The 144,179-nt window shown below is 40.6% G+C and overlaps 1 protein-coding gene across 2 annotated transcripts; it reads left to right on the top strand.

Moving 5' to 3' along the window:
* Window positions 1-12,092: 12,092 nt before the first annotated feature.
* Window positions 12,093-81,984, top strand: LOC115352956 (tubulin polymerization promoting protein). Of its 2 annotated transcripts, none has more exons than XM_030041786.1 (4): window positions 12,093-12,224; window positions 26,410-26,724; window positions 60,712-60,865; window positions 73,165-81,984. In XM_030041786.1, the coding sequence occupies exons 2-4, from the start codon at window positions 26,414-26,416 to the stop codon at window positions 73,357-73,359; spliced, it is 660 nt and encodes a 219-aa protein (XP_029897646.1). In that variant the 5' UTR covers window positions 12,093-12,224; window positions 26,410-26,413; the 3' UTR covers window positions 73,360-81,984. The 2 variants fall into 2 exon arrangements, with proteins under 2 accessions (XP_029897646.1, XP_029897645.1); XM_030041785.2 differs by lacking the exon at window positions 12,093-12,224 and adding an exon at window positions 12,240-12,347.
* The last annotated feature ends 62,195 nt before the right edge of the window (window positions 81,985-144,179 follow it).

The raw sequence follows: 144,179 nt of genomic DNA on the forward strand, positions 1-144,179 counted from the left end.
TTACAGTGGTGATAAAAGTGGAAGAAGTCTAATCTAAACACCTGAAGACAAGGATATCTTGATCAGCTTCAGCAAAATTTGACAGAGTATGTCTGTGCCTTTTAGTGTGACAAGAACAGTCTTCACCTCCATTGGGTAGCAAAAAGGATTCTTGTATTAGCTTTTATTGTTGACCAGAAAATACTCTGGTTTTACTCTAGTTGACTGTTTGCTTTGTATTTTGTAGTTGCTTGGCTTTTGTTTGTAACAGATGAAGGCCTAAATTAAGAGTGGGACTCAGCTATTCAAATACTTCTAAGGAATAAGCAGTAAGTGGCAAAATATGACATTAGACCTAAATGAAATAACAACAAAGAATATGAGAACCTTTATTGTGTTTGGCCCTTTACTTCTTGTCATATTGAACCACATGCTCCCTAAGTGGTACAGAACAGATTCAGTTTTGGTTTAGTTTGGGGTTTGGTTTATGTTGTTTTTAAACTGACTTTTCTATGGCTTTATGTAGTAACAGTACGTGAGAAAGTAAGGGAATTGCAAATGAAATGCTAACTCCTTTTATGCTAATGGTAAAACTTTCAGTTTTAGTGGGCTAGAACTTCACGTTGATTCTAGGCTGAATTACACTAAATCCACATGCAGTACCAGTGTATATTCACGCTGATGGGATGAGCTCTGACAAAGCCCTGTTTATCTTAACACCACTAGAAAAAGAAAGTATCACAACTAAGACTGTTGGAGAGGCTTATATTATTGTCTCTAGCCGAGAAAAAAGATGACATGTGGTAGCTGCTTGGATAACAATCACTTAGTTTTAACACAAATCTACATCTCTTATCACTTCATTTTCCAATCAATGAACACTTGTTAACAGTAGTCTGTTATAAAATGTCACAGTAAAAGAATTCTTACTTTTACACAAAGAAAATTGTTGTGGAATTTAGTGCCAGGGGCAGTCAGCGACATTTGAGATGAACAACTGGGTGAGTTTAAGAAATGCTTCATATGTTTTCATATCTGCTGACACAAAGTAATTTAAGCTAAACTGAACAAAAAAGTACCTAGCTTCTCAGATTCTAGAAGCTAATTGCTGCGAGTACCTGAAGGGCTGCTTCTGTTCTTTGGGCAGTCTTGGTAAAGTTTCGTTTTGACTTCCCCACCTCTCCCCGAAGCATTTGAGAATGTAGGTCACCAAAGGCAGAACAGTGCTGACAAAGTCTTGCACTAAGGAAATAGCTTGGCATGGCCATTTCCATATAAATGCCATCAGGTTTTGTTTACTGTCTTAACTGCAAATCTTCAGTATTAGATTTCACTGATGCTTACCCTCTCTGCAGTTCTGAGGTTCGCTTCCTGGCCATTTCCCCTCCTATCAAAAAGAAAAGCGTGATTTATATCTCCTCCTGAGAGTATTTTAGGGCTCCGAATAAATGCTGAGGTAACAAAGGTAGAGTGGAGTTGGGACTATATGTGATAAATCGAATAAACTACCAAAAAGGGACAGCAAAATGTTTTTCAACAGTTAACTGAGGGAAAAAGAAGTCAGAAAATGAATAAGGCTGCAGCAACTACTTTAGTCTTTGTCCATTGTATGAAATGATGCAGAATATAGATATTTAGAAGTCTTTAAGTGCTGTGGGCTTTTGAATGTGCCATCTTTAACTACAAAGTCAGTGTCTTTAACTACAAAGTCACTTCACATAGAGCTAAGATATTCAGTGAATGAAGGACCTGCCTTAAAAAGCTTTTTCTCAAAGAACTGCCTCTTGTCATAACCTTCACATCACTGAATGCCTCCCTAATAAAGACTTTTTTTTCCTTTTAAGTAATGGCTTTGTGCTACAATATCTCTATGCCTCTCAGATATCCTGACTGTAAAATGGATTAGCCCCAATTTATGTCCGCAAAACAGATGCAGAGGGAGATTGAGCATGTTGCTTGCTGCTCCATGGAAAGCCTGTAGAAAATACGCTACTGGAATCCAGGTTTCTTAACTCTTGATCCAAATTATTGGATCTGCTGCAAAGTTTATCCTTTTCTAGAGCTGTTCTGCATTGTCCCACCTTGTCCCTTTTCATTTTTTGCCAGGGGGTTGGGGAAGAGAATATAATATAGGTTAGAATGCATTCTATCTGAAAGAAAGAGCATGTGATAAGGTACTCCTAAAAAGGGTCTGTGTGCAACAGTGATTGAGATAGACTGGTTTTAACTTTATAGCTTCTGAACCTCTATGTGCTGTGATTCAAGCTCAACTTTTCATTAATGTTGGGGTTTGATGGGAGCTTTGGCAAATAAAAATAAATAAGGAATTCCGTTCAGGTAAGGCATTTGGAGGACTGTGCTCTGTACTGTTAGTGCGATCAAGTTATTTCATTAATACCTGCGCACATCTCCTGAACTCTGGCTTCTATATTTGCATGATTTTATTATTAATTTATGTTTCAGTAAAATTGATGAGCAGCACTGATTCCATAAACGTAATTGGATTAGTTTCTATACAAAGTTACAGTACAGCACATTGCAAAATACAGAATGTCCTAAGTCAAACTTCCTGTGCGTGACACTGGCCCTTTATGCTTGTCTACCTATTTGAAATTCTGCCATGTTGTTTACACAATTAAATATTCCTTGCAATTTTATATCTAAAAAATGTATTTGTACTGCTAGTGAGGGTCTGGCAGGTAGCTAGTTTTGCCCTCCTGTAAGGGCCTGAGACTATACCGATAGCTGTACATAAATTGACTACGTATAACGTAGTATGACATGGTGACAATATGTATGTTGCATATACATATACAAAGGACAATATATTTGTGAATATTTGTATAACGTGGAAAATCGTACTTGATTTTCACCAGATGAAAGATTGGAGTAAATTTAATTGCTTTTTAGTTCCTGTAACTATTCCAAGAAGTGGTTAAAAAAAAGCAACAACAACAGAAAAAAACCCCTGTTTTTCTAAATGGAGTGACTACCCAGCATTAACAAATTATTTCATCATTTTGATGGATGTTTCAACCAAATTAATACTCTTTGATTCATACAAATATTCTGATTAAAACTTACCACGTTTGAAAATCACAAGAGAACTAAAGTGACCTTTTATAATAATAATGCAATCTTGGTGATACATTTTCCTACCCAGGCCTGATGACTTGAAAAAGCATTTCATTTACTGTTTAAAAGTTCTGGCTCAAGACACGACGTAACCTCTGATTCACTGAACACCCAGTGTTGATGTAATCTATCATTTTGTCAGTGTTGCATCTCATCTCTCTCGGTCTGGGAACTGATGTTGGCCACAAAGTTTTCCAACTCTGGTGGAACTGGCTTAATGTATTAGCAAAGGAGCTGCCTAAGCAGGAAAGAATTCTCTGTCTTGTAGAGAACTAGGGAAGGAAGGAGGAAAAAGCAAAAGAATATTTAAAATAACAAAACCTTTCAACAGAATTCACATGAGGGTAAACGTTATAGAAATAACAGGGATGGGCAGTAAGTATAGCAACTTGAAAAGAAGCTGTGTCAACTGCAGGAAGCAGATCTGCATCCCTCCCAGAAGACTTTGTCTTGAAATGAAAGAAGAACTGGCATGTTAGCTGATGGAGAGAATGAACTAGGGAAATATGCAGTCTTAATTAAAATCAGTAATATTCTGCTATTCAGCATGAAATCTGGTTGTGCTTTTCTTATTGTGAAGCTCTGAAAAGGGTAACTGTAGGGCCAGTTTTTCTGCTCTTTGTTGCCATCAGCCCAGAGGCAAGAAAGTTCATCCTTAAACTGTGGCTCGTAGGAATTTTGCGTTCGGAAAGTCCCTGCGGGACCCAGGGTATGGCCAGCGCCTGCACTCTGCTCCGTTCCTGCGTTCTAAGGAAACACAATCCTGCTGCAGTGGCTTGGGAATGTCTAACAAGAGTGTGTCAGAGAGGACGACATTTGATCAATCATATTTTCCAATGTTTATTTAGAAGAGCAAAAGGGAACTTAAAATGCTAGGTCACACCAACAAATCAACAGGTCAGGTCGCATGTGAAGTTACCCGGTGGCCTGTGCCTAGAGGAAAAGATGGTATCCTTCAGCCAGAGCCTACAAACACAGCTGTACTAACCCCTTGGGGAAATGCAGCTAATCTTAGGATAAAATAGTGAGATCTCAAGGTCCTAATCAAGAGTCTTTTTTTCTTGTGAGAGAAGGGACTTCCAGAGGAGATTGAGCTAATCAAGGGCTGGACTACTCTCAGGATTTGCTGCGAGGCCCTGTTCTGTGGCAGAGCACTACTGTCTTATCAGTGTAAAACTGAATAGATTATTTTCTGGACTAAGAAAAATCATCCTTTGTGCAGGGATGAGAGAAGGCTTCTGAGAGCTCTAGAGAATTCATTGTAACTGTATAATGTAAAGTAAGTGTACTGAGTGCTGCAGAAATTCACAACATAGATGCATGTTGGCATTCACATTATTTTATTTTTTTAATAAATGTCCAAGGCACACATAGCACTCGATGATAGCATTCTTGAGTGAAAAATGAAAATAAATGCAGACAATGAAGAACTGCCCAATCTCCCACTTTAAAATATGGAAGGAGTTAATTTGCACACAGGATTAAAATGAATCCAAAGTTACATTACTTTAGTAAGGTAGTGTGATAATGTGGTGGGTTGACCTTGGCTAGCTGCCAAGTGCCCATCAAGCCACTCTATCACTCCCCTTCCTCAACAGGAGATACAACAAAAGGCTCATGGGTCAAGATAAGAACAAGGAGATCACTCAGCAATTACCGTCACAGGCAAAACAGACTCAGCTTGGGGAAATGAATTTAATTTATTACCAATTAAACAGAGTAGGGTAGTGAGAAATAAGAACAAACCTAAAAACACCTTCCCTTCACCCCTCCCTTCTTCCCGTGCTCAACTTCACTCCCAACTTCTCTACCTCCTCTCCCCGAGCAGTGCAGGGGGACGGGGAGTGGGGGTTGTGGTCAGTTCATTATGCTTTGTCTCTGCCGCTCCTTCCTCCTCGTACTCCTCCCCTGCTCCAGTGTGGGTCCCTTCCACGGGCTGCAGTCCTTCAGGCACGGACTGCTCCAGCGTGGGTCCCCCGTGGGGTCACAAGTCCTGCCAGAAAACCTGCTCCAGCATGGGCTCCTCTCTCCATGGGGCCACAAGTCCTGCCAGGAGCCTGCTCTAGCACGGGCTTCCCACGGGGTCACAGCCTCCTTCGGGCATCCGCCTGCTCCGGCGTGGGGTCCTCCCCGGGCTGCAGGTGGAGATCTGCTCCACCGTGGACCTCCCTGGGCTGCAGGGGGACAGCCTGCCTCACCGTGGTCTTCCCCATGGTCTGCAGGGGAATCTCTGCTCCGGCGCCTGGAGCATCTCCTCCTCCTCCTTCTGCACTGGCCTGGGGGTCCGCAGGGCTGTTTCTCTTACATGTTCTCACTCCTCTCTCCTGGCTGCTACTGTTGTGCAGCGTTTTTTACCCCTTCTTAAATAGGTCATCACAGCGCGCTACCACCGGGCTCAGCTTTGGCCAGTGGCAGGTCCATCTTGGAGCTGGCTGGAACTGGCTCTGTTGGACATGGAGGCAGCTTCTGTTCTCTTCTCACAGAAGCCACCCCTGTAGCCCCCCCACTACCAAAATAATAAATAAAAGAAATAAAGAAATAAAGAAACTAACATTTTTTCTCCTCCCCACCCTGGCCCCTGGAGGATGAGCTACCTGGCAGACTGTGAAGTGAAGGATGGAACCGAGGCCAGCAAGGATTATGTTGGCAGAACATGCTTGCCTTGGGGTAGCCTCGATTTCTTTGTGTGACTCATTTGTCTTTACCAAAACTGGATGATGGCACATTTTCAACAGTATGCATTCAGGACTAGGAACTAAATTCATAAATTTAGTTAAATTAAATTGCTAAATTAAACCTCTAAATCCCTCTCTATTTGAGGACAGGGGGTCTTCAAAGTGTGACCAGAAATTAAGAGTTGTTAGGTTATTTGATAAAAAGCTCACCTCTGCACTAACTGTAGCACAGAGCAAGAATGGCAAGCAGAGGAACCTCCATCCTTATGGGGAACTCAGAGAAACAGATCCCATGTCCCAGTGCCCCTCAGGACTGTCACAAAAGAGAACTGACACCCATCATCCAGGTTCAAGAGACATTGAAGAGAAGAGTTGGAAGGGTCCTACAATGATCGTCTAGTCCAACTGCCTGAGCACTCCGGGAATGACCAAAAGCTAAAGCATGTCATTAAGGGCATTGTCCAAATGCCTCTTAAACACTGACAGGCTTGGGGCACCGACCACCTCTCTAGGAAGTCTGTTCCAGGGTTTGGGCACCTTCTTGGTAATGAAATGTTTCTTAATATCAAGTTTGAACCTCCCCTGACATTCAAGGACTCTTGAGATTGCACAAGACTTCTTATGGCATGTTTAGGGGACAAACCAAAGGCAGAGAAAGGGAGGGATCATGGTGGCTTGGAGAGAAACAAGTGTGGTTAAATAGAGGGCTAAGAAGACAAAAGGGGTCACTGGTGTAAACAGGTTGCTGGTCAGAATGCTTGTCTGGCCATGCCCTGCACCTGGTCACCACCTGCTGTCTTGATGCCTTCTTAGATTTCATTTCTAACTATTTTCCTGGATGAGGGGACTCTCTGTTTTGTGTTGATGTGATCATATGGAGGTCTAAGTGTCAGCGACTGGAGTCAGACCATGGATTATAGAGCCTGCATATCAACAGTGGAGAGACTGGAGTGAGTAAAAAACAAGTGCCAACAACTGCAGTGTGGATCATGGGTCATATGTGTCTGTGGTGCAAGCAACTGGACCAAGCCAGAGTAAAAATATCAAGGCAAACTAGGTAGAAAGGAGGTTAAGAGGCTTGGGAACAAGATGTGTCTCTGGGAGTGGGGCAATTGGAGAAGCTGGCTTCCAAAGGGACCACGAGGTCTATGCCAGCTGATGGAGAGGCTGTAAGATCTGAAGGTCAACTGAGAGACTGCATATGTGTGTGTTTCTGTGCGGGAGGCAGCTGGGGAGAACAAGGATCCAGGCTGGATGGACTGCATGTCTAAGCTATTGGGTAGTGTGTGCCCAGTTACTGGAGGGATCCACAGCACGCATGTTTATGTGCCTCTGTGTGCAAGGAAATCTGTACCAGCAGCTGGAGTGGGACTGTGGGGTCTGGGGACTAGCATGCCCACATGTCAGCAACTGGGGAGACCTGGGATCCACGGCCAGTTACTGGATGGACTGTGTGTCTAAGCCTAGCTACTGAGAGAGCCATAGTGCGTGTGTTTGTGAGCGAGGAGGTCTGTACCAGCAATTGGAGTGGGGTTACAGGCCCTGGGGACTCGTACGTCTAGGGTACAGCGGCAGGGGAGATCAGGGATCCAGGCACCAGCACATCCATAGTGCGTGTGCCTATGAGTGAGGTCTGTCCCAGCAACTGGAGTGGGATTGCAGGTCTTGGGGGCTCATATGTCCAGGGTACAGCAGCGGGGGAGATCGGGGATCCAGGGATAGACTGAGTATCTAAGCTCAGCTACCAGAGGAATCCGCATTATATATATATCTGTATATATTTCCTACTAACAACGGACCTCCATCCCAATCAGTGAAAGGGCAACAAGATGAGGCCATTGGTGCTGTTTGTGTTTGTGTGAGTGCTGAGCATTTCTGTCTGTACTGATCTGTGTAGCTGTCCATGTATGTCTATGTATGTATGTGTTGCAGAAATGTGTTTGTATGTACGTGCCTACTGGGAATACATGTTTAGTCTCACTACTGATTGGAGGTGGAAGCATGGAGCTGCAGCAGCCTTGCCTCTATCAGACCACAGGATGTGATAAACTCTAACAAGTTTGGAACCATGCTCTGCTCTCCTTGAGACAGAAACAGGAACATCCACCAGAAAAAAAACCACGACCAAGGGGATCCTGTGTTGTCCCCTCACCAGGCAGAAGGCAGTAACTTAAAGGAAAGGAGTGAATGGAGCCAAGTCTACACTCAGGGCAGCAGGCAAATGCCCTCCTTGCCTACCTCGCCTTCCCAGGTGCCTCTATACAACAGGTATGATGCTCTGGATTTGGAAGGTCAGCAAACTGGTGATGTGGCTGGTGGTCCATCTACACCAAAGGTGTTGCCAAGGTCAGAAAGGCCTACCCCCCTGTATCATGACCACCACCACAAGCAAGAAAAGATGGGTTATAGTTGTAGGTGACTCCCTTCTGAGGGGAACAGCAGGTCCAATATGCCAGACAGACCCTCCTCTTGGGGAGGTCTGCTGCCTCCCTGGGGTCTGGGTTAAGGAAGGACATCGCTAGGAAACTTCCTAGCCTGATACAGCCCTCAGACTATTACTCATTACTGCTCTTCCATGTGGGTGGTGATGAAGCTGCAACACGTAGTCCAAGGGCAAGCAAAAGAGACTTCAGGGCCTTGGGACGGTTGGTAAGGGAATCTGGAGCACAGGTAATTTTTTCCTCCATCCTTCCAGTTGCAGGCAGCAATATTGGAAAAAACAGGTGGACCCAGTCTATTAATTAATCACTTTGTGACTAGTGTCACTGCCAGAACTTTGGGTTTTTCGATAATGGGATGGTCTACATCAGGGCTGCTGGTGTCAGATGGGATTCATCTTTCTCAAAGGGGGAAGAGGGTCTTTGCTCATGAGCTAGCGGGTGTCTTGGTTTCGGCTGGGATAGAGTTAATTTTCTTCTTAGTAGCTGGTACAGTGTGTTTTGGATTTAGTGTGAGAACAGTGTTGATAACACTGATGTTTTAGTTGTTGCTAAGTAGCGCTTATCCGAAGTTAAGGATTGTTCAGTTTCCCATGCCCTGCCAGCAAGCAGGTGCACAAGAAGCCGGGAGGGAGCCTGCCCAGGACAGCTGACCTGAACTAGTCAAAGGGATATTCCATACCACAGAACGTCATGCTCAGTATATAAACTGCGGGGAGCTGGCCAGGAGGGACTGATCACCGCTTGAGCATCGGTCAGCGGGTGGTGACCAATTGCATTGTGCATCACTTGTTCTTTCTTGGGTTTTATTTCTCTCTTTTTTTTTTGTTATATTCCTTTTCATTACTATTATATTTTATTATTGTTGTTATTATATTTTATTTTACTTTAGTTATTAAACCGTTCTTATCTCAAGCCACAAGTTTTACTTCTTTTTTTTTATTCTCTCCCCTATCCCACTGGGAGGGGGGAGGAGTGAGCGAGCGGCTGCATGGTGCTTAGTTGCTGGCTGGGTTTAAACCACGACAACAGGGCTGATTGACAGAGCTTTAAACTAGGCTTGAAGGGGGAAGGGGACAACATCAGGCTTGCCCGTGATAAGCCATGGGACGACACGCCAAGGTTTGAGGGATGGGGTGCTAGCGAGGGCCCTCAGCCTGTTGCTGCGAGACATGCTGGGTACACTGGAGCACACTTGTAGTCTTAAGGAGGTGAGCCAGGGGCCGCTGAGGTGATAGGAATCAACAGGGAAACACTGGTGAAATACCTCAAACTAATAATTAAGCTGTGTTCCTCTAAAAAGATGACACAGCTGACAGCCCAGTTGAAATGCCTCTACACCAATGCATGCAGCATGGGCAACCAACAGGAGGAGTTGGAAACCACCATGCTGCTAGAAAGCTATGACCTCGTTGCTGTTACTGAAACTTGGTGGGATGAGTGCCATGACTGGAGCACGGCTGTTGATGGCTACAGGCTGTTCAGAAGGGACTGGCAAGGAAGGAGGGGTAGAGGCATTGCCCTCTACATCAAGAAATGAATAGAGCGAGAAAAGTTGTCTCGGAACAACAGCCATGAGCAGGTTGAAACCTCATGGGTAGGAATTAGAGACCAAGGCAACAAAGGGAACCTTGTGGTTGGTGTCTACTACTGGCCACCCGATCAAGGGGATTCTATTGACAAAGCCTTCTTACTTGAGCTACAGGAGGCACCGCAACCGCAGGCTCTCCTCCTGCTTGGGGACTTCAGCCACGCTGACATCTGCTGGAGAAGTGGCATGGCGAGCTGTAGGCAATCCAGGAGACTCCTGCAGTGCATTGAGGATAACTTCTTAAGCCAGGTAATAGACAGCCCTACCAGAGGGGACGAGTTACTGGACCTGTTGGTCACCAATGCAGGTGAGCTAATCAGAGACGTCAAGACTGGAGGCAGCCTGGGCTGCAGTGATCATGCGCTGGTGGAGTTCACAGTCATGAGGGATATGGGACAGGCAATGAGTAAAGTCAAGACCCTGAATTTTAGGAAAGAAAAACTGCAGCTGTTCAAGGAGTTAGTCAATAGGACCCCCTGGGAAACTGCCTTCAGGGACAAGGGAGCAGAACAGAGCTGGCAGATCTTTAGGAATGCTTTCCATAGGGTGCAAGAGCTCTCAATCCCCACGTGTAAGAAATCAGGAAAGGAAGGCAAGAGACAAGCATGGATGAGTCAAGACCTGCTAGTCAAACTAAGAGCAAGAAGGAAATGCACAGGCAGTGGAAGGAGGGACAGGTGGACGCTGCCTGGTTGTGTAGGGATGGGGTCAGGAAGGCCAAGGCGCAGCTGGAGCTGAACTTGTCAGGGCTTCTATAGGTATGTCAGCCAGGAAAGGAAGGTCAAAGAAAGTGCACTCCCCTGATGAATATGACTGGCAAACTGGTAACTGGGAGAAGGCTGAGGTACTCAACAATTTTTTTGCCTCAGTCTTCACTGGCAATCTCTCCTCCCACACCTCTCAAGTGGATGGACCTCAAGGCAGGGACTGCGGGAGCAAAGTCCCTCACACTGTAAGAGAAGATCAGGTTCGAGACTGTACCTCATTTCATGCTAATCTATACTGCATTCATTTTTTCCTTCAAAACTAGGCTCTGATTTAAAGCTGTACCTGTCTTCATCTGTTTCTCAGCTGTATGGTAGGGACTCTTCTTGAACCTCAAGCCAGCTCAAGCATGATGAAGGGTAGGTTTCCTGTGTCCACACAGCGAAGGAGAAAACTTGGAAAAAAAATACAACATAATTTTGTTTTGTGCTCTCATGAGAGATCACAAGTGCATCTGCCACACTCTACCACAAAACCTTCATCGGTAGCGCAGCCAAACTCAATCCTAACACGAAGGGGCTTTACAGCATTTATGACATTCTGGGTCATTTCAATAATTGCCTGAAGATACCGAAACAGGAGTTTATAGACCAGTTTTATAATAGTTGATAAACTATTACTGCACATCTCAAGGCAAGTATAGGTATGCAACGGTTTTTCAAAGTTAGCTATGTATCTATCCTGCATTTGAAAAACTGAGACTCTACTGCACATTAACTGGATCTTTTTGCTTTTCTCCCTCACCTCTGCGGGCAGATTGTTTTAACTCGATTCCAGCACAGCAGCGATCAAGGTGTAGTTCACCAAGCTCTGCCAGGCCCTTGGAGCCGGGTTACAAATTCACGAACAAGGATGCACAAAGTTCATTGCCTTTCTGCTGACTCCTGAACCGCCGCTGCACCGCTCCGCTGTGCCAACCCTAGGCCTGCTCCTAGGCAAGCTGAGGGAACGCCAGGTTTATCGGGAGTGCCTACCGCAGCGCGCAGCCCAGCCTTTCTAAGTGAATTTTTATTTACTTCACGTCAACGACCACAGCTTACAGCACCGCCCAGCAGCAATCCAGACCCAAACCTGCCAGAGCCCGGCGGGACGCAGAGGCCTGCGTTGCCCCTCGGTCTCCCCTTCTCCCTCGGGAAGGGGGAATAGGATGCTCGAGATGGCGGAAGCTGCTGCTGGACCGGGCCTCGACGCCCGCGCTAGCCGGGGCGGGGTGGGATGGGATGGGATGGGATGGGTGGCCGGCCGGCCCTCCCCGCGTCGCCCCCGGAGCCTCCCCTCCACCTGCCCCTGCCCCTGCCCACCTGCTGCCGGGCAGGAGCAGGCAGAGGCACCGCCGGCCGTAACCGGCCATTTAAGGCAGCAACGGCGGCAGCTGCCCCCCCCCCGCGCTAACTCATTACCTCAGGCTCCGCTGAGGGTGGAGGGGGGGGGGGGCGGGAGCGGCCGCCTGCCGGACAGCCCGCCCGGCCTATGGCGTGGGGGCGGCGCCGGCCGCTCGCCAATGCCCGGGCAGCGAGGGCGGTGCCTGCCGTGAGAGCCGCCGCCGCCGGCTTGACAGGGGCTGCCGAGAGCGGCGGGAGACGCGGGCGAGGGACAGGTCGGGTTTGGGCGGCGGACCGGCCGCCCCTCCGGAGCTCGGCGGTGAGTGGGCGCCTCTCGCGGGGCGAGCCCCTCTTTTTAGTGCGTGCGTGTGTGTGTGGGGGGGGTTCCCTCCTTTTTAGCGCGCTGGCTAATGGATTTCTATTCGGTGAAGGAAAGCGCAAGGTGAGGGGGCTGGCGCCTCCGGGCTCTGCCGTTAACGTGAGGCGGGGGGCTGCGGGCGCGGCGGCTTTCCTCCGCAGGATTAACCCCTCGCTGTCCGCCCCCCGCTTTCTTCTGCCAGAGCCCCCGGGGAAGGGAGGGTCGGGGAGAGCCGTTCTCCTTTGCCCGCCCCATCGGGACGGGCCCCGGCAGCAGCCGCATCGCCCGCCGCCACCGGGGAGGGGGCGCGCGGCCGTAACCTGTGTGTGAGGGGGGTGGGCTGCCCCCCCCCCCCCCCCCGGCTCCCGCCGGCGCTGCACCGGCGGGTCGGTGGATGGGCGATGCTGCCTGAGGGCGGCCGGTAAGCCCGGCTCTGCCTGAGGAGCTGGGGGGGGGGGAAGATCCACCTTGCGCGCACCCCCCCCTGTTTCCAAAATGTCGTGCTGTTTATCGAGAGGCGACAACAAAGGCTCAGCCGCTGCGGCTGCTGCTTCGCGCTCTCCTGCAGAGCCAGCGGTCCCCTTTTATGGAGATCGATGGGTAAAGACGAGTCGCCTTTTTTTTTTTTTTTTTTTTTTTTTTCCCTTTTAAATGCCCAAGCGTCAGCCGAAGGGGCTTCGTCTCCGAGATGGCGTCCTCCCTGAAAACCAGCGTCAGGTGTGGGAGGCTGTTTGGGGACTGCAGTGTAACACCCGCAGGTACCGAGCCAAGTACAGTCAGTGGTCCAGGCTGGAAACCGGGACGAGACGAAATCCCACACGTTAATCTGCGACCCCAGCATTTGCTTGAAAATAAATACACCCAGCCCCCCCCCCCCCCCCCCCCCATCAGCAGCGGCTGCAAGTACTTATTCAATCCTGCGTACGAGCTCTTGTACCCGGGTGAAATTCTTCCACCTGGGCGTGTGCTACAAGGTGGAAAGTGTGTGTCTTCAACGTTGACAGCTTTGGATCTTGCAGTAGATGCTGCTGACAAGCCATTTCCCTATTCTTGTTTCGCAGGGTCTACGTGAGCAGGTTAAGGGGGGGGGGGAATTATTTCAGATTTTACAGAGGATTGCATAACTGCTTATGTTTATTTGAAAAGAAAAGAAGAGGAGGGGCAAAACCAACCCCCACCCTGAAATGAAACACATGATACAAGATGATTTTCACTGGCTTTTACTGAGCCTTCACACTGCTTTCTCAACTAGTATCATTAAATAGCATGCTCTAGAAGGTTGGTGAGTGTTAGCGTGTTAATGGAACATTAAGGTTTGGGGTTTTTTTTCTTCCTCTGGTGCTGTGAAGACCTGGGGGGGGGGGGGGGGGGAACAGAGAGATACCTATACGCTTTCATAGTCTCAGGCTTAAAATAGCATGACTGTTTATCGAATGTATACAATTTATTCATTCTTAAAATGTCAATGGCCATTTCTTTAATCCTTTAGCAATGAGCCATTTCTTTTTCAAGTTATGTTTTTTACAGGCCCTACCCCAACTCAATGTCACCCTTCCCAAAAACAAAATAAAATGCTGTTTTGAATGCTTTTGTACCTCTCTGGGTCACAGTCATATGCCTTTAAATAGTCCGTCATTTGTAACTGCTGAAGTGTATGTTCAGTATTAAATCATAGTACAGTGTAATGCTTAGACAGCATGCCATACAAGGATCAAATTGCAGATAAAGTTCACATAGGAATCTCCTGCAGTGCTTGCACTTGACCCTTGTAAATGTAAGAAAAGATCTTTATAAATGGAAATATACATCCAGCAAGTAGTTGTTTCTGTGCCCAGTTTAAACTGTGGATTGACTGTGATGAAAAATAATGTCATCTTATTTACTTTTTATAGTAGGTATATTATCCAATTACTTTCTGTAGGTAGCTGTATGATAGGAGTTAATTTTACTTCTTGTACCTCGAGCTTAATTTGGAGAAAAAGAAAAAAAAAAAAGCGGCTCTTTTAAGGAGGGAGGCAGGCAGTTATATCAATTTATGTTAAGATTTGTGTATTCTGATTATAAGTAGAGGCAATTACTTGTACTTAATATATCTCAGAATGCTTTAGAGAATAAACCTTCCAATGTTTGAACTTGATGACTTGCTCTCAGTTGATAAGCTAAGATGCAAATTAAAATATCAGATATTTTCTTTCTTTGCATACTTTGATTATGTAAGTCTTCAGTATGCGAATGTGACTGTATTCACAAGCCTGTATCACTGCATGAAGAAAAACGTTTAACAAGAGCAGTCTTTCCTGTGGTGTAGTCACTCAATGATGTCATGTCCTTTCTATTTGTACATGCATACTGCTTGCAGCCCTTGCATAAATGAAATGGACTCTTTTCAACGAGCAACAAACTGGGTTTTTTTCTCTCTCCGAAAACCTTTTTTGTGCTGTGCATAACGGAAATTAAATGCAGGTATATAATTTTCACCCTTAGTGTTTCTCTGCCATACTGGCATGACTGTTATGGGCTTAAGTGCTTTTAGGTGCCTCTGCCAGTTAGCTGAAAAGAAATATTTTGCTTGCTGTTTGTACTGCCATAGTGTCTGGGAGCTGTGAACAGGGACATTAACTAATGTGTTAGGTGCAATATAACCGTGGAACAAAAACTTGGGTCTGGCCCCCAAAATATTATGATCCAAAATACAGAATAAGACCACTGTAACGGGTACAAAACAGGGAATGCAGCTGTTTTTAAGAAGAATACATCGGTACATGTATGTGCATTATCCAGCTATGTATTTTCTCTTTCTCGTATGTTAGAGCAAGGGAAATTGTAGAACTTAATGTAAGACTCGCACAGTTCTCTGAGGGAAGTTCTGGTATCAAAGGGCACTCTTGGGACGTGAATAATAGCTTGGTTTGGGTTTTTTTTAAATGTATTTAACTTGACTAAATGCCGAAAGTTGAAATAAAATAAAAAAACCCTGCATCGACCCAATATGAAACATTGCATCTTCAGGCTGCTTAATTTTTACCATTCTTTAAATTTAAGGTAATTTTTTAAAATTTTGAAATGGAGTTTTCATTTCAAAATCAAAGTGTTATGCAGGAAAAATCAAATTGCTTTGCCTTTTCCCCAATATTTTCAATAAGCTGTTTTAGCTCGCTCTTCCTCTTATCTCCCTCATGTGCCCAAACCCACAGAAAATACTTAGTAACAAATACACCTTCAGCAGAAAGAAATTTCTTAGGGAATGCATCAGCCTGCCCATCCCAAGTTGCCCATACATAAAGTGCTGTAAGAATTTCCCATTGCAATGCAGTCTGTTTATTGGAATACTTTGAAATAGTAGTGAAAGTCACGGTACGTTGAGAGGATGTTATTGGTAAAATACCCCAGTATAAATAAGGTCTTTAAGTACACTGGGCCTGCACATGGGCTACAGTGCAAGTACGCACAGTCTGTTCAGGTTTCAGGACGCTTTTTGTGGCTGGGTGTTCATCTCAAGTGCTGACGGAGCAGAACAGACTGATTTTTGTGCTGGTCATTTTTCTTGGCTCGCAGTGTATGTCCATCAAAACAAACTGAAAGTTTTTCTCTATTGTTAGGTGTTATCTGTAGTGGGTGGGCAATTAAGATTCCCTCTTAGCAGGAGCAAACAGAACTGTGTCAGGACTCTAAGGCAGATGTCGTAGAAGCCTAGGTTCTTACTCTTGCCAGTTGTCTTAAGGTTCCCTCTTCTTTTTCTTTTCTTCCTCAGCTTTCCCCTGCCTCAGAGTGTCCTGAGTGTGTGATCTAAACTTAACTTGTCATGGATTGAAAACCAAGAGTATACACACCACAGCTTCAGTGCCTTATGGGGCAGATGAAAATATAAAAATTAATCTGCAGTACAACTGTCTTAAATTATCTTATGAAGTTAATCCTTGCCCAGTTTGGCTAATCTTAAGAATATGCTTGTGTGTCAGTGTTCAAATATTGGAGCATTTGGTAAAATGAGCACAGAGAAACTTAAAAAAAAAAATCAAGGATGTAACAGTTTTTGCTTGAACCTCTGAAGGATGCAGTCCTAGTTCAAACAATTTCTTAAATGCACAGTTGAGGAATGGTGTTCTATTGGATCAGCGCTAAGAAAATTCTTGCAATGGAAATTCAAATGCTAAGACGTCTTGCTCACAAAAGCATTCTTTTGTTGTTGATGACTGCTTATTTTTAAATTAAAGACAAATATGTGTTTGCCTGTCTCATCCGATTTCACTGTTGGAAGGACCAGTACCTGAATGGTTCATTTTACAGGAGCTTATAAATGTGAAGGAACTTATTGACGATTTAGAAGGGAAGTATTCCCCTCTTATTTTGTTCTGAGCTGTGGGTAGTTGAAAAAAATCTGTACTTAAAGGTTAATTTATTTTGTTGGATTCAGACAAAACTGAAGCAGCAGACTTTAGGAATACAAGGGATCTTTAGACAATCTAATCTGACTCATGAATTAGTTATTTTCAGCTAGTTATCTGAGAGCAGTAACATACATTGATAAAAGTCCATCTTTCAGAGATGCTTGACTAAGTGTATCTTCTGTATTAAATAAAGTCTAATGTGCAGATGTCAGCATGTGAAGTGTTTGCAGCTATTCTTAGACGTTACCTTTACTATTTCCAATGGTTGATTTTCTCTCCCTAAGGAAGTCTTATTTCTAATTTGCTTTGGTGTAGCCTGAGTTTTCAGCTGTTGAGTTTATTGATATCTTTGGCAGTAAAGAGCCATTTCGTATGTGATGCGGTTTCTTTACAAAGGTATTTGGATACCTCACTCAAGTGACTGCAATCACCTGACAAATTACATTGGTGGAATTCTTTAAGTCTCTCGTGGTAAAACATCTTGTCTCATGATTTTGTAGCTCTTGTACCATCTCCAGTTCTTTTATCAGAGATGATGCTTTGTGAGTATTAAATCTTACAGTGCTTTCAAGGCCTGTAAGCCTTCGTTAGCTCAGTTTTTGTTTGATCTAATTCTATCCCTGTCAATAGCATCAACTTGGTTGTCTTGATATTTTTACCTGTAGGTGGTACACAAAGCCCCCCCATCTTACCGGTATTCGAAGTGATCTCCTTGCTGTACAATCTCTGATCTCCTTTCATGAACTGGATCCTCATTACTCATGGCTCTTGCAGAAATACTGCAGAAGTCCAGATTAGTAGTCTGCTCTGGATGGAAGTGCTGGGAGGGTACCATGTATGGTGTATGAAGAAATGAGGCTAAGCAAACTACAGTTGTAATGGTACAAATCAGGGAACCTGTACTTAACTAATCCTAAAGTGATGATATGCCCAGCATGTTATTTGGAGCTGTAAATTAATTGCCTGACTAACTACTGCGGAGAGCAGCTGTTGTCTTGTAGCCTTTTTGGATCTGTGATTCCCAAGTCTTTTTTGATACACTATGGAAAAATACCTCTTCTAAACAGTTGAGGCTCCTCTTTTTGTGTGCTTTAACCAGTGTTTTACTTTCTTCTGTGAGGGCTGTTCTAGATACTGGCTTGTATCCTTGCCTGTGTGTGGAATTGCAGGGTATTTGTGTCCAGATTATTTCTTCATCTACCAACGATAGCAGCCCAGCAGAGCTCAGGATGAATACTTAGTAAGTGGAATCCTCAAATGGGATAGTCACATAATGGAAAAAAAACCAAAACATGATAAGAGTTCACCAGTACATAAATGTGTGGTGGATGCCTGCATTTATGCTTTTGCCTTCATAGTTGAAACCTTGTGTAAGTGACATGGTGGTATTACAGTATATTGTAGAGCTAGTTAAGAGTTAGTTAGATAAAGAGTTTTTGTGTAGTTTTAAGTGTTGTCAGGTGAATGTGTCATTTAAAAGAAAAAAGTTCTAATAGAACTAATGCTGATGTATGTGTGTCTGTGTATAGATGCTTCATTTATACGTATATAAAGAGGTGATATTTTATGAAGTGCTTCTTTGGAATGGAGGAATGTAATTTCCGAAGAACTAAACTTAGTTTTACATATAAGGGATATTGTAGCAGTAACTGTGTAGGCAGATAGCAATAGTTTTTAGAAATAGAACAGTAACAGCCATTTGTCAGCAGTCAAAATAATCTCTGTGCTTGATAATGTGCTTTCTAAGGTTGTCCCTTTAAAGGCATATGTAACTTCATCACAGTCTGAAATACTGTTTTGCCAAGGAGAAACATTGGACAACTTGAGTAACCACCTTTTTTGTTCCTCTGTGTGTGTTCTGCTGAAGGACTTAAATGTAGCTGTATGATTTGGCGCGCCTTGCCCTTGTCCATAGTGCTAGATACACGTATATTGTTAAGAGAACTCGAGGTTCAGTCGTGAAGTTCCTCATAAAGCCTGTGAAATGATTTAATTTTCTTTAGGTAAAGGTGGGTTTAAATATAGATAAGAGTTGTGTTAGCTCTGGTTGGTCTGCAGTGTTCTCTGCTCATTTTCCTTCTGTGTTACATGCCAGGGAAAATGGATGGCTCTCATTCACGTGAGCATCTCGTGTGGAGAAATATGCCCAGAGAAGAACTCAGAAGAGAAATGCTTTAACTCTGGTTCCTACTGGTAGCTGTGAAGGAAGCTTAAGGGAAGCTTTAAGAGCATTGTCTGGAGCATTGCATTTTATTAGGAGGATGTTGCATTTCTCCAGCTGTTTATCCCTTCCCTCGGCTTGAATGTTTATGCAAAAATGTGGGAAAAAGATTTCATCTGCTGTACTTTGTCTCTGCTGTTTTTATTTGGCATAAATAATTACAGACAGAAAATAAATGAGAATTCCCTTTAACTGCAATTCTGTAACATTTTTAAAACATGGGGAAGATAGATCAAGTACTAAAATAAAACAGATGCAGTCAGACAAATTCAAATGCCTTGCACAGTTTGGTAATGTTACGAATCCAGTTCACTCATAAAAATAGCACCTCTCATGCTTGTTGAAAAGTTGCTTTCTCTTTTGCTTGTATTGACTGGAAGGTCTTAAATTTTGGATGGCAACTATTTGCAGTGCAGTGGACAAGTTTTACCAAGAGTGCAGAAACCTATTCTGATAAAAATTACACCTTAAGCAATCGCATGCTTACCAACACTTGATGCGCAGGAAGGATTAGCAGGAGAATGGAAGGTAAAAACAGGTAACAACATAAAACTACTAGGTTATGTGCCTGTGGGCAGAATTCTTTGTAGCATGCCTATTTTCTAAAAGCCAATGACCTTTCAGGTTTAAGACCATCTAAGAAATATCTTTAGGAAGGCTAGTAGTTTGGCTAGGCTGGAGCTAAGAATGTAGGTGTGGAGAGGTCGAGGCTGATGCATTTATAAGACAATGGCACAGAAATAGGAAGCTTATTGTGAGGTTAAAACAGAAGTAAAATTGTTAATGTTAGCAACATACAGTTCTTCAAATCTTTATGTAATACCAGACTTACCTCAACTTGCTGGCTGTGTTAACTGCATTGCAAGGGGTCCACCATCTCTCTCCTTTCCCCCTGCTCTATTTCTAGTTCTCAATAAAATTGGTAGAGTCCTGGCTACTGTTTTCTTGAGCATTTGTTCAAATGTCTGATGTGATCACATGCATGAGAGAGGCTATCTGTCTGAATGTAGAATCCTACTTTTCTTGGCCAACTAAATAGATGTATAGATGCTTTTGCAGAATAATCTGTTATATTTTCCCCCCTTTGGAAGGTGAGGATGTAAGGAAGATCAGTTAGATGAAATTCGCCCATGAGCTAGGGAATTTTTTGGTCTGAATACCTGTTACAAAGAGCAAGAGTGTTGGGAAGCCCACATACTTGGCTTCAGGAACAGCAAAAATGGAATAGAGTGTTTGAAAGATTTTTTTTTTTTTTTTTTGACCTGCTGGTGCCATTTTGGAGGTAGTAGAACAGTATCTTTGCTTATAAGTCTAGGGTTTGTGCTGTGGATTACCTACTTGCCCTTCTCACTTAACAGGTCATGGAGACAAAACATATAACATAATTGCTGGGTGGCGAGGAGGTTGCAGAAAGACTGTCTGGGGAATCTCTGTTTTGGATTATATCTTGGTGGATATTTAGGGTACAGTTAGGGTACCATCTCCACTCTACCTTGTGGCCAAAGCTCTATGGTGTGACTGTAAGCAAAGCAGAACCTTGGACTATGCCTTAAAACAGCAGCAAAAGGAATTGCAGAAGAGAAGGAAGTCAAGGACAGAGTTTGTAGATTTTTGCTGCTTAGTTGTCTGGGGCATATGGTAGAAGGGGTTAAGAACTTAGGGGAGGGATCAGGGCTAAGATTGAGAACTTGAGCATATATTCCATTTTAGGGCTGTTTTATCCAAGTTACTGTCTTTGGCCTCAAGATGAGGAATTTGCACTGCAGACTTTGGATTTTAGTTAGAGGATGACCCTGATGTTCAGTGTAAACATAACTTTGGGGTCTTGTGGAGTTCTGTTGCAAGTTGCAATGGAGCTAGGTGTTGTGTGTGAGAAATAAGGTTGGCATATGCAAAGGCGAGTATTACAGGAAAGTGTAGATTTTAGTAATACCATTATGGCATTGCAGCTGTGCCATTGTGCTATTGAAATTTTTCTCCAAATTTATCAATCTCAGCAGTCTCCTGAAGAGAGGTCTGCTTGATGCTTGAATGCTTTCTGCCATTAAAAAGTTTGAACTGGAAGTTTTCCTTAGTTCACAGGACTTTTGACCTTGTTTTAGCCAATTCTTGGTTGGTAAATATTCCAAAGAACAAAAGGTTTTAAAACAAGCTGCCTTTTCTATTAACTGGATTGTAGCTGAGTCTGTAATAAGTATCTACTGTAATGTTCTAGTCTTTTGTGCTTAGAAAATACACTCTTACTAATTTCTGTGGCAGTTAATGCTCCAAGACTTCCATTAAAACTGGTTTTGTAATACTTGCTGCAAATGAAAGCAATTCAACTTACTTTGGGACAGAACATTCCTAGCATGCTAGAGGCAAGCTAGACAAAGCAGATGAGAAAGTACATGATATAGCCCAAAAAGCTAGGCATTCACACTTTTGATAGTTTCCTGTTGATTTTTTTTTTTTTTTTTTTGAAAAGCATTTTTTGATGTGGAGATCGTAAACTGGGTTAATACATTTGCAGCTAGTGGGACTGTATTATTTCCTCCATGGAGTCAGAGAATGTTGGTTCTTCAGAGCACCCCATACAATCATGTACCTGCTTTGTGGCCTGATAATTAAAGCAGTGTAGAGTACGGGACACAGGGTCCTCATGATGTTCTGAACTCCGGCAGCATAACAGACATGTTTCTTCATCCCTCTGCTTTGGTTTCCCTGTCTGTGACATGGCAGCGATGCTAACTTCTATTACAAATACTAAGCTGTCTGCACTTCTTGAGCAGATTAGCCATGCATTAGTTCTCAAGGACAGGGCAGGGAAGGGGCCGCAGGGAATTCTGACCAGGTGGGATACGTGCATATTCCATAGAGTTGCATAACCTGCTGAAATTGTTGTACTCTGGGTTTTGGTAAATCTTCAGTTCTTCCTTGTTGGTGCTGAGAGATGGATTACTTCTAAGAGTATTTCCCCCAAATCTAAATCAAAGCTGTACCAGAATTCCTGCAATGTGTTAACAACTGGAGAGGATGTGGGGAAGTGAAAGAGTGTAAATCAGTATAAATCTTTCAGTAGAGCTGACAGTTGGTCAGTACTGAGGCTTTGGGCTCATTTCTATGTACCTGGTATTCATGCAGCTATAGAGAATCAGCAACTGGAATTCACAGAAACAATAGCTGCTTGTCCCCTCATTTTTGGAAGAATCCAGATTAATACGTGACTTTATCTAGGGGCGTTCTCCCAGCTGTCTGATGAGTATGTATTGTAGTCTCTGGCTGAAAGGAAGTTTGATGATATGAGAAAACTTTTTCTAATGGGTTAGGCATGTGCTGAGAGCACAGATCTGCACTTTCAGTCTATTTTAGCATGAATTAGTCATGACCTCAGTCAGTTTGATCCCTGGCTTAATCTCTGTATAGATATCTCTGTCTGTATAATGTGCTGTATTGTTTACCTATTGCAGAGTGAGAGAAGGGACAAGAACTGTTTTTTCATGACACTAAAGGAGTATCACATGGCACAGACTATAGCAACTCATAACACAGCACCTAGTTGTCTAAATATTCTGTGGATTTCTGGAACTCCAGTTTTTTGGGACAGTTGTTCTTTCACAAAGCCTTCTGAACTCTAGCATCTGGTTATACCTCTTTCTTAATGTCTTATATGGCTTCTTTTGGTGATGTGGACCTGCTAGGTTAGAGCCAGCAGTATTTGGAGAGGATGGGATCGATGGCTAGTCCGACCTTCCTTCCCTCTGCTGGCTCTGGAAATGTAGTATTATCTAACTTTGTGCGTATTAGACTTTTTGGATGGTGATGAAAGGTGTTTCTTTGGTTAGCTGTAATTGTTATAGTTGGCATCTACACAGCTCATGCTTTTGAACAGTGGCTTAATTTTGTTTTACCAAATTTTAGAATTGGTATTTTAGAGTAGTCACTTTCTTTTGTCGCTCCCACCTATTGCCCTGCTGTGGCCCCTCCCCAAATTACTGCTAATCTTTACTTGTAGCAGAAGCTGGAAAGCACCTTCTGATCCCTTTGTCCAGGGGTAAAAAGGGTAAGGAAGACTCAAACCTGCATTTGATCTTGAATTTTTGGCAAACAGGTTATTCTGTACTTCACTTTGAGAGATCATTTCTTCAACAAGGCATGATCTCCTTCCTCATCTCTAATCATTAAAAGAAGTTAAAGGAGCTGAACCCATTAAAAATCTGATTTCATATCCTGTGTTGTGCAATTCTTTACCTTCTAATATAGTATATTAATGAATATATTTCTCTTCAGAGTGTGTTGTGTGTAGTGTTAAGAAACAAAATTTGAAGTTGAGGCTAGGTCAGTATTTTCATAAACTGGGTGGCTTCCTTTTAGTAAACTTCATGCTATTAAGTGGGATTTTAACAAGTAAACTTAATTATGGTTCAACAAGAAAAGGACTATCCATGACAATTTTGGGCAACCACAGCAGAGCCCTAGTTTTAATCTATCCTTGACCTTCTGCTTTAGATAGTGAGGATTTCTTTGAAATGAGTCTGCTTTGCATACCAGATTTCACCATTCAAAACTGAAACCTTTTTCTGTAGAGTGTGTCCCGTTCCCCCTGGCCCAGAATTACTAAAAACACCCCAATATAAAGTTCATTTATTGATGTCTGAGAGAACTAAGTCTAGAAGTGAACTATCTTTCTCAAGGCCAAATATGTTCCTTTAAGCATTTTTCCTATACCAAATTTATAAACTTTTAATTTATTAGCAAGTGAACGTAAGTAAAAAATATTTTCAATAGGTATACCTATCATATGGAAGACGGTGTAAGACAGCAGTATGGACAAAAATAATGTAGTCATTTTAAAAATCACACGATTCAGAAAATCAGAACCTTTTCAAGTGTGAGTTTCAGCTCATGATTTGAAATCACTAGTTGCTTTTTAAAACACATTTCTGCTGGGCTGTGCAAAGTTGAGTTACGGTTATGGGTGACATGGGATTAGGCAAAGTTGGCCAGCAAGGCACTGACACTGGCTAAAGAAAGATTTTGTTGAGGAGATACTTAAAAATGTAGGCATGTGGTTATTTTTTTCTAATTTCAGAAGAGACAGTGTGGCACAGATGTTTTCTTGCTTGTAGTTTGTAAACTATGCAATTGTACCTTTCAAGGATATTCACACTGATTATAGCTTCTTAGCAATTCTGTCAAGAGCAAGAGGGGGCTGTCCCTGAAGATCTCTTGGAAGGTTTGTTTGGCACGAGATAAAATTGCAAAATGATTTGAGCTGTACATACCTTACCATAGCGGATCTCTACCTTGTTTTGTCCCGTTACTTGCTTACGGAGGTACCTTTGGTTTTTAATATCCTATACAGTCATTAAAATACAGACTTTGCTTTTTCCTGATGTGTTCTGTCTTTCTGTCTTTTGCCAGTTAGTGTTAGCTTGGAAAATTTCTGGTTCTAGTTTCCAGCTCTGGTGGATTTGAAGTGGTACAAGCTTGGAAGAAACTTCTGCTTTTGGAAGTCTAGCTTCCTTGAAGGTGGAGGTAGATCATAGATCTTCATGATCTGATTTTTAATGTAATTCTCTTTTGCATAGATTGTGCCAGCAGTGTTTTTGTTTTCTTATGTTCTCTCACCGCTGTTTTGGTCGCAAAAGAATGTGTGTAGCCTGGTGAATCAGACAGTTTAGAATGATCTAGACCCTCTTTTGGTAGAAATGTATGCATCTGTGATACTTGTAGTAGCTCACAATTTACTGTGGGTGCTTATTGTTTTGGAGTTTCAGTGTTGGGAGACTTTCAGAAAAGTTTATTGAGGTAAAATTGCTGTTCTTTGGAGAGCAGGCAGGGTGCAAAGGAAATAGGAATGGGAATTGGTTACATTTTTAACTTTTTAATGAACTTTAAAATTTCAAACTCTTTTTTTCCCCCGTGTGCTTTTCTTTTTATTTTGTAGGTGCACATATAACTCTCTGGCTACAGTTAGTAAATTCCTGTCATATTAATTTTAATTTAGGATTTTGGTTTGTTGGCCAAAACTTGTGCTGATAGTGTAAACAAAACAGAAAGATCCCCAGGCTTAAGATGTAACAAGGTTTTTAAGCATTTACTTGAATGTTTTCAAAACAGACAGTAGTGCTTTGGCCATGCTGCATTTGCTGAAGTGTAAAGGACAGAATTTTTATTAAAAGGTTGTTTCTAATCATGAAGCTTAATAATAACTACTGCACAGCAGGTAGTTATGGTTGGTTGCAGCATGCAGGAAAGGGTATATGCCTTGGCTGTTCAAGTGAGAGGTTAAGCAATATCAGAAGAGGTAGAATTTTAGAATTGTTTCCATTGCTGAGGAGTTTGTATCGAAGTACAGTATATAAGCCCAAAAGAACTTTCTATCTGATGCAAAAATAAAACCTTAACTAGAAATACATACCAATCTTTGCATATGTTAGTCACATACCATGTACAGCTGTGACTTTAGAGGAATGGCCAACGTAAGTATGGGTTACTTTCCAGCCCTTATCCAGTATTTGCCGAAGTTCTGATACCTGAAGCACTTCTTTATGGGTTAAAATTTGTAGCAGCACCACAGAAGTGAGTCTGGGCAACACGTCTACATGTAGCTTTTGGGACAGGCACACAGTGCACCCTATCACTAGGCTTTTCAGTGCCTCTTACTTCTGCCAAGCTAAGGGTGGATGGGCAGAAGGCAAAGGCTTCTATGGGATGCTTCTGGCATGTTAGGGTTTTTTTCTTTGTGAAGACACCTGAAAATAACTTTAGTGTTCTGTTGCTCAGCTTAAGGTTTCTTTTAAAAGGCAAACCTATCCTATGTGAACATAGGGTAACCTGAAAGTTGTTCTGTGCAGTAATGACAGCCCTTCTCAGTGCTCCTGCATCATGGATGTGTTTATTCCAAATGAATTCTACAGCTGCAGTTCTTTGGGCATAAACTTGAGAAATGAATGGTTTTGTTAACAAGAGAGACTTGTCTGAGTATTTCTGAGGCTTCCTTACTTGTTAGCCCTTACATTATATAACATAAGGGTTATAACATTAATATTTTTGCTGCACTTTCAAAATATTTCACTTTTCAATAAAAAATAATTTAAAAGCCACGGTCCAGAAAATAAAGGGCTGTTTATTTTTCCTTCAGAAATAAAAGTAGGTAGTAATGCCTACAATGCAAAGGGCATACTTTTATTTAGATCAGTAGAGTGACTGTTGTGATTGCCTTTTTTTTGAAAAACGAAACAAACACTAAGTGTTCTTGTGTTGGCTGATGTAATGGTGGTGAAACTAGGTCTGTGCCTCATTTTGGAATGTTCTTTCCCTGCCCTTTTTTTTTTTTTTTTTTTTAAATACGCTAGAATTTTTTTCTAGATGGGCAGAGAGTTACATAGTTCTATGTATAGACTGTTGTTTGATGGTGGAGGGCACTGAGTTCTTGCTAACTTTATAGACCACTTACTCTTCATACGTTGTGACGTGGACTGTAGCCTGTAGCTTAACAGAAGGTAAACTAGTGCAAATTAATGTAATGAGTTTACCCTCCTCTTCTTTGTAGCACAATGGCTGACAATAAAGCGAAGTCGACCAAACCTGTGAATAAGACTCCTCCAAAGTCTCCTTCAGATCCAGCAAAGGACCGAGCAGCAAAACGATTATCCTATGATTCAAACAGCTCCCATGAGGGAGCTATGGCAGGAGAAATAAGTGCTCTGGAAGAGGCCTTTAGAAAATTTGCCATCCATGGTGATACAAGAGCCACAGGAAAAGAAATGCATGGGAAGAACTGGTCAAAGCTATGTAAGGACTGTCATGTGATAGATGGGAAGAATGTGACAATCACAGATGTTGACATTGTCTTCAGTAAAATCAAGTAAGTACCTTTCTGCCATCATTTCCTTGTCTCCCCAACATGTTTTACAGATATAATCTAAATTTATCTTCTGTTGCTTACAGATGTTGTGAGGCATTATATATCTTTGTCACAATTGATCTCTCTTGGTCCTTTATGAAACTGTGTTGCGTTGTCTGAAGATACAGCTTTCAGCTTCTGTCCTGCTATGTCCTGCTATCTTAAACTGACTTCAGTGTCACAGGTGTTATGCTGTAGGAAGAGGTATGATGTGATCAGGACAAATGTAGGCTATTCCAAGAAAAATTTTTTTTGTTTGTTTGTTTGGCTGCAGTAAATGATGTGAATGCTTCCTGAAGGATATCTGAATGAAGTCAGGATGTAGTTTCACATCTTGCCAAAACTCAGCCTCAGAGGACTGAGGCTAAGGTGCGATATATGCTAAAAGCCATTATTCTAACAGTCCTGATGTCCAGCACAACACCTACTCAAGTTTAAAGTGTGGGGACGTGCCAAACTGATGGTGAATTTGTGATACAGACCCATGGCTGTGATTAATTGGTTAGGATTATCTCAGTGGTCCTAGCTTATTCTTGTGAGCAGACTTGAGTGAACCTTTAGTGAAACTTTCTCCCCTGATTGAAAACATAGGCAGGCTTGATCCAGAAACTTGTCAAATCCAAGGGAAGACATTCAACTACTCCAGCATATTCTGTATGAAGCCCCAAATAATATTTTTGTTCTTGCTTTATGTGTAGAATTGGATCATTTTCACCTTCCTCCTCCCCCTGGTATCTGACCTGATAGCCTTGTCTTTTCTGCTTTTTATTACCACAGTAACTGTTTAAATTGACTCACACCTCATTGTGTTGAGGAACATGCTTTAAGGAAGGTTCCTTAATTGTACTTGTAGCTTGCAGGAACATTTATTTGGCTTATGCTCTCAACTACTGTGGTGTAATGCTGGGGAGGACATGCAAACCAAGTTGCTTACAAGGGTAGCTGGGAAAACTTCTGACAAGCACTGACCCTTTAGAGTGCCTCAAAGCATAGAAAGGCAGAGCAGAAAAGGCCCTTGATCTTGAAAGGTTGTCCAGTGTAACATGCACAGTTAGAATGACATTACTTATTTGATTTCTTTCTCTCTTTGTTTCTTTTCTCCTCGGGGATTTTATCTAGGCAATTGAAAACACTATATATGCACACTCCAACACTCTTGTTCTTGTATCAGTCTGCTTTCTCTTTGAGTCCCTACTTGTATTTTTTTGGAAGTTGTGTTGCCAGAGTTAGGTATACCATCAGTGAAATAGCTTATTTGAAATGGATATTTAGGTTGTAGGGTTGTTTTTTTCTTTCTTGATCTATGATAAACAATGCTGGCATTTATTGTAAAATTTTCTTTGGTTGTCATTGACTTAAAAAATTCTCTTTATCTATCATCACAGGAAATAATCTTAGCGCTACTTTCTCATGTCTACTTTCTCATGTCAGTATCTGGGCAAGTTAGCAATAGGACAACCCCATGATATGGTATAAACAATTGTGCAACTTCAGCAGATACAAAGAGGTATAGTTTTGGTGCCTGCTGGGGTAGAAGGAATCCAGTCCTGTTCTGCTGGAATAAGTCATGAGGTGGCGGGGACCTGAGGTTCAAGGGGAATATCAGCATATACCCTTGCAGTTGTTCAGCAGTCTCAGCTCAGCTCAGGGGTTCTTGTCTCTGCCTCTGTGGGGAGGTGCCTGTTCAGCAGTTTCTCAGACCTTTCTCCTGTGACTGCTGTGAAGTGCTGACATTTCTTTTGGAAGAAGCATGCCATCTTTTCCTCTCTCTATCTAGTATTTAATAGTTTAGAAGATAACTGCATCAAATGCAAAAGCATTTTTGTCTTAATTGTTTATTAATTACTTGCTCATTCCTCACCTATACATGTACATAAACATGTATCTTATATATTCTTCTCTTTTAAAATGATTTTATTTTTAAATTAATACTGCTTAAATGGCAGATGGGGAAACTTAAAATAGCTGAGATTTGCTATCTTTATTAGAAAGGTCTGGTTTTTCATGTGCATGCTTTCAGTAGGTATACTTCCACATTTTCTTAAGTGTTGGGGTTTTTTTTACATTTTTATTCTTGACAGCATATGTCAGCAATTTTTTTTAGTCCAGATCACATTTATTTAACATATAGTATTTTAAGTTTTAACAAGGGGATATTTAATGGCTGTAGTTACTCAAGTGTTAGTAATATGCTGTAACTTAGAAGGCTTATGCATAGGCTGGTATACAGGGTTTCTTTGGCATGTTCGGACAACTGCTTTTCCTTGCTTTCTCTTTTGCTTTGCATTTAACCCTAAGCTAAAGGGTAATGATGGATTTGGTGATGCATGAAAACAGGCATATTCACAAAATAAATTCTTACTCATTTCCATTTTACAAGCAGCTTTTTCCCAGCAGAGCACTAAGGTTTTTTGACAACCCAAGTTTTTCCCCATCTGTGTTGAATGAAAAACATTAAACACTATAAAAGAATGTCCAGCTCCCCAGAAAGTGCAGAGTACTGCTTCCATGCCTCAGTAAGGATTATGCTTATGGGTATCAGGAGGCTCTGTACTTCACTGTTGGTTTTAGGTTCTTCAGCTAGACTGCATCTCACAAGATGGACTTTGGCCTGGGATGCTTATGGTCAGCCGTAGTGGTTCAGTGAGATGGGGCTGGTGGATCTTGACACTTGTAGTCTGGCCAGGAACACCCCCAAAGATAAGAAGAGATGTTTGTCATACCCAACTACAGTTGCCATCTAGCATTGTCGTAGAACTCCAAACAGGTTTTCTGTTGGGTCTATCACTGGGAAGCTACTGTGTTTAGCAGGGTTTGTTTTCTAGCCAGCCATACTTACAGTGTATGACAATGGCACGTTGTTCAAACACTAGAAAATATAATCTAGTAGAATTGTTCTTTGGATTTATGAATTAATATGTCTATGTATAAAGCCCATGTTTGTCATCTTGCTAACTTTCCCAGGCTTCATTTATTGTTCTGCTACAGATAGTGGCAAAATAGGTAGGAACTATACATTGCTGATAGTCAGGGTAAAGTAACAGGGAAATTAGTAACAGATACGTTTACCTAAGAGCTACTGAAAGATAGTGTTTTATTCTCTGATTGGTAACTTTCTCTGCTGCAGGAGAGGTTTTATCAGTTCAATCATGAGAAGTAAGGAACATTTTTGCAGACTCAACACCCCCCTCCCCATCTCTGCCAAACCATGTGTCATGGTTTAACCCCAGCCAGCAACTAAGCACCACGCAGCTGCTCACTCACTCTCCTCCCACCCAGTGCGATGGGGGAGAGAATCAGGGGGAAAAAAAGTGAAACTCATGGGTTGAGATAAGAACAGTTTAATAGGACAGAAAGGAAGAAAATAATAAGGATAATGATAATTAATAATAACAATAATAAAATGACAATAATACTAATAAAAGAAATGAAATATACAAAACAAGTGATGCACAGTGCAGTTTCTCACCACTTGCTGACCGATGCCCAGTTAGTTCGCAAGCAGCGATGCCCCCAGGCCAACTCCCCCCAGTTTATATACTGGGCATGATGGCACATGATATGGAATATCCCTTTGGCCAGTTTGGGTCAGCTGTCCTGGCTGTCCCCCCTCCCAGCTTCTTGTGCCCTTCCAGCCTTCTTGCTGGCTGGGCATGAGAAGCTGAAAAATCCTTGACTTAGTCTAAACACTACTTAGCAACCACTGAAAACATCAGCATGTTATCAACATTCTTCTCATACTGAACCCAAACCATAACACTATACCAGCTACTAGAAAGAAAATTAACTCTATCCCAGCCAAAGCCAGGAGACCAGGTGAACAAAACTTCTGAAAGTTTTGAATAGTCCATGATATTTCTTCAAAGCTGGGACTACGTGTCTGTCTTTCAGAGATTAGTTCATTTAAAGTTAAGTTTGTATTGCTATAAAGGTTGAGGAAATTCTGATGAACCGTTGTTACAAATAAGAAAATAAGTGTAGAATGCTGATTTCCTTTTGCATGAGGATGTCAGGTCAGCCTGAAGTGTAATTTGTCTATTTATCTTTCATAAAAGGTCCACTGAAGGCCTTCACGTAAGCACATTTGTATGTACTTTAGGATAAGAAGGAGGAATGGTCTAATGCAAAGATTGCATAGTAGTAGACATGAAAGAAGAATTACTAGAATTGCATTATTTGGTAAGAAAAGATGTAAATTGGGTGATCTCCCCCCACCCCCCGAAGTATTTTTGTTTAACAGTTATTTGTAGGTTCTTAAGGGTCTCCCAAATCCTTCCACTTTGGTGAATTGTAATATAAGTTGTTGTGTGTTTAAAAAATTGATTTAATAGATGTCTTTTTCTGCCTTCTATTTTAAAACCTTTCTATTCTCAGCTCAGAAAATACTAAAAATTAAGCAGCAATGTAATTACTTGAAATGAAAAGCCAAAGCCCACTTGTGAGAGTAGCCACGTGTATGAATATTTGTATGTTGCATCCCTAGAGATTAGTTTACACCAAATATTTGGATTGCATTAATATAGTTGGGATAGACTGCTCTTTCTATAGTAAGTAGAAAAGTAAATTTTTAAAAGTTTTTTTAGGTTATAAAAACATATAATAAAGACATTTCATACCTTTCTATGCATGTTGCACCTGGAAAAGCAAAAGAAATTGTAAAGAGTGAGTTACAAAGTTTTACAATATCACACTGGATGAAATATATTAAAAATGCAGCAAAACCAACAAAAGTGTACATAACTGTAAATGCAATTAGGTAGTAGGCTCTCCTTACTGTATTTTATAGTTTCACAGTCAAAACTTGAGATGTTGGACTCTTTTTCTTCATATGTTCATTGGACTGCATACAATAGTAACACTATGGTTGCAGGGTAAATTTTCATTTCAAAGCTAGCTCCTTGCTTAAAGTTACATAAAAATTTCTTGTTAACTGGTATCAGGATAGCTTTTTCTCTTTAAATGGCAAAAGTGAAGCACCTCCTTCTCTGAAAAACCTGCTTATGTCATTGTTTAAAAAAAAAGAAGCCTGAAAATACTTTGTAGGAAGTAATTTTTTTAACTGGTCCCTAAATTCACTGCCATACTTGAAGACAAGGATAAGTCACAATCATATTCTATGAGAAGGAAAGTTTTCATGCATTACTGCATGTGAATTTTCATGACAGGACCAAAAACAGTATTTCACCATTTTTGTAATGGTAATAACTTCAGTTTCCCTGTAGCTCAGGCTTCTGCTAAAATATCTGCTAACTATAAATATCTTTACTAATATTCAATCGTTCCAAGCATTCATTTTTTGCATACTATATGAACCTTATATAGACATCTTTCTTTTATATTTCACTATTTAAGAGTGATAATGCAATCTGGGTCTGCTGAATTTAGAGACATGCAATAGTATTTGAAAATGAATGGTTTTCATGAGAATGGGAATTCCACGGGTATCTCTTTAGTAGCTGAAACGATTTCCTTCCTTCTTGGAAATTTTCCTCATTAACTGACTGTATCTTTTATGTTACTCTTCCAGAGTTGCAAAAGTTTGTAGGCTGTGTCTTGTATTGTGCTTGCAGAGTGAAAATATGGGTTTAGCGAATCTTGTTGCCTTGGAGAAAGCAAGCGCATTGGTGACACAGGAGAAGGACACAGAAGTGTTCTGCATTTGGTATGAAAAGCAACATGTGGCTGCATTCTTCTTCTTAATCCAGCAAGACAGTGAGACACAACAGTCTAAGAACTTCAGGGTTTTTGTATTAAGGAAAGCAGAATATCCAAGAAGAATAGATGTTACTGATCTCTGACCAGCATTCTGGCATGTTGCCTTAGGAACTTAAATTTCTTTGTTTATTGGGGTCAACAACTGCTCTGGGAAATTGGATATGTTAGCTATGCCATACACATACTCCACTTGTTGTATGTAGTTAATATGGTAATAGTAATAGCCCTGATATAAATACCTCTGCTCTTATTTTAGAAGTGTTACCACTCAGCACTGCAAGAATATGGCTTAAGCACTGCCATAAAACTGCTAATTCTATGACATTATTAGATAGAAAAATAAAAATATTTCTGTTTACACTGGCATGTTACTATGGTTGCAGGCAGGCCTGGGTGACGTCACGCCTTGGATCCATTGTGAGCATTTATTTAGGTAGTTGTCTCCATGGAAACATTTGTTTGTTTTGATGTTACTATGTGTTAAATTTTAAACAAATTTTTGTGGTTCTATACCGGATTGTTATGGAAGACTAGTTAATCTACAGAAGCGTTGTAAATATACCTTACTTCCCACCCTCTAAAATATTTTTGGTAAAAGATCAAGTGAAAGCATAATTGTCGTCTCAAATTCCATTAATAGTTTCTTATGTTGCTTTGATGTGTTTTCTTGTTGCTGAGGAAGCCATGTGTTCTAAAGGCCAGAAAACTTTCCTCCATCTTTTTGAGAAAGGAAGGTTTTGTTCCCATGGAGAATCTTCACAACACACTTTATTGTGCCCTGACTTTTGAACAGTCCCACCCATACTCTATCCTTAGTACCTCTTGCACAGTCAGCTGTTTAGCCTAGTTCCCACAGTCTGGATCTGTCAGGTCTCCACAGGAGTGCTTCCACCTGAGACCAGCTGGGTCTTAATTCAGCAGTAGTTCACCATTGCTGCAAGGCTGTGGAAGAACTGAAATGGATAATGTTTGCTCTAAGCAGCTGGCAAGATAACTCTTGGCAAAAACGAGTGCATGCTTTCCCCATTTGTCAACTATAATATAATTGTTGTCTTTTCTTTGTATTGAACAACTATGATACTTCTTGCTTTCTCAATATATTTGAAAGGAGTAGTACTTTGACACCTGCACTCATTCAAAACAAATATCTCTCCATGAGGTTTCTCTGAAGTAATTTGTATTTAACAGAGTTTTTACTGAAGCCTCTCTTAAATTTTTTAAGTATGTAAATAGGTATGAAGTGGTCTTTATATATACATGAAACACATAGTAGTTGTAAGTTGTGTTTTGCTTCCCTGCTGGAGAGATTCTTTTAACAGTGACATAGAACTTGATTTGTGTAATCCTACTTTATGCATGAAGTAGGCATAACAGTTAACTTGTGTACTTTAATATGTCTGCATCAGGAAATAAGTTTTAAGTGGCTATAGAATGGTATTTAGACCATAATCTGTGATAATAAATCTCTCTCTCCCAGGCAAATTGTGAAGTAGTGCAGTTGTAGATAGAAATGTAGGTAAGTTACAACAGAAAGTGTTCTTTACCACATCATCTATACTTTATTTTAATTGAAATTAAGATCCAATTTCCTTCCTTTTCCAAGAAGCCAAATGTAACGTTGCCTTTTGCACTTTATCCTTGAAAGGCTTTTTAGTTAAAAAACCAAAGCAACTCTTCTCCCCCTTCTGCCAAGAGGCATAAATTCTAAAAGTAAAACAATGATCACTTAAGAGAAGAAGGATGGACTTGGATTCGCTTGCTGTTATGCAGGCTTGTTTTGTGCAAGTAAAATGGGTAAGTTCTGTACCCCTAATGATATATGCTGCTGCTGATTTTAAAAATACCTTTTCGTGTGAGTAGACATCATGTGAAAACCTATAGATACAGTGGTGGGTGATTCCTTTCCCAGCTGAAATGGAATGCTGCATCATGTCATACAGAGTCCTATATAGCAGCTTGCTTCGTATTTGCTACACTTTGTGGCGTATGCCTCTTGTGGACTACTAGGACTTCTGCTGGCTTAAAGTAGGGCTCTGGTATGGGATCTTGTCTTTTAGAGGGTTAGGGTTTTTTGTTTTTTTGGTTTTTTTGGGTTTTTTGGTTTTTTTTTTTTGAGGGTTTTTTTTTTTCCCCTTTTTTTCTTTTTTTTTTTTTTTTTTTTTTTTTGCAAGTCAGCCTAGTTTCTTCATGTTGCATCATCATTTAAAATTGCCTGGTTTTCATTTATAAAAGCAGCTATGTGAAATCTGTGTTAGTTACAAAATTACCTCATTTTACTGATTAACAAGCAAGTATTTTCTAGACAGTTAAACATCAATGTAGACTTTGGCTCTCATTTTCCATGGATTGAAGTAGAAGATGATTAAGACATAAAGGATGAGGCAGCCTTGGCTGCAGCACCCAGGTGACTGAAGTTTAAGACCTTGAGAAGAGTGAGCAAGATAAACAACAGAATTACAAACCTGCACTTCAGAAGGGCAGATCTGTGCCTGTTCATTTGCCCACAGGAAACTGCCCTGGAGGGCAGAGGGACCCAGGAGGGCTGGTTGATCTTCAAGACATTTTTCTCGGAGCACAAGAACGGTCCATTCCCATGTGCAGAAAGTCGAGCATGGCAACAGGCTAGCACTGATGAATGTGGAGCTCCTGACTGAGCTCAAACATGAAAAGGAAGTGCACAGGAGGTGGAAGCAGGGAGAGGCTGTGTGGGAGGAATAGAGCCCATGCATGAAGGAACAGAGTGAGGAAAGCCAAAGTTCAGCTGGAGTTGAGACTAGCGAGGGAGGTGAAGGACAACGTGAGAGGTTTCTCTAAGTACACTGGTAGCAAAAGTGCAGGCCGACTGCTCGGTGTGGCAAGGGACCTAGTGACAAGGGATGTAGAAAAGGCAGAGATACTCAATGCCTTTTTTTGGCCTCCCTTTTCAACTAGTAGGGCTTGCCTTTGTGGTTCCCAGGTCCCTGAGCCTGCTAGCAGAGTGTGTGGGTGTGAAGCAGTACCCACAGTAAAGGAAGGAGTTAAGAATCACTTGAGCCAATTAAACATACACAAGTCCACGGGACCAGGTAGGATGCATCCAAGGGTGCTGAAGAGGCTGGGCAATGTCATTGCAAAGCTGCTCCCTATCATCTTCAAAAGGCCGTGGCAGCTGGGGGAGGTTCCCGGCGACTGGAAAAAGGCGAACATCACACACATCCTCAAGAAGGGCAAGAAGGAGGATCCAGGTAACTACACGCCAGTCAGCATAACCTCAGTCCCTGTGGAAGTTGTGAAGCAAATCCTCTTGGAAGCCCTTTCTCAACACACAAAGTAGGTGATTTGGAGCAGCCGGCATGGATTTGCCAAGGGCAAGTCATGCCTGATTGACCTCATTGCTTTCTATGAGGAAATGACTGGCACTGTGGGCAAAGAGGTGTAGTACACCTTGATTATGGCAAGGCCTTGGCCCCAGTTGCATCATCATCAAACTGGCGAGGTATGGGCTGGATAGCAGGCTGACAGTCTAGGACGCAGCTCTGGAGGTCGTGATGGACCACCAGTTGAATGTGAGTCAGCAGCAGTCCTTGCAGTGAGTGAGTCGTGGCAGCAGGGAAGGGTAGCCACATTCTGGGCTGCATGAGGAAACGTGTAGCCAGCAGGTCTGGGGAAGTGATCCTTCCCTTCTGTTTGGTGCTTGTGAGACTGGTGCTTGTGAGACTGTGTCTGGAGTGCTGTGCCCAGTCTGGGGCTCCCATGTGCAAGAAAGAGAGTGATACACTGGAACAAGCCCAGTGCAGGGCCACCAGGATGGTCAGGGGACTGGTTATGGTATGTGATGCCTGTGGCAGGAAAAAAAATATGTATGTTTCTTTATGTTCCTGTGTAGACAATAGAAATTAATTTGCTGTTCTGAAGTTAGAGCCGAAATTTTATAGGCACAAAGCGTATGTGTATGAATGTAAGTTGTTTGACTCCTAAAATAAGGACATGAGCTAGAAGTCATCCATCTTGTAAAGCAGATTAATATACCAGAAATGTTGTAATTAAGCTATATTTAATCTGCCTATGTGTAAAAAGCTACTGAAAGGATTAAGATATGATCCGCTTAGGATGTGATGCTGGTAAATGGAAGCATGCTGCATTTGATGCAGTTTTTCATCCTCCTTCAACTTTTTTTTTTTATTATTTTTTATTTAAAAAAACCATGGGTTGACTTGGGAGATCCCAGTTCTTGTGTTCTTCCCATTATCTAGACGTTTCAGAGGACTATTTTACAACTGAATTGGAACAAATCTCATGAAAGACTGGTTGTGACGTTAAGTTGAAGAAGGATTCACCAACACTCCAGCTGAAAAATAACCCAACATGAGTCTGTACTATCTTCCCTATTCTGTTTCATCTTTGCCGCCAATAGGAATGTAAAACTCTTCCTCAGAGAAGTGTTGGCACATTGTTTTCAACTTTGTGGAAGGCCGTGTTAATGAGGCTGCTAGATCCCATGATTTGTCGTTGCTTGGAGTGTTGAAATGCTTGAGAGCTGGAGTCTGGGGCTAATATTACAGAAGAGGAAAAGAAAGGGTCACTTGTGAACGCTAAGTGTGCAACACCTGATCTGCCCCTTCAGGCTGGGCACTGCATGGTCTTAGCTTGATGGAGTTAGATCTGGGCCAGGCAGGTTTCAGCTCTTGATTTGCAGTTGTTCCTGGAAGTGATGTCACATACAAGGCACCTTCTTAATGTATTTTGGTCTAGCTCTAGCCGGACTACTAGTTGGTGGGAAGTTTTAGGTGCTACTTACAGAGTGAGGACTTGCAGTGTTAAAACACCCAAGTGGTGTTACTGGAAACCCCTCCTTTGAAAGTCATCACCCTGATTAATTAAAATGGTGTTACTTACTACTTCCTGGCTTTATTGAAGTGGAGTTGCTTATCACTTTCCCTTGCGTGTGTGTGTCTGCGTGCTAAACTGAAGAAACATGAATGAAACCCAAACTTTTCTTTGACGCTTGATCTCTGTTCCTGACTTTCTGTGGGTTTTTTAGTGCATATTCATGTATTTGCATGAATTTAAAACAAAGACTTCATTTTGGTATAGAGTCCTGGTGTCATCCCCCCAAAGGGCAAAACCTTCCCTTTTGAGAATTTTTTTTTCCCATTTCATATTCAGTTTTAGGTTCTCATTCTGTACAAGGGTTCTGGATGTTCCCAGCAAATAAATAATTTAAAAACCTTGCTAAGATTGCTAATGCTGGTGCTGAGCCTGAAGGCTCCCAGAACATTTTAATTACATAAACCACTGTCTATGGCAACCTTTTCTAGGAAGAAATGCTGTTAGATACTAAAGTTTTATGGTTGAAGGAGCAAATACAGAAAGCCATTCAGTTTCCATGAGGAACTGAGGCAGGGTGCTTACAGCGGAGGGACTGTAGCCGGGAAGACCATGGCTAAAATGTGTACCCTTCTGGTGAGGAGTGCTCTTAGCACCTTGCCTACTGCCCACCATGAGCATTTTTGGCAGTGCAGGCACTGCCAGCACACTGCTGCTTTTCTACGCAGAAGTGCTGTTCCTGAGTTACTGGTTCTCTGGAAGAGCAGTGCTGTGTCCTGAATAGCCAGCACCAATTTTTGCAGCTCTCCCATCAGAGTGTTTATATCTTTAATTGAGCATGTGAGTTGAGAAAAGATGATCACTTGAAAACAAAAAAGGGGGGGGCACAGGGAGGAGTAATGCTTGCAGTCTCCCGTCTTGTTAGGTGATGTTTGCCTGCAATGCTTTGTTTGATCCACTGGTTACGAAAAAGACACAGCACCTAAGGCAGGAAGGGAATGCTTCTGTACTATCTGGACATTCGTAATTCAGGCAAAAAAAACCCCAGAAAACCTCGCTGCAGTGTTTTGCATCAAGCCAGTAAGTTTCTTCTTAAGCTGTGGAACAGTTTTAAATCAAACCTGAATCTCTGTCAGTGATGGCAAGCAGTGGAAAATGTCTTCAGGCAAGTTCTTTCAGTGGAGACGGGAGTTCACTGTAAAAACCAGGGCCCTTCGTGTCTGCTTTGAACGTATGATGTTGCTGAAGTCCAGTAGCTTTTCTTGCTGTGTTTACTTCCCAGTAATTGGTTCTGGAGATCCTTTTTGGGAACGGTGCCATGTTCTGTGCACAGCCGCACAGCTAACGAGAGCTTGCCACAGGCTGTGCTAGCTGCAGAAATGGAAGCAACGCAGCTACAACTGCGTGGTGCTGCACTGAGCCGGTTGCCCAGCCTCTTGCATTGTGCCAGGTGAATGCTCCAGCCTTCTTGGCATTAGCTGGGTGATTTAAACTGTGCGCTTCGTAAAAAGGATGGTAATGAGTGCTGACGGAAAAGGAAGAACGTGACCTTAGCAGTGCGGAATTGTCTTCCTTCTTCCTTGCCTGCCTCAAGTTTGTTCTGGAAGGGAGTCCTGAAAGCATGGGGAATCTTTTAGTCTTACACTGTTACCCTATTTTCATGACTGTGGCACAAGCTTCATAGGATGCTTAGAAAAGCAAAAAGCTTTCTGGAATGCTCCTTCAGCAGGCATAAAAGTACAGGAATCTAAAGAAGGGGATAAGTCACCATCATCTGGTGAAGAGGAGTTAGTGCTGTAGACCTGTTCATCTCTTTGTCTCTGTTAATACAGCAGAGCATTGTACCCCTTAGTGCCATTTGTGATCATGGGCACCAGCAGCTGCAGAACAGTGGTGATCTTTGGCACCAGGCTGTGACTCTCATGACACATGACAGCACTTGCTTCATTGCCCAGATGTCTTGGGTCTTCACTCTATGGCCATCAGTTGCAAATATTGTTTAGAAAAAGAAAGTAAGCTAATGAGAGGAGCAGTTGTTGTGCTGTCTGGCTGTATTTTTTCATGCTATGTAAAAGATGCATCTGATGGCTTTTATATCATCGTAAAAGTGTGTACAAGGATAAGTTGTTTTTCTTTCAGCCAACAACTGATATACAGTGATACTGAAACATGATAGTAGTTCATTACACCACAACTGAAAAATCGGTATGAGAAAACAAGATAGGTCTGTGCTTATTGTTTGGAATCTAACTCAGTTATACAAGATCTCCAGATATACTCATTATAATTCCTAGTGCAGTACCAATTAACCCTGGATTTACCTGCTTCATGATATCTGAGGTGTTTGTTAAGCTTCTGAATGGAACTGACAGTGCTGGGAATGGAGAGTTTATCTGACCCAGAGCAGTGTGGGAGTAATACAAGAGGCTACTGACAAGAGGATCATAGAGGAGAGGGTAGGCAGCTCTTACTCATCATCATGTGCAGTCTGTATTTCACCAAAAAAGTGTTGTATGATCACTTCTGCAAGAATGAGGCTGTGCTCGTTTTGGCTGCTGTAGAGTTAATTTTCTTCACAGTAGCTGGTATGGGACTCTGTTTTGGATTTGTGCTGAAAACAGTGTTGATAACACAGGGAGGTTTTGGTTACTGCTGAGCAGTGCTTACCCAGAGCCAAGGGCTTTTCTGCCTCTCCCCCCACCCCACCAGCGGGGAGGCTGGGGGGGCACAAGGAGTCGGGAGGGGACACAGCCGGGACAGCTGACCCCGACTGACCCAAGGGACGTTCCAGACCATAGGACGTCATGCTCAGCATGTAAAGCTGGGGGAAGAAGGAGGAAGGGGGGGGACATTCAGAGTGATGGTGTTTGTCTTCCCAAGTCACCTTTAGGCATGATGGAGCCCTGCTTTCCTGGAGATGGCTGAACACCTGCCTGCCCATGGGAAGTAGGGAATGAATTCCTTGCTTTGCTTGCGTGTGCTGCTTTTGCTTTCCCTATTAAACTGTCTTTATCTCAGCCCATGAGTTTTCTCACTTTTACGCTTCCAATTCTCTCCCCCATCCCACTGTGAGGGAGGTGAGTGAGCGGCTGCGCGGTGCTTGGTTGCTGGCTGGGGTTAAACCACAACAGTCCTTTTTGGTGCCCAGCGTGGGGCACAAAGGGTTCAAGATAACGACAGATTTGATTGCAACGTGCTGGATCAAATTTATAGGTGTTACTGCTGTTCAGCTTTTAATTGGCAGGCTCCTGTACTTGCCGTGGGGCTTGCTTGCCTTACTGTGTATTAGAATCTAGTGCTTGTTAGTGGCTGCTTTTTGCTTTCACTGCTTGCTGTACTGCTGTAATGCTTATCCACTTAGACTGCTGTGCCTGGGAACATTTTGATAACAGCAATGGTGATGCGCCTGGGCTGGCAGGTGGCCAGGGCATCGCTGCTGTTTCTGTGCTGTTGCACTGGACAGGCTGGAACTCGAGTCAAAGGGACTATGACCTGTGAATGAGTCCACATGGGAGCAGGACACCCCAAAGCATCTGTGGCCGTTGTTACGTCTGTGCTGCAGGAGATATACCTCTGAGGGGATTGTGTCCCAAGGGTAAGTCCACACTGGAGAAGGTACACCTCGAAGCAGCTGTGGCTGTGGATAAGTCCATGCTGCAGCAGGTACACCTTGAAGCATCCGTGGCTCTGCATGAGGTCATGCTGGAGCACCTCAAAGCGTGTGGCCATGGATAAGCCCATGACAGAGCAGGTACACCCCTGGAGGGACTGCAGCCATGGGTACGGCCATGTTGGAGCAGGTTTATTTCTGAAGGGGCTGTGGCTGTGGGTAAGGCCACGCTGGAGCGGGTCTAGCTCTGAAGGCATTGTCGCCCATGGAGAAGGCCATGCTGGAACAGGTACACCTCCGAGCAACTGTGGCTGTGGATAAGTCTCTGCCACAGCAGGTATACCTCTGGAGAGGCCACGGCTCATAGATAAGGCTCCACTTGGAGCAGGTACGACCCTAAGGGACTGCAGTCTGCGGATAAGTCCAAGCCAGAGCAAGGGCAATGGGAGGAGTTCATTGCAATTTTAAACCCAATGGTCTGGTCCAAAGGGACCAGGGATGGAGATTTTAATGGAAATACCTTTAAATTGTTGTAACCCAGGATTTGAGTTGCGTGTTATGGAAATTACTGTAGCAGGAACCACCTGAACCAATGGAGGACAAGCCCTACAAGAAGCAGTGCAAGTGCAGCAGTGACCCGACCTGAGCTGGCTTTGGTGCCCAGTAACTCCACACAGCACACCATCTCTCCTGTCCTGAGTGACCACCATAAGAGATGGAGCCCAAAGTCACAGGCTAAATGAACTCAGTGGGCATTTATGGACATTTTACAGACATTTCACAGGGGTGGTCCAAAGGCTAAGGGAATGATATCTGTGTATTGTATCAAAGGATGGGAAGGGTGGTGGTGGGTAATGAGAATGTATTGGTTAATGTGAGACCTGGGCATGACATAAATGGTATGGAATAAGGGGTGGAGAATGTGCTGGGTTTGGCTGCTGTAGAGTTAATTTTCTTCACAGTAGCTGGTATGGGACTCTGTTTTGGATTTGTGCTGAAAACAGTGTTGATAACACAGGGAGGTTTTGGTTACTGCTGAGCAGTGCTTACCCAGAGCCAAGGGCTTTTCTGCCTCTCCCCCCACCCCACCAGCGAGGAGGCTGGGGGGGCACAAGGAGTCGGGAGGGGACACAGCCGGGACAGCTGACCCCGACTGACCCAAGGGACGTTCCAGACCATAGGACGTCATGCTCAGCATGTAAAGCTGGGGGAAGAAGGAGGAAAGGGGGGGACATTCAGAGTGATGGTGTTTGTCTTCCCAAGTCACCTTTAGGCATGATGGAGCCCTGCTTTCCTGGAGATGGCTGAACACCTGCCTGCCCATGGGAAGTGGGAATGAATTCCTTGCTTTGCTTTGCTTGCATGCGCAGCTTTTGCTTTCCCTATTAAACTGTCTTTATCTCAGCCCATGAGTTTTCTCACTTTCACGCTTCCGATTCTCTCCCCCATCCCACTGTGAGGGAGGTGAGTGAGCGGCTGCGCGGTGCTTGGTTGCTGGCTGGGGTTAAACCACAACAGTACTGAAAGGTAGCCATGATGAAAGAAAATGTATACCCCATATGGTAGCTGATAGCCACTCTATTAGGTGATAGTCTCATGTATATCCAAAAATAAAGAATTTTGATACTTTTCAAGCATTGTATTGGAAATAGGTGTTGGATGAAAATGGTGGTGAACTGTCTGTGATTTGACTTTAGGGCATTTTTTATGTTAATAGTTAATGAGTGGTGTGAATGCAAATCTGACAGTAATGACTATAATCTGATTAAATGTTTTTTGCTCCCTGTAAGCCCCGGTACTGCTTTAAAATGAACAGTGAAGAGTATTCAGTTTAGTAATTCCTTGAGAGGACAAATACCTTTGCCCTGTGTTCCAGCAGCTCATCCTTTATTATAGCACAAATAGCATGATGGGTTTTCTAAGGTTTTATAGTAAAAATAAATAGAAATTATTTCCTTACTTCTACAGAAAAGCTGGAACTGTGGTTTCCTTTTCCAGACAGGCTGCTTTTCTTTCATCACTTCACCTCAGATGAGAGTAATGGGAGAGCTTTACATTATGCTGAAGTGGAAAAGCTGTTGAACTAAAATGCACAGAACTAGCTTGATCTTTTTTGTCAAGACAACAGACTGTGGCCTGTTGGGTCTCCAGTAGCCAGATGAAGAAAGCTATAGAAAGGATACTGAGCAGTCAGTTAAAGAAGCTGTTTGGTTTTCCTCCTGCTGTGCTAAAATGAACCCTGCTTGTGAATGTAACAGCCTGGTTTTGAGTTTGACCTGCAAATCCAGCTGACTGCAACTTCAGTCAACATTGGCCATTTTGAACCGTTTGTCTGATTTTAATAATTCCTTTTCTGATTCAGTCCTGTGTTCTGTGACCAACAGTGCAGTATCTCATGCATGCTTGGGAGATTGTTCCTTTCATTCCTCTTTCAGATGCTATACTGTGTCACCCAGTCATTGGTCTCCTTAAGTTTTAGTTCTGCTTCTTTAAGTACTAATTTGTGAAAGGCATAGTCCAGGTGGACAGTGAAGTGACAGTCACCTGAAGTAAACAGTAAAGGTACATCTTAAGGGCTCCCCATAGAGAACTGGATTTCTTTAATATTAGGGACACTGAATTGATGTTATCTACCATGACATTTGCACTTTTTGGAAGTGTTTCAACTCTCTTTGTGAAAACCTTGAGATAAAGAAGATGACAAGATGTACTTTCTGGAGACAGTTACCCAAATAACTTACGCCAAGTTTTGATTAGATTCCTGTGCTTGCTGCAAGTGTAATCGCTTAATCTTGGAAGAAGTCATTTGCTGAACAGCATGGCTTCTCCAACATACGTGGTGGTTTTTAAAGGAGTTATAATATTGACTAAGCTCTCAACAGTGTTGTTAATTGTCATATGCTGTTGTTTAAGAAAATGAAGCATCTAAAGTGCTAAGTACCTGATTTGCAGGTAGTCAGAGGAACTCTGGCCAACATTTCTGCTTGTTATCTTCATTGAGTTCCATTTGAAAATCTGTGAGGCCTTTTTGGAGCTTTGAAGAGTGGGAGGATTTGACTTCTAATGCCTCTAAAGGGGTGGACACCCTACCTCTGCTACAGGGTAGAAAGGCACAAAGACATACGAGTTTTTGTAGCTGTGGTCTCATAGGGCTTTGTTGACCTATGTAGGTGTAGAATAAGGTGTTTAGCAGTGCATAAAGCTTGCTTTGGTTATGTTCCACCCTATCAGACTTCGTTTAATGATTGAAGCAGAGCATTGGCCTGAACCAGTTGCTGTTGAGCTCCTCCTGGTTTTGCTGTCCTTACTGTGAAACATTAACTATAAATACATGCATCAAGTACTTAACCTAGTTTTAAATTAACTACTTGTATAAACATACCTAACATAGAGGTTTTGTGATAAAAATGACCAGCATGTAACCCTGCAAAGATGTTTGTCCGTTGCTTGTTATGAGGGGGTTTCCACGGTAGACCTGTACCTGCACATATGCTGTGCAGCACATAGAGCTTAACAGTGTATATGTACATGTCATTGTCTTAATCTATTGGTTTTATGTCATCCTGTTTTCCCGCAAGAGTCAGTTTGCAGTTTTGCTTTATAGGCTATGAGGATATACTTGGCTTGCTTATGAACAGCAATCTACCCTACAGGCAGTGCTAGTGGAGTGTGAGAGACGAGATGTTGAATTAGCTCCCATGGAAATTCATCAGTGGTCCTCATTCAGAAGATTTTGTATCACAAATAAATGGGTATATAAGAATCTGGTAGGTAAGACAGTCTTCTGACATATGCACTGGAATAAGAGCACAGAATTCTAATACTAATTGCACCATTAACTGGCCAAAATTTAGAAAACTTACCCTCCTGTACCAAACATTGTGGGAATGGATATTACTACATTGAATATCCTTCTTGCACCAAAATACCATATTGTCTGCAAATGACAGTTTGGAGCAATACTTGACTTTCTTGCTTCAGCTGGTAAAATCAGTGGCTTTGAAGAAAATGTCAGCTTCAGAACTGAGATAGTAATTCAGGAAAAAATCTGTGAAGCCTTATTTTCTGAATGTAAGTAACTAAAAGCTGGTAGAGATTGCTAATGTAAGAATGTAGTAATCCCTGTTTGGAAATGAAAGAGAAATTGCCCTTTGTACAAAGCAGAAATCAAGAGGGCAGCACTTATTTAGCAGTTTGTATTCAAAAGCTGGAGAGTTGTGACCTGCCAGAGGATGAAAGAGCGATGCATTTAAAGGGAGTTTGTATTCCTCTTCAAGAAGGTTTCTGATGTTTGGTATGGCTTGTTACATTGTGAGGGTTTTGGGGAGTTTGGGGTGGTGGGTTTTTTTGGAAGGAAAAGCTTCTAAGGTATTTTGATAAGGATTTTCTAAGGTATCTGATCACAGCAACGTTGTTCAACTGGACTCATCTAAGGACAGCTTCAGTTTCATCCTGGCATGCAGGGGCGTCCTGTGCCCTGATAGATTTTGCAGCAGATGTAAGAGACAGGCTAAATTTGGCAGAAATTTCCCCTAATAGTTCAGTAACTCTAGCTGTTTCCTTAGTTCAGTCACTGAAGTTATGTTAGACATCTCCAAAATTGTTGGAATCTTTCTCAGCGCTGGCTTGATACCTTCCTTCAGTAGCTGTTGATCTAAATAAGTCACAGATTTCTAAAAGAATGTACACTTGTTCTTTCATAGTCTCCTCTCTGCTTTCACGATTCATTCCAATATCTTGGAGGCTTCCCAATTGTTCCTTGTCATTTTGGTTCATGATGATGATGTCTGCAAGATAGAAAACCCTGGGTAAACCTCTGTTTATTGTAAACTTCTGGATCTTTTAGATACAGCTAGTGCTTTGAATTAAGAGAAGTGTGCTGTAAATGAAAGAATATCTGTATTGGTGTTAACTGTCACAATTTTCTGCATTTCTTTTACATTGGTTTCAGATGCACATGAGTCAGCACTGTAAAGACTGATAAACAAACCTTTAATCCAGGGGAGGAGATAGATTCCCATAGAGAATTTGGTCACTATCTGTTTATAGCTTTCACAGAGTGCCAGGACATTAGTGGCATGGACTGTTCTGCAGATTCTGTGGTACAACTGAGACTTCCATTAGTAAAATATGTTTCCCTCTTTGGATGCAGAGAGAGGATCGATCTCTCTCACCCCGAGGAGGACTGCCTCAGAATTAAAATGGCTTCTTTCTGAGGCTGGATGTAGCTTTATTGTAACTACTTGTTTGGCAGACTATCTCTGGTAGAGTTATTTTAGGATTTTTAATTTTTGCTTAGGATTTTTTATCAGGAAGTGGATAGAACTCTGGTTTGCAAACCCTCTTATTTTTTTTCTCTTCAGTCTCTGCTTTGCCTACATGGACTTGTTCAGGTCTCAGAGCTCAAGGGCCTGCACTTGCCGCTTGGGAGGTGAATTGCGCTTCCTGCAGGTGTTGCTTGTTATGATTAGTAAGGGAATCTTCATTCAAATTGATGGTTGTCACGTCAATTACTGCAACTTTGTGTTGGGACAGGAAATGCATGGAGATGGCTCTTGGGGTATACAAAATAAGTAAGTAGGGAGATGCGCTAGCTATTTTTTCCCTAAGCTGTGCAAAGGTACATATCTCCACAACATATGGTAAGGAGAAATGACAGAGGCATAGCGGAGGAACTTACTAAAGAATTTCTCTGCATTGGCAATAGCATACATATTGTCTTTAGACTTGTGAATCTATAGGAGAAATGAGGTGCCACCTTTCTCATATGCAAGCATTATATAGCTTTTGCTGCTGTATAATTTAGCCTGAAGACTTCCCATCTGCATTGACAGCTACCCCTAGCCTCGGTTCTCTTTCTGTAGGAAAGAGAAATTTGCTACCAGAGAAAATAATAAGGAAGGAAACAGTCCAGAACTGGTACTTGACTAGAAGGCATGGATGAAAGAAAAACAAGTATTTAGCTCTCAATTTATGTATATCTCTATGGCACACATGAGCAATAACGTTTTGAGACTAGCTACAAGTGTTAGCAGAATGTGAGCCTTTTCAGCTTCTACATGAAAAGTTTTGCACTTTCCAGTAGTAGAAACTGCTCATCACTCTGCATTCTCATGGAGGTTATATCAGTGCCTGCTCTGCAAAAGAACAGTAAGATTTTTCTGGAAATGACATTGATGCTTGTGTGAGCAGAGAGAATTAAGTTCTGTAATAGATATGTGCATCATTGCTTTGTGGTAATGTTGCAAAAGAGCTTTTTCCAAGACTGTAGGATATGTATGAAGTCAGACCACTCAAAGCCAAATTAGCTTCTTTGGATCCATACAAAAAATTAAAGCACTGTGCTTAAATAAGGATCCTGTTGACATGACAATTGTCTTACATTTATTCTTTGGTCTGAATGGAAGTAGCCTTGGTTTATGGCTATTTATGGGTTTGGTTTGCTGGGTTTTTTGGTTTCTTGTCACCTTGTTGCAGCATCAGCTCTCTGAAAAATGTTGGTTTTGTTAAGCTGTTTTTCATTATGCTTTAGTTTCAGGTTAACTTGAAAGCATTTTATTATGTGCCATGAGAAGAATTCAGTGTGTTTGGTGTTCCCCTATTCATTCCCTGTGGTAAGGACATATCAAAGCTATTGCAAAAGGTGAACTGAGCAAAACTGTGCTCTTGACATAGAATTTGTCTTCTGACATTCTCTTGAACACCCCACCTTAGGGAATTTATTTTCAATGTGATTTCTGAGCCGGTTACAATTTTGCATATGTGGTTTTCAAAAATACCGTGTTCATCAATTAAAACTCTTTGTTGCTTAAAAACCTTCATTTATGTGCTTAGTGTTCTAGATGACTTGTATATAATCTGAACTAGAAAGCATGTTGTCTACCAAATAAGAACAACAGCAAATTTAGAGATATTTCTGAAAACTTGGATTTGGTATCTGGAATACCTTTGGCTTTTAGTTTGTTTTGTCATGTGAAGAAGGTTAAAAAAATGCAAGACTGGACATTTTAAAAAAAATTCTTACAATACTTGTAAGTTCAGCTTACTTCCTAATTCTCCATGTCAGCAAGAATTAACTTGGACGCATAGATTTCCTATTTTGTTTCCCATCTCCTGGGTTCCCCCCCCCCCCCTTTTTTTTCCAAATTATAGGAAAATACTTCTTCCACAAATTTTTTGTGTGCATTCAGTTTTTGAGTGAACTAACTAACTTTGTTCCTGGTTGAAGTAATTTCATGTTTCTGCAAGTTTGTAGCTGATTGAACAATGTTGTACCCAAAGCAAGAACATAATGTAAAGTGTTGAAATGTCAGTTATATACATCTCTAATATATGCAATTATTTTTTCTGTGTGTGCACTTTTTTTACTTGTGGGCAAAGACTAGGAGGAATATTTTGTACATCAAACAACTATAGATTTCCTGTTTTCCTTTTTTAAATAGTACAGTGGATATCTCTTCAGGTACATATCTCTTCAAATATTCTCCTACTCTTGTTGTAAACTGTTTGAGAGACTGGTTTGGCCACAGTCTACCTGTTTTTCTGTCTCGCTTTTTGTTTTGTAAAATGGGAATGACTGCTGGCAGTGCAGACAATTGCATTAGTAATTTTAAGTCTCTCACTGCTGTTTCAGAAGACATGAAGGTAAGAGGGATATGGGGAGCTGGACGTTGTGAGTGTTGGAGTTTTAACACAGATTCAAATCTCCCATACAAGGAACACACATAGAATGGGAAGATTGGAGACCGTCTGCGTATTTAGAGCTTTGCTGTGACCATCTAATTTGCCCTTCATGTGGGAGGGCAATCTTCCGGAAGGGGAGGCATGTGCAGTTTCTTATTTAGGTTATATGTCTGGTTTTGCTTGAAAGAGAAATTGTGGTATTTCTGCTGTGTGCATACCTGCAGTCTGGATTCTCGCTTCTTGAAGTTTGTGATTTGGTCCTTGCCCATTGGTTATGACAAACAAATGTCTTGTGGGTTTCTATGCATGTGACCTCTGGATATGGACTGCCATTGTACTTAGTTTTTCTTTCACTTGATGTGTCATTCTTGATTTCACCCCTTCCTATCTCCATCCATGGTCAATGATTCACATAGACTGAGCTTGCGCTCTCAGTTAATGCCAGCTGTCTATTTTTAATGCTGCCACCTTCTCATATTGCCAGCAGAAAACATTAGCAGATATACATACATCCAGGTTTTCTCCCTGTCTTCAACATCACTAAAACAACCCTTCCCACATAGACACACTTTTTTACTTACCTGAATATATTTGACCTCTCAGGAGAGTTCACTATCATTGAGCTGTCACTGGATTCAGAAACTGCTTTCATGCTTATATGTGATTTGACATGGAAAAAATTCCAACCCTGTGAAATCCTTTGAAAAACTGGAATGGTGCTGTTGTAAAACCATCCAACAATGATATTTTCTTATTGGGACAGTCTATAAAAATCTGTTGGTTTTCAATTCCGTGTTATTAGACTCTAAAGGAAAACACCACCATGGATTAAATGAGACTGATGCTCTGGCTTCCATAGTAGCATTTTTGGAAGCCATGAGCTGGTATCACAGTCCCCAAATACATCAAGCTGTGTTGCTTAACGTTTAAATTATGTTTCAGAAATAGCTATGCAAAGACACTTCTCATGTATAGTATTAAATGGTATTATACTTTTATCTCAAAGAAACCCCAAACAAAACAACACAACAGACGAGTCTGTAACTGGAAATATTTACTTGGAGGGTAGGGGGGGAATGTCCTGGAGCTGGGTACCTCAGCTATCAGCTAGTGCTTTCTACATTTCTTGGCCACGAAATAGGAGTAAACTTGCTGTATCTTGGCAGTATGGTCGTTAACAAACAGCAGCAGTGCCTGAATAATAGAGTGAATATGCTCTGTGTGAATTAAAGGTTGCTCTTCCATCACTTTCCCTTCATTTTTCTTGTCTTCAGTCTGTGACTTTCTTTCTTCATACTGAACAGTGTAACTTCTGAATTAGGATGGGAGTCTTGTCAGAGGCCTCATGGGAACAGAGTGTTCCAGACATCTTTCCGTGTTGGAAGAAGCGATAAAATGTTCAAATTGCACTTGTAGTTTTACTTGAGCTTCATAGTGATTTTAAAAACATGTCCCCGCAATACACACCCTTTGCCTTGCCACCATCTTGCATTGTTCTTTTCGTGCTGCTCTGATGTAGATTGGCCCAATGTAGGTGAAATGGCCATTTTGGTAGCTATAAAGATCCTGCCTGGGAATTAAAAAACCCTCATAATGTTAGACATTGTAAAGATATGGAGCTAGGCTTTTTGCTGAAACATCGCAAAATCCCAGGAGGAAAACAACAAAGAATTTCTAGGAAAATTAGCAGCACGTAGAAGTTCGGGGGGTTTTTTTAATGTAGTTTTAAGGAAAAACTGAGAGGAGAAAAACTTTTGGATGATATGTTGCTAGAAAGAAGCTTGGATCGTCACTGTTGTTGCACAATAATGAGTTGGATTCCGTTCCTTGTGGAATGGTTTACTTTCAAGGTCCAATTCAGTTCTTAATGAAAACATAATTTAAGCTCTAACATCTTGAGACTTAGTGAGTTATGATCTTACTGTGTCATGTCCTATTTAATAATGCCATTGTTCCTTGACCTCTTGTAGTTGCACTTGAATTTTGTCTGAATTGAGTAAGATGTCATATATAATCATACAATATCTAGTCCTTAGTAAGATACTGTGCTTTTCTGTTCTGAGTCTTATTAATAAAAATAGCACTGTCTTATGTAACCGTTTGATTTCTGCTGTGGAGATTTCATTTTTCGTTCCTCTATCAAATGCCACGTCCTGTTCTTGGTTAACTGATCTCATCAAAAGAGGTAACTTGTCTTCCCTGAATGTCAGCACAGTCAAAACACAGATACTGCATGTGGAGAGAAAGCAGTAAGGAAGGTTACTGGCTATCAAAAGCCTGAGGGGACTGGGTGCTAACACAAAAGTTCATTGGGATACGACTCTTTTCCTATCTCTGATTGTCATGTATTTGTACAAATTTGGGTTAATATTATAACAGAAGTCCTGAAAAATAGCTAATAATCTGAAAGCTGTTCTTGAGAATCTTTTTCTTTTCATATTTATGAACAATTTTGTATAGTTTCTACAGATTAACTGCTTGGGATCAAATGCATTCACTTTTGTTTAGAGAACGTTTGGATGTGCAGCACAGGTCTTGCCCACGGTGACGGCTTGTGACGGTATTCTAGCTTCCTTTCAACAGGGTTTGTGTTGGACATTTTTTCGTTGCTTGTAGTCTGGTCTCCTTTTTAACCAAATGTTTTCACACTGCTGGGGAGAGTGAATCAAAATAAACCTAGCTGCTGGGGTTTTTTCTTAGGTTTTTTTTCTGGGACATGAATGAGATGTGTCAGCTTATGGGATTGCTGGTGAGAGCTAGAAGGATGTCTTATCTGTGTTTCCTACTTTTCTTTCCCTGGGTTATCAAGCAATGAGTTCATGTGCACTGCTTTAACCGGCAGAGAAAGTACAGGTGATGTTGGTTCTTTGCCCTGTCTTTTCAGCTGTAATGTCTTTGCCATAAGCCTCTGCACTTCAACAGCAGAAAGAGCTTTTGAAACTGTAGGGGCTGTATCAGCTGCTTCAGCCCTCTGAAAGATAAAATGCTAAGCATTATTTTAAGAAAATAGCTTCTTATCACTAGCTTATGTAGTAAGCTCATCACAGCGTGGGGAAGACTGACAGAGGAAATTATTAGCTATTGAGAACTGTTAGTAAATCTTCAGCTATCCTTAACTGCTTTGATTTATTGGTATGAGGCTGACTTAATGAGCACTACGACATCATCCTCTTGGATTTTCATATTTTGGATGTGCTCAGCAGTGTCCCTGGCAGCTGTGAACTGTATTCGGTTGTTACACCGTGATTAACAGTTTCTGCTCCCTTCCCCTATGATCTGTGTGTGTGCCCAGCCTGGTGCATATCCTTAAGATGACAAGAGCCAAAGAGAACAGCAAATAAATTGAGCCCTCTGGAGAAGAAACCAGCATATCTGCAGAAGCTTGATTCTGAGGCACTGTCTTCCTGCTTCAGCACTAGTTTGTGCCCTACCATTTGGGTCTAAGACCTGTCTGCAGCATCTCTTTTTTTGCTGTCCATTTCTTACATCTTTCTGTACTTTGGCTAACTTCCCTGCTGCTGTCACTCACCCCTGCCATGTCCTTTAATGTCTAACTTCCATGCAACTTGTCCTCACAAATAATGCCAGTCCTTCATGCACCCGAAAGATAGATTTCTATGTTACAGAACAACATGATCTGTAAGTTGTGTGTAATTTATTGCATTCTTTCACAGAAGTAGGCAGCATTCTAAGGATAAAAGCAATATGCTTGTGATAAAATTACTCTCTTTTATCCATTGTTTGTGTACAGTTATTACATTATGTGTGTAGCGTCCAGGGGTTTGACAGCCAGAACATCTCCCTTCTTTGTATGATACCAGTTAGCAATGAAAAGTTGAAGTCCTCTCAGACTACTTGGTAGCACATGCTTCTATCTCTCTTCAAACTTGGGTCCATGTCTGTCATGAGAAATGCATTTGCAAACTCCTTCGACGTAAGCTGGGGCATGTGCTTTCTTCAGGCTTCACAGACTTTTCCAAATAATTTCTTTGCAGCTTTTTATCAGTAGCTGACTATTACATGGGTCTTTGCTCTTAAATATCCAGATATAGCATTATTTTTGTTCTCTGAAACTGAAAAAAAAAAAACCCCAAACGAGTGGATTCTGCTACTTCTTTAAGCTAATTTCTTCTCTCTCTCTAAGCCCTGTATAACCATCAGACCTACTTTCTGCTTGGACTTTTTCTTTTCCTCATCCTCCTTAAGTCCCATTAATCTCTTTAACCCCTTTAACTTATTCTGGGGTTTGCTTTCCTTTGGAAGCTTTTACCTACTACATGTTTTTGCCAAGTAATTTTCTTTCTCCAGCCCCCTTCCCTTCCCAATACTATTTTTTCTGATAGGCTCATAGATTTTGGGTTTGTCCCCCCCCCCCCCCCCTTTTTTTTAACTTCAGATTTTATTTTAAGGGAAATGAATTTTCACTGTGAGCGAAGCACATAGGAAGGAAATGCAACAAAAATAAAGCCAAGAGGAGGAAAAGGTTAACTTAAAATATAGGAGAAGAGAGTTTTCACGAGAGAAGTCTAAAATACTTAGATTAAAGTAAAGCCTGATAAAGATAGCAACTGCTGGTTCAGTGAGGTGCTGAAGTCCTCTTGCTTCAGATTTTCAAAGCACAGCAGTTTACAAGCTGTCACAGTTTCCGATACTTAGAATGAACTAGACGCACTTTGTTTTACCCTTGCTCAGTAATGAGGCGGAAAGCACCCAGAGGGAAACTGGCACTTCCAGGTTCAGTTCCTGAGTGAATGATGTGTGTTCTTCTGCCCTTGCTGCCCACTCCCTGACTCCCGAGCGGCTTCTGCAAGTGATGACTATTGCTGTGATTTAGAGAGAGCATTTTGCACTGCAGTTGGCATTGTGCCTCTCTTGTTGCTTTGCTCTCCTGGAATGATGAGAAAACTGATGATGGCATTGCCTTGTGATTGTGGGGTATATGAAGCCATTCAGTTCAACTCCTTATGTCTGAGTTGGCCAAGATGCTAGAAATTACATTTATAGTAATTGTGAAGGTCATCTGGATGTCATCTTTGTCAGTCCTCATCTTTCCCTCAAGGGAATCCCCTTCTGGCAAACAGCCATGGACTCAAAGGCACCTGTGTTCCAGAAGTGGCTGCTACCTTAGCTGAAGATCCTGTTGTAGCTTCTTCCTAGGATCATTTTTCTGTGGATATCTTCTGGAAGTATATCTTCTTTCCTAGTAATTTGCCAATTTACTCCTGCTTGCATCAACATCCAGATGCCTAATTTCGGTATCCTAGTTCTACCTGTTAATTGGGTAGAAGTCTCTGATGCAAGGTGGTACCTCAAGTTTTGTTTTCTTAATTGGTTCTTTTACAACCACCATTCTTGAGAGCCATTAGATAGTGCAGCACAAAGAACCCGGTAGAATTGTATTACAGTATCTTTCTCTTCCCCCCTTCTCCCTTCAGCTATATTTGTCAAATTTTTATACAAGTCTCTGCTTTGGGTTAGTCATACATTGTTCAGTTTTATCGAGGAAACTATGTTCTCTTTTTAATTCGTAAGTTTTTTGCATTATATATCTAAATTTTGTAATTTCGTTCTTGACTGATACAGAGCAAGAAACAGATCTTCACAGGATATGTTGAATACTCCATTCGATTGCAAGGTTCTAGCAGCCTAGTTAGCCTACCTACAGACCTAGCTTTAGTTTAGGACTTCTTTTCGGCTGTGAATTGTGGGGCTGATGGCCAGTAAAAATGCTGAGCTGTGTAGCCCAAAGAGAGCGGAAAGTGAAAATTGTAAACCACAAAAGGGAAAAAATAAACTACCAGCCCTGTGGCAGAGTCTGCTTCTTGGTTGAACAGATTAGCCTTGGACTTTGTGCTGGTAACATTAAAGCAGACATTCTTGGGAAAAAGAATACAGCTGTTAGATGAGCAATGTATTTCGCAGAGACCAGTATAAAGCTTTTTTGCTTCAAGGAATTTGTGGTACCTTTTTATTGTCAACATGTACAGTACAAATACCACTAACCATTGCTATTAATGTACATTATGTTTATAGACTATATCCAGAAGACTTGGTATGTTATCACAAGTAGCAAGAAAAGAATAAATGTCAGTTCTACTAAATGAACAGGAGTGAATGCTTTGGGAAATACCACAGTAATAATGATAAAGTTGCTGCTGTAAAGTGGTAAATCAGAAAAATCTATTTGTATGAAAATCAGGGAGTTTCAGCTGTAGTGAGTTTTTAGTATGACAAATTGCTTTTGGGAAAAAAGTGAAAAATCCTGGACAAGTTGAGCAAGATCCATCTATTATTTCTCTTAACTTACGAAAATGAAGCATGTTTTAAGAGAAACACTTCCCATTTCCCATTGTTTGTTAAAATTAAGTAGAAACAGCTACAGTTCGAAGTCTGGTCTGAATGTCATTAGGAAATACGCCTTTGTTGGGGTTTGGGATAAAAAGTCCCACTTATGGTCTGTTCTCAATGTTACCACGACACCTTTATATTTGAATAATTTAAATGATTAGTTCTGATAATTCAGGAGTGTTTCTTATTATTTGGTTAGCAGTTACCTACATGGATGTGGGAGCAGTAGTGGCAAATCGGAAATTGCCTAGTTAAACTTATTGTGCCAGTAAGTCAGAAACTGTGACAAATAAGCCACTCAGGCATTCTGTTGCCAGCACAATCCTTCATTCTGTCTTCTGAATGAATGAGACTGCCTTGGGACGGGAATAAATATAGGGAGTACCCAAAGTCCTGTTTGTTCTGATTTACAAGAGATGACGCTGTTGAGTTTTATTTGACTGCTCAGTTGACTGAGACACCCAAGTCCATGGTGAATTTAGACTAAATAAACCGTACAAACAAAGCTCTTTGTACAAGAGTTTATGCAAAAACATTTGTTGGGCTCCCACCTCTAGTTACGCTGTCTTCAGACCCTTGTCAGACTTTCTGTACTCCTTAGACCTTTGTGGGTAGATGACAACTTCCACGGCAGAACAGTCCTGGTTAGTGTGTCCTGCTGTCATCCTCTCTGGCATGCTAGCTGGAATAGAAGCTTCCCTGAGTATTTTTAGGTCTTCCTTCCCCTGTTCAATCTAAGAAAACTGAAAGCAAAAGTGACCTTTTGGGATGGGAGTATGGGATGACTTTTGGTAGCTCAGAGATTAAGACAGAAAATGATTAAGTTGGAGACTGCTGTATTAACACTGAACTGTAATAGTGCTATGGAGATAAAGATTTCTAATATTGGTCAAGGATTTTGTGTATTGGGTATGTGGAGTGTATTTGTATAGCTTTTCAGCTAAAATTATAGACAACTGTTAATCCAAATAGTATTCAAGTCCATATAAAATGGAAGTATTAATTTGCAACAGTACATTTTCACACTGCATTATTCTAATCCTGTGAACACAGGACACTGTTAGTGGCAATATTTGCAAATGAAAACTGCATCACTTGCTGTTGCAGTCTACTTTGGGCCAATGTTTGATCTTTTACACTTTATGTTCACTGTGCTGATGTCCAGGCTCAGAACCAATGCTTTTACGTATGTGGACTTGGGCTCCTAAAAGCAAACTGAGGAATTCAAGCTTTAGTTCAGAATCTTCCCATTGGTAGTGGTTACATGTGGAGAGACCCGTCAAGGAAGGGGAAGTGATGGGAAGCTTCCTAAAATTCTTCTGAGTGTGTTCAGTCTGTTCCCAAAGGTAGGCATGGATACAAGCCACTTCCATGAGTATACCATGAATACACTGTTTCCTCCACCCACGGATGATGCATTAGAGTAATTCTGTTTGTTGTAAGAAGCAGAGCTTAAAATAGAATGGCATGTAGGAATGTGTCCTTCCTAAACATAAAGGTTTCTTTGTGTCATAATAAAGTACAGGGCTTTAAAAATTTATATTATTAATGTCCCTCATATATATTTTGTTCTTTTCATTGAGGTGGCCAATCTTATGATGACTGTTTTCATACAAGCCTTTTTTTCCCCACCTTCCCTCTATTATTACTGTTTTCCATTTTGTCTCATTTTCTGGTCAGATAGTTTTAATTTGCATTTCCAGTGTCTGATTGTGTCATGTTTCTGTAGCTGTTCACACATTCCTTCTATTCCATTCATCATCCTTTTTCTTTTTTTTTCTTTTTTCGCCTTTTTTTCCCCCTTTTCTTTTTTAATGTACAGTATTTTATCTTCTTTCTAGGTCTCTATTAACTATCTGGAGTGCTAAACCTAAGAGAAGGGTGTTAATAGCTGAGAGATTGCCCTTGGCATATTTAATTGTAGACAAGTTGTTTGAACTTGTAACACTTGGAAAATGAAAGTTAATATATTTGTTTTGTTATTCCCATGGAAACAAGATATTTATAAAATATTTATAATGAGCTTCTAAAAACAAGTTACAAATATACAAAAAGAAGCTGATTCTTTGTAGCAGTTGCTTAATAGAAAGAAACTGGTTTGCTTGGGATTTTTAGTTGGTTTTTTTTTTAGTTTAACTTCATGACCTCTGAAAAGCTGGTGTCAGGAAGGGGCTTCCATTTTATATGGACTTGAATACTGTTTGTGGGCTGTGAGCGCATATTGCTGGCTCATGCCCAGCTTTTCATCCACCAGTACCCCCAAGTCCTTCTCGGCAGGGCATTTCTGTGGATCTGGAGGGGGCTGATCCTGTGGCTTAAGAGTGTGTAAATCAAGAGCTATGTAGGTTTGTTGAGAGACTTTGCCTCTGTCATTTTGACCTCTTCGGCCTGTTTTCTCCTCTGCATTCAACCCGTGACTGCACAGACAGAAGAGAGGGTCAGAGCGTGCTGTCCTGCTGAGTAACAGTGATGACAGCAGCTGCTCGGAGCTCTTTGAGACCTGCCTCTAGAGACAGGAGGTGTTGTAGCATTGCTACCTGGTAATTTAGATGCTATGGTACATGGCATACATGTACCGTACATGGCGTACCAAAAGTGCCAGAACATGTTGTGAGTTAATCAAGGGTTATGTTGTTAGGCTTTTCCACAAGACTTGGCATACTTTGCAACTGTAGAATTTTTGAGTTAATTATGATGCTTTTCAAATGGATTTGATAATATTGTAATAGATGGAAGGGGGAGAGATGATGTTTTTTGGAGTGTGGAGGAAGATATCGAATTTCACATTTAAAGCTGCTTTATTTAGGAAACTTTTACTTGGAGTATAGTTCCAAAAATTCCTTTACTCCCAATCTATTTTTAGTGTCACTCCAATCAATGTATTTTGCTGGTAAAGAATATCTGCCATGATGCACATTTCTTTTTCTTTTGCATCCTGCAGCAATACTACATTCCTCATATATGTATCCAATTTGTGGTTACACCTTAAGTTGGAGGGGGAAAAAACTCATTTCCTTTCCCCATGTTAGTGTGACAGGGAAAAGACCAAATGTGAGAGGTGGGAATGGCTATGTCTTAGACCAGAAAGAGATGTTCTTTGTTCCTCTTGGCACCCTTATTTATCTATTTTTCCTTTTAATACAGGAGAAGAAAAAAAAAAAAGTTGTGCTCTTCTATTTGATAAGTGCAGAACCAAAAATTCTACATGTGTTAATAAAAATAAAAGGAGTCAACATGAACTTCAACTGTTTTTGCTGAACATGGTCATTCCCTTTCCCATTGTGATGATCCTGAGTGATGATCCGAGCTAAACTGTAGCAATCCTGATTGGAGTTTGAAAGGTCTGTATGTTAGACTTGGCTGTGAGTCTGTAGTGAACAAGGGCCTTAGTGTGGTGTTATGCTGAACCTTTGCAGTGATTGCCAATGCCATCTTTTTCTAAATGAGAGGCAAAACAGAATGAAGTCCTGACCTCTTGAGCTAGTTAAAAGTTCTTGGATATGTTTCATCAGAATAGAGATGTTAATCCTATTAATGAGAATCCTGGACAAATTCCAAGTAGTTAATTGCAGTTTATTCCCTGTGTCTTTCTGATTAATGAAACACTGGATTATATTCTTCTTTTCCATTGTCATGATGTTCTCTTAGTAGCTAATTCCATGAGATACTCCAGCATATGCTTCACCTAAAGCAGACAAGTAGTTGCAACCAGCAAAGTTTGGTCAAAAAACAGATGAAGTTTATTTCTGGCTAAAATAGGGAGTGTGAGGGATGTAGGGATTTGCTACATGTTGGCCTGTGTGGGAAATAAAGGATACTGGTAATGAATGGTATGTAAAGGGTTGCGTTAGTGTTGAATCTTGTGAATAACCAATTTCTCCTTGTTTTAAAAGCCTAGGATAAAATTTCATTTTTGTGTTTAATTAATTGAAGTAGGAGTCACTTCCTAACTGTTGGTGTCTAAAACTGAGAAATCTCACTTCCCCCTTTCATTAGTGGAGGCACCCTCCAACTGAGGGGAATTTGACCTCTGAAGGTATCTAAGAGAAGACCAAAGATAAATCGATGATAGATAGATGAATTGCCCTTCACAGTGGCTCTTTGTGACCCTTCAATTAAAATTAGATTTCTACACATAGTTTTTCTAGCCTGAGATTTCTGTTGCCAGTGCAAACTTCCTTTATCCTTGCATCTATCGTTTATTGCTGTATAAACAGCTGTCACTGTTGAAAGGACTGGTCTGGGTTGTGTGGTGTTCTGTTGTTTGTTGGTTTTTTTTCTGATTTGCTTGAAATACTCTCTAAATTGGCATAAAAAGAAATGCTTAAGCAGCAAACAAAATTTGTGTAGTAGCATGTTTCCCAGCAACATGGATTCTCAAATATTTTTTGACTTTGAGGGTTTCATAATGTTGTAAGCAATTGAAAACATCTTCTGCTATTAAAGATGGTACTACTTAAGGTTATATCAGTGTCAGCATCAGAACATCTTTTTGAAAATCTTTCTATTTGATCTGTTAAATTTTAGCTTAAAACGTATGGCTAAATTTTGGTGTGTAAATTCTTGTTCTAAAGATCAGGGAATCTGTAATTCAATAATACAGGAAAAAGTGTGTTTTGTGTGTGATATAATTCATAGGAAAGAAAAATTTTAATTTTTTTAATGGTGAGTAATCTCACTAATGCTGTGGCCTCACACCTGAATTTTAAAATGAGAAACACTAAAAATAGTTTTGTATTAGGGAAAAGAAAGGAACAGTGCGTACTCCACTACATTATCTCCTGCCTGAACTGAATATTTTAAAATGCTGGAAAACAGACTTGCATTAATCCCCTTTTGGTTAAACACATCTCTGTAGTGAACGCTGAGTTTCTTTGTAAGTTTTATCAATTGAACCCTTTGGCCTGATGGGTATAAAAGATCTCCAGGAGTGACTGTATAAATAGATGTCTGTAAAGTGTGAATTTCCCACTCTACCTGTCAGATTTTGCACTGTACGCTGCTATTGCAAAATCTTCTCCACCAAAAGTAAGCCTAAGCAAGTAATTTAGTAGTGTGGAAATATGGGCTTCCTATTAGTGAAAACAACAGCAAGTCTTCAGCTCTGCATTTCTGGGGGGTTTATGGGTATATCAGACTGCTACAGTGTGTTTTCCATGAATGTTTTATGAAGGTGATAGTCTAAGAAGGAAAACAGGTATTGAATTTAAATGCGTCACTTTAAAATTTGTCTGTCTTTAATAGATTTGTCAGTCTTTAATAGAGGAGGAATTTCAAGTTTTTAAATGCTTTTCCATAGTTTGCTTTACAGAACAGCATTATTCTTAATTTACTTGTGAATATGTGAATAGTGACCTATGAATAATATGTCATAACCAGTTACTCAAAGAGGAATAAAAAAATATTAAATAACAAAACTCACTTAAGATGCTTCAATTCTTGTCTTTTATGCCTGCAAGCTTTACAAGTGATCAACCAAATGAGACTGTATTTGATTTGATGAGCTGCAGGCATTCTGACAGCAGGCCAGGTCCCTTTATTTCCACGTTATTTCTGAACGTTCATCAAGGGAAGATTCTAAAGCACTATCCTACTGATGTACATGAAAAAAGAAAGTGATGTTCCTGGAATATGTTTTATTTGACACCATAAATGGGCTCTGTGGGTCTTCCTGTTCTGTTGCGGTTTTCGGTTGTTCGCTGTGGTAAACTGAAACCATTCTGCTATTCTTGGAATGCTTGTTGTGCTCTCTTGTAATTCCTTTCAATTTCTGTGTGTTTTGACAGGGGAAAGTCTTCCAGAACTATCACTTTTGAGCAGTTTAAGGAAGCTCTTCAAGAACTCTCGAAGAAGCGATTTAAAGACAAGAGTGATGAGGAAGCAGTTCAAGAAATATATAAACTAATTGAAGGAAAAGCCCCAATTATATCTGGAGTAACGGTATGTTACTGATCGAATGGATGGATTGTTCTAGCTGCCCTTTGTTCTACTGCAGTGTTGTTATATTCACCTGCTTCCCTTCACAATCCACAAATCCGAGCAGCATGCCTCTGGGCCTGAAGGCAACAACTGTGCTGAGCTGAGTGGGAGCAGAGATTGTGCAACAGCTGAGTGTTGCACTACTGTGTATTCTTGTGTGGCACTCTCATTGCTTCTGCTGGGAATTGTAGTACCATCTAGCAGCATGGTCAGAAAAATAGAAGGAGAGGTCTTGTTTGTGGTTAGAACACAGAAATGTTCATGAAGAGCGGTGTATCCAAATACAAAAGAGTAGAAGGGGATTAAATTTAGAACCTCATTAAACAGTTCTAAGCTGTCATGTGAAATACCAAAAAGACTAAAGCAAAGAAATCTTAAAATACATTTAATATACCATGTGAGTCCCAGAACACTGGAAATCTGGCAATAATTATCATGTGGTCTGGTTTTTATTTTTTGTTTGTTCCAAGTCTGCCAGAACTGTAATGTTCTTTATTTATCTTTCTTTTTTTCTTTTTTAAATACTGGCATTAAGCTTTGTACATGAAAAGGAAGTTATAAAGCCTAGCATACAGAAGTTTGGTTGTCCTTTTAAATGCTCAGGTTAGGCAAGCTTTTACCCTGTAGTTCAGGAGATACTGGAGTGTTTACCATCAACTTGAATAGTCCTGTCAATTTAGTTCATCTGCTTAAAATTTGTCATCCTTCTGAATGTTGGCTGTAGAGCTGTGAATGAAAATCCAATTGTAAATAATCTTTCCAGAAGTTGGTTCTGCACAAGTGAACAGTGGAAATGCCAAGCAGAGAGATCTCTTTTCGAGTTGTATAATTTGTCAGATTTTTACAGTATTTTACTTTATTACTCTTGTACTCTCATTTGAAACAAGTGGTAATTTTGATACAGACTTAAAATAATGAATCTTCCTTTTTGTCCTTCACTCATTTTAGTGAGTTTGAATAACTTGTTCATCTATCCAGGGATTCTTCCTTTGAATCATGCGCATTCTTCTAGGCCTCACTCCTGATTCCATTTTTGGTATTTCAGCAATTGGATATTGAAATGATCAACAGCTGCTAATAAGGGAACAGCTTCTTTCTGTGTGGATGACAGGGTGATGAGAGAGCTTTGCAGATGCAGGGTAGTGTCATGTAGGTACTGCAGAGGTATGCAAATATGCCAGCAACAGGGGCAGAGGAATGGAGGGGGAATATGAGCCAGCAGTGTGAGGCTTGCCTGTACTACTATTGCCTCTGCAGTCCTGGGGAGGGTTGGAGAAGAAGTGAAGAAATAATGGGAGAGCAGGGTGATCACAATATCCTCTCTTGCTTGCTGGCAAAGTAAGGAACAGGAGGCAGACCTTAAAGGGAGGGAGATTACAGTGGGAGCGTGTTGAGGGGTTGGAACTCCAAATTTTCGGTTTGTTTTGTGATGCTAATTTAGTTCCACACGTGGTAAAAATGACCCAAACGCTTGGATATTAAAGGCATTAAAATAAATAAATAAATAAATACATGGCCACTCTACCCCCAGCAACCTGGGAGTGCAGATATGAAATCTGTGTCAGGCTTTCTAATGCTTTGTTTACTTTGGGAAGTCTATGTCCTGGAAATTTTAAGTTGGACTGCTTTCTATATGGTTAGACAGAGTTATATGAAGCTTTTTTTAAACTGTTCTAGGATAGCTCTGCTGTAGGTTGTATAGGTTTGGTTGAGGTTTCAGCCAGAAAACTTTAGTGTGACTACTGACATGCTAATCTAAACATATTAGGGAGGGAGTTGAAAGCATGATTAAGTGAGGCTTGTGGATAAGTATACTTCAGCAGCATTTGGAGATTTTTGTGTCTTAACTTCTTATGTTTCGTGCTCTCTGTTTGGGGGCGGGGGGAGGCAGGGCAATATGTCTGTACTGAATGGCAGCCTGGGGAAACCACTGCTTCAACAGAGTGGTTGGAAAGTTTACTTTCACATCAGACAATGAGGATTTTAGTGTATGTTGCAATAGAAGATTTTTTTTTTCTTTTTCTGTTTATTTTTTCTTCTCCTTCAGAATGTTGTAGAATTACAGAAATCCCTGCTTGTGATTGATGTGGTTGAGAAGGCTCAGCAGCCAGACATTGAAACTGAGTGAAATTTTGGGCTGCTTTCTAATCTGCAATGGAAGATGTATGGTTGGCTTGGTCACAACAGGCAACTGATAGGGGTTAATTAAGCCATAGCTTTATTAGCTCATTTGGTAGTGATCTGGCAATAGAATATACAGTGCAGGTCATATATCTTTGACAGTTTACAATCAGACATGTAAACGAAGCATAGGGCCTTTTAGCTGCCCTCACTCCTACAGAAAGGCTACAGGAGCAAGACTGAGGTTCTTTCTTTTCCTGTACCAAAACCTGAGTGCTGCAACTATGTTGAATGCATTTCTACACCTCCTGTGGAACAGATACTTGCTTTGGTCATTGCTGGCTCTTAAAATGAAACCAGTTGAACCTCAGTGTATATTCAACAGGGTCCTGACATAGGAATGTAGAATAACTTCAATTGGAAGGGACCTGGGATGATCTCATTCAAACTTCTGCTAACAAGAGGGCTAACTTCAAAGCTAGATCAGGTTGCTCAGGGTCCAGTCCAGTAAAATTTGCTGTGAGGGTGGTGTGGGTGGCAGGGCAGTACAGCAGCGACAGCACTTTAAAAGCTAGGTGGTGGGTGCTCAGGGTGATGGTGATGTGGTCAGGATTGTATTGTCACAAAAAGGGACCCGTTAGGGAAAGAGCAAGGAAGCCAGAGTGCAGCCCACAGAGTGCAGCAAATGAAGCATAGCAGCAGGAGTGCAAAGAGGCTCAGAAATTCCACTCAAGAGTATGTGGGTCTGCTTGAAGACTGCACAATGGTGGTCTCGGCATGCTGCAGGACGTACCATCCAGCACATGGACATCCATTAAGATGCAGTAGTAGTCCACAGGACTCCCATTAGCACATCAGAGTCCTTGGCTCCAGAGGGAGGAGCCCTCTATCCAGGTCCTGCGCTGCAGAGTGCTCTTGCCTCTGCATGGAGGTCAGGGCAGTGGTGGCCTCTCTTGTGGGAGATGTGCTGTGGTCAAGGCCCTGAGGTTCCAGATTAAGGGGGAAGATAAACAGGAGACTGACATGGTATTTATGGAAAACCCAAGCTACACGAGGGGAGGAAGGAGTGACAGCTGGAGACCAAGTGAACAGAGACTATCAAGATGGAGAAGGCTGGAAGCTTGTGACTTCTGGCAACAAGAAGTCGCAGATCTGTTCCACCTACAGATCTCCAATTTCAGAACAGGTGTAGTACTCTGGGCACTGGTGAGGATCAACAAGACCCATCAGAGTCAGCTGAGCCTGAACTTAGTGTCCACACAAAAGGGAAAAAAATGAGTGATAGTGTCACTCCTCACTACCTGGTGCTATGGGGACAGGCAGGCTCTTTTAAGGATCCTAGGTAAAATGAGAACTGGCCACAGGTTTGTAGTTATAATTAGAGCTTTATTATTATAGAAAAATTTTAGTAATCAGCATAGCTTATCATTACACAGAATTTCTAGCAATTAGGATAGCTTTTTTATTACCTAAAACTGCAATTACCTGTACTTTTCAGTCACCTGGACCCTCTGCAGATCAGGTCAAATTCATAATAATCAGTGTGCAATAGAATAATCAGAATCTGGATTCTGACTTTAAAAAGTACATGAGTCACTCAAACCTCAGAAGAAGAACAACAGCGACGGAGGGGGTGTCATGCCCATGGTGAGGGTGTTCCCTCTTCCCTATTCTGTCACGGCACGAGCATCCCCTGTATCACACCAGGAAGCACAAAAGCCTTAGCAGTCTGTCTGCTGTTGGATCAGCTTCAGAAACCTTTTGGATAAGCTGATGTATTTACACCTCTCAGTTTGGGGGTTTGGTCTATACAATTTCCCTAAGTTTGTGGATTCTGAAGAGGCTGCCAGACAATCAGTATGCAAGAATTTTGGTGGCAGGAGACAGCAAGCTGCAGGTGATAATAGCTGCATAATGATCTTTATCTCTTCCTGTCCATTGTGTCCTGCCTACATGCTGCCTTTGCTGTGACCTAATGGTGCTGCTCCCAGCATACATCAGGCCTTAGCTTGAGCTGTGTGTTAGCCAAAATCTGTGCAAGAGTTGAGTGAACAGTCACAGGAGGCATCCCTGACCACCGAGGGATCATGGCTTTTGCCATCCAGACTATCTCATGTGCAGTTACACTTCCCTGTTCTGTAATGGGTGTCACCATACCCTGGGAACAGTGCTGGACCAGATGTCAGGAGCAGAGGGTACTAGTCACAGATAATTACAGGAGATTCCTCTTGTGGAAGATCAAGGCATGTCTCTTCTGACCCCACCTGATATCTCAGGAGTTTTGTTTGTTAGGTGTCAGCATCCAGGATTGTTGCAGAAGCACTGCCGAGATTTGTCCAGCCTTCGAACAAGGACCTCTTCCTCCTTTTCCTTGTGGGTATCAGCAGTATGGCTCCAGAGGTAACCTGGAGCATATCAAGAGAGACTACAGAAGTCTGGCGGTGAGAATGAAGGGCATGGAGTTCTGATCTTGCCTTCCCAATCCAGGACGGATCTATTTTACAACTGAATTGGAACAAATCTCATGAAAGACTGGTTGTGACGTTAAGTTGAAGAAGGATTCACCAACACTCCAGCTGAAAAATAACCCAACATGAGTCTGTACTATCTTCCCTATTCTGTTTCATCTTTGCCGCCAATAGGAATGTAAAACTCTTCCTCAGAGAAGTGTTGGCACATTGTTTTCAACTTTGTGGAAGGCCGTGTTAATGAGGCTGCTAGATCCCATGATTTGTCGTTGCTTGGAGTGTTGAAATGCTTGAGAGCTGGAGTCTGGGGCTAATATTACAGAAGAGGAAAAGAAAGGGTCACTTGTGAACGCTAAGTGTGCAACACCTGATCTGCCCCTTCAGGCTGGGCACTGCATGGTCTTAGCTTGATGGAGTTAGATCTGGGCCAGGCAGGTTTCAGCTCTTGATTTGCAGTTGTTCCTGGAAGTGATGTCACATACAAGGCACCTTCTTAATGTATTTTGGTCTAGCTCTAGCCGGACTACTAGTTGGTGGGAAGTTTTAGGTGCTACTTACAGAGTGAGGACTTGCAGTGTTAAAACACCCAAGTGGTGTTACTGGAAACCCCTCCTTTGAAAGTCATCACCCTGATTAATTAAAATGGTGTTACTTACTACTTCCTGGCTTTATTGAAGTGGAGTTGCTTATCACTTTCCCTTGCGTGTGTGTGTCTGCGTGCTAAACTGAAGAAACATGAATGAAACCCAAACTTTTCTTTGACGCTTGATCTCTGTTCCTGACTTTCTGTGGGTTTTTTTAGTGCATATTCATGTATTTGCATGAATTTAAAACAAAGACTTCATTTTGGTATAGAGTCCTGGTGTCGTCCCCCCAAAGGGCAAAACCTTCCCTTTTGAGAATTTTTTTTTCCCATTTCATATTCAGTTTTAGGTTCTCATTCTGTACAAGGGTTCTGGATGTTCCCAGCAAATAAATAATTTAAAAACCTTGCTAAGATTGCTAATGCTGGTGCTGAGCCTGAAGGCTCCCAGAACATTTTAATTACATAAACCACTGTCTATGGCAACCTTTTCTAGGAAGAAATGCTGTTAGATACTAAAGTTTTATGGTTGAAGGAGCAAATACAGAAAGCCATTCAGTTTCCATGAGGAACTGAGGCAGGGTGCTTACAGCGGAGGGACTGTAGCCGGGAAGACCATGGCTAAAATGTGTACCCTTCTGGTGAGGAGTGCTCTTAGCACCTTGCCTACTGCCCACCATGAGCATTTTTGGCAGTGCAGGCACTGCCAGCACACTGCTGCTTTTCTACACAGAAGTGCTGTTCCTGAGTTACTGGTTCTCTGGAAGAGCAGCGCTGTGTCCTGAAATAGCCAGCACCAATTTTTGCAGCTCTCCCATCAGAGTGTTTATATCTTTAATTGAGCACGTGAGTTGAGAAAAGACGATCACTTGAAAACACAAAAGGGGGGGGGCACAGGGAGGAGTAATGCTTGCAGTCTCCCGTCTTGTTAGGTGATGTTTGCCTGCAATGCTTTGTTTGATCCACTGGTTACGAAAAAGACACAGCACCTAAGGCAGGAAGGGAATGCTTCTGTACTATCTGGACATTCGTAATTCAGGCAAAAAAACCCCCAGAAAACCTCGCTGCAGTGTTTTGCATCAAGCCAGTAAGTTTCTTCTTAAGCTGTGGAACAGTTTTAAATCAAACCTGAATCTCTGTCAGTGATGGCAAGCAGTGGAAAATGTCTTCAGGCAAGTTCTTTCAGTGGAGACGGGAGTTCACTGTAAAAACCAGGGCCCTTCGTGTCTGCTTTGAACGTATGATGTTGCTGAAGTCCAGTAGCTTTTCTTGCTGTGTTTACTTCCCAGTAATTGGTTCTGGAGATCCTTTTTGGGAACGGTGCCATGTTCTGTGCACAGCCGCACAGCTAACGAGAGCTTGCCACAGGCTGTGCTAGCTGCAGAAATGGAAGCAACGCAGCTACAACTGCGTGGTGCTGCACTGAGCCGGTTGCCCAGCCTCTTGCATTGTGCCAGGTGAATGCTCCAGCCTTCTTGGCATTAGCTGGGTGATTTAAACTGTGCGCTTCGTAAAAAGGATGGTAATGAGTGCTGACGGAAGAGGAAGAACGTGACCTTAGCAGCGCGGAATTGTCTTCCTTCTTCCTTGCCTGCCTCAAGTTTGTTCTGGAAGGGAGTCCTGAAAGCGTGGGGAATCTTTTAGTCTTACACTGTTACCCTATTTTCATGACTGTGGCACAAGCTTCATAGGATGCTTCTAAGCCTTTGTCACCAAAGCTGAGAGAGAGGTCCTGCTGAGTGAATAAAATTCATGCTGACTTAACTGCGTTGATGCGGTTTCTCTGCTGCAAACAGGCCAAGGCCGTGCAAGTATGGCTTTCAGTGGATGTATTTTTCTTCAGCTAACTGCTATATTCTTCTGCGGTGGTGTTGATGGAATGTATGTTCTTGATTTCTGTGCTCTCATTTCCTTTTTACTGTAGTTCCTTTCTGTTTCCGAAGGATTGATACTACATTTCTGTAACTTATTCTAATTCTTGAAACTGATGGAATGGAATGTTCTGCTTGCTCTCTAAACTGCTCTTTGGTGCATCTGTTATCTTGAGGTCAAAGGCAAAACCTGTCTGAGTTTGCAGAGGTGTCGTTTGTAAGAATGGAGGAAGGAGGCATATGGCACTGTTGTTAAGGGTTTCAGGGTTTAAAAAGACTCTACAGCTTTCACTTCCTGTCTTTGGTATGGAGGGCTGTTTCAGACAGACAGAAGTTGGAGCATGGGTAATTTGTAATTTGGATGAGATGTTGGATTTTTTGTTTTGTTTTGTTTTTTACCCTGGGTGCAGTCAGATATTGGAACGAGTTACCCAGAGAGCCTGTGGAACCTCTGTCTTTGGACATGTTCAGGACTGGACTGGAGAAGTCTCTGTGCAAGCTCATTTGAGCCCTGCTGTGAGCAGGGGTTTGTGTTAGATAAGGACGTGTATGCAACGGTTCTTTCCAACCTAAATTGTTCAGTGACTTCATGATTTTAAGTTTTGATAATCTCCAGGGATAGAGAATCCACAGGCTCTCTAGGTAAGCCATTTCTGTGCTTGACCAGCCACAGTAGTGAAGAATTTTTTCCCATGTGTCTAGCTCAAATTTCCCATCTTCCAAATCATGTCCATTATATTTATTTATTTTTTAATATTTGCTTTTGCTGTGTACTTCAGAACTGGCTCTATTTCTAATATAACCCCTCTGTTGAGAACAGGAATAAGATTTGCCTCCCCTCTTTTTATTTTCTTTTGAGTCTGAATAAACACCCTTCTGTCATCTTCTCCTTGTATGCCACACGCTCCAAGCTCCTCGCTGTCTTAGCAGCACTTCTCTGTAAACACTGACACAAAGCAGGAAAAATACTGAATTGCTAACAAAAAATGCACGATCACTTTAAATTAGCAAATCTACTGGTCCAAATAAAATTTCTTTTTATTTCCCATAGCTGCTTGTGAGACTGTGGCCGGTTCTGATCTTCTCAGTGAGGTTTTGGTGTGAGAGGAGTTTCAGTTGAAAGAGGTGGGAGGCATACATATCTTTCCTGACTCATCTGAGATGTTTCCAATGAACTTGGAGGTTCTGTGACCACATCTTTGGTTGGAAACTGACAGTGAAGGAGCAACAGCCATTTTTAAAAGATTTTTTTAAGATTAGGGGGAGCACAATGGTCCAGCAAAATATCAGTAAAAATACAAGCTTGGTGAATGAACAGGTCTTTTGTCACTGATCTCTTCTTTTGATAGAGGCAAAGACACTGAAATTATAGCTGCTGTCTTGTGTTCATGGAAATAACTGAGTGAAGGGAAGAATGGTCAGTCTTGGAGAACAGAAGTCCTGATATTTTTTGAAAGTACCTTTGATTGATTCATTTGGTGTTCCAAAAAGAGTTTATACAGGGATTATATTTGATTCTGTTGTGCTAAGTAAAACTTTTCTCTTGGAGAGAAAGTTTTTTAAAAAAAATAAAACCAAAAATTTTAAGGTCATGTACATCTTCTGTAACAAGCAAACTTTGTGGTTAACAGTATGTGCAAATAAGAGAAGGAAAATGGAGGCTTCTGTGGGCTCAGAGAAAGGAAAGGGGAGGTTGGCTCCAAGTAATTTATTGTGTTTAGAAAAACATATCTCGAGAGATTACGTAACTTACTCTAGATAGTAAACTGTTCAAGCAGAATTGCTATATGACAGGACAACATCGTTTGAATGTGATTCATTGTGAAAAAGAAGAGTGTTGACTTGCGAAGATGGAAATTGTCCTCATCCAGCCCTTTGTGCTGTTCACTATATTTCTTCCTACATTTTTCTTCACTGATGAGGGATGGTCAGCTCCTCCCACCCCCCCCTTTTTTTTTATTTGCCTCCCAATGCCCATGTGCAATTAGTAATGAACGGCTGAGTTGCACAGAAGAATGTGCTCCCAGCTACCCTTTTAATTGTTTTTGCCCTTTGCTCAATTGCCAGTTTAGTCTCCATAGTTGGTTTTGTTGTTCATTTGTCTTTCATACTGCACACACACAAGTCTTAGTATGTCTGTTACAATTATGTTACTGTAACAAAATTCTTATTTTATATTTATTGTAATTAGGGTATTGAGCAAATTTCATACTGATCATGCCACCCCTTTGAAGCAGAGGAGTAGAAGCTGTAGTCCTTCTTTTTCCAAATAATGATTAAACTTACCATTACGAATTCTCAGAATAGCAGTCTGTCCTGAGAATGAATTTGGTAAAGGAAAAGGCAGTCAGCTAGAGTTTCTGAGACTTCTCTCTGCATGTGAGAATGCAGAGTGTATACACATTTAGAGAAAACCTATTTGATGAAATACAAGGAAAGTAAATATGTGTTAAGTTTAATTAACTTTATACTGAATATTGCCCCTGGCTTGCATTTGGAATATTTCCACGTTTATGGTACAAAGAGCTTTTGTCACTGGTAGCATCCTTTGGCTTTTAGCAATAGTGTTATTTAAGTAAACATAGAGCAAAGTTTAGTCCTTTGATTATATGGTAAACTTTCTTGCATCTTCTATAGCAGCTGCTTCTGATGTTAGGGACGATGAAAGATACTTTGGCAAGTATCGTGCCCTAGCTTTTTCCTTGCTGGCTTACATCGGGAGAGTCACGGATGAGATCTTCATTTTCTTAGTAAGTTCGTTAAGAACACACAAGAAGTGTGCTAACAGTTAATGCCTTTAGTAAGAAGCATCATATGTTCTTTTGGAGGGAGAATGATCTAGTAATAACTTAAACAAGCATAAGAAACATAAGAAACATCCCTACATGTATTCTGTCCTACGGTCAGCCTTTATTCGTATGCTCCTGCAGCTATTATGACCTGCGGAGGTTTTAAACTGAAAATGAAATGGGGAGCCTGTGTATTTGTATGAGTTAGGTGAGGCACATGTACTGCCCACTGCTATAGATGCTTCATGGTTCAGAATGGTGGTTGGTGGAAGACTTTGTTCAGTCAAGCAGTATGACAGTTTGTCTTCAAGTAGTGGCTGGGTTCTTACTCGTGAACACTGCATAACAGGAGACACTACACCATATTAAAGCTTATTCCTACTGGTTTGTGTCAGAATTTTTGTTCAAGGTACAAGGCCCCATGTTTCCCTTCACGTACCAAACAAAACAGTGGTTCACAAGTAAGACTTAAAATAGCACAGGCTTCCTAGTGCCTGTGCCCAGGGTGAAGCTAACAGGTTATGCACTCTTACAGAAGTATGTGTCTTTGTTTTCTCTGAGTTGTCAGAGTAGTTTCCAGTGGCCAGACAATCCTTTGGTTCTGTTGTGTGACTGTGTGTACAACCTGTTTGATTTACTAATACCCTGAGGAGCAGAAAGAATAAATTTGCAGCTGGGCACTGGGCTGGAAATTTTTACTTTGCTGCTTTTAATGTCTCAGCTTATACATTTTTATTGCATTTTCATCTTATCTAGCTCTTATCTAGCTAACACAATTACTGATCACAGGGTGTATATTTTTTTAATTAGCTCTACTGTGAATACAGGTTTCCTGGTTACAAGGTGCTAGCAGGCCAAGGCGGACAAGAAAACTGCATGTATTAAGAAGCATTACTTCTTCCTAAGCATTGTCTTCATTTCTGTTTTTTGATAGAGAAAAATAACCACTTCTGCAAATAGTACTCTGAGACTGCAAGGCAAAAGTCCCTAAAGGTCGTTCAGCAATACCATTTTGAGAAATTCATGCTCCAGTGGTCATTTTCTTTGAGATAGTGACAGAACTCCCACCTCCACACCACCTTTCTTTCCCCTCAGGGCCTTATGTGAAAGTAACGCTGCAGAGCAGTGCAGTGTTGTATGTGTCGTGTGTTTGGAGGGAGAAAAAAAAAGAAGTTTACAACCTGAGATTTTCATTAAGTAGTTATGTATGTGGACAAATTCCCTCAAAACAGCTTTTATTTAAATGGTGTGGAGGACATGTGGCTTCCATGGTGTACAAGTTACAGCATTCATTCCCAGTCTAACTGAATCCGAGTATCCTGTTCCTCTTTGTACAGATTCAAGCATCTTTTCCAAGTCTCTGATCTTTTAAAGTTCAGCATTAAAAGATATTTGACGGATGTCATCCTCTGGAGGAGCTATGTGTTACTTTGAAAGCCTGTTTGTTAGGTCTCATTAATGAGCATTTATTTGGGCTGAGGATGGGTAGAGGGGGAATGAGGCTTTTGATGAGAGGTAAGTTTCCCAGAGCATTTACTTCACTACGGTGAAGCCCATGTCACTTCTGTCTCTAAAATGCACCCTAACAGGGTGGTGCACATAAGAAAGATACCCAAACTCTAGCCATCTTCGTCCATCTTAGCTCCATTTCCACTACTACGCAAAAATCTTTTGTGTTTTCCCTTCCCCTTTAGTGCCCTTTCTCTTCTGATTTTAAAATGTAAATTTAAGGATCAAAGAGACTGCTCCCAGCCCAAGCACACAGGTTAGCATGCTCCTATATTGTTCTGTGAAATATCTTTTTCTTTCTGTTTGTGTAGTCAAATTTTCTTTGTCTCAATTACAGCAAAACTTTGTTTTTTAAGTGGCCTGATATAACTCAGTGGAAGCAATGTAGAGGAAAGTCTTTGCTCAATGCCATTTCATAGACTGCGGATTTACTAATATTGAAAACAACTTTCAGTCCTTCTAATTTGTTACTTCTCTCATGAATCCTAGAGTTTAGAATAAATTTGTCTCTTGAAGCAATGAATTCTAGCTGTATTGGTTTGCTTTTTCTGTATTGGTGGAGCCAGGCTTTTATACTTGGATGTTGATGTAATGAATTTTGAACATGTGGACATGTTCCCTATGACTTCTCCATATCTTTGGTGCTTAGAACTTGATTGTTAATCAGAAGTATCATACTGAAAGTCTCTTCCAAAGTTTTTGACATAACTTGCACTATTTTGTTCTTGGCTATATGATTATTGTCATTGTATGTAATGGCAAGAAACAAACTTTTTTTGTATCCTTTTGCTGGAAGTGAGTATTTACATAGTCTCCATCATTAGCAAAGATTTAAATGTCGGTAGCATGTAAAAATATCTGTATTAAGAATAACTGATTTCTGATGTGGGTTTTTTGTTTCTTTTCTTTCTCCCAATAGAAAGCCATTTCATCTCCAACTGTATCACGCCTTACAGATACATCAAAATTCACCGGCTCTCACAAAGAGAGATTTGATCCCAGTGGGAAAGGAAAAGGCAAAGCTGGCCGAGAAGATCTGGTGGATGCTTCAGGATATGTATCTGGCTATAAGCATGCAGGCACATATGATCATAAAGTACAAGGAAGCAAGTAAGGCTGAGGGTTTACATCTCAGAGGGAGAAAGAGGGGGGGAAAGAGAATATATTTGTAAGAATGATGTAGATGAATCCCACATGTTTTGGTTATTGTGAATGCTAAGACTATGTTGTCAAGAAGTTGTTTTCAGGAACTGGAACTGATTTCAACATCTGCTGAGCTACTTGCAGCACAACGCCACTTCATTACATTCCTCATGCGTATATTGGCAAAAATAAACATATCGGTACAAAAAATACATAGTTTTGTTGAGCTTTAGACAAAAAAAAAAGTCAAGCAGTTATACCACACTTTGTCAATTCAAGGAAAAGATCTCAAACATTCCTAAATGTCCAGTTGCCCTGATGATGTCGAAGAGAACCTCTTGAAAAGAGGGTCTTTCATAGCAGTCTTTCTGAATAATATCCCATTATTTATGCAGTTTGATTTGACTACTGTTTTGGGGTTTTTTTAAAATGTCTTATATGGGATCTGGCACTTTCCTTAAAACATTCAACAATATACTATTGGGGAGTAAGTGGTTGAAATATACAAGGTGCTAGCCTGTGAATGTCATACACCACTCATGAAAAACTGAAAAAAAAAAAAGCTATTTCTGGGACAATATAGGTTCTAAAGTATTTTATGTCAACAGAAAGAGATGGAAAATACCAGCCCTTACTTTCCTCCTGTCTATACTTTGTGCTTGTTACTGCGTGTACTGTAGCATGGTTCTGACTGGCTGGATTTGGATGGAGCTGTTGTACTAACCTGAGAGGTGAGGAACATTATTAAGAAAGTCTATTAAAGCTTTTTGCAGTCTGTTTTCAAGTTTGCACTGCCTCACATTTGAAATGAAGGGGGCATTAAGCTAATAATGCTTTAAAATATTGATTATGACTAAACACTGCCAATCAGATTGCTATTAAGTGAATGTTATTATGCACGTACATTGGCACATACTCCCTTCAAGCTATAACATATGTAAGGAAAGTTTATGGCCCCTTGGAATAAGGACATTTACAATTAATATCCATGTAATTAAGTGCAATTTGCCCACAAAAATACACTATTATAACTGGGCTACGTTTTATGTTAGATTTCTTTGAAGCCAAGGGATTTGCTTCTCTCTTCACGTTTGCTGCCTAACTTGGGAGTAATAGTATTGATGGGAATGGCTTTCCACTGCTATGGAAGGAGCACCAATCCCACAGGCTTAAGGTACAGGCAGCTGAGTGTGGCCTGCCTGGGGCCCAGAATGCCAAAACAGCTCAATAGGAATAAAAATAACTCATTTTTGTATATTGGTGAAAAAGGAGAGAAAAGGCTGGTCCAATTTTCCGCAAGAGCTGAACAAGTACCCTGATGTATTACTCTGCTTCTCTAAAATCGTCAAAGATAAGATTTTCGGTATTCAAACCCAGCTACTAGCAGTTCTGCCTTGCTTTCTTTCAAAAAGTGGTCATGCATTGATTTTCATGCTCGACTCTGAATAAAGGTTAATAAATTTATTGCTCTCCTCCCACCCGTATCAGCATCCCACTCACAGTACATCAGATTTAGTGAACAGTGTGTGCTGTCATGTGCCATGCAGGTCAGCAGTCTGTATTTGGCTGATGTCCGGAAACAAAGCACTGGTTTTCAGCCCTTAAACTGTTCGTATTTTGTTTTTCTGACATTGAATGGTAGCCTTTCTTGTAACTTTGCCTCCAATGACCTTTTGAGCCTGTACATCAGCCTGAAACCAAAACAACAATAGTAAACAAAGGCAAGGACTTCCTTGTGGACTTGGAGATTTTTTTGTTTGTTTATAATTTATTTTGGGTTTTGTTTTGGAGAGGGAGGGAAGTTTGCCAAAACTCGGCACTTGTTCTCATAAAGATTTAAATGGCTTTTCCCATGGTTGGCTCTAGTTACCTGGGAAGATTTTTGATGTATGTAAGGATGCTCAGGATGAGAAGCATCCAGTTTCGTGAAGCTTTTCCAAGGGTTACCCATTGTTCTTGAAGAAAAATTTCCATGGAATGAAGGATTATCCACTCCTGTGTTGCACTGGTGACCTGTCACACTCTGAGGCAGAAAATAGCATACTGTGATACCAACAATGGCTAAATTATTCCAGCATGGTAGTGAACTGTCTAGATGTAGAGGACTTTCTTCTACGTCACTGGTGCCTGTGCACCTGAAGAAGGCTCAGGGATAGTCCTGGTTTTTGTGAGAAAAAAGGCTAAGCCTCTAACCCCTGATAAATCCTTCAGCTAAGTTACAGGCAAAACCAGTGTCCCGGTTCTTCCCATTGACTTTAAGACTTGACTCATAACTCACTGGTAACTGAAAAGATCTGGACCCAGCCCGAATGAAGGGTGAAGCCCAGTCTACTGCAGCACACTGTTGATCTGGCTGTTTGTTGCTAGCTAGCTGCCTTGTCTGGCACATCGGGTGATATTTAACCTGAGGTGCACAAGTGACAGGCTTTCTCAGGTACCCACACACCGAGTGTCAGTAATGCCAGACTCTTGCTACGTAGGAGGAGTGATTGGTTAGGAAGGTTTTAAGGTATAATTGGGTTTTAAGTTGCTAGCTCACAGTGTGAGAGAGACCAGCACGCTCAGAAGATAGAAGGCATGCAAAGGAATTGAGAATGCAGACAGATCCAGGCTGACACCGAATAGAAATTGAGCTACTTTGTTTGCTTAGAAGAGGCCCATGGAACTAGCTGGGGTTCTGCCACAGTTTACTTTCATTACTTGTACATTATAAAATCCCTGGCACGAACCAAAGCACTTTGTATGGACCTGATGCAACATTCTTCGAAATACTTTCAGTGGTGTAGTAAGCTTTGGATCAGGACCTGAGAAGATGCTTCAGATAGCAGTCTTTTGAGGAACACACTGCTTTGTTTCTTCTTCATTTCTACAGTTGGATAGTTTTAAAACTCAATCAAACAGATGAATGAAAAGAAGTCATTCTGATATGACAGTGACAAAGGGAAGTTGCGGCTGGAAAGATAGCACTTTGGAAAGATTTTTCTCTTTTACTGCACTTGATGTGGAAGATAAGGACTATGAATAGAAGCACCATATGCAGCTGTGTATTAGGGGTTCAGCCACCAACTTAAGCTCTTACTTTTCCACTAATATCTGTAGGAAATTAAAAGCCTAAATACTAGCTTGAATGTTAGCTGTAAGTTCCAGGCCTGCTTGGGAATGAGGCAAAGTACACTTTCTTGTTCATCTGCCATTCCCTCAACTCTCAGGCCCACAAGTACAGCTGGCACCTCAGAGATGAGGGGAAGGGATAGTGCAGGAGGTGACCCATTTTCAACCCTTGGAGTGTTGTAGGGCATATGCTTTTCCTGTGCACCATACTCCAGACTGTAAAAAAAATGTCATGTCTGAAGTGAGGACATGGGTACCTAATAAGGTTTACACTCATCTCCTTTTTTTGGGCATCTCAACTCATTCCATCTAGATTTCCAGTCTGATTTTCAGCATCTTATACTATGCAGCGCTCTTCTATACGACATCTTCTGTAAACCCCTGTTGTTCCTAACTATCTTTGCTTTTGTTAGCACTGAACATGCTACCAAAAGAAATGTGACCAGAAAGTTCAGGTAACTTTTAGCAATAACTGCCTTAAAGAACAAACTCACATTACACTGTTAATTTAAAATCAAAATCTTAAATGGTATGGCAGTACACAGTCTTACCTGTATCGTCACTGAGGCTTAACCTGGCCATCAAAGCCTTTGCAAGATTGAGGACAAGAAATAAAAATCCTCACTGAGGCAAAAGACTAGTCCTTACAAATCATTTTCTAAAAGTAACCTAGTTTTTAAATAAAATATACAGAAGTCAAATGGGTTCTCTTATTGTCTCTAATTTCCTCTAGCACTCCATGTGCTTTAGTTACTTGTTGAGAGTTTTGCAACAATCTTATCAATATGGAAATATCAGAAACAAAAATTATTGTCCTACTTTTTGTGGCTATGAAAGCTATCACCATAGTGTTACTGAGAAGCAGACATTAAAAAACATACATTGTTTCAACAATCCTGTATGAACAGTTGTCATTAATTGTAATCAAATATTTGGAATACCAAAGGAAATGTTGAACATTGGACAGCAGCCAAGATCTAGCCACTTTTTTTTTTTTTTTTTTTTTTTTTTTTAAACCTACAATATTTCTTAACTCTTTTTCACTTTAGGGAAGGGAAAGGGAGATTTCAAAACTACTCACGTCACAACTTGTGTAGAGATTGTCCTTCAAAGATATTTTGGATTGAAGTATGGTATTTTCCATGTATTTTATTGACCTTAACCAAAACTAAAAATTCCTCTGACAAGTTTTTGGCATTGTAGAAAGCTTTGTTCATGAATTAACATTTCAGTCGCCCATGTTTTCCCTCTATTGGCTCAATTAATATTTTTTTATGGTAGCTTGAATTAGCGAGAACTAAAAGGCAAATGACTGCTATGGGTTTGGCTTGCAAGTGATAGGTATCCCAGCCATCTGTAACCATCTGTAGAGAAAATCCTTGTGTATCTTTCTCCAAACCCAAAACTTTAAAGTTGTAATTGATAGGTTTTTTCCTTAAGGCTTGTCGTAGTTATAAAATAAATTTTAATTCTTTGTGCCTGCATGTATGATATTCAAAACATAACCCTGCCTTTCAGTGATGCATGTATTCTGGGGGCATGTACGTGTCATCCATGAATAAGAATTCTGTTTGCACTGGCCAAGAAACAAACCTTTTACCTTTATGATAGAGCAAATGTAATGTGTTGCACTATTACATGTCCTCTTAACTGACTGTTAGCCTTGCGTGCGTGCCAAAATAACTACACCTTTGTGTACATTGTTTGTAGTGTGAATATTATGTTCTTGGCTCGTCTGTTAGTTGGTAATAAGTAATGTAATACACAAGACTTATACGGGTTTTTGTGTGCGTACACATGCTCTTTGGATGCAGCTAAGTAATTAAACTATATAGATGTTGATCCAAACCTTAAATCTTACTAGGGCCAAACTCTCGTCCTGCAGCCAATGCTGTTCAGCTTGGCCGGTTGGTGACACTGCCATTCTTCCTCCATAGCATGAAGCTAAAGATCTAAGGAGGCTTTTATGTTTTTACATGTCTACCCTGTTCCTATTTCTGGGGGAAATCACTCTTCAGTGATTCTAACATAGGCTTGGTGTGACAAGAAGAGTTTCTCAGTAGTGAGGAAGTAGGAGAGAGAGAGAGAGTCAGGGCAGAAGCAAGATTTGCTCTGAGTGCTCTCAAGAGACCAGTTAAAATTATGCCCTGCGTGGGCCCTATATTTTCCTTTGCCCCAACTTTGTGAAGCAAGTTGACACTCACTGTGTATACACGCAGTTGTTCATCATCAGTTAGTTAAGTACAAAGTCACGGTATATTGAGGTGGGAACAGGAGACAGGACCATCGTACAATGCCTATGGACTTGAGTCTTGCATAGACCTTTATAAAATTAAATACCTGAAGCATAATGACAGATCTCACACTTGTGTGAAATTCTCACAGTCTGGAGTGCCTCAACTTGATACATGTGTACCTTTGGAGTGTTTGCCTATAAAATAGCATTTAGACATTCAGTTACTCATTTTGTGCACCCAAGTGCCCATTTGGCTTACCTAATATAAGCTGGACGTGATGGACTGGGCTTTTCTTTTTAAGTCTTCAGAATCCTCCTACTAGTGAGAGACCTTTAGTTGCATTCACGCTTGCTCATTAAACTCAAAAGCAATGCTTTGAAAGATGTCCCAGCTAAGAATGGTGCTTCAGGAAGCTAAAGAATATCGCAGATAGAACCTCCACGTCTTAATTGTCCAAGTAATTTGTTTTTGCAGGGAGAAATCACTGTAATATATTTGGTATTTTTTCATGTTTTTCAGTATATTACCTTGGCTATATTGCTTCAAAATCCATATGGAGAAGGTGGATTTCAAAACAAGTTTATGATATAACTCTTTACTTTGTTGTCAAGAACATTTGAATTGGCTTGTTTCATTCAAACTGATTGATCATCCACTCTAGGTAGACTTTGGCAAGAGCAAGCCTGATAATAAATAAAAGGGAAAAAAACCCAGCTGATTTGCTGGGTATTTTTGACAGACATTTGCAGTACTGGTAGTCTGTAATGGTTTGGGTTTTTTTAAAATAAATTCTCTTTTGTAATCATGCACATGTGCATGCACACATGCACTACGCTGGGGCATATATATATATGAGTGCCAAGATAACAGAAGAGGCTTTTTTTTTTTTTTTTAAATACCTTACATTTGGAAATTTACATTGAAATGCCCAACTGACTAACCTGATTTGGAAAAATGTTAAGCACCTCCCATATTCCATTGCAGGTAAACAGCCAATGAATTAATTTTCAAATATAGTTATACAGCATCTCTTTTTGTAAAGCTTATGACACTGTACGAAGTAAGTTTTGTTTAAGCATTTGTAAAGGTCTTAAAGATAACACTCATGATAATTTGCCCTTACCTTCAATTATCTTTATTCAAGATTTTTCTATTACTTGGCACATTTTCCAGAACAAATCACAAACATGAATAAACTTACATTCAAGTTAATTAAAAATGTCGCCCTAAAAGTACACTCGTACTTCATCCATCTTTACATTTTGATCAGAAGCTATATTATGGATGATCAACAAAATAACAAAAAAGATGGCAATCTGTATCCCCACAATGGTGAATTATTTTAAGCTCCAGTTTACATCAGATGAGTTTCTGTATGCTTGTGTTTGCTCAAATGCTATTTTTAAACAAAGTCATTAAATAATGTGAAATAATGCAGCCTGGGCTCTGTTAAGTAGTGTTATATTAATGCAACTGAAATGCTGTATGTCTGTAATATTCATGCTAAATACATACTAGCTCTTTGCAAAGGCTTTGTGTAAGGTCAGTTAACCGACAAACTCTGATGTCCTGCGTAAAATCCTGTTGGCAAACTACTTTTCAAAGCGCTGTAGTATATGAAATGGCAAGGTCATAGACAAAAACAAGTTACAGGATGCAACAAAAGTGTGTTTGTGTTTATCTTTGTGCTGGGTTCAGAATATATCAGCTTTGGTGAACTATTGCAGCAGGGAAAATGTTTTGTATAATGCTTAAAATACAAAGTAATTTGTCTTTATATTCTGTAAAGCAGAGAAATGGTCAATGTTGCATAAGTATATTGAAGTTTATTCTTAGCAAGGTTTTATGTTTCACAGATTTAAATATTATGGGAGAAATATATATTTATACAGAAGTATAATTTTTGAATGGTTGAGGTTGGTTTTCTTCAGTCATGAACCATTTATTTATCCCCTTTGCTAGCTTGTTTATCTGTCCATGCTGTTCCAACATCCATTTCTAATTTGGTTTAGATGTTTTGATTCTTTATTTGCACAAATCTGGATGTGCATGCTGTCAGGACCTGATCATAACATGTAGAGGCAAAATGATTTTTGTCTGTGATTACCTAGAGCACTAATAAAAATTTAATCATTAAATAGTTGTGATATGGAGATAGGTCTTGACATAGTCTTCCTTGGAGCACTGTACAGCATGATAGAAACCTTCAGTGAATCTTACTGTTTCTCATTCTTATTTTCATTTGTCTTTCATCTTGGTCCAGAAAACCAGGAAGCTGCTGTGTGCTAACAATTACCTGCAATATTTGTAATTGCAGGCATTGCAAACATTAACATTCAGCTGTACTAGCCTACTGTGTTCACTGTGAAATTTTCAACACGGTAAAAATTTTACATGATCATTTAACCTTACAAGTTTACTTTTTTTTCTCACTAATTTAACACTGAACCTTTTTTTTCATTATCGCGAATGAACTTGAGCATAGCATTTCTTAATGTTAATTATAATAGGTAAACTTATCCTAAGCAAAGATTTTTAACCACTTGATGAAGGGGGCCAGGCACCATCCAGTGCGAAGCACACTGGGCAAAATCTTATCCCCACTGCAGTCAGTGCCAAAATTCTAACTGGTGTTAGCAAAAACGGAATCACCATTACCAAGGGGTTAATATGCTTAGTAACCGTGACAAGAGGTTATGGGGGAGCACAACAGTGATTCTCTATTTCCATATCTTTGTTTCTGTTAATTTAAAACTACTACTATTCAATCTTTAAAATAAGTAAAAGAAACTTGAAGGGGGGATCATATACTACTAGTTTGTACTAGGTTTTTTCAGGAAAAGGAAACAAATTTATATATATATATATATGCAATATATTTTTACACTGTTTATTAATGCTAGAAAGTATTAAATGTATCACTTTATCAGTGTGAATGTTAAAGTAATGACAATGTTATGGATGTTTTAAACCTTTTAAAGTTGTCTTGTTAAATTCTAAACCCACATTAACAATGGAAAAGCTACTTGTCTACAACATTATTGTTGATGTTTTAAGGAAAAAGTTCAAGTACAGCAGTTGTTTGATTAGCACTGTAAAAGCTTGGCTTGAAAAATTGTAGTGAAATCCATATTGTAAACACCATTTTTTAAAGCATAGCTTCATAAAGTATGTTACTGCTGTTGACTGACTGTATAAAATTGTATCTTTAGTTGGTAAAGTGATCAATAAATGTGTTACTACATCAATTCCTGGATTTCTTGAAGTAAATGGTATTTGCTGATAAACTTTGTTACCAGCAGCTATTTTGCAGATTAGGTGTTAAGCAAATTGCTAATGAATGTATAAGTTACATCAAAATACTCTCTGAACAACCAGCGCTCTGGTGCTGTGCAAAATATATTTCTTCTTTACTATTTATTTTCCTAGTTTTAATAATGAGTAAAGCTGACGGTTAACATTTGAGAACTCTAGTATGATCCTTGAATAGCCATGATGATAGTGACCCACCAAATGAGATGTCAGGGATGAAACAATTTCTTCTTAACTAGCTACTTAACGTAGATTGGTCCTCAGTCTCAAAAGCCTGAGTTACTTCTCTCACCTTCTCTGAGTGGTCTTGAAAATATTTTACCTGCAAGGAAAACCATGTGCTACACGGAACATTGTTTTAAGGACATTACATTCAAGCAAATATGGACCTTTTATTCATAAATAAAAATATTTATTCAGCTTCCTGGTAGCAATAATACCATGATCTTTCAAGAAACAGAAGATTGAAGTTATTTAAACTCAGAACATCGTAATAACGTAATGAATAATGTGACATTAACCCAGGCACACTGCTGCTCTAGAAATGTAGAGGTACTGGATTAGCAACTACAAGGAAACATAACTAAACAGCTTACAGCTACACTGGCTCTTCTCCCATCGTTCTTGAACTGGAAGTGGTGTTCTCTGTGCTTACGCACTAGACAACTTCTTTAGAAATGCCTTTTAAGTGAAATCTGACGCAGTTGTGTCCTGAGAGAGCTTTTCTTCCTGCATAGAGACCATATGCTGTCTGTAGTATGACTGCCAGATAAAGCTCCTTTTATCTCTGAGCATGTATAGTTACTGAAACTGTAAAAAACCTAATGAAGCAGAACCTTTAGGGATTACTAAAGGAAAAATAAGGATATTTTTTTTCCATTCAAAAAGCCCTTTAGGAATGGGAGGTAGTACCCTTCTGCCCTATGAGAACATAAGACACTAAGATCTGTATTTTCAAAAGCGTTGAGGATTTGTGGTTATTTTCCTGTGGAGCCTTTAGAAATGGCCAGTCAACCCTACATGCCACTTATGCATCATGACTTTAAAATAAAAAAACATCTGCCGGGATGTGTTACTCCAGGAACACAATTACTTGGGCTAGCTTTTCCGTGTGCGTAGCTACTGTTGCAATAACTACACACAGTTCGTAAATGTAGAGATAGTCCCCTTGTGATGGGACTGACAGAAGGTCACCTAACCCTTGCTGGCTTTCTGTTCCAAGCTTTCGGAACTGACCGCTCGCTCACATCAGCATCAGTGAAGTCTGCTCCTCTCATCTCCATATGCCGAATGCAGGCTGAGCTCTCTGGGTTCAGCCAGGTGTTTGTTCCAGGACTGCATGGAGAAAGGTGGCCCGGGGAGGGGAGGGCAGCCAAAAAAAAAAAGCTACCTCTGCCAAATCGGAGTCTTCAGGGGACTCCTAAAACCTGGTCTTCTAATTAGCCTTTTTTCACTCCCTCCGCTTCCTATTTAACTCCCTGCACTGCTTTATTGATAATGTAAACTAACGCCAGCTCATTGAAATTTACTGCTCTGGTTCATGTTCCAGCTAGAAGTTCATTTCAGGTCTGCAATCAATTTAATTGCAGAACTGCGAACTCAAGAGATTACACAACCACCCGTGGGTCATTTAAGGGCTCAAGGCCTGCAGGGTTTTCAGGAATGAGTGCTGGAATATAAGGAGTGGCAGGGATGGTAGGAAAGAATAGCCAGCTGGGGCTGCTGGAATTAATCATATCGATCTTGCTTCCAGCTAGTGCAAGAGCATCTTCCCTCTTCGAGGCAGGTAAGCTAGTCACCGGAGCATCAGTTTTACACCTTACTGGAATGATAACAAAAAACTGTTACCAGCTGTTGTATCATTACTGTGGCCAACAAGATGATTTTTTTTTTTCTGTAACAATCCCTGATACTAGATGATGCAATAAAAAATAAAATACAGGTTTTAATCCCATTTTTACTTGAGGTCTGTGAACACTGTTATACCAGGAGAATTTTGTATGTGGAACAGAAATCGGCTGGCATGGAATATTTTCTCTGAGTCAGCCAGCTAAATAGCATCTGTACCTGGGATCATCTAATTAAGTACTTTTATAGTAGTAGATGAGACTACACTCTTCATCCAAGACACTTTTGTTTGTACCCAGGAAAGAATTCCAGTTGAGGAACTGAGGGTCATGCAAAAAAATAAGAATTTGCCATTATCAAATGACTAGAAAGGGAAAAAAAAAAAAGCAGGGGCCAGGAATTCTACACACAGTGTGGTGGAACAGAAATAAACTCCAGATATCTAGACTGACATTTATTTTTAAATAAAAGACCGTTTGATGCTAATATGTATTTGACCAGTGAGTCCCTTATTAAGAAAATCCCATGTGTTCAACCTGAAACCTAATTCAGCAAAGTAGTGCCTTTACTGGAGCTTGTGGGTCTTTTGAACTCATCCATTCAAGACAAAATACATGCAGTATATAATGCTGATGTATTTGTTTGGCATCGTTTGAAAGCAGCTTAGTGGTTGTATTTCTGTAGTTCCACACAGAGCTGTCAGTGAAATTTCATGCATTACCCTTACCTTTTATTATTCTGATTTTTTTAAACAGAAGATGAACAAGTAGACCATCTACTTGACATTTAAATACAATCTCTCAATTTAAAAATGAACTGTTAAACTTCAGATACTAAGTTGTTTTTAAACAAGCAGGATTTAGAAAATAATTCAGCATCAAATCTGTCTAAACTGCTACTTTTACCGTTGCATCAATAATTCAGCTAAGCATCCTACGTTTGGCTCGAGATGGATTCATGCCCTTAGCCATCCCTCCAGTCCTGAAGACAAATTGGATCAGGTTTTTTTTCTGCTGATACTAGAGATGGGGAGGTAGGGGAACTTCAGTAAAGGCATTCTGTATTATCTGAAGTAACATGTGCACTATGCCTTTTAATTGTTTATTTTCCTCATCCTGTTAATTTTGTTTCTGTCTGTCTCTGCTTTATTTTTCTCAGACTAAGAAAGCTGAGGAAGGAAAAAAAAAATAAGAGCACTCAAAAATCAGTAGTGTTCTGGTCAACATTTTACAACTACTTCTATTTCACCCACATTTTTTTCGTTGCCCATTTTTTGTCTATTGTGAAATGGCTTCAGCTTGCATTTGAAACACACGTAATATTGGTATAGAAGCTTCACTTCAGTTGCCACTGAAATGGATTAGCTATCGGACAGCACTTGAATATCAAAACCAACCAAGTGCCGGCAGGAGTGTTATGGTAGCTGTGATTGATTGACAGTTATTTAAGCTGGTATTTGAAGAGAGAGCTGTTAGCTACAGTGACACAAAACTGGCAGGATGCCGGTTTATCGTAAACCGAGAAAGAAAAACCTTCCTCTTTTTCACTGACCGTTTAGAATGGCTAAAGCAGCCGGGTCAGTACTGCCGGGAAGAAGAAGGGCAGTTCCCAGGCGTGAAACATATCGAGGTGAGTCGACGGCTCTGCCGAGCACCCTACGGATCGAGGCGCCTTCCTACCCACGCGCCTGTGCCGGCATGAGCGTTTAGGGGATGTACGACATTATGGGATATCTACGGGAGGAACCAAAGGCAGGGATGGAGGCGGTCTGGGGAGGAATGAGCACAGGAAAACGGAGGGATAAGGGGCTGGTCCCTGGTCTGTACGGTCCTTTGGCAATGCCCTGGACCTCGCAAGTGTCCCGTCTTACAAAATTTCATTTCTAACTGTGTTCTTGGGAGAGAGGATTCGCTATTCTGCGTACGTAGGTGCATATGGAGCTCTAATCGCCAGCAGCTGGAGCCAGACCACGGGTCTGCGGTACCCGCAACCAAGAGCGATGGAGGTTCTCTCTGCCGCCAGGACCTAGAGCGGGACCGGGGTAACAGCCTTTAAGAGGCGAGATAGAAAGTGATGTCAGTGATGTCAGATAATAAGCAGTATCGCATACTGCACAGATGCAGAACTGTAGGGTTTTGTATGAGGTCCCTGCCCCAGAACCACAGTTTTGAGAGGCAGATTCCTGTAGCATTTGGAGAAGCTAAGCTACCGACATGTTGAAGGAGGCCTAATGCTTCGATGGGTTAACTCACTTTTAGGTTTTGGGTGGGTTTTTTTTAACCCAGAAGCTGAGAGGCAGGTATTGACCTGGCTTAAAGTAGATTCTGTAATTGCCATCAATGAGAAAGAAGGTTAGATGCATTCTCTGGAGCTCTGCTAAAGCCTCATCCAAAGCTATTACAACGTAAAGCTGTGATCTTTGACTTCAACAGGCCATTCATTCAATCGTCACATTTTTGCTGCTGGTGAGACTGAGGCAGATGCCAAAAGCTAAATGCTATTCCTATTGTGCTCTACTCTTGGAGTGGTAGATACAATATACTTACAGAAAGTTGAGATTATTTTGAATGGAGTAAATACGGGGTAGGAGGACAACAACAAAAACGAAAATAGGCAAAGTAGTGGAACTTCAGAGAGAAGGGGAGCAGAGAAAGCTGGTCACAGCGAAGTTAGAGAAGGCACACAAGAAGCAGCCTGAGAAATATGCATTTAATAGAAAGACCATCTGCACGTGCCTGAAGCTAACCTTTTGGCGGAATAAAGTGAGATGTTTCAATAAGAGCTTACAAATTTGTCACAAAGTCTCTGTTACTGGTTTGAATCAGCATAAAGTTGCTCAAAGGCTAGAAAGCCCTGAGAGGCTTAAGAGCTTGTCTACAACATACAAAACACGCTAGTTTTTCTGAAAAGACAGAACTCCTGCAACACAAGAATTGGCTGATTTGCAACTACTGCTGAATACATCGGTGAAAAAGGAAATGTGTAAACAAGCACAGAGTTAAGGGGTTTGGGTTTTTTTTAAATCACGAGGACAGATGTGCTGGCACCTGGGAGAACGGTATTCACTTTATCAAATGAGCTGCTCGGTCTTGTGAGGGCGGTTACAAAATGCCAGTGGAAGCTTTCCACACACACACTACCAGGTTATCACTACCTTTTGTGTAGGCAGAGTACTTAAAAGATACTTCTTTGACTAAACCAGCTTTCTTTTAAAATCTGAAAAACAGAGTATTTTTGGACTACAGCCGTACTCCTTCACACCTCCGACAAGCCAGTCAGCAGCACCAGACCCCTCCTGTCCGCAGGTTGCTCGGCACAGCCTGGCCTCCGTCCCTGCGGCAGGAGCCAGTAGCCCCTACTCTCTGAAAAGATGCTGAGTGCTGATCCGTCTCTGGGTATCCAGCCACAGTCCCAAAAATGCAAACAGTCTATCCAGCTGCTGCTTCTAAACCAAAATACGGGGGTGGGCAGCAGGAGGGGGAGAGGTTTAGGCACAGGTTTCCTCTACTGCGGGATGTATTTCTACTGAGCACTACAACACTGTCCCCTCTAACCGCTGCTTTCAAAATAAATGCATAGGTCTGGATCCTTCACACCTCAGTGAGGACATGAATTTCACCTTGTTGACAGACACACACAGCATGACGAGCTATACCGCTGCAGCACGCAGCCCAATTCCAGCTGGCCTGTTGACCATCACCAGATGGATAAAAAAGGAGAACCTGTTTCCAGCAGAAGTACAAAACACAGCAAGAATTTGTGCTTGTTTGTTTCATAAAATCCTTGATCTACAATCTCCTTGACAGAAGTCTCTATTAGGAAAACCCTGCAAGTATCGCTTCACATGAGTTTAGAAGTACCTACCTTCCATGGAAAAATCCCAGCTCTTTAGATTTGATTTATACCAGAACTACAGGAATTACACTTGGCCTTAAAATACTGACTTTGCACAGGTTTAAATCTAGAAACGATGCTACAGCAAACAAGGCTGTTGCCTCCTCTGATGATTACGGTTTATTATATTCCAGCCTTCTGGCCTAAGGCAGAGGCCACAAAGCAGAACAGGAGGTTTCTGTCCCCCCATCCCCTCTTCTTGTCCGACCTCCTCGAGCAGAGGACGAGTTTCACCACAGGCAAATGACAGCAGAACCCCTGCGGAGACAGATGCCGAGTAAGATCCCAACTAGCCAAGAAAAGCCCTGCAATGAACTCGGTGGCCCAAGTTGTGGCAGGGTGTAAGTTAGTTATGGGGGAAGCCAACCTTCTGTTCCAGCGCCAACACTTTGAATAATCTGACTGATGAATCACCTGTTGGATAGCCTTATTTTTTAAAAACTCTGAAAAGATGCCGAGTGCTGATCCATCTCTGGGTTTCCAGCCACAGTCCCAAAACACAAACCAGTCTGCTGCCTCCTTCTAAGAGCTGGCATGCCTGAATGCCCACCCCAGAATTCTTCCCCAGAATCCCACCCCTGTTTCCTTGCATGTTATCACTTACTTAAGGAATAAAGCAGAGAAAAACATTGGTAACACCACCGATAGCACATCTTTTTGAACGCTGATTGTGTGTTCTTGTCCTTTTTAAAGGTAGCAGCTTTCCCTTTGCTCAAATGCCGTCCTCTTCCTCCCCAAAGTCCCTTTGCTCCACTCTTACCTCAGTATTTTCAACTTTTCATATGAAATCCCTGTTTGTCTCTAATCATTCTACCACCTACCTACTTGCTGAGAGATAGAATAAATTGGTTTTCACAACATGAGGCACGTTTTTAGGCAGGGGTCTTGTCCGCAGGGTGAACACTGAACTGAGAGAAAACAAGTCGCCACCCTGTCACAATACTGGATAAACTTAAATTGGTCCAACAGTCAAACATGACTGCTGAAAAGAAAAAATATGCTGTTTATTTGTTGGTTTCATTTATGCTTAGCACTTAAAGCGTGCCTGTGACTGCCGTCTTCTTAAAGGCTGCTCATCAAAGTGTTGAAGCCATTCCTTCAAGCTAATGTTTTCATTTGTTACCTGCTGATGATTTTGAAGTTCTAAAAAAACTAGATTATTTCCTACAATATTCAAACATCCACTTGCTGGATGAGTCCTAAAGAAATTCATGGAATTTCATGCCAAAAGGTTCTATAACATTTTTCTTGATCATAACCAAAAACTTTATAATTTTCCACCAGGTATGTAACTATACAGCTACAGAGTATTTTAATTAAATTCCAATACAGTTAAACGTACTCTTATCTTCAGTCTTCTCCTGGCAGTATTCACTGTCAATCAAACTCACTTTCTATTTTAAAGCTGTTTACTTATTGCAGCTATGTCATTCGAATGGACAGCTGCCATTTACTGAAAATCTTGTCATTAATGAAGTGATGCATCTGAAAACTGTTTTGCTGAATCTATAAAATGCTGTAAAAGGCCCTGTGGGCTGAAATCCATATAATTTGTTTTAACCAATGAGTTTAACAAACTGTCTTCTGATTTGGAGGCACAGGCTTGACTAGAACAATATGCACACCATATATCGCATGCACAAACAGCACTATATCACATCACATTTGCATCTAGATGTGAGGATGCGGACTTATTGCACACTTTTGATTGATTGCCAAAATTCAAAGTCTTGTCTAAGGGGGAGATAAGTTACAGTTTATATTTCTTCAGGTTCTTACCCATAAGCTCAGTCTTTTCTGAGGTAAAGAGTAGTTAGATTTTTGAAACATGCTTGATATTTCACTACTGTTTTTTCCAAACATCTAAAACCATTAACCACACTCCAAAAACCTGAGTATTCCTGAAGGAAAAAGTGTCATCAGAATTTCCATTCAGACATTTTTATTAGTTGGATTCCACTGAAGTTTTCCACCATGTGAAAACAATCTTAATGCTATTTCATAGGAAAAAACAAAGTGATGTATCCTATACTTTAATAGGAAAGGCAACTAGAGTAAAAGTATCCAAAGTACAACACTTACTACCTTTTCTGGAAAATAGCAAATTCACGTTTTTTCTATAACCAAAATTAAGAGATTAAAAAATGAGCGTGATTCTCATCACTGATGTTTATAATGACCTTAGGAGCAGGGTACACAACCTCTTAAGACACCCTTCATGTCACAAGGTTATATTTGAGTTAGCAAACAGTGTTTAGTTAAATATTAAGTGGTATTTCTAAGCCCTTTAATTTACTTTATAACAACATCTGTTCAAATTTTTTTGATTTCTATATCCACAAGGAGAAACCAGATTTTTCTGAGAAAAATACGAGAATTAAAGCAGACTGATTGAATACTAAACAGACTCCTTGAGTTTACACAAGGCTTCCCCTTGTACACAATTATTAGCAAATTCATTTCTTGTTTCCAACACCTGATGAGGTTTATTAGCCATTACCATTACAGAATAACGCCTCAACAATTGGTATGCTTGTTCTGTGATCCTAGCTTGACTCCAAAATATAGACAGGGATGAAACTATCATGGCAAGATACACTGTTCTGGCAGAGATTCCAGGCTTTCCCCATTTTGATGATCCAATGACACTTGTGAGGAACACAGGGACGTGGATACGTGCAGTCAGGTAAACTACACTTATTGCTTGTTTTACTCAGTTACCTGGATCACCAGGCTAAAAAAGCACAGTATGATACACGGCTTAGCTTTGAACACAATTTATTCCTAAATTTACAGTCAGCAGCCTTGTGTTTTCTCATTCTGTTACCCTCATTGGTGCTAAGCAAATCTAAATTATGCAATTATGTAAATATTCTTTACATAACTAATTCTGTACTTATATTAGAATGCTGATTTTCATACCAAAGAGGAAAGAAGTTTATATACCACAAGCTATTCAAAATTTAAATTGCACTGTACTAGCTCATAGACTTAGAGAATACACAACATCCATTAGGACAGGAAGACTTGAAGTCCATCCCAATGAAAGTCCCTCAAAACATTAACAGAATACACTATTTATATGTAAATTTCTTAAAAAGAAATTTCTTTCTTAAAAAGAAACTTTTCATCGCAGTGAAATGTTTTACTACCACTCCCATATTTATCCACTATGTCCAGAAGATGTTTCATAGGTGTTGCTTTATATACATGTTTATTGACTGCCAGAGCTTTTCCCTTATGATTTTCCTGAAAGTAACTGGAGGAAAAAAAAATAGAAAAATTTCAATTCAAGGTGGTGGGTTTTTTTAAACTGTAGCCATCTCTTAATTGTGAAGCGTGATATGCAACAAAAATGGATACAATCAGGTAGTTTTGCCCAAAATCCTCTACATTGTGTATGCATTAAAAAGCCCTAAACCAGGTACTCAACAGTTTGGTCTGTAGTCCTAACTTTTTTCTGAAAAAAAATTTATTTTCTTCAAGAAAAATTTTTTTTCTTCAAGATGAGAATGCCTATTATGAATATGCCTATGTATTAAGCAGAGTTCCAACAAGCTCTAGCTTCTCTGGGAAAAGGCCAAGCACCCATTTGCTGGCCATTCTTAAGTCAAAGGGGTTTCCTCTGGAAAAGTCCGGATGCAGTTACTTTTATTAAAGCTCTTGTAAAATTTCCTTTACAAACTTCCATTCTTCAATTTTTAAATAGTTTTTACAAAACTGTAGTCTCTTGGACTAAAACAGAGCCTTAAGCAAAAGCTTTTAGCATAGCTTCTCTACTACTTCTCTAGCTCTTCCACGTTACAAAGTTTAACTTTCCCTACTAACATTACTACCGACCTGCCCAACCCAAAGATGAAACAAAGAATTAACACGAGTCCATCTTTGATACCACTAAAAAACAAACTGGGATCACAAATAATGTTAATGCAAATATGCGTAAAACAATTGCTACTGTACCGTTCCTAAGCCTGGCTTTGCAGAGAACAGAGTTCTTGGCCGGTCTCATTTTTGCAAGCAAAAAAGGTACTGAGTGACAGAACTACATTCATTTCTGAAAAGCAATCTAAGAAAATGTAATTGTCATTAAAGGTCCATTTTAACATTTGAGTTACATAATGCGCAATAATCAGCTCTCTTTTCTAGTGCTTACCTGTCTGCCTATTTTGTTCTTTGTTCTTCACGTACAGTATCCCGAGAGGTGATGAGTAATTTTTGCTTAGGCATTGATACTCCAGCATTATGTTGTTTGCTATTTTTCTGCAAAGCTATGAAGTTTTCTCAGCAGGTTGGTTTGTTTCATTGTACAATTTTCTATTGCTGGGCAATTCAGATGCTGAGAGTGTGTTAGAACTCTCCTGAGCTTGCATGTGCTCCTCTGAAGAAGTGGATAATTCATCTGTTTCTAGTGAGTCTGAAAAAGAAAAAAATAATACACAGTCATGTCAACAGAATATCCTCATTTTAGAGTGACTTTCAAGAATAAAATCTTTATTGATTTTTTTACTGTGAAAACCCACCTAGTGTTTTAAACTAGGTCTGGAGATGATAAAACCACTTCCAGACTAGTTCTCAGGTATCTGTGTTTTTATTTTGAAAAAGCTTAGTTCTTTTAGTAAAATTTTACTTGCTTTGGAATACTTTATATATTCCTCATAGCTGCAAACAGTGCCATCACCTTGTATACGAGTTACTAAATGTAAAAGGATCTTTGCTTAAGGAAAAATAATGCAGGTATGAACTACTGGAATAATTTGTAATACACATTGCCTGTAGTAAATGGAGCTGAGTCACAAATATAAATTTACAGAAGTGAAAAGCTAATAACTAAACCTGATTGTATGCATGATGCTTAGCAAGGGGGACAAAGAATATCAAGACTTAGTTTCAACTGTGTAAAACATCTTCAATGCCAAGTCTCAGTGAGTTCTTTTCACATGATTTCATGCAAACAGTATTTAAGACTTTTGAAAGTACTGTTCTTCCTGATGCTCTAAATTCATGAAGGCTAAATTTAAACTAGATTGCCACTAATGATTATTGATGCCATATGTTCAAGTAAGAACTCTTTATGATGGTGCTAAACACAACTGGAAGTTAAACAGAAAGGTATGAATTAATACATATTTTGTTACTAGGCAAAGTAACTGGGGTGTAAGTTATCTTTTTGGAAACAAGCAAATGCTGCTTTTCATGGACCTGTGAAAGCATGTATCTTTGGAGGGATATTCAAAGAATCCACTAGGTGCTGCACAAGGCATAGAGGAGACTGGCAACAGTCTGGAGACCTAACTCCCAGCTAGAAACTGTTTTCAATTAAAAAAAAAAAAAAAGTAATCACAAAGAATTAAAAGAAACCCCAAAATCTAAGGTTAAAATTATTGATGACAAACCTCAGTGAAAAGCCCAGGGCACAAGCAAATTTCACCTCGCTTTGGCAATGGAAGTTCACTTCTATGCACATTCACCGACTACATTGGGAAGAAAAAAGAATCTTTCTGCTCAACAGATTTTTCTTGTCGCTAGAGAAGAGCAGGGAGAGTGGGAACTACCAAATATCCAATGTATGACACCGAGCTGGAACCCAGAGGTCACGTCCATTTCTCCTGTCACACGGGAGGAGGGAAGCACAGGGGCTCGTGCATCGGTTCCCCGTCGTTTCTACCGCAAGACGCGTGTCCACTACGTCTCTGAGGATTGCGGGGTAGAGGAGATTTAGCAATCTTAACAGAACTGCAGATTGACATCTAGCTGTCTGTACGACACCTTAGACCTATAGATTTGTTATACGTTCTTTTTATTTACGCATCCAACACTCAGTATTAACTCAAGATCCTCTTTCATGCAGCCCACGTCCATCTCTTCCTCCGCAACACTACCTCCCGTTATCAGCCAAATTACCTAACGTGTACCTCAGCCGTCCCTCCCTGCGCCCTGAAGTCCTCTCACGCGCGGTCCCTGCTAAGCAAGAGGCACGTTTTGGCCAGTCTGCACGCAACCCCGAGCCAGCCACAGCAGGTGTACCGAATGACTAAAGACTGCAGTCTTTCTTTTCTTCAGTAAAGACACCAATTAGAAAGCTCAAAAATTCCTTCTACTTGAAGACTGAATTTGACTTCCATTTCCTTACAGAGATTAGATTTCTCTCAGAGATACTGACAGTCACAGAATAATAAACAAGTAGAAAATAGCCATAAACAGCCATAGACACGTACTTTTTACATAGAAGATATAGTAATAATTTGCACCACGGTAATCAACATCTTGAACAAAGCAAGCAAAAGAATTAAAGTGCTAAAATTGATACCTGGATGGGTTGTAAATTCAGCCTGGACAGTAATTTTATCATAAGCTTATCATAAGCTTTATCATAAGTTTTAGATTTGGGTCTTCTTTAGACAAATCCTTAGTCTTACTTTTCTGAAAATGTAACTTTGCTACTTCTTTTTCCAATCCATGTTTACTGTTGCGATGTTTAGCTGGCAAAACATTAGACAAATATTTATAGTGTAGCAATGAAAAAAAATTTAGGTTTGCTATCAATTAACTACAGATAATATAATATATGGATATAAATGCAAGAGAAAAGAGTGCTAATGGATCACCTAGACAATCCTCATTTTCCAAGCATGACAAAATAAAATGTGGTATTTTTTGAACAGAACTGAAATACAGCTTTCCAAAGTTGAGCCACTGACCAGGTACTCCACACTGATTGATTGTTTGGGACTGTAAGAAAACTAGGTGATAACAGATTGATAATTTTCTAATTTTGTGCTACACTGTATTTTTGCTTTTTTCCATAGATTGCCAACACAGTATGCTGCATTATTTTCTTATAGCATGTAGTGTTAGCACTACTGCTGTTTCAAATTGCTTTCTGTTGATTCAGAGCATAAGTACACTGAACTCATGGTTGCCTGCAAAACACTAATATAATCTTCAGCAATTCGCACTACACTGAAATTTCGTACTTTAGGCATAGGGATTTAATGCAGAATTCCAAACAAGCTCCAAATATAGGTGATTAAATATAATGCAAATGTCTCATGCCATCTGTTTGGTTTTGGGGTTTTTTTTGTAAAGCACCAAGAGCTAATTCTTATAAGGTATTTCATATATCATTCTACTCGCTTGAAGTTAAACATTTGCATTCTTTAAGGAATCAAGATCTTCACATTTACACTTGCTTAGGAAGTGTTATGAGAGTTAATCTTTTCCTGGATTTAGCTGACCTTCCTAATACAAAGGTATCTAGGTATAGCTAACAAATTGTATTCAGAAACACGCCTGTTAAAATGGTTGCAAATGATTCCTCTCTCATTTTTTTCCCCTTTTTTCTTCCAAAGGAAAATTATAAAATTCTGAAGATGCCAGCATTTTTGCAGTACTCCATCTCTAGACAATGGAACTATCAGGACACGAGTTTAGTAGGCTAGGCTGTATCCCCCCTTGCTGATGAAGTGATACAAAATGCTAGGAAATAAATTCTATAAGAAAGTTTTTGTCAAGCCCACAGAGCTCTTTGCTGTCATCTTTGATATTTATCATAGACTAATAAGAACTTTTAAGTGCTCTTGCAAGCTCTTCTCTCAAACTTTTGCTTTGAAATGTAACTCTCCAAAGCCTGTATACAAACTTACTCTCTCTCTGCCCCAAAAAGCACAGACAGCAGCAGTCTTCATGGAAATCTGTCACCTCTTGCAATGACAACTCAATCTCTCTCCTTACAGAGATACTTACAGACACGCTCCAAGTATCAGGAAAAAATCATGAGGACTGCTAAAAATTCAGGACCCAATCATCTTGAACTTACTGTTAGCTGGTAAAGCAGATATGTAAGAAGACTGTGCTATGCCAACTGTGAAGCACTTCCTGCACTAGTCTCCTTTTCCATGCAGTTCTACTTCATTTATTAGCAACGTCACTTCTACTATCTAAAATGTTGAAGAAAGAGCTGGTGGTAGAACCACTTTGATCACAAATAGTGTGAAGCTGCTGACCTCCAAGCGATACCAAAAAAACCCTATGCATGTTTGACAAGTAAAAGACAGGTTCACCTGGAACGAACTATTTGAAAGAAGTATCTATTTTGGGTTTTAGTTTTGGCAAAGCAGTTAGTGTCAGGCTGCTCAGTTCAACTGTGCCTTAAGTTACAAGCTAAACTTGCAAAAGCCGTGAGAGAGGTGTCACCAGCTCAGCAGAGCCCAGCTTTGTAAATACCGCTGTAGCTGCTATTAGCAGTGGGAAGAAATTTTATGACTACACGTCAAACATAAAAACAAAGCATTAAGGAAAGAGATAAGAAAGTTGTAGACAAGGCGAAACTAATAACGCAAGGCAAGATTATTCCAACGATAGCGCAATGTACCTCAGTTGTAACCTGAAATGCTCCCAGTTTTGAGCAGATAACAGGCTGACAACAGAACAAAGGTGAAAATCCCAGAGAGAAGTTCGGACATTTAAGATCATTTCATCTATAACCAAAAGAAACGTATTTCTATAAGCCTATACCTATACAGGTGAATCTCTGGTGCCAAAACAGCTATGGGTACCAAACAGCTAACGGCAATACAAGCTTACTTACTTATTACCCTGTTGCTTTCATACTTGAGAGGTGGGTCCAATCTCAGACTTCTTGTTCTTTAACATTTATGCCATCAATTTTGCAGATACCAAGGAAATAACATCTGAAAATTTAAAACCATAAAAATAAATTGACTACAAGTACCAAGCATGCATGTCTCTCTTAAAATTATGTGTCAAACAACTGTATAATCAGCAGCTGCCTTCATCGCTTGAAAGTAAAATTATCCAAATCCCAAACTTAACTCACATGTTAACCCAGATGCAGAACTTTAAGATCTGCATGAATCTGTCTCGCAAAAGCCAGAGAAACGATAATCATCTTCCCCTTATCCACAACTTTATTTACCAAGCTTTGGGTTTTTTTCCTGAAGATTTCACAAAATGTATAGATCTAAGCTGACCTAATTATATTTCACCTTCCCGAGCGCAACGATTGGGTTACACAGGGTAGAGTTAACAGGAAAGACTGCTGGTCTCCACCAGATCAATCAGACTTTTGCTGGCGAGCTGACGACCACATCACTAGAGCTCATTCCCCTTTCACCTGTGAGGGTCCCTCGCTAGAACGCAGCGGCCCGCGCCCGGCTCTCTCAAAGCGCGGAACAATCCTCCCAGAACCAAAGAGGGGGGACAGGCAGTTGCAGCAGCAATGAGAAAGCGGTGGTGTCCTTGCAACCTGAAATACCAGCAAATTCCTGTTCTCCCTGGTACTTCTACTGGGTCCAAATCCAGTTTGTGTCAAACCAAAAATTCAAAGGGAAACCAGCAACAGCAGTTTCCTGTCTGATATGTAAGACGAGGCCTAAGTTTGCGTTATGGCTATCCTTCAGGTTCTAATAAAAGTTTAGCAAAAATATTAAAATATCTATATCAGCACTTTTGCTGCAGAGCCTTTCTGGTTTTGGTTACTTCACAAGATTTTTCCAAGCTTCTAGCAAAGGGCCTGTCACAGGGCAGCATAAGCTTTGTTCACTGGATTGTAGTAGGATATTCTTTCAGCTATGGCAGGAACAATTTGGTTTTAATTACAGGTCTGTCAGAAATTTCTTTGAGTGTTCTTGGTCTATTCACCTCCTCTGTGTTCCAACTTCCACTTTATAAAATGGGGAGGTCAATAATTGTTCTCTCCTACTTAGTGTCTGTGTCATTTTTCACCGCAGTTCTGCATGTGACTCCAGTAATTCACATTACAACTTCAGAATGGGGTTTAAATGAAAGGCAAGAACATATTAGAAAATTTTCCAACACCATTTTGAGAGGAAAAATCAAATTTAAAATACTAAATTGTATGTAACTAGCTTGTATCTTAACTGAATCATAAAACAACTCAGGCTGCAAAAGACCTCTGCATGTCCTCCATTGTCCAACCTTCTGCTTGAATGAACTCTCACTTCAACGCCGGACAAAGACGCGCAGTGTCTCTTCAGTCATATTTTGAAAGTCCTCCCTGGGTGCTTGACCAGTGGAAGAAATCCTTCCCTTACATCCAGCTGGAATTGTCTTTGTTGCCATGGAAATGCTAGCTGCCTTTTATCCTTTTACTGTGTATATTTGTGAAAAGTCTGTGTCGTGGTTTAACCCCAGCCAGCAACCAGGCACCATGCAGCTGGTCGCTCGCTTTCCCCCCTCCCAGTGGGATGGGGAGAAGAATCAAAAAAAAGAAGTAAAACTCGTGGGCTGAGATAAGAACAGCTTAATAACTAAAGTAAAATAAAATATAATAATAACAATAATAATAAAATATAATAGTAGTAATAATAATTGTAACGAAAAGGAATATAACAAAAAAAAAAAAAGAGAGAGAAATAAAACCCAAGAAAAGACGGGTCCGCTGTCCTGGCCAGGCTCCCTCCCGGCTTCTTGTGCACCTGCTTGCTGGCAGAGCATGGGAAACTGAACAATCCTTAACTTCGGATAAGCGCTACTTAGCAACAACTAAAACATCAGTGTGTTATCAACGTTATTCTCATACTGAACCCAAAACATAACACTATACCAGCTACTAAGAAGAAAATTGACTCTATCATCTCAGCCGAAAGCAGGACAGTCTGGCTTCCCCATTAAGTAGTGGAAGACAGCAATTAGATTCCTCTCCTGCTCCCCTTCCCCCAACTCTTCTCCCGGGTAATCAAACCCACATCTCTCAGCCTGTTCCTTTTACGTTCTATGTCCCAGCCCCATACCATCTTAGAGGCCCTCCTCTGGACTCGCTCCAGTTTCATGTCCTCTCTTTTACTGGCGAACCCCAAAGTGGAACACAGTGTTCCAGATGCTGCCTCGTAAGCGTTGAGCAGAGGGGAATAATTGCTTCTCTCGGTCTGCTCTTGCTAATGAAGCCCAACATGTATTGCACTCATGTTCAGCTCATTACCCAGCAAGAACCCCAATTTTCTGCAGAGCTGTTACCTGACCAGTCAGATCCTGTACGTGTTGCAGGGGGTTATTCTACCCAAGGTACAGGACTTTGCATTTGTCTTTGCAGAACTTAACGATGTCAGCCAAGTCCTCAAGGCTGGTAGGGTTCCTCTCCAGCAGCAAGCCAAGTGCCGTTTGTTCTTTGCTATACATTTCTAAATTCCACATTCCTCGTTATCTAGCAATTAGCTAGTTGCTTTGGGATGGGAATAGGAAAAGTAATGTAATGTAAGTTTATCCAGAATATATTTATTCAGAATAACTTGCTCCATTAACTCACCTCTTTGAAGACAGCTGTAGAATTACAGGAGCAAGTGAAAAAGCAGTTATAACTGAAGGTGAAAGCCCTAAACGTAAGTCTATGGGTCCACTTTAGCCACCTAAGTTTGAACGTGCTGAGGAATTTAAGTAAAAGTGCACTAAATGACAATGGTCTTAAATAGTTTTTTCTTGTTCCAAAATTTTCTGACTGCCTGTCTAGAAAAACAAGATCTGAAGATGAGCAAGAAGAACAGAAGTATTACAGTCTCTATGGATTCTCCACATGAGCAAGTTGTACATACAATGTGTGCTGAAGAGTAATTTCAGCTGAATAGAAACTAGACAACGCAACTTCTTGTTGGAAGGCTTACATCGGTAAACTTTCTATACACTCCCTGTAGCTTTGAAGAATGGAGGCTGATGAAAATATTTCAGACAGTCACAGGACTGGTAGAAAGGAAACACAAAGCCTTTATTTTATTTACAAGTAATTCACTGAGAGATCTTTAAAAATGTAAGACTAAAAACCTGATGAGTTAACCATCTCCACAATTAATATCAGATGGCTAAAATAAATCTACTAATTTAGACCGATTAATGGCAGGATAGTCCACCTGAGAACAGCTCTGAAAGCTGCAACCATGTGCTGGGCAAGAAGGAGACAATGAAGCACTGAAAAACACTGGGCAAGTTAACAATTACATTATGCCTGTGTTTATGTGAGCATACATATAAAAAAAGACAAAGTTATAAAAATAAATTTCACAGAACTACGTAAAGACAAAATACTAAAATTACTATAATTGTAATTGCTATAATCTAGTCCTGTATATTGATATAACAAACCCATAGTACCAAAGCTGACACTCAAAACATAATATAAAATTGTTTTTATTGCCAGAGGCGTGCTTAAAGACACAATATACAATTACATAAATACAAAGAACCAACACAATGGAAATGTAAGTGCAGCTGAACTACACTCAAACCAGGTTATTTCAAAACAGCAAACCCATTCTGAATACGTCAGAGATCCTTTCTCCCCTATGCTCACCAGTGGTATTCAATTCCCCAAATGCTTACAAACCCATTCCAGGTCTAGAAACAAGCTAGCAGGAACACAGGATACTGATGTTGAAAATTAATGGTTTAAAGCGTTCACAAATGATAGATAAATAAATATCAAGAGACTACCTGGAGACAAGATGCCAACAGAAAAGGTGCCACCAAAAGTAAATTAATGCACAAGAAACTGACAGGTCTTATTCGATATATCTGAGGTCATCTCTATGCTGCTGAGCATAGTACAAGACAGCTATTTTGAAATGAGAAACATGATGTACCAGAAACATTCGAGCCACTGAAGCATGAAGCTGTAGGTAAACCAGTTCACCACACTGAGAGGCAGCAGCACTATAATTACGTGTAATCATCTTTCCAAAATACTTGAACAAAAATTCAATTGGTGAGTGAAGTCTTGTAGATTTTCTAAGTGTTTCCAGACTTCACTGTGAATTTTTCTGAACTCACCCAACTCTACTATTTACTTTTGAATGAAGCTCTCACTTCTGTGACAGCCTTTCAAAATCACTGTTCCAGTTAATGCACTTGTACCTTTTAATTTCATCTATTTCAATTCTGTTGCTGACGAAGACTTAATTTAAATGCATGATCTGTAGTAAAATGCAACAAAGATGCATTTCATTCACTATCACTCACTGGATGATCATCTAAAGTTTCCAAAAAGGAATGGATTATGTTAGGATTTTCACAAGTGTCTAAGTCAGGAAGTGTGCTGGGTTTGGCTGGGATACAGTAAATTTTCTTCACAGTAGCTGGTATGGGGCTACCTTTTGGATTTGTGCTGAAAACAGTGTTGATAACACAGGGAGGTTTTGGTTACTGCTGAGCAGTGCTTACCCAGAGCCAAGGGCTTTTCTGCCTCTCCCCCCACCCCACCAGCGGGGAGGCTGGGGGGGCACAAGGAGTCGGGAGGGGACACAGCCGGGACAGCTGACCCCGACTGACCCAAGGGACGTTCCAGACCATAGGACGTCATGCTCAGCATATAAACCCGGGGGAAGAAGGAAGGGGGGGACATTCAGAGTGATGGTGTTTGTCTTCCCAAGTCACTGTTAGGCGTGCTGGAGCCCTGCTGTCCTGGAGATGGCTGAACACCTGCCTGCCCATGGGAAGTGGGGAATGAATTCCTTGCTTTGCTTTGCTTGCACACACAGCTTTTGCTTTCCCTATTAAACTGCCTTTATCTCAGCCCATGAGTTTTCTCTCTTTTCTGATCCTCTCCCCCATCCCACTGGGGGGGAGTGAGCGAGCGGCTGGGTGGGCCTGAGCGGCCGGCTGGGGTTAAACCACGACAGGAAGCTAAAGCGACATCACTAAATCTTTAAGATTATTGAATTAAAAGACAGTTTATCAATCTAATGTGATGTGTCAATACTGAGGTAGGTAAGAAATGTTAATGGGAAAAAAAAGTGCATCATAGGACATGAAATCCATACTAACATAGCAACTGTACACACAATCTTGACAAATTTTGTAAATCAAACCATTCTACAGAAGAAAGGGGCTTTTTATTATTTTTTTTTTTTACTCAGATGTCAGGAAAATGTTACTTCTTGACTGTCATTTCCAAAAAATCCATTATATTACATCAGCTGCTGAAATTCGTCTCCCATTGATAACACGTTAGAGCTATAAAGAGGCAATAGGAACAAACTTGCTGACTTTATGTTAATGATACTTTTAGATTACCTAGGAATATAAAGCGGGGTTGATAAATACAGAACATTGGCAACAGTTAGGCATGTAGGAAATTTAGGCTGGCATTGTACAATGAGAATTTCTGGCAATAGAATCGGTGGCCAAAAGTGATGACTAATGTCAGTAGCATTGGGACTTCATATGGAAATTGGAGAGCTTCTGAATGCTTCATTTGAGTATGGCTCTTCTTTAGCTTAGTCTTACACCTGAAACAATGTGATTTTATTCATATAAAGGTATACATGCAAACTGTCTGTTATGAAAGTCTTGAAATTGGGTAGGAGGGAAAAATTGAACAAATAGCCTTTATCTGCAAAAAATAGCACAAAAATAACTCTAAGAAAAAGTCACAGAAAACATAGGAAGGCCTCACAGTTAACATCCACTTAAAAATATACATCTTGCTATTGTGTTTAGTCAGTTAATAGCACTAGTTCCACTAGTAACTACTAATAGAAGTAGCTATCTTCACTTTCTGTGGCCTTTGATATCAATGACAAAGCAATAAACTACAAGATGGATGGCAGATCAAAGTTCACAAAGCAATAAGATAGCAATTTGTTTTGTAGCCCCACAGAAAAGAAAAAACAGCACAGCTTCCCAGAGGAAACAGAATCTAGTTTTCTTCCCTTATGTTACTGTGAGCACAAGATAAGCCTATTATCCAGACATTTGAAAGGAATAAATGCAAACAAAAAGGATCATGTCTACAGTTAATCTGCAAATGAGGTGTGTGCATATCTGTGAATTTAATCAAGTCATATCCTCATAGGGCAGTAATATAAAAGCTTAAGTGCAGAATACAGAATTGTTCTGTATCCCCCGAGTTTTACCTTGATCCCTATTTCAAAACAACTTTATTCTGAACTAATTTTGTATTTCCAAAATACAGTCCAAACTGATAGACTTAATAGAGTCTGATGTTTTACAGAAGCCAGTGTAGTCTCCCAAAACATAGACATTGTGACACAGACTAAATCCCTACATGCTTTCTAAAGCATACTTTGAATAGCTACAGGAAAATAAGCTTTAGCTGCTGCTGATCAAGTGCAGAAGTAAAGGTACCACCTCAGCATGAAACCTACCATTTCTTGCCCATCTCTTAGGACACATGGCTCAGGAATCAGCACCGAGGTTACAACTTCAATGATATTTTGGAACTGGAATTAGGCACTGAGACTCCCTCAGTTCACAAATGCTGATTTTCAATTTTATTGGAAAAGAAATGCCTCCCTCATACTTCCTCTTTTTTTTTCCAAAGCGTACCTGTAACTATTGCAGTGCTGCTCCAGACAGCTGACACTTTCCTAACCTTGTCTTCTGTATTCTTTCAAGACTAAGTGTATACTGGTTACACCATCCTTAAGCTAGTTGTTAAAAAACACAACCAACCAAACATACAAAGTCCTTACCTCCAAACTAACCCACGCATTGTGAGAGAGATCTAGGGATTTCAGGCGACTAAAATTTTTCAGAGACTTTCATAAACGAGTAATTTTCTCCTGATGTTTTCCAGAAAGGTACAAGGATTGAACATCACCTACAGCAGAGCACAAGGGCAGGCAGAGTGGGGGCATGGGTGAGAACACACATAACCTCAGCAAATTTATAAGAAAAGCAGGTAATATCTTCTACACATTTTAATACTTGATGTGGTTAATACGAAATACAGGATGAAGCTATTCTGCAGTATGTCAAGAACTAGGACAACATTTTTAGTACTAAATAAAAATAGGAAACAGATGGATTTCTTGTTGCTACTTGAGGGGTTTTGTGTTTGTTTGTTTTATGGTAGAACTAGTAATAGTGACTATTTGGTAACCATTGCAAAAGGATGCTAGAAAGAAGTATTACATCTTTCAAATGTCCCTTGATATCAAGCCAGCACCTGCTCAAACCCCTGCATATCCACTCTCCAGGACAAAATAACCTCTATGCTTCCAGCTTTTCCTTGAAAACAAGTATTTATAGCAGGCACATATTATGTAAATTAAATCACTATCATCTTGTGTACCAGGAAAACACACCTCAACTACAGAGACTTGTGCATCATCTTCCTTAGGAAAGAAGCTATGGAACAATAAAAACTCAGTTTCCAAATATATGAGGGTTTTGACCACAAACCACCTTTTAGATTTGTCTTATGAGCCTGTAATAATCAACTTTTTTTTTTTTTTTTTTAAATGTAATCTACGAAAGAGAAAACAGGTTGTATGTTCTCTGGTAGCATTGCGCCTATCTCTGCTGAACTCTATGACATTAGTTCTGTAGGAAGAATTATAAAGAAAAGGTACTTAATACAGTGCAGGAAGCATCCAGGGTAAGCTCTATCCAGGACACAAGAAATTAAGTATGTATTTCTAAATTGGGAACTCCTACTCTCTCTCTGTGTATCCGCCACTCCCTACAACCCCCCCATGTTTTAGCTCAACATGTTACATCTTCTTTTGCGAAGACTTATAAGCCTTAATGGGCTTAGTTTCCATATCTAGCAATGCTATTCCCAAGTACCTTGGGGTGTTTGAGCATTACATCCTTTTTAAAAACCTTTAGGTTTTCAGGCATTGAATTATAAAAAGCACTTTGCATTTCACGTTACTCAAAGTTCAAGAAACAATTCAATAGAACATATCTAAACACTGAACTATGTCAACGGCACATCTAAATTAAGCTAGCTCTTATCGGGACTAGTACTGAACACGAGCCAAATTTCTGCTTCCCTTCAGATCCAAATTAAGAACATCAGTGATTTCAAACAGCTTTAGGAAAAACAAATTGCCATGAATGAGAAAACTACATTTGTCAGACAATACTCTGTCAAATATCAGCCACAGATTTTTATCCAAGAAGGGGAAAAACCCTCTCCTCTCAATCACATAGGAATGAAAAACTTAAAAAACTCAGAAACCTGTCCAGGTCTACTTAACAATTCTTCTGGACCTCTCTAGATGATTGCTATTTAGATGCCCAAAAGCTAATAAACAGCATTTTAGCTTGAGTTTACCATTACATCGTTATGAATAGCTGGGTTAAGGTAGTATTGGTTAACATCTTCTTTATCGAAAAGCACCAGGCAAGAGGAACAGACATTCCTTTGTCTTTTTTTTCTTTTAATCTCTCAGCATCGACAATGTACTAATACAGGAAAAGGGTTACGAATGTCAGCTCAGCCAGAACAGAAAGGGTAACAGCTGCTGGTGCTTCATTATTACCTGAGAACAGATGAAAAAGGGATGGGAAACAATGGAAATTCTTACACAGGAATTCCAGGCCTTCTGGCTTACTTAAGGGAGAAAGGTAAGACAAGCTGAGGGTTTTTTTCCACAGCCTAAGGTTAAGAAACTTTTAAGTCCTGCTCCTCCCACATCCACCTTCCTTCCAGCTATGTCCTCCTGTTGCTTTATTCTGCATTTACTCCATCAGCGATTTAATCAACTTTCATGGAATAATGGGCAACAAAACCAGAATTGGGCAATAGCTTTTTGCTGGGTTAGCAAGTTGAATTGGTATACTGCATGAGCTGGTGAATGCCAGAGATGGTGCAAAGTAGGAAGGAACTGGGAAGTGAGAAGTGGGAAGCTCCGGGAGCGAGGAGAAGAGAACGAAGAGCAGTGAGGAAGGATGGAAACGAAGACGAGACACCCCCATACAACTGCCTGCTAAGTAATCTTAAGCCTATTAAGAAATCACGTATTTAAGGGGCCGTCTCTCTCTTGCGGTGCCTCTATGTAAATGAGTTACACGTTCTGATTTTGTAGAGATTTACATCCCTCGAGCACACAAACAAACTACTACCTGAAGTGCAAGATGACAAGAGACTCAACCAAGATCCGCAAACTACAGCTGCTCCGGCGTACAGAGCCGTTAAAATCAGAGCAGTAAAAATTTGTCGGACAGCGTGTTCTTGTGGTGCGGTTGCTTTTTTCCTGGTGACTCCGGACCGACCCAACAGCATCTGCATTGTCTTCTGCTGGAGACCAGCATTCCCCAGCTGGAATCCGAGGCCCCAGCACCGCCTGCCTCCGCGCCCTCCTCCCCACCGCCGGCCGGGACAACCCCCGGGTACCCCCCACCCAGCCCGGCAAGGGCCGTTCCCTCTCCTCCGACCCCTCTGGCGGGCAGCGAGGCTCTCTTCCTCCTCCTCCTCTCCTTCTTCCTCCCCCCTCCTTCTTCCTACCCCCTTCCTCTCCTTTGTCCTACCCCTCTCCTTCTTCCTACCCCCTTCCTCTCCTTTGTCCTACCCCTCTCCTTCTTCCTACCCCTCTCCTTCTCCTTCTTCCTACCCCTCTCCTTCTTCCTCCTCGTCTCCTTCTTCCCCCCCTCTTCCTCTCCTTCTTCTTCCTCATCTCCTTCTTCCCCCCCTCTTCCTCTCCTTCTTCTTCCTTGTCTCCTTCTTCCCCCCCTCTTCCTCTCCTTCTTCCTCCCCCCCTCTTTCTTCCTCCCCCTCTCCTTGGTCCTCCCCCCTCCTTCTTCCTCCCCCCTCCTTCTTCCTCCCCCTCTTCCTCTCCTTCATCCTCCCCCTCTTCCTCTCCTTTGTCCTCCCCCTCTCCTTCTTCCTCCTCTTCTTCCCCCTCTCCTTCTTCCTCCTCTTCTTCCCCCTCTCTCTCCCCTCCCTCCCCTACCCCTTCTCCCTCTCCCCTCTTCTTTCTCCCCCTCTTCGTCTCCTTCTTCCTCCTCGTCTCCTTCTTCCCCCCCCTCTTCCTCTCCTTCTTCCCCCCTCTTCCTCTCCTTCTTCCTCCCCCTCTTCCCCTTCCCCCTCCTCCCTTTACCCCCCTTCCCCATTCCCTCCCCCGCCCCGCCCACTGGGCGGGTGCCGAGCCGCCGTCCCGCCTCCCGCTTTCCTGCAGCCAATCGGAACCTGCCGAGGGGGCGGGTGGGGGCGCGACCATGGCGGAGGGGGCGAGGCAGGCGGCTGGTGGGCGGGGCTCGCCGCCACCTCAGGGCCGCCCGGCGGCGGGGCTGCGCCTGCCGCCGCCTTCCCCGTCCTCCGCCCTCCGCCCTCCGTCCTCCGCTCCGGGCTTGAGGCGGCGGGAGCGCCTCGTTCCCCGCCCGGAGGTGGGGTGCGGGCCGGGAGGAGGCGTCGTTAGGCCGGCGGGGGTGGCGCCGTGGGCCGGGGCGAAGCGTGCCGTCACCCCGCGGCGACGCCTCAGGTAGGCGGCGGCAGCAGTCAGCCCTACCCGGGACCCGGGCGGGCGGGCTCCGGCCGTCGGGGAGGGCGAAGGGGCCGCGGCCGTTGCGTTGCGGGAGCGACAACGGAAGGGCAGAGACCCGGAGGAAGGCCTCGGCCGCCTGCTGGTGCCTCTGGGCGCCAAGCGGGAGCGGTGACGGCCTGCGCTGCTGGAGGGGTCCCTGCCCGCGGCGGGGGGGGGGACTCTGAGGGTCCCTGCCCGGGGCGGGGGGGGACGACTCTGAGGGTCCCTGCCCGGGGCGGGGGGGGGGGACTCTGAGGGTCCCTGCCCGGGGCGGGGGGGGGACTCTGAGGGTCCCTGCCCGGGGCGGGGGGGGAAACTCTGAGGGTCCCTGCCCGGGGCGGGGGGGGGATTCTGAGGGTCCCTGCCAGCCCAGGCCCTGCCGCGGGTCTGCGAAAATGCCGTCGGTGCCTACGGACTGTTGCCGTCCGCCAGCCCACGCGGGGTTTTCGCAGTTGGCTTCCTCTCGTCGGATGCGTAGAATCATTTAGGTTGGAAAAGACCCTCAAGATCGCCGACTCCAGCCATCGCCCGCGCCCGCTAAACCATGCCCTGGAGTACCCCGTCTGCGCGCTCTTTGAACGCCTCCAGGGACGGTGGCTCAACCGCTTCCCTGGGCAGCCTGTTGCGATGTCTGACAACCCTCTCAGTAAAGAAATTTCTCCTAATATCCAACCGAAACCTCCCTTGACGCAACTTGAGGCCATTTCCTCTCATCACTGCAGGCGCAACGTTGTTAGGCGAACGCGTTTGCCACCCGTTGTAAACTATTAACCTGAAATATCTTATTCACTGGTGATGAAAAAGTAATTGCATTCCAAAAAAAAGTGCATAGAAAATAATGTACATTTTAACTTGCTGGACTTCCTTAATTCTTTTAACCGGCATAGGAAGATTTTAAGCTGTAGTGTGTTTACAGGCTGTGAATGCAGCCCATCGGTTTTTACCAAGTGTCAGTTCAACACAGCAAGCTTATACTCGGGTTTAACAAAGTGGTCCTTAAAGTCCTCTAAATTATGACTGTGTTGCTCTACTAAAGAAAGGGAATGCATGACCATCATCTTTAGCTGTGAAAACGTCTTGTTTTTTAACTGTCTGTACTGCCTGCCTTTTCAAAAACTGATATAACGACAAACTCTCTTGAGCGTTGATGGTCTAGCTGGTTTTATTTCTGTTTGTCTTCCCAAAATACTTGCATTATATTGACTATGAATGGGATGCATTTCCTTTCGGTATCAATAGGGAGTCTTTCTGTTCGTTTAATGGGAGTTGGATTAATGACTAAATAATGATTCAGAGTCATAGCCTCTTGATAAAGAACAGGTAAAAAGCCTGATTCTGAATAGTGGTGGATTTCTTAGAATAAACAGGAAAAAAAAAGAAACTCTTAAACGGGATCTGATCTTCTCACATTAAGGTCTGCAAAAGTAAGGTCATTACAAATCTATACCATTGGGGCTAGGTAATATGAACACAACTTTGTATTGGTACTAGCTTAAGAACTGATAAGTGTAAAATCTGCGCAGGTGCTATGAAGGGGGACAGATGATCGGGACGTATATAATTATGTTTGTGTGCAGATGTGTTATTACTACAGTATTCTTGAAGTATAGGTTATATAGCATGTCTTTGGCTGCTTATGGAATAAGGGATGTCAGCAAGAAGAAAGAAAAGAGAATCAAAAGGCAAAGTAGTTGCAACATTCATATCCATCATTGTGTTTAACATCTGAACTTTTGTGCTTCCTTCTCTTAATTCGTATCCATTAAATAGCACCTTTATTTAGATTATACCTTTGTCACTTAAAATACCCGTACTCTGAATCAAAAAACACAGAATCATAGAATATGCTGAGTTGGAAGGGACCCACGAGGATCATCGAGTCCAACTCCTGACTCCACACAGAGAAACCTAAAAGTTAAACCATATGTCAAAGAGCATTGTCCAAACGCTCCTTGACCTCTGACAGGCTTGGGGCTATGACCACTTCCCTGGGGAGCCTGTTCCAGTGTTTGACCGCTCTCTCAATGACGAACTTTTTTCTAATACCTGATCTGAACTTCCCCTGACACAGCTTTATGACATTTCCTCACATCCTATCTCAGTTTCCTACTGTTCTTTCTGCTTATTAGGAGATATTTTGTTCCTTATATTATAAGGAGTTTTGTAGCTCGAGCATCTTACCTTTTTTATTTGACCTACGTTAGACTGTTAACCTGCCATTCTCTATGTTACCTGTTTAGGGCCTGATTTTTGTCACCATAATAATATACGGCTGATCATTCGTATAAGCTATTTTTCAATTCTTGACTAGTTTTTGGAAATGGAGTAATATTTTACTGCTAACCTAATATAACTCATCAATCTATTAAAGTCATATTGGTTAGTTTGAAATTAACATTCAGTGATTTCATTTACGTTTTTTAGGGTACAAGAAAAAAGCTCAAAAGTCAAATTTGAAAAGCAGCAGGGCCAGAGAAATGGAACCTCCTTTAAAATAACTTCCAAAACTGAGGTCAGACTTTTTTCCCATTATCACCTTCAAAGCAACCAATCTTTTTTGCTAGTAGGTCCAGGAATGATTTCTTCTTGTTTCTTATGAAATAACTGGCTTCAATAGGATAACTTGTAGAATAAATTTCAACTTATTGCAGTAATGGTAAGATTTGGACCTTAGAAAGTCTAATGTCCAAATAAGCCATAAGCATGCAATGCTTAAGAAATTGAACAGCACCAATAAGAGTCTAAGATGACAAGAACACTTCCCAGACAACAGAATTAATGAAAAAAAAAGCATGGAACAGTTTACATAGCTTTCTCCTATTTTTTACCTGTCAAGGCAGGTGTGTCAGTCTCATAATGAGTGCAATGGGTAAATTGGCAAGGACTGGCAGTTGTTTTTAGCTTGTCTGTAACATGGAATGTACCAATTTCCTAGGATTATTCAGGACTCTAATGTAATGTAATATATATCTTAAGTAAATTGCAAATACATTGTCTCAATCTTCCTGCTCCATTCCTCTGGAACATTATAGTTCTTGCTTTGGTATTTATCTATAGGTCTTACATTTGTTATAGAGTACTGGGTAGTATTCTGTGTTTTCTTGTGTATGGAGTAGATGTTCTGTGGACTCTTCTGGACTGGGCAGTGCTTTCACGGAGACCTGTGACGATGGAGAGCTGGGCTGGAGGACCCAGGTTGTTTCTTTGGTTACGTCTGTGTTACTAAGTAAGTACAGCCAGAGGCTCTACTTTCTACTCCTAGCAGCATAAAATGTTCATATCCACAGTACCTCTGACCACATGTCATGCCCTGGTAGCTCTAAGACAACGTAGTAATTTTTTTGTCTGTTTTTTGTTCAAAGTACACGATAGGCTGGAACACAGTCTTTGTATTATTTCAGAGTGGTGCTTTCACGAATTGGGACAAAGAGGATGTGTTTTGTGCTTAGGTTGTGTCATGAAGGCCTGTTGATGGCTATATAGTGTAGAAGGGAGCAAAACTGAACAGAGTCTTCTCTAGAGCGGCTGTTGGGAGCGGTCCCTGGTGTATACTATCCCTTGAACTGTGCTCTGGCCTTATGTGGGGGGGGCAAGTTGGTACCCTTGAAAACTGTACGAGGAAGTGTGGTGGACTTTAGCTCTCTCCTTGGCCCTGCGTTATTTAGCAGTTCAGAAGAGATGATTAATGTGATGAACTGTCATCCTGCGTTTTTTAAAATATGATAAAATGTCATCCTTCATTTTTTGAATATTGTAGTAAATTTCGTAAACTCTGCACAAGCACCGTAGCTGTCTGTACCCTGGGCCGCGTCAGAAGCAGCGTGGGCAGCAGGTCGAGGGAGGGGATTCTGCTCCGATCGGGGGAGAGCCCACCGGCGGTACTGCATCCAGATCTGGGGTCCTTGGCGCAGGAGAGACGCGGACCTGTTGGAGCGGGTCCAGAGGGGGGCCACAAAAATGATCAGAGGGATGGAACACCTCTCCTATGAGGACAGGCTGAGAGAGTTGGGGTTGGAGAGTTGGAGAAGAGAAGGCTCTGGGGAGACCTTATTGCCGCCTTTCAGTACTTAAAGGGGGCTTGTAAGAAAGGCAGAGACTTTTTACCAAGGTCTGTAGTGACAGGACAAGGGGCAATGGTTTTAAACTGAAAGAGGGTAGATTTAGATTGGACATAAGGAAGAAATTCTTTACGGTGAGGGTGGTGAGATGCTGGAACAGGTTGCCCAGAGAAGCTGTGGATGTCCCGTCATTGGAAGTGTTCAAAGCCAGGTTGGATGGAGCTTTGAGCAACCTGGTCTAGTGAAAGATGTCCCTGCCCATGTCAGGGGGGTTGGACTAGATGAACTTTGAAGGTTCGATTCAACCCAAGTCATTCTATGGTTCTGTGAATCTGTGATTCTATGATTCTACACTATATAAAACTTCTAGTTGTTTTCAGTCATAGTTAAGTGACACATGTTTAGCGGAGGACAGAATGTTTTGGGATTCAGATGTCTGCAGGAAGGTATGCTGTTTAAGTAGGTACACCGAGGAGTTTGCCAAGAAATACATTCTAACGAGTCCATCATTCATATACTACATGCTAATAAATAACCACTGATGAAGTGATCTTTAGTTGGCCAAGAAAAGCTTTCAGAGATTGGCCTACAGTTTTAGACAACTACCTACCTATCCTAAATAAGCCGTGTTGGGGGCTTTTGGTGGAGGTCTGTCAAAGTTTTTTGCAGCTTTTGGTCTAATGCTAATCTCAAATCAAATTCTGTAACTATTAATTAAAAGTGGGTGGAATGGAGAGAGTGTATTTAACTAGGTATATTGTCCATTCACCTTAAATGTAGGCCTGTTTTGTTCCCATTTTATTCTAACCATATGATTTTTGTCAGGAACGGGAGGAGAAGGTTCTATAAAGTAATGGCTATAAATTAATATGCCAAGCATATTGGAGTGGGAGTCAGCACCAAATATTTTCCTCTACAGATCTTCTCCCGATTGTCAGCAGTGCTTGATAATGTAATGTAGCCCATCTGAACTACTTTTAAGGAGTGGAAAGGTTAATCAGATAATTCTTTTTCATGTTTAATGTTTTTATCATTCATCATAGTAATGGATATGAAGACTAAGAAATCTTCAGATCATTAATCTTTTAAAAATTAATGTTGTTTAGACATAGCTAGAAAAGTAAACTGTCTACCATTACAGAAATTTGAAATACAAGTTTGATAAAATAAAAGTTATTCTCACAAGATTAAAATAATCTAATTAGCTTCCAGAGTGCGTTGACTGGACATTAACCAGGGGAAAATGAAATGTTACTTTCTCCAAATCTTTTTGACATCCAAATCCTTTACATTCCTATTAAAAACAAAGAAATCCCCACTCCATATAAAACTGCTAACAAGTCCCTGCAACAAAACACAGTCAAAATTGGATTTTAAGTAGATGTTGAAAGTCACTGATAGAAGAACCAAGATTCACAAGAAGAGGAGGTGGTTTTATACAGAGTTCTTTTTTTTCCTGGCTAGAGTGACTCAGAAAAATGAATCCCCCACATCTGTGTGTAAATTGCATTCTGCTCATACACTGAAGGGTTAATGGGTTTCATCCATGTTCTGTTCAGTGGTTTTTTGCAGTAGCCATAGTTGTACAAATAATGCAGATTTTTTTTTAAGAAAGGGAGTGAATTAATGCTTTGTTATTATGGGAAGGAGGCACAGGAAAAAGTATTTTGATGTTCTGCCAATTTTCAAAAGTTTCTCTTGAAAGGTAGTTTTAAGATAATAGTGTCAGGGTCTGTTTATATTACCTTTAGCAGGATTTCTCCAACAAATGCATACAAGCCAAAGAGAAGTCATTATGTTAAAACAGACATTGTAGTGCTTTTCAGTGCAGTGGGATTTTTTTTTTCGTAATAGAAATGTGATTTTGCAGCCATACACAGTTCTGAACAAAGTGCTAAATGCTAGATTTTCAGAGCAGTATAGGCAGTTTCTGTCAGAGATTTTAATTGCAGGCAACATATTACCTACTTGAAACAAATTAAGGTGAAAAGGAACAGATTCATTATATTGTCAGTGTAGAGACTTAAGCACAGTACTTGGTACCAGAATTTTTACCATCTGAACATCTGATTCTAGTGTCGGTTACCTTAGCTACTTGACAACTGACTGTTAGTTGCGCTCACTTGTCCCCCTGCTCAGGACAACTCCTGTTTCTGAAGTGCTGATTTCCTCTCCATCTACTTAATGTTTTGCTCAGCTATCAGTAATGACGCACAGCCATTAAAAATTAATCTCTGTCTCTTACTCTGTCTTGGGATCCTACCTGCAGCTGGGTACATGCATTTTCATGGGCACTGCTGCAAGTTCATGTGGGACAACAGTTGTCCTAGTTATGCTCCTCTCCCCAATAAACTAATGCCGTGCTAGGTCTTCCCTATCTTTTACCCTCTGACACTAGGAATGGCTGTCCTGCTTGAGGCTAAGAGTCCATCTAACCAAGTGTCTTGTCTCCAAACAGGTTGCAGCTGCCTCCTGACAAAGATGGTCTTGCAGTAGATTTTCTGCATTCTTCTTTTGAGGAGTAGAAGAGGAAATGCAAGAAGCAGTATTTGAGCCAGACATTAAATACTTATTTCCTGAGTGTGAAACCTCTACGTTTGCTTTATGTATGTGTCTATGGAATGTACTGTCTCTGTACCCTTACCCATCTTTCTGACAGAAAAAAAGCAGTGGTCATAAATGGCTGCCTCCATATGATAACACTTCTCTGAAGTATTCACAGAAACACAAAATTACTATTTTTTGTGCAAAAAATCACCTCTTCTGTTGGCTTTGAACCTGGATACTACTTGTTTAGTTTCATGGAACCCAAGATTTATGTATTGGAAGAGAAAGTTAACAGTTAGTTCTTATTCTTCGGAAGAATAATCTTCTTGAGTAGTATATCCACTCTAAATTATTTCTTTTACAGACTGAAGAGTACTACCTAGCCCACCTAGTCGTTCCTTGAACAGGAGGTGTTCTATAACTTTTATCATCCTAGTTGCTTTTCTTGGAAACTTCTGCATTTAAATTGTTTTCTTTTTGAGATGAGAGAGGCAGAACTGCACATAAATTTTGAAGTATGGGTGAACCGTAAGCTTGTAAAGTGGTGTAATAATGGTCTTGGTTTTGTTCTCTGTTCATTTTCCTGAGAATTCCTACCATTTGATTTGCTTTTTTGACTGCATATTGAGATCATAGTTCTGAGAAAATATATATCATGTCCTCAAGACCTCAGTTCTGAGTAGTGATAATAAACTAGTGGTGATAGGACTATTTTTTTCCACATGCATGACTTTACACTTGCCTGCACTGAATTTTGTCTGCCATTTTATTGCCCAGTCACTCGGTATCCTAAGGTCCTTCTGTAGGTCTTCACAGTTTACCCTCTTATGTAAAAACTCTGATTGCTTTGCAGTATCAAGCAGACCTTCTCACCTTATTGCTCACCACCTCCTCTTCCATGAATACAGATGGGATAGGTCCCATCACAGAATTCTGCAGGACTTTACTGATGAACTTCCTCCACTGGGAGCACTGATGATTTCAGTCTTATATGCTGTTTCCTAATATTTAACTTGCTATTCTTCCATGCAAGGACTTTCCCTCTTATCTCATGATTGCTTAGCTCCCTTAAAAGTTGTTGGGAAGGGGTTAGAATCCCTCCCTATGTGTTTTTCACCCCTTCAGAGACCTGCAGGAGATTTGTAAAGCCAGATGTACCTTTACAGAGGCTGTGTTGACTCCCAAGCAGAGCAGATTTATCTAAATATCCATTCTATCCATTAGGTGTCAGCACAAAATTCAGTGGCATTGCTGAGTTCTCTGGGATCTCGTTTGGATTCATCTGACCATAAAAAAAATTGTTGAAAGGGTATGTTAATTTTCTTATAATGAGGTTGACACCATTTTTTGCCAGCTTATCTCCATGGATTTCAGTGGTACTATTCTGACTTCTAGGACCTTGTTTTTCAAACACATGTGTAGCAGTAGCTAAGTTAACTGCTTGCCAGATGCGTATTCAGAGTGACCTTTTGGCTATGCTGGTAAGAAGTAAACTGTTTAAGGTTCACCAATATGCAATGTAGTGTCAGTACAGGTGTTACTTTTGAGGTATTTATAGCTCTTGATGTTCATCTGCAGTTCTCATGCAAGTGTATGCAAAGGAATTTCCAAAGGCATCACTGGGAATTGGGACCTAATGGATGATAATTTTTCTTGATGATTGATTCCTTACCTGCTGTTTTTGCCTTTGAAAAATGTGCACCCAAGAACTTCTGTGGAAGGCCTATAGGAAAGCAGTTCCTGCATGGAACGATAGTAAAGCTAGAAGATACACTGTGTTCAGGATAAATGACTACATTTTTCTTTAAGAGTGTAATTTAGGGGAAAAAATGAAGATGCTAAACCAGGATTTATTGGCCAGATGAAAAAGGGAGAACTGGAAGATATTAGATAAGGTTAAAAAAAGTCCATAAAATGTTTAAAAAAAAAAAATCTGTGGCTTGAAGATATTGGCATTAAAATAGCTACAAATATGTTACCTCAGTTTCAAGGTCATGAAAATATTTTTTTGATCAATCAGTTCACGTTCCAGGAAACATTTATGAGTATGGGTTGGAAAAATAAAGGCAGGAGGATTAAGGACACCTAAAAATATCTGACACTACATGATCATAAAATTATCATACAAAGTGTAGGAGCTTTAAGGGTTGTGTAAGCGAATGGAATTCATTCTTGCCCCTGTTCCTGAGGTCTGAGATTCTCTATACCGGACTAGGAGGCCAGTTCTTGCTCTGTGTGAGGGTGTTTTTTGAAGTCATGGAAGGGATCTCTAGAGATCATCTGTCCAGTGCCCCTGGCTCAAAGCAGCGTCAGCTAAAGCTGGTTGCTTAATACATTGTCTGGCCCTTTTCTGTGTATCTCCAAGGATGGAGACTCTGCAACCTCTCTATGCAACCTGTTCCAGTGTTTGACCACCCTCACCATAAAAATATTTTTTTTTCTTACGTTTAAATGCTATTTCTTGTATTTCAGTTTGTGCCCATTGTCTTTTGTCCATCCACTGGATACCACTGAGAAGAGTCTGGCTCCATCTCTATATACAGTGGGATTGAGTGCCCCCTCACCAGGTCTGCAGGTGATACCAAGCCGAGCAGTGCCGCTGCTGCGCAGGAGGGAAGGGATGCCATCCTGAGGGACCTGACAGGCTTGAGCAGTGGGCCCATGTGAACCTCATGAAGTTTCAGAATTCTAAAATCTTTTGGTTGCAAAGCCAAGTTTATAGCCTACTGTGTTGTGTCTACAGAGAAAAAAAATCTGGAATGTTGGGGACTAATTCTCATTTCAGATGTGTATTCTCCATTGTGGTGAACAATTAGTCAAAAATAAAGGTGGGGTTTTTTTCTTTTGTTTCTCTCTTCTCTTCATTTTGGAGATGACAGAAAATTGGAAGTTGCTGCGGGTTTGAAGTTCTGGTTGAGCCCTGAGTAATAGTGGTCAGGAGTGAGTAATGTTAGGACTACTCTATCAGGTTTCGGTCACTGAGAAGCTTCATATGTAGGGATTAGTTTCCAGTGATTGCGTACATTAGTTACTCAGCTGTTTTCTTCCACCAGTTAACCAGACGCTATATAGCTTTTAAAAAATCAATTTGCTCCTTAAAACAAGACTATCCTGAAAGTGCGATCTTGCCAAGGCCATTTCTGCACATTTTGCAGGTGGCATTTACCAGCAGTGAATCAGAGTGTACCCTAGGGTCTGGAGCCGAACACTGAAAGGTGTAAAACATTTCAAGTTTTCACTGTCATATTAAGGTAAGCACTTGTGCTGATCTGGGGACAGGATTTTCTAAAGAGTCTAGGGAAGGTAAGTGCTACAATTCTTTCTAATTTCTGAGTTTCATGTGCCTAATTCCTCTAAAATCTCTTAAAAAAACTGACTTTCATTACTGAAATCATACAATAAATTACATGCCACTGATTTCCATTAAATTCTGACTTCAGGTGTAGTATTTGTATATATACATATAATTTATATGTATATATGTGTATATCTATATACAGCTATAAAGCCCTTATCTTTCCTTAGTGTTTTTTTCTCTCTTGAGTGGCAATTTCAATTGCCTGCCAAAGATAATAGTTTGCTTTGATAACTGCTAATAAAAGTCTGTATGCCTTAGTGAATATGATTAATATGAAGTCAGAATTGATTAAAGAAATGAATATATTATCAAGAGTGAAGAGTACAAAAAATGAATATATTATCAAGAGTGAAGAGTAAATAGAAAGTGGTGAGATAACTGGAGTATTGTAACACATTTTTTTTCTAAATATTTCTACTAGATAAAAGCCCAAAGGAGTTGGTCATCCAAATCAGCAGCATACCACAGTTTTGACTCCCTTTTTCAAGTGATTTGATGGAAACTGTAGGCTGATTAAGGCTATTCATAACAAACTAAAGCAGGTCATAAGACATTTTGTACCATATTGTTTTAAGATAGGAAGGGAAGGAGAAATACTTATTACTGAAATTATGAAATAGCTTATTAGAAACAAGTGCCACCCTAGAACCGGTTACCATAAAAATGCTTGGATTGTGTGCTCCTTGTGGCAAGGATTATCTGTTGCAATGTTAGGAATCTGGGCTTGATGACCACAATTGTTCTTTTGAAAAACCGTGAAATTTAAGAAGTAGTGTCACATCTATTCTTTCATTTCTTCATTCTCAGTGGTAAGGCTTTACAGGTATCCTGCAGTATGCAGCAATCAGGGAAGCATGTGTGAAACCAAATGGGAATACCGATAAATGCTTGTCATAGGTGTCTGCCAAGGCACTTAAAAATCTCTGCATGGAGTTCAGCTAAAATGCTTTATGTGGAGCAACTTGTTTTCTGTTTCTTCATGCCAGTTTTACCATCCTACTCTGCAGAACTGACTGCTTGCACCTACTTACCAGCAAACACAGATCTAGTAATTTGTGACTAGTGACTGTCTCATCTTCCATGTGAGAATGATGTTTTTTCTAATGTCTACTCAGTCTTATGCTCACACTCCAAGCCAACTGGACACCATAGTAAGCTCAGTGTTAACATCATTAGTAAGGGTGTTAATACACCTTGCCTGCCAGCACTGCCTTAACTGATGCTACGCAGCTATCATGTCATGTAAATTAGCTTAGTATGTGGGCAAAATGATTGTGTCAGCCTGTGCAGATCAATGCTTCTTATCTTTGAATCATTGTCCTTACTACTGCTGGGAGAATTACTTTACTCTTACAGTTTTCTTGATCATGCGTTTCCAACAGCAAGTTTATTTTCCGACATGAAGAAAAAACCAAAAACCAGCCAGGTGGAATAATGTATTTCAACACAACTTATGAATTTGATTACTTCAAGGAGAAGCAGGGGTTAATTGCTCTGAAATATTAGGATCACTGGTATGTTCCAAATTTTCACAATGGTAATCCAGGAATGATTTGTTTTCTTGCATGAATTACTACTCAGTTTAACAAAAGAGCCATTCAGTAAATATCTGATAGCTGTAACTAATTGGTACTCATCACTGATGATAACTTTTAGTAAACTAATGTAATTAATGTAAAATGTGTTTGACTTCTGATGAAGCATGAAAAATTAGTAAATCAGTTACATTAATATTCATTACTAATCTGCTTCTTACAGTCTCTTCTTCAGATAGTGGCAGCTAACATATCATCCCTTTTGTATACTGGAACTGTTGGGAGTTGGTTTACCTTTAATCTCATTACAGGTACGTGGATGACATAGGATTTTGTTTGTAATAACTCTTTGTAGGTTGGATCACTATTATTTGTGTAATTCCAGCTTATCTCTATGATAAAATTCCCATATTTTCCCCTGTTTTTCATTCACAGTTAGAAGGCTGACCTTTTCTTTGTTCAGGAACTTACCATTAAGCTTTCTTTGGCACACCTAGTAACTGTCACTTCTGCTTTTCTGTTTGTTTTTTTTTTAAGCTGTTGCTCCAGAGTGCTGGTTCCCTGAAGCCAAATAATAGAGCCCCTGTAATGACCCCAGTAGATCTCAGGCTAAGTGTTCATTTATGAAACCTATAAATTTGCTATAAAGGTGGACCAGCTTCCTAACCTTAGGGACTTACAGCAGATGTTTGCATAGCAGAGAACTGCAACATTCTTGTCATGCACTTGGAACAAGTGAATCTAGAAGCTCTGGAAGTAACTCGTTTCCAGAAGAGGGTAGTGATTTTTCAGAGATCCCACTGCATCACTGCACAATAGAGCTCAGCTGGGCATGCAGCTGACTCTCAGGGGAATCCCTGACACCAGTTTCATGAAATTCTGCTGATTGTACTTCTCCTGTAGCCAGGGGGTTGGACTACATAGCATTTTCTGTTCCTTAGCATTCCCTGTCCCTACTTGGCATTCCCTGTCATAACTGGTTATTTGAAGAAGCTCCAGTAAAGGACCTGCTTTGAAATGTTTGTTAGCCATGTGTGGCTCAGATGATTGGTAATCTAGGACGTATAGCTTTTTTGCCAATGTAATACCTGTAAGTCGTTTGAGAATTATTCTTAAATCAATATTTGATTATGTGTTAGCATCTTTCATTTAATCAAAGTTGTTTCACCGCGACCCATCACAACAGGTTTGGTCCTTATAATTTCAGAGAAGCCAGAGTAACATGTGCTTTCAAAGTAATGCTCCCATTAATTCTTGTACTGCTGTCAAAATATGTCATCTTCAACCTGATTTTTAAGCAATCTAAACATACTTGTATTCACTAATATATTCAGTTCTTCTGAGAAGGATGCAGATTATGTTGTAAGACATTGCAGTTTCTTTCATGACAGATTCAGTTCACAGTGTGTAAATTTGTTTAAGGAAATTAATTGGGCTGGTTTGGACTTTCTAACTTCAAGACAGCAAAAAGTTTACAAGTTTTGCAACCATCCGAATAGACTTTGTTCTTAAGTATAGCAGCTGGTAGGTTTTTAGTTCTGGGTCAGATAAATCCATGAACTGATGTAAAGCTTGACACTGAAACTTGTATGCTTCCAAGAGACATGATGAGTTCATCCAGTAGCTCACCGCTACCGAAACTCTCCTCTCTGTCCCCGTTCCTGATCATACGATTCTTCCTTCTCATTTGCACAAGCTGTGGCACTAGCTAAATCTTTTTCTGAGCCAATTCTACTCCTTAGGATTATCCGCTTCCTCTTTTCCCTATGCAGAAATGGTCAGAGAGGACTATAAGCATATGCCTGCACTGTTCTGACAGATTTTAGAAAGAATTTCTGAGGTTTGGAAGACTGGTGCAGAGTGGAGCATTACTTGCTTTCATATTCCTCACTCCCAGAGTAGTTCTGCACCTCATGCAATTAAGCGTGGTTTTTTTTCTTGTTACACATTCCAAAAACCTCTGCTTTGCTAAATGATCCATTAAATTTAATAGGAGAGCAGTACTGCTTACCAGCTGGTGACTGATTTGCCTATGTAAAATGAGCTCCTACTAAATATTCCAAAGGACAGGAAAAAAAAACCTAATTGGTAAAAGTCTTCTTGATAGGCATAGAACTGAAGATCCCAGAGGGGAAGGAATGGCATTTATTGTTTACTCATTTCTATAAATGTCAGTGACTGCTTCATTAATGTATTTTCAAAGTAAGTATGGAGAAAAAAAAAAAATCTGTTTTTTAAATTCAGATCAATCCATTATGGTGAACTTTAAAGAAACAGCTGAGCCAGTCTAGTAACTGCAGCTTCTGGAGAGGGGGTGTCCTTGCTCTGCTTCCAGTTACACAGTTCCACCCGCTCCTTTGTACCAGCTTTATTGTTTTGCTGGACCTTTCTGTGATTGATTCAACTTAGTAATGTAGCCCAAGGCTGCCTACCCACCTAGAGCCGGGGTAACGGAGCTACCATTGAGTGTACAGCAGGAGCAAGGCAGCCATTCACCAGCGGTAAGCCTTTAGATCTCCTGAGTGTGTCTTATGTGAGTTCAGTCCGAGGCTGTTGGTTTTTTTCTAGACCACTGTGGCTGTGCAAAGGCAGGTGACGAGATCGTTTTAGTACAGTACCGTAGCCACGTAAATCTTTGTCCTGGATTCAGTTGCTTGGGACAAGGACTGCGTTCTCAGTACACTATTTTGCAAACAAATAGATGGAGTAGCGTGTGGATATGTGTGGTCCCGTCACATTTCCCGTGTCGTGATGTGAAAAGTCTCTTTTTGACTCACAGTTCTTCACTAGGGTCCCTGTTGAGTGGTGTTCTGGGACAAAACGCAACCTTAATGTTATACTTCCATGGGTGACTCCTAGCTTTACCAGCATAGTAAATAATTATTAATGTTAGAAGATAAGGAAGGAGAACCCATAATGTGATTGGATAGATCTGGGAATAGGGTATATTGAATAATTCTCATTTACTTTTACATTTCTAATAGAATGCAAAATTTAATACTGTATAATGCGGACAGATTCTGTAGCATGTTTCTAATTTATCACTCTCTGAAATGTTATGGCATTAAAATTATTATGAACAATAATAGGTTATTAATTTATCTTTCCCACTTAATTTATGTCAAAATGTTTATGCATAAGAGGAAATATTTTAATCGTAACTACTTGCAGATAAGATACTGTAATGAGATATACTGATAGGTGTAAGTAAACCCCTCCCACTCTGATACATTAACATGTAAAAAAAGACATTTCTCTTTTCTCAAAGGAGGTAAAAACAGAGGTAAGAAAAAGAGTAGGATAACTCTGGGTTAGAATTTTTACTTCCAGCACTGCATCAGGAAACAAAAGCTTGGGGCTACAGTGTCAAGTAATTTAGAGGAAAAGAACAAGTAGAGTTCAGCCAAAGAAACAGTCCATAGCTCTAAATGTTGTCAGAACTATTTTTTAAAAGCAGAATGTTTGGGTTGTTTTTTAAAAAAGGGGATCAAGATAACTGGAAGTAAAGTTTAGTCATATTGAGCAAAGGCTTTTTATTGGGCAGAACAGGGGTAACTGGGGAAAAAAAGTCCAAAATGAAGGCAAAGACGTCTGTAGCAGAATTGTTGACAGCAAAGTCAAGGAAGTTTAAGCTCTGTCATCTGCGCTGTTGGCCTTACCTTTGTGTGGTCCGGGGAACTAGCTGGAAGTGTCTTCCCTTCAGCACTTAGGTTACGGTGTTGGAAGCATTCCAAGACAAGGTTAAACTTCCAGACGGATGAAACAGAAGTAACGGAAGTGATATTAAACGTGGATTAAACATACTTGCTCTCAGTCGATACGACGTTCACGTACCCTATCTCATTTCTTTCTGGATCCTAGTGGCTCTTGGATCTCATCTGGGTAAGTCAGCTCTTAGGTGCTTGCTTTATTATTTCAAGTACACATTCTTATGGCATTGAAAGATTATTTGTAGGATGCGTGAAACTTCGTTTGAGTCAGTTGTTGCATATTTAGCATGGTACCAATTTACAAGTGTTAGAATAAGCTGTCTTCTCAAAAATGTATTGTATTTCTGCATGTGTAGTAAACTGAATTGGCTCTCCACAGAGTCCGATGAGCCCCAGTGCTGACAACAGGTAGTACCTAAATGTGTGTGTGACTGTGTGGGAGGAGAATGTGGAATTAGACCTATGTATTTCATCCAGATAAACGAAAGCCTAAGATTAAACTGGAAAGGGTCTCTTTCTTTCTGTTTCATCCAGTAGTTGTCGGGGGTTTCTGCCTCAGCGCTTGCCCGACAGCTCGTTTTCACACGTTAACGTGTGGGGCCGTAGCCAAGGGATGCCCTGAATCTGAGTGCAGCGTGTTAACCCTTATACTCGATTTCTTCTTGAAAATACTCCTGGAATTCAAGATTTAATCTTCTCCTGAAATGAAAACTTAGTTTCCTCCTTTCTCAGACCATTACTGTCTAATCAAAATGAGCAAGTATCTTTTTGCTAGTCCCGGTGTTCTCTCTTGTACTTGACTGGCCGGTGAACAACTCCTTTTCTCTCTGTGACTCATTGTACGTGTTTCGTGGTGAAGTGTGCTCCACGCTGGATTCTGTATTCTGTTACCATGCCTGTATAGAAACAAACCCAATGGAAACATCTACATGTGACAGGTCTGTGTAATCTGCTGCTGTTTCTTGCCTACATGTAATAATGATGAACCTCTTTGGCGTGATAATGTGGTGTGATTTGTTCCTGAACTTCTCCAAAGCATAATGTAGTAAAAGGGAAGTAACCAACTGTTTGCCATACAAAAATGAGCTTCATGTGGGCTGTTCTGACTTATTTCTTCAAATACTATTCTGAGATACAAGCTTTCCTGGGGAATTTTCGTCTGGAGCGCGGCAAGTGGCTTGCTGATGCACAGCAGCCAGCAAAATTAACCTGATGAGCTGACTGTGTTGAATGACATACCAGTTCGGAGAGAGAAAAATGTGCCTTTTTAACGTTAATGTTGTTGCACTTCGTTACAGACTAATGAGACAATGAAATTGTTGTTATTACAGCATCAGAAAATGAAACTGAATTGAAAATTGATCCTAAACTTGCTGTTGAAATACAGTATTTTTTCATTTTTCATTTTTATTTTTCAAAATTGAGTGTGTGAGTCTGCAAGATACTGAGGAATTTGTTCTGATCACTGTTAAAATCTCAGTTTTCTGAGAATTAGAATCACCAGATGAAGTTTACTGTATCTCATTTGAATTAATCCAGTTTTGTTCAGCAGCAAACAGATTTTTCATTAATACCACAGTTTTTCTCTAAGAACCAACGGAAATACATTATTTTTTATTATAATTTTACAGAAAGGTAAGCAATCAGAGCTTTTCTTGTTTTCAACAGCTATCTAGATAAAAACTACTTAAATTATTGACACAGTATAATGAAATACAAATATACCACTTTGCTATCTATAGTTTTTGGAATTCCCTCATCAGTCATTTAATACCATGCTTCAATGACTGTCATCATTACCATCTTTTTCTGTCCTTGACCTTTTATTGAGTTGATTGACTTTAATTGATTAGCAAGAAATAAATGTTCTACAAATGTTCAGTTTTGTAGATGAAGCAGATGAGTTCTTTTGGAATACCAACCTGTTCCAAAAAGCCAGCTGCTGAACTTCAGCATCTTCTCCAGTTGATGCTCATCGTGATCCATCCTCCATGTCATAGGTACTGCCCCTGTGTATTTACATAGTATAGAAAACTAAGAAATTCACACATGTGCCCCTTACGCTCATTTTACTGGGAAAAATTACAAACTGCTAACCATTGTACTTTTCGGGAATGCATCTTCAGCAGACAGCAGGGCATGACATAATTTTTTTTGTGGTTTGGGTATGCTGCTTTTTCAATTAGTAGTTAAAGGCATCATTTTTAAAAGGCTGTTTTAACTGACTGATACATTTCTTTACATGCATGTTGTTACGAAATCTAAGAACGCTTAAGCCCCATGAGAGTCTAAAATACATGTGCACTAAGAGGGAAATACATATTTTATGTAAGACTTTTTTCTAAAACTAATATAACAAATGTGAATCAAGTGTAACACTGTTGCTTTTGGCTGTAATACATTTTTAGTCTCTAGTTCAATGAGAATTTTTTAGCTGAAACTGAGATTAGGAACTATTTCCATCAGGTACATGATGCATTGCTCAGCTCGGAGAAAAGATAATCTTCAGGTTTTTGAATCAATTAGGTATGGTGGGAACGGTTGCCCCCGTGATAACACTGTCTACATTCAGAGAAGGTACAGTGCTGTAATCTGTAATTCATGTCTGTTTATATTAATGCATTTTACCCCAGTGCTGGGGGAAGAGAAAGCAGTTTATGCTTGATAACTTTATAGTGAGACAGAGTGCTCCAGACTTCGCTGTTCAAGCTAAGCTGAGAAGGAGCGTGACAACTGTCCAAGACTAAGGAGACTGTTGTGTTTAAGCCGGTGTGATACGGCCCTTGATCTATGTTTAAGCAACATATATCCATTGCAGTCCAAATTGTCGTATGAGTTACTACAATCATTACTGGAACAAGAGATTCCCAAACCATACTGGATGCCGCACCCACAAATCCTGTTCTATCAGGAACTTGTACACCACTGGACAAGGCAGCAGTGATCATACCATGCTAGTTTTAGCTTCTAAGGCTGCTCTTATTAACATAACCGAGCAAAGTGGCTATAATGCAGGTGAAGAGTTTGGGACTCCAAAAAGCATGACTACTTTTTCTTTCATTTTCAAAATGCTGGAGAAAGGAAGAAGCTGCTTAATGCCAGTCTTTAGCTGTCTGTGTCAGTATAACAAAGAATCAGTTTAGAATTTCAGACCTCATTGTTCACAATCCACTAAAGCACCTCCCTCCGTTGGTGTTTCCCTCTCCAGGATCCCCTCAGTTCTCTCTAGAAGAAAGTCCCTGAAATAGTGGGTGGCTACAAGATGCTCTGTGAAGGTGAAGCTGCGAAATACTGGTAAGGGACTCCGAATACTGACAGCTATGAATCTTGTCAAGGGACATTGTGGTCTGACTTCTGTTGGCTTTCTTTTGGAACAGATTCCTTGGGCATGCTAAAATTTTGCTGTGAGCGTTCTTAGGGGACTTCTGCAAGGAACAGGCAGCATTCTATATCCCCTCCCTTATGTGGAATACTTAGTGGAAAAAATAGTGTGTTCTGCAGTGCACAGATTACAACCAGTTGTATAGAATGATTTTAATGCATATCAGATTGCTTCGTATGGAGACGAAGTCCTCCATATCTATTAGTATGTTTTCAGTGAACCATGTGGGTAAAATATATGCTAAGTTACAGTATATGATTATTCTTCTCAAAATACACAGAAGAGGTCACTAGAGGGAGAAATTTAGAAATGCCAGTCCTTCATGTCACATGTAAAGAAAGAAGCCTTTACTCTGATCTTTTTGCTGAGAATTGAAGATGACGTTCACTGAATTAATCATTCAAATAAAAAAAAAAAAAATTCAACTTACTTTTTTAGAGCATCTTCTCTAGTATACTTTCAAAATCAAAGTCGAGTTGTAGTATTTTGATATTTTGATACAGTTTGGGAGAGTCAGTATAGAAACTTGACTCTCAAATACCTCAATTTGATTTTTTTATCTACTATTTATCCTTTATAGAAAGTGCTGATAAGCAAAGTTGTTAAGCATAGGTGTGGTATACTGCTATGTATATATGTATATACAAGAAATAGGATATGTTTTAAAACTTGTTCATGTAATACTGCATAATTCAACTCTCTGAGCTATTAAATTATTAACTTTTGTATAGCAATTAACTTTTCCTTGAAGTTACCTGTTAACATTAATCACATAAGAGTTCTGCCCTAAAACGATTACTTGTGAAAGAATGTGCTAATTTTCGACCTTGTTTGAAAACATAAGAAACTACACTCCACATTTTTCATACTTACTAAACAAAAGGGGGGAAAGTAGTAACTGATCTGCTTTTTACTGTAATAGCACTTGAATTGGCACTCATAACAAGTATAAATAAACTAGCATTAAATCTGTAATCTGAATGCTAAGAGGCATGCTGTGTTCAGTGTCTTTTGTTTTGCAAATGAAATTGCATGAAATAATTTCATACCATTATATTTTACCTTAGAGCGTTTCTGGTGTTTATTAGGATAATGAATAAAGATCGGGGGGGACTGGACCTTTGTGAGGAAATCTCCAAATATCCTTAAATGTGTTAGAGCAAGGAGTAGTGGTTACTCAGCAGATGGTGCTCTTTGCTTTCAGCTGGTATTCAGTCTGTGCTATGGCAGGACACTTGGTCGTTTTTTCCTCAAACAAAACCAAGGTCCTGGTGAAACCTGATCAGAAAATGGAAGGTGTGTTCTGAAAAAAAAAAAAAAAATTAAAGAAAATTAGATACTATGTGTAAGGTCAACAACTGAAAACTTTCCACTCATAGCCAAAAATAAACCAATTTATGAGTGTCATACAGCTAGTAAACTAAGTACTTGCTTCACTTGGGATGCTGTACACTTGAGATACTGCAACAATTCAGTGTATAAATTTACATTCTGAGTGTATTTTTCCAATTTCTGATGATAGTCTCATTGACTTACAGAACATAATGTTAAGAACAGTAGTGTTTTCTAATTTCCCTACAGGTCCTTTAATTGATACATTTGGATTCAACTTTTGAAGTAAAATAGTATTCAACTTAGAAGTGTTACATGTCTGTACAGTACAGACTTAAAACAAAATTTGAAAATAAATGAAATTTTTAAAACTAAGCTGATTTATACAGGTGTTTAGACTGTAGAAACTGATGTTTAGCCATGTAAGGAATTTTATAGTGCAAGAGATAGGTACTAACATATTTAATACATCTCATTGGTTTTGGGGGGGGTTTTTTTGACCCTTGGATGTTGGGCTCGTTGGGTCATTACCTTGAACTTCAGTACCAAACTTCTACTCAAGCCCTAGAGTAAGTGTCAAAAATTCCCTCTGTGGAGCTTGCCCTCAGCGATCAGCCAAGGTCCAGATGTAATCTTGACAAGTGAGCAAGTCAGTGTTTCTTTTGGAAAGAGAACCACCAACCTTATTTGCAGTTTGCTCTGTCCAGATGCTTTCCGAATGTATTATTCTTTGTATACAGATGTCTATTAAGTGTAATATACAGCCTTTAATCTTTTCTCACAGTAATTGCCTACATTTCTTAATTAAAAAAAGACAATTGAACTGTAAGTAAAAATGACATTTCTCTTCTAGACTGACTTTTTCAAAGGGTTTATGTGCAAACAGATTGTGAATCTCAAGTTTTACAGTTGGCGGAGCTGATCAGATGCTTTCTTACTCCTGAAGGTAGCATGTCTTACAGGTGTTTTTTCTCTTGCCCTGCTTTACTCTGTCCTCCCTTTTTCCAGGTCACACGCTGCTGTCCCTTCCTCTGTGCGGGTCTGGTGCTTGTCAGACTCTCCTGTGAGCTGTTTTAACTCACTAGCAAGGCCGAAAACTGACATTTTTCAGTTTCTGTTATTTTACTCCATTAAAGACCCTCATGGAAAGGTCCAAAATCCACCACGGACAGCAGAAGACATGAGACATGCTGGGGACAGGAAGGTGAGGGGGTGAGGGGCAGAGGGAGCAGAAGCTCACTTTTTGGGAGCAGTGCACATCACTTTACCTTATTTTATACTGAGGCATCTCAAAATTGGATCTTCAAATCTAAACTCTCTTTGTAGTCTGTGAAGACAGACGTCTCCACACCATGATTCATCTTGTAAGACAGATACCTACGACAAGTTGTAGGAATAACCTTTTTAATGACTTTCTCTCCATGGTTTACAAGGGGATCTTGTAGGTGAATAGAGTATTCACGTTATCTCTAAAATTAAGAGAGATTAGTCTTATTTTCCTGGCTTTCAACAAGTCTTAGAGTAGGATTTGAGATAACATTTTCTTTCACAATGTATTTTTGGGGAGGCTAAAAGTGCACACGTGTTCAGTTACCCCAGTTTAGCTGGTGAGTGGCCGGTCGGTGGCTGTGAGCGACCAGCAGCGTGAGGTCACTAGTCCATACCCTCAGTCTCTGCTGATGCCATAGTCCGCATTGGCAGGGAGAACAATTTCTGAGGTTGGCTGCTGTGAATTTCTTGTTCGTTATTGTTGCCCTAGGAACAAGTTTCAATGGGAATAGTGTATGACAAATCAGAACTGTATTATGTTAAAAGACATCTGCAACAGGTGCTGTTGTTGTAAAGAGCTGTCACGGATCAGGTGGAAGAGCAGAGATCATGGGCGGTGCAGGAGCAGTCAGCACAGCTGTGTGGTGCAGGGTATGAGCATGACATTGATGACAATTACTTGGTATCTTAGAAGCAAACTTTAACAATGGTTCTGAAACGGAGCTGAACAAAATTTGTTTTGTTTATACTTCCTTACCTGTAATCTGTCTATATCTAAGGTAACAGCCCCTGATAATAGTCTTGTAACAGTTTTTGTATGTGATAAAATACTGAGCATTTATTTCCAGAAAGGATACTGTACTCCAGATCCCTTGCTGGCAGTAGAATGTCATTTCTGTATTTTAATAATGTCTCCAATAGATGGCAGTGGCTGCTTATTTCCTGATAAATTAACACAATTCCTAGTACGCTCTATAAACATAAAGCAGTAAAACCCAAGTATGTTTGTATATAGCTACTTAAAACATACGTGACACGTAATTATGTATGTTACAAGTGTGTCACCTGTTTTCCATATTTGAACATGAAATCCTTTCTGAATATTTTCCTTTTGAGTCCGTTGGTTTGCTCAGAATTACGTGACAGTATAAAACTAATAAAACTATTACAGGGCTACTAAAGGTTAAGGACAAATATATCTCAGAGCATGCTTAGTTCTGAGGTCACTAGGGTTTGTCTACATTTGAAATCTGTTGTGGGTTACCTTGAGTTGGTTCATCTTACAATGTCTTACATCCAGATTAGAACTCTTTATTGTAAATTATCTGACATTAAATTGTGCTTTTATGATTGGCATTTTACTTAAATAATATTACAAGTTTACTTGCACCAACACCAGTATGGATGATTCTATATTGTGAAACATGTCATGTTGCAAGACTGTCAAAACCTGCCACTGTTTTTCTACCGTGTTTTGCTGCTTCCAGGCTTTCTGTTCATCCATGTTGCCTCCTCTGTCCTGGAGTCCTGGTAGAGAGGTGGTTATTGTGCTGTTTAAACACTGATCTGAAGACTTGTACATGGTCATGGCCGAATTCATAAGGAGTTCACAAACCAGAGCTCTTGGTGCTTCATCAGCCATATATGCTATTGGCTGGGGTGATACACTGAGAAGCTTGGAGTGGAGACTTTTTTTCACCAGAAGGATCTGCATTACTTTAACTGATCTGCAGTTATATACACAACCACCATGATGCAGATGAAGGAATACATGGGATGAATTCTGGTTTTACTAAATACCTCATAAGTAGATTCTAGATGAGAATTACCATGGTCTGCTATTTCTATGACAAGTTTTATGGTATCTTGCTAACTAGGCTACGGCAGTCTCAGTAACACAAATACGAGAATGTCAGACACATTGGCTCTCATAAGCCCTGATACAGACACAGAGAACTAGAAGACCCTGAAAAACACCAAAGAATCAACCTGAACCACAAGCAGAGGACAAAACCCCTGCATGGGGTGAAATCCAGTAAATAGAAATTGATACAGTGGAATATAACTTCAGCGTAGGTGGGTAGGGATGTTTAAATAACTTAATGACACTAACATATTTTTCCAGCCTTTCTTTGTTTCATGGGTTAAGTGCCTTTCCGGCCATCTTGCCTGCACCCTGACCACTGTTCAGCTGTCCTGCGGACCACCTGGAACCGCTTCCCTGTTTCTGTAAGTACATACAAACAGAAACAGTGTCCCACTCTGTGTCCCCGAGCATGGTGCTTCATCTCTTCACTTCTGCCTAGCTGACTCTTAATTCCCTGAAAAGGGTGATAGCCAGGTGACTGTTTTAAAGACAGGCGTACAGAGAAGAGAGACTCAGTAAGTGATGTGTTGGAGAGGATGAAAGAATCCACGTTAACACTCAGCTTTTCACTAATACACTGTCATTATGTGGCTTTACAATGTTCACAGGAACAGCCAGCTTGTCAGTGGTCCTTCATGTCTCAAGGTTGGCAGGGCAACCAGTTTTTACTGTGATGCTTTGTATCACACCTGGGGAGTAGCAGTGCACATGAGGAAGGTAACTTTTTCTGCTTTTTGCCTTATAGCTCTAATGCCATGAAAAAGAAAGGCTGGGGAGAGGGAGAGGATAGTGAATGATGTTGCAAAGGCAAACAACTTTCTTGAAATACATAGCAAGGGAGTCTGATTTTTATAAGAATAGTATTAATTTTTTGGTATTGCTGTGTTGAATAAAAAATAGTTTACTTTTTCTTCTCACTGTTTTGGATCATGGATCTCCCTTTTATATCATCATCATCATAATATATTCAAAGACTCTGAAATAACATGGAAACTTCAACCTTGTAACAAGAACAGTATTACAAACTATGCATGAATGTGCAGCAGAAGTAACACTAAATGTGATAACACTTATCAAATCTGATTAAACTGTGATACCAGTACACTGAGCCAGAGACATGTAGCATTCCTAAGACGTCCTCTATGAAAAAAAAAGTATACTGATGAAAAGCTGAAATTAGTATCAGTGTATGAGTACAATACATCCCTCATTTTTTGAATTTGTATCATTCCACTGAGTCCTCCTTTCTGACTTACCAAGCTTGCTTTTCTCCTACTCCCTTGTGCAAGATTCTCTCCTACTTGCTCTTCTGAGCTTCTGCAAAACACATCAAGCAGCAATCAAAAGGAACATGATTTTTTTTGTCTGGAATCTCTGTCTGTCTGTCAGCTTTTAGTGTGCCACTGTATTATGTCTTGGTCTTTTCTATATATCTCATTACTGTAGGTGAACTTCCCATACGCAGACCAAACACTGACATACCATAGAGAAACATTTTTCTCTGTTTATGAACCCTAAGGTCTAGAGTAAAAAAACCCAAACATTTGTACAATCAATAGCCTTTGATTTAGAGAATGCCAGCTATGTAAAACCATTTGTAACAATCGATATAGATAAATGATACAGCTTGGGTTGTCGTACTGTTCTTGGATAGAGTCACATATCTCTATTATGACAGCCCTAACGTTTGAGCTATTTATATGCCAAATTAATTGATAATCACCAGGGTCGTAGAATAATCACTGTTGCGCGCTTTTCTGTCTTGACATAGTTGTCATGTTTAGGAGGTAATATCTGCAGCTACACGACAGACTAAGCAGAGAGGTCTGAGAAAGTGGGTTTGAGATCGTACAGTTCTGCTGCCATGTCGTGCCTGTCTTTTGGCCCACTGGTGAGTCGTATCTGAGTGAGCCCAAAGCCACCGCCTTCCTTTGCAGGTGATCCTGATTCACAAGGGATTCTCTGCTTTGTATATGTTGGCAACAACTACCTGTGTTCGTCACAATTTCCTCCAGACTGCCTGGCTTCACTTTCAAAAAGAAATAGGGTTATGAAACCAAGATGGTAATAAGACCAACAGAAGAGAAACTTTGCTAATGACAGAGGACCTTCAAGGTTGAACGAAGTTGCAACATAAGTGCGGGTGGTCCGGCCCACTGGGCAGTGGGAGTGCGTGCAACAAGCTTTGTGCAACTGTACGAAGTCAGACATGAAAAAATGAATGGAATCTAGTGCCAGTGGTCACAGACATATCACACAGTGTCCTGCTCCATCCACTGCGGATAAACATGACAGGGGCAAGGTGGGTTACTGGTGAGCAACAGTCATTTCCATGCAGAGACTGCAATTGTAAAGAAGACAAACTCTGGTTTTGGACAAGTCAGATAGCTTTGACTCTCAGACAGTGATCAGCTTCCCCACTCACACAGTATCATCCACATCCCCAGCAAACATGGATCACTCCTACTGTTTTGGGCTCAGTGCTGAAGGTTTGCTTCTCTGAGCTGGAGAGAGAGAGGAGGTAGAAAAGTTGTGCCAGCCTCGCCTCAAACTGGGTGCCTTCTTAAAACAGGCCTATGGAATGCAAAAGTGCTCCTAAGCAAGACATGGCAAGCTGCCCAAGGTGCCAAAATGATTAGCTGTGACCCTGCTCCACTAGAAGTCAGTCAGTGCAGCTTGCCGATCTGGATGAATATTGCACTGTCAGTGACATATTTCCAGTGAATGCTGTATCTTTCAACTTGTTGCAGGACTGAAAACATGACATGCCTTTGCCTTCTAGACTAGTCTGTTCACACAGATTCTATACAGCCGGGTATGTCTGACCTTCCTGACACTGATATTGTCAAGTTTCTGGAATGCAAAGAGAACATAAACTTCAGTAGGCACTGAGAAGTTATCCGCTGCTGCAATGGATTGACCTTTCCCAGCCGATGTAAGTGTTTATCACATGTGCATGGACATCTGGATTTCCTGGCAGGAATATTTAGAATACATGCAAACTTTGCTGGAGTGCACTGCTTATCCTGGAGCTGATGGTGTTTTTCTAGGTGTGTAAATCCGTGCATTTTGTGTAAATCACTTAGCTGCTGAGATAAGCAAGTAGGTTACTACTCCCAATCAGGAGCAGTTGGCTCCTCAGAGCCAGCTAGCTCCTGTTCCTAGTTACAGCCTCTAAAATCTGTTTACAGGGCTGTTTGTGTGACACTCCCTAGTCTTTTTTGGTCAAAATGAGCCGACTGAGCAACATCTTATCATTCATACTTTCTATCCTGATTCCATCTGAGCTTGTTTTACTATGAGGTTTACATGCAATATGGAGCATGTGAACAAACATACTGCTCCAGGGAAGACGAGAGTTCCTTATATTCCAAAGATTGGAAGTGTGATAAACATTACTTGGTTTGAATCTGAATGAAAAATCCTGCCTTAGTGCAGGAATGCTATAAATGCAAAAATGCCATAAAAGCATTTCCTTATATAGTAATTTGAAGAATTCATTCTGGTTCTTTTCCTTTGCCCTTAAAAAAATCACTCTATGGCAGCTCTGAGTCATTTTATGTTATAAAAAGATGGGTTATTTATGTCATTCTGTGTTTCCAACTAGCCCCAAGATGTGGAAACTTAATGAACAGGCTCGAGCAGCAAAAATCTTTACAAAGTTTTTCAGAGTTTTCCTCTAATGTTTTTTCACACGAGGAAAGGACACACACATAGCAGAGTGCTATGGGGCATAACCAACACATAATTATGGTCTGTGAGCAATTGGAAGGCAGTCAAGGATACCGTGCTGAGTCTACATTCCCAATGTTGTCTCCTGCGCCCTGCTATAGCATTTTAAGCAGATGGAGGCTGAAGTTTCAATCAGTATTGAACACCATAGATGTGTAAATTGTGTCATTTACGGTCCACTGCCCGCATACTGCCACATAGTTCTTTAAAAATACAGTCAGGCACATTTGGGCCAGTGTGAAAAGTAGTTAAGATGGTGTTGTTCCTCCTTTGTTGTCAAGAACTCTGGAGGTGCTTGTGGTTGGGACAGGAAACCGATAATTTCTGTGCCAGAGCAGTCGTCTTGTTTCTATAGTCATTGCAAATGGAACTGGAGCCTATGTAATCCCAATTTTTCTGGAGCACAGAGAATTCACTTGAGAGAGTTCATAGATCAACATTGGCTTCCAGGACTGTGCCGTTCAGTTTGAATGCAGATTCAGCGGACCTTAAACAAGTGAAAACAGCTTGGCTGACAACAGTTGCAGACTTAGTGAAATGACGGGTGGGATGAAGGAACTCTTGCCTCAGTAAAACAAGGTATTTCACTAATCAGCTACTATAACTGTGAGGGCATGGTCTTTTGTCAGCAAAGAAACAACCAAGACAGCTTTTGGGTAAATGCTGACTCCTGAAAAGGATAGATTGGACAGGTATGAAGACAAGTCACTGACTTGCATCCTTTCAGGAGTAAGGAAAATTCCTGCTTTTTTTTTTTTCACCAATAGAACAAAAGGTTATTTTATTTAAAAGAAAAAAATGTTGAAATAGTTCAGTAATTCACTTTGTGAAATCAAAAAGCAGCCAAAGACTTCTGCTTGATCAATAAACTAGTGCTTTTCTTCAATTCTAAATCTGACATATTCATAACGGTGCAACACAGATTAGAAGTACATTAGAGTTTAAAGATTTAGTCTCTCTACATCTCTGTGAATGTTAAATGTAAGATTTTAAATTTTGTTTAATTATAAGCAAGATCATAATTCAAAAACTATACAAGACTGACCAAACCTGGTATCAGGGTGTTTTGATGAGAACTTTTGAGCTTTTGACCTTTATTTTTCCATTCTTCAACAAGAGGCAAAGCCTTTTGAGCGTTTCTGTGCATAAAATGTCTGCACTTGAATCAGAACTCCTTGTTTTGGTACTTTCTGAGCAGAAGAGATCCAGCAACCCAGACATCTCTCTTAGTAGAAACTTGGGATCCTAACAGAAACATTTCACCCACAATGGGACTTGATGAATGACAGCGCTGGAAATTTGTCAGCCAGCTGCAACTGGTATTGCAACTGAGATTTGGGGAGAGGGGAACTGGTAAATTTGGTATAAATCATCTTTGCTAAATAAGGTTCTTCCCTACTCTGCCATCTTCTCACAAAATCATGTATTTCAGGAAGTTCTCATTCCCATATATTAAAGGCCTCCTAAAATATAAAAACCAGGTCCATTTTAACATGTGTGTTTACCTTAAAAAATAATGCATTTTAAAACTTTCTCATTAACTACATTTCACCATTGCCAAGTCTGTGCAGACTAGCTTCTGCTGATCTACATCTTTTCTGAGGGTTTCAGTGCAAGCTGTATGAATTGTTACAGGCTACAGTCTTGAGTATCTGTTGATTAAAATATTAAAATGGATATGTTCTTGCATTCTAGTATGAGAAATGTAATTTGCTGATGTCTAGTAAGACAATTGGTAACACATTCAGTGTTTCAGACAGTAAAACCAAGGCTGTGCCTGCTGCAGAGTTTAATACTTACACCCCCCCCCCCCCCAATATATATCAGTAACAGGAAACTGCTGTTGTGCAAACACTGTTATATCCTCTGCAGTAATTAAGAGGTCGGAAATACTTATGATTTTACTCACATGTGCACAGGCAGACACAGACACATCCACTTGTATGAGAGTTTAAACGTCCCTAGAATTCTTGCATTTTTGGCTCAATTTGATTCAGTTGCAAGCTTTGAATACCCCACCTAACTTGCGGGAAATCCTTTCTCTGTGTTTACAGACCATTTTTTTAGTGTTTACTTCATGCAAACTGAGAACAATAGTGGCGCTTTTTTTAATGCTTTTTATCTTTTGGGATTGTTAGAGGTCCCACAGTTCTGCTGTCACTAGGTCACTTCGCAGATAGTTTAGCTTTTCCCAGTTGCATGTCCTGGAATGGAGTAACTCTGCTTTGATACTTAAAGTCAGGCTTCAAAGGCATCTAGTTTTTAAAGCTGGCCGAAGCGTCGCGTCTTTTTAGAAAAGGTAAAACCAATTTACTCTTTTAGACACAGCTCTTTCAGCTGGTACAACTTTACCAGAACACCGTAGCTAGCTTTCCCAAGGTGCACAGTAACGGCAGAGGGATGTGGTTTCGGTCCTCACGTCTGGTCACACAGCATCCTCTCCCGTGTCCTGTATCCTGTCCCGTGGATGACGGGGATGTGCCTCCGCGCTGGGGGCACGGAACGGCGGGAGCGGAGGCACACCCCCACTACAGCCGCCCCCCGTAGGGCCCGTGGCTTCCGAAGCGATGGCTGGTGTGACGAGGAGCAGGGCTGGTCCCATCTCAGCTCGGGGTTGGAGGGAGTCAGCGAGTTTAGGCGATCCAGATCCAGTTTATCTCGTTGTATCTTGGATTTGCGAATGATAATGATTAAGAGCTCTTTCCAGAGCACGTTAAAAAATTCCACGTAAGATCCAAGTAAGGGTATTGTTCGGCTTCTCATGTTTGTAAAAACTTGGGGCAAAGTATCCTCATCTGATCTGGCCATCACAGACACTCTTTATCCCAGGGACTTTGTAGTTTATGTTGAATGAAATACAGGCATACGTAGACACAGAAACATATCACTTGGACACCTAGATTGTTTATAGATCACATTTTTTTTTCATTTTGATTTTTAATTGGATTATAAATGCCAATGTATTATAATGTGAATTTGGCTAAAAGCTGATGATGTGATGTGTACAGATGGTGAATGGGGAAATGTTTCCATTCTGAAGAGCTTAACATTGATAAAAGAACATTTACAAGTCATGACATACATATAACCTTGCAAGAAAGAATTTGTTCAAATCTTTTACAATTATTTATTGCGAGTAGTTATATGTATTGTGCTAGAACCTAGCTCACGAAACAGAACTTTGCATTCTTTTTCATTCAGGTGTTGATGAGCAGTACTATGCCATTTGTCTAGGAAAATGAAAGGTGATCTTAAAGACTTCCTAAACCATTAGTTCTTCACTAGAAGGTAACTCATGTACTTTCTAGCAAAATCCAAAGAAATAGCTGGACAGCTAATGTGTTAGGGTGACCCATGTCTTTTGCTTGTAGTTCAGTTTAATTATGAGAGAAAAGCTTCCTTCTAAGAGATATGTTATTTAAAATATAATACAATAGAATGAACATAATATACATTATTTTTACTGCATAAAAAAAAAACCCCATAGTAAATGCTGCTAGTGTTTTTTTTTAAACCTGATGTGCTACCTACTTGAGTTATGTCTTTGCTTGGGTGGTAGTGGCTGGGGAACCTTTTTCCTTTGTTGTTGCTTTTCCCTTTAGACATGATATTCTGGGGGTTCAAGTATGTCTTAACTGATTTTGAATCTGGTCTGTTATTTCCACCAGGTTATTTTTCCTTGTTTGTAGCATTTTGTAAGTGTGCTCGGTAGACCCAAAATCTAGGTCTTGTGTGGTTTTGCACAGACATACTCTGCTGGTGTTTCTGTTGTCTATTCAATTCTTCATTACCAAGTCTGCGGCAATGCCAAACAGTAGTGAAGAGATGTATCCGGTATCAACCTAGTGATTCCACATGGAAATGTTCTGTTATCTGGTGGTTAAAACCCTACAGGTCACTTTACACATCTGAACATGATGATATTGATGGCCAAACTGGAATTCCATAGAGCTGAAAGTCCACGCTGTAGGTCTCTGCAGGATAATGCCTTCTGAAAAGAAACAAAATAGGTGTTGGGGTTAGCTGACTGTTCTGTGCATACATCTTTGAATGTTCTTAGGGTGAATACCTGCTAATATACAGTATGTTTAATATGCAGTAAAAAGAATAACAGTGTCTCTGTTTTCAACTTTCTGTGAGCTTTGCATGCTGCACATGATGCTTTTGCATCATGCAGCAGAAGGCTCTTTGTGCAACAGGGATTATCAAGATTTCTCTCCAGTCACATTCAGTGAAATATCCTTTGCTAGATGCTCTGTCAAAGGTTCCAGGTTTCTTTCAGTGAGCAGTGGGCCCCTTTTTCAGGTTTTACTCAACAGTTCTGATGGTAGGGAGGCTGTTTTAAAATCACTGTTCTGACTTGAGTTTTTCCTTTTGCTTCTCTGTTTATCAGTTTCTTGATTATAGTCTGTATTTCTCATATTTCCATTGGACTGATGGTTCATGTATTTCACCAAAATCAAGTAATGTGCTGAGTTAGTGGACTGTGAGAATTCCTTTGAAATGCTGTGCCCATCCACTTATCAGCTTTATCTCAATTATGCGTAAATTGGTGCTGACTGAATAATGGGATATTCCCAACACATATGCGCAACCTGACCTCTCTCACATCTAATGAGTCTCTGACTCCTTCAAGACTATTTTAAGTGTTTGGGTTACACTGCTCCAAACAGCAAACGGAGATGAACTTGCAACATGATGCTTTCCATGGCATGCTTAATAAACGGCTCATAACGTCAGATAGGCTCACCCAGGTAATGGTGCAATACAATGGAATCTTACTTGGACTGTAAAGCATATCCTTCTGTCCAAAGCCTGAAACTTTGGATGCGTCTCCATCACAGAGTGCAGCTTTGCAAAGCAAAGCTGGAGCTTGTTCCGTTTAAGCTGGTATGTCTACAGAGGGCAGCTCAGTGCTGTACAGAGATACCAGCTTTGATTCCCAAAGCAATATAATTACATCAGCGCAGACTCTGCTCTCAATAACATATCCTGCTTCCCAGTAAGAATAATTACAGAGCAACAGAGCTCTGCACTGAGGTAACCACAATGCTGACCTCTTAGCTAGTTAGTTTTGAATTTGCATAAGTATCTTGATAAGTCTGTGCCCTGTGCTGCATAGAGGTATTCTGTACTGCAATGCTGGTATATTGTGTCATCTTGTTTTGTTGAGCGTGCGTAGCAGAGGGATATGGGATAAAAGGGTAAAAGTTTCCTTAGTAATCCAAGTCTGCTTATAATTTCAGACTTGAATTCCAGTGTTTCCTGGGATGCATCTGAAAAGAAACACACTGCTTCATTTCACTGCTGATAAATTAGTAATTATTCTTTTTCCCCACAAACAACATTGAGTCAGCTATCACAACCTGGAAAGGGCAGAGCCCACTTTAATTTTATTAAGGGTGCAACCTCCTATCTCCTCAGTGTTCAGCACAGGTCTGTTCTCTGCTCTTTGCCCTGAAAACAGTACGGTAGTTGTGCTATACTCAGACTATATATAGCACTTAAGAGATATCAAGGGTTGACCTTGACCTCAAGCCCTTACAGATACTTAAGCTTTAAGGAGTCACCTGATGGAAGGGAACAGAGGCAGTTTAGCCCATTTGCTTCTTTCTGAAAATTTTATTATCAGTGCTTGAGGAGACACACTTACTGAACATCTTTCTAACTGTCGTATTTTCTATGCATTTATTTAAAAAGCCAATGAAGACAATGGGTGCTTTGATGGTTATGTTTAACTGTGTTTCTCTATATTGAGTGTTTATTTTGACAGTGATCCCCCATTAACAATAAAACCTCTTTCCCTCTCATTTTCCATACCTGAGCTCTTTATAATGAGCATAAAAACCAGCAAGTTTTTCCCATTTTTTAGGAAAAAATTACCAATACAGTCCTGGATTACCTGAAGTACATTGCAAAATAAACTGCCTATGGTTGACTTGGATGCTATGGGCATTTGTTGTACAAGAAAGCTAAGCAAAGTTTATGCTATTCCAAGTCTAGATTTTTTAATGCAAAAATTATCTCACCATGATGTGTGATAGTAAAATCAGTAACAACACAGTGCCTTACTCTAGTAATAAGCTTTCCTACAATAATAATTTCAGTAATAATAAGCTTTCATGGAGAGTGTGTGTGTGTGGAAATTGGTGTCACATTGCAGCTGAGACCTGTCTGCCTGCTCTCAGTTGTGTAGTTCCCTCTCCCCAGCTTTTGGCAATACTCCTTTGATCACATGGTAAGCTGACTCAATTCACTAACCAAGCAAAAATACATGTGTGTTTACCTTGAATAAGCTCGGAGTGCAAGCGGAGAAGTGCCAGAATTAACAGAAGGTGAAAACAGTGTTTGATTACAAAAGGAAGATGGAGGAAAGAGGAAGTGGGATCTCTCCTTTTGAGTGATGAAAAATTATTAATTTGGCTCATTGTAATATAAAACCGTATTTAGTTACACAAGTAGACTGCAAGTACAGTGACTGTTCTGCAGAGACAAGGATTATATCAATAAGGGGCATGTTCTCATGCACATTCCTCATTTCTTTAACTTGTGTGCTTGCAAATGTATAAAATACAGTCATTTGCAGAATGGCTCACAGTCGTCAATAAGAACAGACACAGTGTGAACGTAGCTGCTCTTCTGGAGGAAAATTACACATAACCATTGAAGTATTTTGGTTAAAATCCTGTATTATCATCTACATCTAATCTATACAGCAAAGTAAGTATTACATTCACCAACAGCAATTGCTAATGAAAAAAGGTACCAATTAAATGACACGAGGCTACATATTGCTAAACTGTTTCTAAAGAAACCTGAAATAAGTGTCAAAATTGTTAGACAAATTTAAGATGACAAATTCTTTGCTCTCAAACAATTCAGTCAAGCTAGTAGAGAATATGCTTGAATATGCTAAAGAGTAAATACAGTTTGTCAGAATACAGGAAGAATATCTGCTGAAGCTCCATTTCTAAAAATGATCTCCAGAACTTTTTTTTTTTTAATTTTTTTGTTGTTCACAAATCATTTGCAGGTCTGAAGTAGAGAAGCATGTTAGACCTTTCTTTGAGTAGCCCTACCATTGCCAGCAGAATAATGATCAGAAAAATTCTGTCTAAGACGAGTATGACTGTTCACTCAACTGCTGCTCAGATTTTGGCTAAGCCAGCTCATGCTAAGGCCTGATGGATGCTGGGAGCAGCACCATTACCTCAAAGCGAGGGCAACACGTAGGCAGGATGCAGTGGCCAGAAATGGCTAAAGGTCATTATGCAGCCACTGTCACCTACAGCTTGCGGTCTCCTGCAGCCATAATCCTTGCATTAGCAATTGTTAGGCAGTTTCTTCAAAATCCACTAAAAAATGGAAAGAAGAAGACCAGACTTCCAAGCTGGAAGTTACAGATACATCAGCTTACCCAAAAAGTTTTTGAGGTGGATCCAACAGCAGCTGGACTCCCGAGGCTTTTGTGCTTCCAGGTGGGATACAGGGGATGCCCGCACCATGATGGAGGAGAAAGGATGAGCGCTCTCACCGTCAGCTAGGTAGGTAACTATTTTGTTCGTAGGTGCACGAGTTACAAGTTATGAGCTGCAAGTTATGAATTAAAGAATTTGTGAGTTAGAAATCTCATTAATTAAGTGATGAATTAACGAATTCACGTGTTAGACCAGTCTGTACAAAGGGGATTGAGCCCTTGTTTGTCATGTTTGTTAGTTTTCTTTCCTAATGAGCTCATATAATAAAGTTTAATTTACAGAGTACGTTGTCCTGTACATTTGAGAGACCCAAACAGACAGTGACAGATGAGCCAAGAAGAACACTGGGACATTTGGCCTCACTTTAGAAAAATCACTAGCAAATGGGGAAGAGGAGACAGATGTTACAGAGGGATGTAAATTTATGGTGAAATGTGCTGGACAGATCTGTTCGAGCCTGACCAAGTCCCACTGTTCACGGGTGTGATACTTGTGTCCTTATAGGACAGATAGCCAGATAGGACTATGTAGAGCACCGCTGTTTCCATCAGTGGAATTACATGTCAAATTCCCAAGCTTCTAGGTTAATCACTGTAAGGACAACATGGCTGGGAAGTCAGAAATAGAAATTTAGCAAAGGATTTCTTAAAGTCATCTTATCTTTAAAACACTTAAATGTTAGAGATGTACCTTATCCTAGTCTGATTTCACTTTCTGTTTGAGCCCAGATTCTCAGTATCTTAGATTAGGCAAAGCTTTCTTGCCTGGAAGACGTTGCTTCCTTTATTACTGCTTTAATTTGCCATCCCATTGCTTCTCAAGCATAGTCTTTCATGGAGGCATCAAGCTTCCCTGCAGTGTGATTACTGTCAATAATACAGCATGTTAATTGTTGCAGACAACCTAATACATATGTTCAGCATAAAATGCAAACTGGTATTTATAATTTTATTCAGTTTTTTCTCCCTCTGTCCTAACCTCTCCTAGTCAAAACCATTTTTTATAGTATAAGGTAAGTATATCTATATGTGTTTTCCCGAAGCACTAAATTCTGTCAATTCAGAACACTCAATGTTGAATTTTACTTATTACTCAAAAGTATCTACTTCAGGTATCTAAACTTAAAAAAACCAACAAGTAGACTAATTATTGCCTGACAACATGTTTTTCCTTATACACCTCTATAAGAGAGAAGCTTTAAAGCAGTACAATAATAGGTAGGATTTTGATGTCTGCTCATCTCAAGATGGCCATTCAATAAAGGAAATGCTGTCTTTTTGGCATTTGAACAGTGATCTGATGATTTGCCTAATGGAAGAATCTTGGTTTTAAGGTTACCAGTCCATTGTGTGCTATCAGATCAGGCAAAGGTTAATATATTACTTCCTGTCACGCACCAGGTCTGGTATGGGGAAAGGATTTAGGTGCTTATAGGAAGAGAATTAAATGGAAGAACATCCCACTCATCCAACTGTGCTTTTGGTAGCTATATTTGTACTAGAAGGGAATTTGAAACCAACGTACAGATTATTTTGCACTTTTTCTGGTCACTGGTATGACCATAATTAAGATATTGTGAGCTGAGTCCAGAGGAGGGACACGAAGATGATCAGAGGGTTGGAACACCTCTCCTATGAGGACAGGCTGAGAGAGTTGGGGTTGTTCAGCCTGAAGAAGAGAAGGCTCTGGGGAGACCTTATTGCCCCTTTCATTATTTAAAGGAGGCTTATAAGAAAGCTAGAGAGGGACTTTTTACAAGGGCATGTTGTGATAGGACAGGGGTAATGGCTTTAAACTGAAAGAGGGTAGATTTAGCTTAGATGGAAGGAAGAAGTTCTTCACTGTGAGGGTGGTGAGGCACTGGCACAGGTTGCACAGAGAGGTTGTGGATGCCCCATCCCTGGCGGTGTTCAAGGCCAGGTTGGATGGGGCTTTGAGCAACCTGGTCTAGTGGAAGGTGTCCCTGCCCATGGCAGGGGGGTTGGAACTGGATGATGTTTCAGGTCCCTTCCAACCCAAACCATTCTGTGATTCTCTATTGCACATGAGTAACAATGGTAATGTATTGTGTACATTTTGCATTCAGAAAGGGGTCATGTCCCTGTGTTTTACTTTAGAAATTCAAAAGTTTCAGAACTGGTTTGACTGAAGGTGCATTTGTCAAGAGTGGTCCTACCCCAGGAATGCCCAGGCTCATAATTTCTCCCACTTCAGCTGAGTTGCTAAACTCTTGAAAATAAATAACAAAAGGTGTCCTTCCTCAATTTTTGTCAATGGAGATCAGGAGTCCAGAGAAAAATAAAACAATAATCCAAAGGTTCTAAATTACCTAATTATAAAGCCTGTCCTCACCTATTGGCTGCTGTTCACTTTCTTAACTATTGCAGTACCATAATTGTACTAGTTATCCAGTTGCCATGAAGTCTCTATGATAGAGAAGACAGAAGTTTCAATCAGTCTAAAATATATTTGTATTGGTACAAATATATACATACATATATAAAAAACAAAACATCAGCTTTTATTCATTCCAGTTAGTTCCCTTCTGCTCTTCCTTTTGCAGATATAGAAGGAAGTGAAATTATATCAGACCATGTATTTTTCCATGTATTGTTAGGTCAAAGCTTTAACACATCCTGCCACATTGTACTTTAGATTTCATCCCCACACTTCATTATTTAGCTCGTCAGCTATTTTCAAGCATCAAAGGACTGTGTAAGATAAGAAGAACAAAAAGGATCAGTAAAAAGAACAAGGAAGGCCTAAAGCCTTATGTACAATTGTAATAATGAGTCAATATCTTGCAACTTGAAGGGAGCTACATCAAGATGGGACAAGATCAGTATTCAAAAATTTCAGAAACTAGTTGGGGTTTCAATATGT

This window comes from Aquila chrysaetos, chromosome 18 (assembly GCF_900496995.4).
Source record: "Aquila chrysaetos chrysaetos chromosome 18, bAquChr1.4, whole genome shotgun sequence".
In the NCBI taxonomy this organism is placed as follows: domain Eukaryota; kingdom Metazoa; phylum Chordata; class Aves; order Accipitriformes; family Accipitridae; genus Aquila; species Aquila chrysaetos.

Bases quoted from the DNA above. Each gene is read 5' to 3' on its own strand.
- LOC115352956 (XM_030041785.2), top strand. From the start codon at position 12,316: ATGGATTTCTATTCGGTGAAGGAAAGCGCAAG. The intron at 26,725-60,711 runs GTAAGTACCTTT...GTGTTTTGACAG, and splicing joins ATTGTCTTCAGTAAAATCAA to GGGAAAGTCTTCCAGAACTA. The intron at 60,866-73,164 runs GTATGTTACTGA...TTCTCCCAATAG, and splicing joins CAATTATATCTGGAGTAACG to AAAGCCATTTCATCTCCAAC.